At 42.2% G+C, this 116,530-nt stretch overlaps 4 protein-coding genes across 4 annotated transcripts; 1 reads left to right on the top strand and 3 right to left on the bottom strand.

Annotated features, from left to right (window-relative positions):
- Positions 1 to 308: 308 nt before the first annotated feature.
- Positions 309 to 10,080, bottom strand: LOC147319940 (uncharacterized). The gene is made up of 4 exons (XM_086307647.1): positions 9,816 to 10,080; positions 8,126 to 8,204; positions 2,882 to 3,129; positions 309 to 499 (listed from the first exon to the last, which is right to left on the bottom strand). Exons 1-4 carry the CDS (start codon positions 9,839 to 9,841, stop codon positions 382 to 384), a joined length of 471 nt encoding a protein of 156 aa, XP_086163773.1. The 5' UTR covers positions 9,842 to 10,080; the 3' UTR covers positions 309 to 381.
- Positions 10,081 to 22,509: 12,429 nt separating this feature from the next.
- dmpk (DM1 protein kinase) lies at positions 22,510 to 115,947 on the top strand. Its single transcript, XM_086307645.1, has 15 exons — positions 22,510 to 23,018; positions 39,980 to 40,071; positions 88,294 to 88,377; positions 88,553 to 88,648; positions 88,774 to 88,922; positions 90,672 to 90,765; positions 91,911 to 92,108; positions 100,404 to 100,652; positions 100,886 to 100,965; positions 102,345 to 102,441; positions 102,572 to 102,720; positions 105,275 to 105,372; positions 108,004 to 108,065; positions 108,257 to 108,331; positions 114,604 to 115,947. Exons 1-15 carry the CDS (start codon positions 22,853 to 22,855, stop codon positions 114,691 to 114,693), a joined length of 1,779 nt encoding a protein of 592 aa, XP_086163771.1. The 5' UTR covers positions 22,510 to 22,852; the 3' UTR covers positions 114,694 to 115,947.
- Positions 55,694 to 57,062, bottom strand: LOC147319939 (syncytin-2-like). The gene is made up of 2 exons (XM_086307387.1): positions 56,604 to 57,062; positions 55,694 to 56,360 (listed from the first exon to the last, which is right to left on the bottom strand). Exons 1-2 carry the CDS (start codon positions 56,978 to 56,980, stop codon positions 55,694 to 55,696), a joined length of 1,044 nt encoding a protein of 347 aa, XP_086163513.1. The 5' UTR covers positions 56,981 to 57,062.
- Positions 60,814 to 63,048, bottom strand: LOC147319938 (uncharacterized). Its single transcript, XM_086307386.1, has one exon. It carries the CDS (start codon positions 63,046 to 63,048, stop codon positions 61,675 to 61,677), a length of 1,374 nt encoding a protein of 457 aa, XP_086163512.1. The 3' UTR covers positions 60,814 to 61,674.
- Positions 115,948 to 116,530: the final 583 nt, after the last annotated feature.

The raw sequence follows: 116,530 nt of genomic DNA, 5'->3' as shown, positions 1-116,530 counted from the left end.
CAGAAAAGTTAAAGGGAAAATATCTCTGTATCTTTTAGGTAAATGTTTAGCATCTGAAAGTCTTAAAATAATTTGTCATAAACTTTCAATTTAAATTTGTGAATTTAAAAGGTGGACTTGACTTTATGATTACCATCATTTGTCAGCACAGGATTTAGTCAGCGCACTTCCTGCCATAAATGTCGAGCTTATGGATACATGTAAAAACATAAACCAAAAAAAACCCCATTATTATTATTATACCGTAATCATCCATAATGACCTGGCAATGCAAATTATTTTATTTTTTAGTAGTAAAGGACTCGCTGTAACAGCATATACTTTAATAATGAATATCCATGAAAAACGTTACACACAGTATATTTTAATGCTTGTACTGCTTCAGTTCCTCAGGCAGGGTGGGGCAGCATCAGGGGTGGTGGGGGAGGTGGGCGGAGTTAGCCGGATGAGAGACAGTTGAGTCTGGGATGGGCCAATAGAAGACTTCCTGGCAACTGAGCTACGAAATAAAAATTGGTAATGGTTAACTGACTTGATACAGGAACTAAAAATCTTCACATTCATTCATAGCCTTGGAAATTAGTTTATTGCTCTGTTGTTGGTTTTTTTTTTGTTTTGTTTTTTAAAGCAGCTCTCCGTAAACCTAGGAAATTTTACAATTCATCATTTATTCATTTAACCTTAATTAGTAATGATTTCATTAATTTCTTCACAAATACAATTTTAACCATCAGAGAAAAATATTCATAACCATCCCACAGACCTATAGCTATTTACAGCTAACACTAGTTACATTTATTTAGACTCTTTTTCTCCAATTGATCTTTCTGAGTTAACTTCAATAATTACTTCCTCCAAACCATCAATGTGTCTTTTAGACCCCATTCCTACAAAACTGCTCAAAGAAGTCCTGCCATTAGTTAATGCTTCAATATTAAATCTGATCAACCTATCTCTAATGATCGGCTATGTACCACAGGCCTTCAAGCTGGCTGTAGTTAAACCTTTACTCAAAAAGCATCTCTAGACCCAGCAGTCTTAGCTAATTATAGGCCAAAATCCAACCTTCCTTTCATATCAAACATCCTTGAAAGAGTAGTTGTCAAACAGCTAACAGATCATCTGCAGAGGTTTATTTGAAGAGTTTCAGTCAGGTTTCAGAGCTCATCACAGCACAGAAACAGCTTTAGTGAAGGTTACAAATGATCTTCTTATGGCCTCTGACAGTGGACTCATCTCTGTGCTTGTCCTGCTAGACCTCAGTGCAGCGTTGGATACTGTCGACCATAATATCCTATTAGAGCGATTAGAACATGCTGTAGGTATTACAGGTACTGCGCTGCAGTGGTTTGTATCATATCTATCTAATAGACTCCAGTTTGTGCATGTAAATGGAGAGTCCTCTTCACACACTGAGGTTAATTATGGAGTTCCACAGGGTTCAGTGCTAGGACCAATTCTGTTTACATTATACATGCTTCCCTTAGGCAGTATCATTAGAAGACATAGCATACATTTACACTGCTATGCTGATGACACCCAGCTCTATCTGTCCATGAAGCCAGATAACACACACCAATGAGTTAAACTGCAGGAATGTCTTAAAGACATAAAGACCTGGATGGCCGCTAACTTTCTGCTTCTAAAGTGAGATAAAACTAAAATGATTGTAGTTCACCTTAAAAATCTTATAAACAGGGTGTCTAACCAGACTGTGAGGAAAGTTGTTCTTGACTAATAAATGTCCCTAAATATGCATATTAAACAAATATTTGCTTTCTTCCATTTGCGCATTATCTCTTAAATTCTATCTCAGTGATTAAAAAGGAAAGAACAACAACAACATACATTATTATCAGGTTGTCGTAAAAACTGTGAAAAGCCTGTAGTTGTATCCAAAATGCTGCAGCACAGAGAGAGCCAACACCAAGTGAGAGCACCTCCCTTTTTCAGAGAGTGGTTGTTGTTTGGGGTGGCTTTACGTCAGGAGTTAGAGGCAGTCATCTACTAGTTAGAATGCTGGTGGTTTGATTCCTGGCTGCCCCAATCTGCATGTCAAATATCCTTGGACAAGATACTAACCCCAAGCTGCTCTACAGTGCATCCATTAGAGCAGTGGTTCCCAAAGTCTAGGAGCACAGCCATTGCAAGGGCGGCGTGGTATGAACAAAAAAAAGAATGCTTGGGCATTGCTTGCATAAGAGACGGGGCAAAGCGGAAGATGAAGCATCGCCAAATACACTTCCAAACCAACTTCTTTCCAAGCCAAAGACTGGAAAATGTGATGAAGGATATCTTGCTTTTGGCTTCACCTGCACAACGTTGGTGCCACGGTAGGTATCCCTGGCAGAATTTGTTTCCCCTGCGTCGGGAGCACACGCTGGGCTGTCCACATCATGGACCAACAGATTCCAACAGTTGTTTTGCACAGAGAGGCATTTTTTGAAAAATATCTATTGCATCAATTGATAGCAGTGTTGAATGTTAGTACACGGTAAAAAAACAAAACAACCACATGCAAAATAATGACACCATAAAGATGGTTTGTTTTTCTGTTATTTAAAAGAGGTAGTAGTTTATTTTACTCCAACCTGTAATTTGTTGCAGTTTACTTTTATTAGTTTCATTGTTTACAAAAGGTGTGAAATAAACTGCAGTGGGATTTTCTTGTAAAACAAAGAGGGGCCTAGCAAAAACCGTTTGGGAACCACTGCAATAGAGGATAAATGCTAGATAGTAAGCACTTGTGAAAAAAGTGCTTGGGTTAAAGAGGCAAGTTGTATGAAGTGCCTTGATTTCTCAGGGAGCAGATTCCTCTGCTTCCATGGCTGTTCCCAGGACCCAGACTCAGTGCTGGAAATTATAATTATCTGCTCTTTACCTTTCTTCCTTGTCCTCCTGCTGCTGTCCATCCACAGAGCTCTCTGTCATGTGATCAGCACTTCTGTTGTCATCAAGTTCTTCCTCCACATTGCTACCCACTGGACATCCCAAAGGCCAGCGCAGCTCCCCACTCTCCTGTTCACTGTGGTCTGTGGGCTCCACAACAATAGAGGGAAGACGCTCCCTCCTATAAACAAAGTCTTCGGGATAATCTGACTCTTCATTCATGTTGGCTTCAGGGAAGATCTGGTCAGGGAACAAATTCATAATGCTCTTAAAAAATGTAAATTGAAAATAAGTAACTGTAAGGACTGAAAGTCATGTGCTCATAAATAATACAATCTTATTTCAGTAGATGATGTTCTCAGCCTCCTTAGTTTTTTCAGGTACTGAAATAAATGCCAACTGGTTACAAATTAACAGAATTATTATTATTATTATTATTATTATAAAAAGGAATGAAATGAAAACCACAGTGAAGATGCTACTCAGACAAGCTCTGCAGCATCAATTACACGGCTGATATTCTGAAAAGTTGAAATTTTGAAACAAAATAAAGAGAGAAACAGACCTAAATGACTTTGAAGAAGGTTTCATTACATGTGATAGCAATATCAGTGAGCGACTGCTCAACGTGTGTTTCATCAGGCACAGTGACATAAATGGCTGTAACTGTTAAATGGTTTACTTTTGTTAAACCCACTGAATTAAAATGAAAGTCTGGGCTTTAATTACATCTCATGTGGTGGTGTTAACTGTAAAAACTGTCATTAGATCCGGCCTAAAATGTTCCTCTTTGGCAAAGTATATAGTTAGGGCTGGATCAGGTGAGTCCTGAGTCCTGCAATAAGCTGCTGTTTCTTCTCCACTCATGTGTTTATACACCACTCTGCATTTAACCATTAATTATTATTAATCTGCTCTTTTCAACAGGGTGTCCTTTGTCCCATCTTCCTCCCCTCACTCCCAGCCTGTTGAGGCAGTTAGCCGCCCCTCCCTGAGCCTGGTTGTGCAGGAGGTTTCTTCTTGTTACGAGGGAGTTTTTCCTTCCCACTGTTGCCAAAGTGCTTGTTTACAGCGGTTCATATGATTGTTGGGATTTTCTCTGCTTGTGCTTGTGTTGAATGTTAATGTGCCTTAACCTCCTAAGACCCGAACTCTTCCACAGCATGCATTTTTTTTTGGAAAATATTTTTATTGAAAAAAGAAAACAACAGCACTTGCAGTTACCAAAATACAATCAACCTTTCTTCATTTTCCTAAGTAAATATACATACATATATATATATATATATATATATATATATATATATATATATATATATATATATATATACATATATATATATATATATATATATATATATATATATATATATATATATATGAAAAAAAAAAAACACACAACGAACAGGAATCCCAAATACAGCAATCAGAGGACAAGGATGAAGAGTTACCCCAAGAACAGTTGACATAATAGCAAAATACCCTGTCCAGAAACCTTCCAGCTCAGGACACAGAAAAAACATGTGGCTAAGGTGACAAGGAGAACCGTGGCATTTATCACATTTATTTTCCACTTCTGGATACAATTCAGAAAGTCTAGACTTAGAGAAATGCACCCTGTGTATGACCTTAAATTGAATAAGTCCAAGACGAGCACAGGAGGTGGAAGATCGTACCCTCGCTATAGCCTGTTCCCAAGACTCCTCATGTATTCGAATTCCCAGTTCTCCTTCCCATGTACACTTAAGCTTAACATTAGAGTGGTTACTAAAAGACAGGATAGCATCATAGAGTTTCAAAATGGTTCCTCTGTGATGAGGAACAAATGATAACGTAGTTTCCCACTGCTGTTCTGGAGGCAAAGAGGGGAAATTTGGAAAACACTTGGCAACAAAATTTCGAATTTGAAAATAGCGAAACAAATGGGTCATAGGGAGATTATAACGAGAAGACAAGTTGGGAAAACTATCGAAAACACCATCCACATATAAATGTTTGAACTGTTTTATACCCTTGTCACATCACACTGAAAATGTCGAGTCCAAAAGTGAAGGGGGAAACAAATGGTTGTCGCTTAGAGGACCCGAGGAAGACGGCATTACAAAATTAAAGTGACGTCTAAACTGAAACCAGATTTTGACTGTGTTAAGAACCACCTGATTATCAGTGTACAGAGAGGGTCTCACGGGTAAAGAGGAATAGAGCAAAGCCGGTAAAGAAGAGCCCTTACATGATGACAGCTCCAATTTACACCACGAGGAACCAGAAGATTTTAGCCAGTAGCAAAGTTTATGGATGTGAGCGGCCCAGTAGTAGACTAAAAAATTAGGTAATGCAAGTCCTCCACTAAATCTGCATCGCTGCAGCAAAGTTTTAGAGACCCTAGGTGGCTTCCCTCCCCAAATGAAAGAACCAATAATCTTGTCCAGTGAAACAAAAAAATGTTTCGGCAAAAATAAGGGAATTGACTGAAATAAAAATAAAAATTTTGGTAAGATGTTCATTTTAACAACATTAATCTTACCGATTAAAGAAAGGGGGAGATTACCCCATCTTTGAATATCAGATGCGATCCTTGATATAAGAGGAGACAAATTTTCTGATTTAAGGCCAGCTAGAGAGCGAATCACGTTAATCCCTAAGTACTTAAACCCAGATGGACTGAGACGAAAGGGTAGATCGGACTGTTGAAGTTGTCGTGCTGCCGTATTAACAGGAAAACACTCACTTTTCCCCAAATTTAATTTATAACCTGAAAACGAACTGAAGTTCTCCAGAATACTTAAAACAGCAGGGATGGAGCATGCAGGGTCAGTCATATATAATAACAAGTCATCCGCATACAATGATACTTTATGTGTAATTCCATTACGGATGATTCCCCTGAATACAGAAGAAGATCTCAATGTAATAGACAGAGGCTCGATGGCAATGGCAAAGAGTAAGGCAGACAAAGGGCAACCTTGACGACAACCACGACCCAGCGCAAAATAATCAGAGTAAACATCATTAGTATGAACACTGGCTTTAGGGGATGAATAAAGAAGCCGAATCCAGGAAATAAATTTATCGCCAAAACCAAATTTCTCTAAAACTGCAAACAAGTACTCCCACTCCACCCTATCGAAAGCCTTTTCAGCATCTAAAGAAATCACAAGTTCAGGAAGTTCAGATAGACGCTTTGAGTAAATAACATTAAAGAGTGTACGGGTATTAAAAAACAATTGCCGTCCCTTTATAAAGCCATTCTGCTCTTCAGATATAATTCGAGGAAGCACATCCTCAAGGCGAGATGCAATTACTTTAGCCAATACCTTTGCATCGGCATTAAGCAGAGATAATGGCCTGTAGGAACCACAGGAGGTTGGGTCCTTGTCATTTTTGAGAAGGAGCGCTATGGTTGCTTGTGTGAAAGTAGGCGGTAATGAACCCGTTTCCAAGGATTCGTTAAACACAGACAAAAGCAATGGTGCCAATTTACCAATAAATGTTTTATAAAATTCAATTGGAAACCCATCCGGGCCCGGGGCTTTATTAGACTGCATAACTGTAATAGCTTTTAATACTTCTTCAACAGATAATGGGGAGTCCAATTGCCCCGCATCATTAGCACCAATAACAGGGTTTGAAAGATTATGAAGAAATGCATTCATTTTAGCTTTATCCGTGGGAAATTCGGACCTGTACAACAAAGAGTAAAATGTTTTAAAGGTAGAATTAATTTCCAAGGGATCTGTAGTAATATTGTCATAAGAGTGTTTAATACTGGGTATCACACGCGAGGAGGCCTGACGTCGTAACTGATGTGCCAACAAGCGACTAGCCTTGTCACCATATTCGTAATATGAGCCACGACTGCGTAGTAATAAGTGCTCAGCCTCTTTGGTTGACATAAGATCAAATTCTGCTTGCAAATCAAGGCGCTGCTTCAGTAATTCTGGAGAAGGGTTCAGTGTATAACATTGATCAAGGTTACTAATTGCAGCTATAAGTTCTTTAAGCCTGGCATTAATCTTTTTATTAGCACGGACAGAGTAAGAAATAATTTGACCTCTCAGGTAGCATTTAAGAGTCTCCCATAGCAGAGAATATGAAACAGAATCATCCTGATTGAAGGACAAGAACTCCTCAATAGAGCCTGAAATAAATTCACAAAATTCTTTATCCGCCAGAAGGAGAGAGTTAAATCTCCAAAGTGGAGGACTACGTTTTTGGTTAGAAAGCTGAACATCCAATAGCAGAGGAGAATGATCAGATATTACAATACCAGAATAGTCGGAAGAATTAACACATGAATTAAGAGTTCTGTCAATGAAAAAATAATCAATCCTGGAATAAGACTGGTGGACCTGAGAGAAAAACGAAAATTTTTTGATTGAAGGGTTGCGAAATCTCCATGGATCAACAAGATCATTCTGTTTCATAAAATCTGAGAATGTTTTAGACATAGATGATGGAGTCAAATTACGAGGACTAGATCGATCCAAAATTGGATCAAAAACACAATTCAGATCACCACCAAGGATCAGCAAATGTGTATTCAGAAAGGGGATGTTACTCAGCAATCTATTAGCGAATTCAGCATCATCAAAATTCGGGGCATATACATTTACCAACAAAACCTTTTTCTGCATTAGGGTACCAGCAACAATGATGTATCTACCATTCCCATCAGCAATAACATCGGTCGAAGAGAATTGAACTTTCTTATTAATGAGAATGGCCACTCCTCTAGCTTTCGAATTAAAATTTGAGTGAAAGACCTGACCTACCCAAGGGCAATATAACCTATAATGATCCTTAATGCGAAGATGAGTCTCCTGTAAAAATGCTATGTCAGAATTTAGACGTTTCAAGTGAGTAAAAACCTTAGATCTCTTAACAGGGTTACCCATAGACAGCATGCATTTTTAATTTCTCTTTGATATTTGGGCTTATTGGGGCCCGATGAATGTAAAAACAAAGAATTACCAGATTTTATTTTTACTCATCTTTGCTTTTAAGAAAATTGAGAGCCACATATGAGGATATTCGTTTAAAATTTTGATAGAACAGTAGCAGTATATTGTCCTCATAAGTGGATATCAGGCCCATGTAGAGCAAAATTGAGTATTTTGGTCTAAATAACCTAAAATGTGATGTCCACATATGTAGACGCCAAGTCCTAGGAGGTTAAGGTAACTGTTTTTGTGAACTGGCACTATAAAAATAAAACTGAACTGAATAAAAAACCTACCTGATAGGCTTTGCTTCCTCTCCTCTGAACTGGACACTCCTCCATCTGAGATTCAACTTGAGTGAGAATGGTGTTCATACTACACACACACACACACACACACACACACACACACACACACACACACACACACACACACACACACAAGATGTAAGCCAGGGGTGTGATTGCCATTGTTTTACTTCTTTTAGCAACACACTCTGTATTTGGCTTCTAGTAATCTCCTCAGTTCCCGTTCACTTGATAAAGATTTGGTGTTGGTCATCTGAATGCCATCCTCACATTTTGCGCAGGACACAGCCTCCGCAGTGGTGAAACACTCTTCGTGGATAGGGCTTGATCGGGTTACCCTGAACCCTCAGTTAGAGAAAACCTAGGCTGCCGGAGTGTTCCTTCTTTGCTCACATCTGTTTACTCTTTGTGTTTATACATCACTCTGCATTTAATCATTAGTTATTAATAATCTCTGGTTCTCTTCCATAATGTGTCTGTTTTCCTGTCTTCCTCCCCTCACCCCCAACTGCTTGAGGCAGATGACTGCCTCTTCCTGAGCCTGGACTTCTTGCTGTTAAATGGCTTTTCCTTCGCACTGTTGCCAAGTCCTTGCCCAAAGGCGGACCAAGCAGGGAGTCATTGGGGTTTTCTTCATAGTATTGTAGGGTCTTTACCTTACAGTATAAAGCACCTTGAGGCAACTTTTTCTGTGATTTAGCACTCTATAAATAAAACTGAATGGAAATGAATTACTTTCCAGAGTGTGCCTCTCTGAGATATGGTTTTTATTCCTACATGCGTAGCCTCATTGGATGTGAGACATTCCATCATTTCTTTAATCCTGTCACAAATATTTTTGAAACACTTTGGCGACATAGGGTTCAAAATTTCTAAATTGGATTTGAAAGAATATCTAACTCAAGGTATAAAAATCAAAGATAAGATATACATGACACATTTATGAAACTGTAGTGTTTATACAAGGTGCTGATGGGCATTAGTAGACTGGACTGAAATGCGTAAGGATGAAATCTGCATGTTAACTATCAGAGACCTCACACTCTCAAAGTCTAGAGATTTCCAACAGGGTTCTAGGAATGTCCAGCTTAGTTCAAGTTTACAGGAAGCAGTGGACTGAGGAATGATTTACAGGGTTTTTGCAGTAGAGAAAAATGTCAAGTGTTATATGGTATACTGTAGGTATACGGAGGGAGACAGCTTCTCCTGCTGAGTTAATCTGCAGCTAATTACTAAGTACAAGCTTGATTAATGCCTCAACCCCATGGAGGGGGGAAGGGTACAAGAACATTTGTTTTCACTACTACTAGTTTTCAAATATATGTGCTGTAATTAATATATTTGTAACAGAAAGACCAGACCTACTCATAAAGACTTTTATGGCATATTACATATAAATAAACATACAATAGGTTTCTGTATATGCATTGCCATTCATTTAGGTCTTTTGAAATACTGGTCAGCAATATTTAGTATAGTCACTGTGTAGTTCAACACAGCTCTATTCCACACATTTATTAAATAATTAATTACTTCATTTGTTGCCAGTTCAGACTGCAGTCACCACAAGGCATTTTCTATTATCATTAAGGTAAAGACCATAACACACAATTCATATCCTCAAACCTTTAGAAAGTGGGTAGGTGGAAGGTAAGAGTATTTAAATCTTGTAACTTACCTATGTGAGGCAGGAATGCAGCTCATGTTTGGCCCAAAGACTTTGCGCACAAAACTAAAAAGGTATTCCAAGGAAAATGGAAAAACCTACACTAGTTCAGTTAAAAGTTAGTTACTGGGTGCTATCAGTCACTTTCCTGTCCTTCCTGCTAATCACAGGTTCAGTTTCCTCCTCTGGTTCTCTTCCCTTCATTGTCCAACAGTGTCATGTTTAGTGACGCACGCAGCACTTGGCATACACACTGGTGTGCAAACCTCCTTTCCAATCTGACCATCTCAGTGTCACCTTTAATTACAAACAAAACCTTGATGTAACATGTGCAGCAACACGTGACTTGGCACGTGCTGATTAACAGGTGAGCTGTCCTGGCAGCACACATTCATCCAGTTAGGGAGATTATTTTACATCATAATTAATGCTACAAGCTTACCTCCATATAGCTTCAAATATGTATTAGTCAGCAGAGTTGTTGATGTCATAGTAATAAAATTCCCAGCTAAGGCTGTGGGAACTACTATTATGAGAACAGAATTTAGTTTAAAATCATAAGAACATGTTTCATGTAATTAAACACATGAAACATGTTGGAATTCATTTGAGATAATGTTTTACTAACACCTTAGTAAATATTAATAAATTATGTGAAGCTCAATCATATCACAGGTGTTTTCAGCACCAGTCCACCGAGGGGGTAGTGCTATTCTGTAACAGTGCTATTGTCTATTTAGTGACTTGCCACTGATTATTCTAATTGAATACTTGAATACTTGTATCTGTATGCTTTTAGCAGTCACCAAGGCCCAAACTATTGAAGGCTATGGCACAGTTATATATAGAGTTTTTCTGCACCCAAGTACATTCTAAAATTTACACACATTCGTTGGGGTTGCACATCTCGCCCACAGATACTTTGGCATTACAGTGCCATATGGTGAATTCAATGGTTTGGATAGCCCAGTGCTTTTATCAGCAGTGTTGGTCAAGTTACTTGAAAAAAGTAATCAGTAACTAATTACTGATTACCTCCCCAAAAAAGTAATCCCGTTACTTTACTGATTACTTATTTTCAAAAGTAATTAATTACTTAGTTACTTAGTTACTTTTTAAAAACACGATTTACAACCTGAAGAGGTGATAAAGCGATAGATCTTTCAGCCCAATTCTACTTTTTCTACATAATCCATCATACAAAATGTAATCAAATGGAAAAGTCCCTTTTTAAAACTTGTTTCTCTGACTGGAAGAAATTTGTTTAACATTTAAACCTATTTTCTGCACATTCCAGCACATAAAATAATTTTTTTTTGTGTTTACACTCAGTCTTTCAAATAGATGCAAGTAAAACACAGCAGAAAATAAATAAAGTCAAAGACTAGGGGTCCTTTTACTCTATTTTCACCTGTAAAGCAGGAGTAGGGTAGGCGGAGGTTTACCCTGGTGCAGGTGTGCCGCGGTCAGTGGAAGAATCCACGAGTTTCTCTGTGAGTTTCCCATTACGTCGTAGCTACTCGGTGCTTGTTGGAAGTTTAGGGGTTTTTTTTCGCTGTAAAAAGAAGTTTTCTTCCCACGCACAACGGACACTAATGTTTTTGTCACTTTTTATGGAATCAAACTCAAAGTAAGGTCAGTACTTCCACGCTTTAAACGCTGCACGCTCATACTCTCTCCGCACTCGATATATGATCCATTGTTGATCTGCACACAGCTGTTGTCACAAACGTCGCACTCGCTTACGTCACTGTCACGATACATTCTCGCAAAAAAAAATCACGGTTTTAGTAACACAGTAACACAGCGTTCCTACGGGAAAGTAACAGTAATCTAGTTACCGTTTTTGCAATGTAATCCCTTACTTTACTCGTTACTTGAAAAAAGTAATCAGATTACAGTTACTGCCCATCTCTGCTTATCAGTAGTGAAAATAACCAAACCAAGAAAAACTTAATGAACGTGAACAGTTTAAAAGAGTTTGTAAATGTTTGGGATGAAATGAACAAAATGTAATTTCGAATGAATGCAAACCAAAGAAAATGAAAGGAAGACAAAGCACATGACAGAGAAAATGACAAACATTCTTATGTTAAGTCTATGCAGGTTCTCAGTCATCCAGGTCATGGTAGTCTGCAACTGGACTTTAAGTTTTTTTTAAGATATTTCATCTCAGATTGCCCCAAATAGCTGAAAATGTTAGGATGCCTGGGTCGTTGACCCAGGGTTTTGAGTTTATATATTATTTATCATTTCTATGCTTTGGTTTCTTTGTTAGAGTTATATCTTATGGTTTGTCTATGTGTAATCCTTAGTTGCTGTCTCCCCTGTCTGCGACATCCCCGTGTCCAGTCAGTGTCTGTGTCTGTCCTGGTCCCACATCTCTGTTTCCTCTGTTGCAGTGCCTGCGTGTGAGTCTGTGTCTTTAGTTCAGTTTGTGTTATGTTTCCTGTTTTATTTTGAAAGTCAATGTCTGATGTTAATGTATCTGGTTTCGTTTCCCCTTGTCTCGTTAGGCCTGATTTGCACCAGCTGTGTTTCCCTCCTGTTACCCATTCCCTGATTGCTCCCTCTGTGTATTTAAGCCCTGTGTTTCTCTGTGTCCGTGTTGTGATCTACCCTCATTTATGCTGTGTGTTCCGTCTGCCTGCTCATGTAAGTTTATTTTGGATTTTTTTGTTACGTTTTGCCATCCAGCAATAAAAGCTGAGTTTTGAAATACACTTTTGCCTGCCGTGAGCCTGCACTTTGGGTCCTATTCCTGCCTGCACACAGCGACACCTGATAGAAAAAACAGGCTGACACACTGACCGTGGAGCAAATTTTAGAAATACAAAGATATACCAGCAACCCTAGTTGTTTGTTTTCTGGGGCCAGAGTAGGCGACACTGAAGGAAACCTGAAACTGATGGCTAAGGACAAATGTCGATTCTGTCAAATAACAATTCACATTAGTAGTACTCAGTTACATCAACTGGAGGTTGCTTAAAATCAATATTGAATTTATGAATGTAACATTGTTTTTCCAATGTTAGCATTTTCTTTTCTTTTCTTTCTTCTGCCTGTCCCGTTTGGCTCTTTTGCCATCAGAATTATTGTCTAAAGGCGAAGAAAGATGCCCAACGGATTTACTTTACCAAATTGACCATCCCAGCCTTGCCGTAATGGTCTATTTGATTCACCTTTTATTGTTTATTTTATTTATTTATTTTCACTTGCTAGATACGGGACAGACTTGAATGAGGAAAAGAAAAGGGAGAAAGGAAGAGGGGGGGGGGGGGAACAGCGGAGAAGAGGGACGGGGATAAAGGGCAAAAAAAAAAACAACAACTAAATAAGCAGACAAAAAATAAATATATCAATCACCTGGATCACCTGTTGAGAAAGGAAAAAATAAAACAAGCAGAAGAGAACGAGAGCAATACAATAAACAACATCACGATGATATATGGGAATATAACAGTAAATACTAAATATTAAACATTATTGTGCAGCACGTAATATTGACAGCGCACAGTGTGCTTTGAGGTAGGAGCCAAAAAGGGTGTAGTTTGTGTGTGTGAGCACCCGTGTGTACACCTGTGAGCATGGACGCGCTTGTTTTTAAAAGGTTCCTTCATGTAATGATCTGCTAGAGGGTGTGGGGGGGCCACAGCCCCGTCCTCCTGAAGCAGGTATGGAGGAGATCAAGACTCCAGACTCCAGACCCTCAGAACACAAGAGACCAAGGAAGACCAGCAGAGGGGCAGCTGCGCCACTATCCCTGAAAGAGCTGAGGAGAGTCCCAGATGAGGGGTCACTCAGAAGCCAAGGGGGGTAGCAGTGACGTGCCCGTGAGCTCTGCCGGCAGCCAGCTGTGCCAGAGTGACCGAGCCCCAGGCCGAGAGGCCGAGGGCACCCCACCCCCGAAGTGGCCCGAGCGAGCCCCAGGCTCCAGGCCCCGACAAGCAGCCACCAAGGAGTGACCCGGTGTGTACCTGGGCGCCCATCCCCGGACACAAAGAACCACAACGCACTGATGTCTGAGGGCGTCTGCCACCGGCAGGGGAAGTGGTAGGGGGAGATAGGCCTCCATACCTTAGAGGGCCTGAGATGTCCCCAGAGAGGTGGCGTCTGATACCCGACCTGACATATAGACACAGACATACAGGCACACACAGATACAAACATCCATTCCCACCCTCATGCTCTCATATACAATTACTCAACCAACGTGGAGACAGACATAGAGAGACACTGTACACACAATCACACTCCCCAAGCGTACTCTACGAACCGGGTCTAGGTACCCTTGCCCCTGGAGGGGGAAACTGCACCCAGAACCAGGTAGTGTTACCCTTTTCCCTGCGGTGGGGAGAAGCAGACCGCCCCAACTCCGCAGCAGCAGGGAGGCCCCACACTCCAGACCCCAGTCGGACGGCCAACTCCCCCTCCTGACCCCCCGCTCCAGCAGGTCGTAGAGAACGGGGGTGTGAGAAGACTCCAAATCTCCCTCCGCCCTCTCATATGTAATGTTGATGCATGTGTTCCAGGAGGGCATGGAGCCACCTGCCAGAGAGCAGCAGGTAAGCGCATAGCCCCTCCTGATAGCCCTCAGTGTCTACGTGTATTTAAAATTGAGAGGTGGGCAACGACGCCAGGGGTGAGGTGTACACCCTGATGGTCTTTTGGAGTCTGTGTAGCGTGGCCACCCCCAAGATCCTATATGTATGTGTAATGAGAGTGTGAGTAATGTGAATGTCTAAGTTGTGGGATAAAATTGAGGCAGAGGCAGCCAGAAGGGGACAGAGGGGGGTAGCCTCCCCTGCACCCTGGTGACATACCTGCACCCCAAGGCCCTGCATGTGTGGGTGATTGTGGTGGAGCGGGAAGAGGGAGGCAGCTGGAGACGGGGAGGGAAGGAAGGGAGGGGCAAGTGACCCCTCCCGGGGCCAGCTCCCCCGCTGAACCCAGTAGGCACCCCCATACTCCGCAACCCGCCAGGGAAAGGGGGCCCAGGCCCATCCGGACCGGGGCCCAGAACAGCAGCGCCGCCCGGCCCCACAGAGCCCGGGACAGCCCACCTGACCCCACCACAGAGAAAACTGCACCCACCCTGTCATCCACTCATCTTCCAGACTACACAAGACAATAGACACCCAGGCTGAGATCTTCCTCCACCTCTCCTGTATCTCCCCCCTCCTGCAGAGTCAGTTCCTGAAGAGAGGAGACCTCCTGCAAGATGTAACAACCTCCCCCACCAGTTGAAGAGCCCCCAAGGTGGCTCGATGCACTGGCGGAACGCTGCGCCAGGCCCGGGCCCCCATACACCCACCCGCCCACAACCCCGGCAACATAACAACCAGGACCCGAGGCCCGGCTAGGGCCCCAGCCCAGAGACGGTGTGCCTCCAGAACCTTACACCGGTCCGGGACCCACCCAGGGGCAGCCAGGCTACCAGGTCAGTAACCCACGTCCGTCAGCACGGACCCTCCCCTAGCCCCGCTGCATGCAGCCACGCGGAAACCGTCACCTAAGAGCCAACAGAGTCCTTAATAGGCCATGACTGCCACCCCGGGTTGAGCCCCCCCAAGGAAGATGCTCCTGGGGAACCCCCCTGATGCCCTAAGCCTGTCCCTACCCCCACACCAATTACAACAGCGAAGGTGGGACCAAACTATGACCCCCCATCCCCACTAGGTGATGGACCTAATCAAAGGAGCCCAGAGCAATTGATCTGATGTGGTGGCAGAGGCTGTATCAAGACTAATGTAATCTAATAGATAATTTCTATATTGGTTAGAATTAAGATTTTTTTTTTTTTCCCAGTTCATGAGGACTGTTTTCTTGGCTATGCATAGGGCAGTGAAGATCATATGGGCCATATTCTTATCTGTAGTGACATTATCTAAGCTGCCCAACAAACACACTAAGGGGGAAGTTGGAATGTTACATTTCAGACACTTTGACAAGTCCTCACATGTCTCGCGCCAAAACTTCTGAACTGGTGGACAGAACCAAAGAGCCTGGATGTAATTGTCCGGTGTATTGGTTTGACAGTGTGAGCAGTTGTTGGTAGATGTATAACCCATCTTGAACATCCGATGACCTGTATAGTGCACTCTATGTAGTATTTTGTATTGAATTAATTGAAGACTGGGATTTCTAATTAGATGAAAGGTTTTTAAGCAAATCTGAGTCCAGAAGTTTTGGTCTAAGTTAACTGATAAATCCGCTTCCCATTTTGCAATAGGAAGTGATATTGATTCATCTGTTTTAGAAAGCATTCTGTATTTTTTGGAAAGTAATTTTGGGGTTTTAAGAGTAAGAAATTGAACCACACTTGGTGGTGTTTGTAGTTCAACTTGACCCGGTTTAAATTAGATTTTCACCCAGGTGTCATCCACATACCTGAACCAATGACTTGGTGGTGTTCCAGGGTAGGATAACAAAGCCCTCTTTTCCACTTCTTCCATGTACAAATTGGCCACAATGGGTGAAACTGGGGAACCCATGGCACACCCATGTTTCTGCCTGTGGAGCTGACCCTTGTATGTGAAGTAGCTGGAATTAAGACACAGTTCCAAAAGCAAACACATGCTTCCGTGATTGGGATGCAAGTGAAGAGAAATGTAACGTCGTACGAGACCATGGTTTCACCTGCCTCCATAATGACATCTCTCAACTTCTCAAAAAAATCCAAGGTGTTCTGGATGTGGTGTTCAGAGCTGCCTCCCAGCGGATTGAAAGTCGAAGCCAGAAACTTAGAGATGTTATAGGTGACCGAGTTGATCATACAGACAATCGGTCTTCAAGGTGCATTCTGTTCATGTATCTTTGATAAACCATACAGACTTTGTGTAGTTTCCCCTGGGTATAGCCTGAGGTATGAGGTCCGGTCAATAGCCTTGTCTTGTTCTAAATGCTTCAGACAGTCTATCACCCTCTTCCTGTAGCCACTTCCTGGGTCTCGTTTAAGGGGCTCATAAGTATTTTCGTCACGGAGCAGTGACAAAATTTTCTCATGATAGTCTTTCTGGTTTAGCAATACTGTGCACCATCCCCACCTACCCACATCAATGGTAAAATTTGTTTGCCTCACCCGTTCATTAAGCAGCTGGTGCTGTGCCTTCTGGAGGATTTTTGTTGCCCGGAAGCCTTTAACTGAAAGAGCTCATTTATAGAATTTTAGGAGTAATCCTGTTTTGTCGGCATCTGAAGCTATCTTACAATGCTGGGATTACAGCCATTCCCCAACTCTCTGTGAATGGTACTCATGGCCATTGATCAGTGATTGTTGATCAATGGTCATGAGAATTTGCATAATTTTGATGAAGGAACTGACCTCCTAGCCCATTGTTCCTTCAGTGGGCTGGTTTCAGTCATTATGCAAATGTACTGTTTATAAGATTGGGGAAACCTGCAGAGACTGAAGAAGTCACTTGGATGGGTGATGAAACGTTTCTTCTAAAAAAAACACTATGTCCAGATGAACAGAATCAACCTTTGGAGATTTTCTTACCTGGATGATTGAGCATGCATCAAAATGTTGGGCTCGTTTTCTCAGGTCCCTTCCCCACTCAGACCAGGAGTGACATGTTTAGCCTGATTTCTCCTTAAAGTGCTGCCTGTTTGAGTTGCATCCAAAAAACGAGGTGAGCTTTTTGGACCAATGGGAAACCTCTTGTTAGGAGAGGCAGCATCCATCCCACTTTGGACGGAGCTGCTTTTATTTCTAGGAATCTGGCCAAATTTAATAAACCCTATAAAACATGACCGTCCCGAGTTGGGAGCGAGAAGCTGTCTCTCTCTGGAGCATCTCATCTGCAAACCCCCAGTTCCCAGACCACAAAAAAACCAACCAAAAATCAGCAGAAAGAAAAAAATAAAAAGAATGAATAATATAATCCTCAGCTGAACCAAAGAATAAAATGGTGAAATGTGGACAATAATCTCTAATGTTAAGCCCCTTTTAGTAAACGATTTAATAAATGATCAGGATATTGATTTATGCTGCCTTACAGAAACCTGGCTACAGCAGGGTTAATATGTTATGAGTTAAGGAAAGGAAAGAATCAGCACTCCCCTCTTCCACTCCAGCTCAGGAATCAACCACAGTTTGATTGATTTTAAAATTCATATAGACCCTGAAAATGACAGCCTGAAAAGGGGCATTCATCCTGATATTAGACTCGGTCGGCATGTCTCTTCACATGAAATTTTGCATTTTACGTGTGTAAAAGCCATTACGTTGCCTAAAAATAAGATCAAGATCAATAAGACCTATAATACAATTTTGAATTTAAAGAATACTTCCAATAGTTTAATTTGATGATGTAATTTCGGCTGTAGCTTAGGAGGATTCGGCTGGTGAAGCTGAGGTTTTCCCTAAGGCATTTTTCTGGTGTTTTCCGACCAGCGCCTGGATTGTTCCCAAGATTGTTTGTGTGTCTGTGTTTCCTGGATGCTGTTGATGCCTGCTTGGTGCCCATGGTTGGCTTTGATGATGCTCTTCGGCCTCGTTGCCCATGGTCTCCCAGGCTAAACCTCCACTGTGAACCTTGCCGAAAACTGAGACCGTTGCGTCGGGTTTCTGGACTTGTTGACGCCTGTGCTCCAGCCTGTGCCTGGTGAACACCAGATCACTTTTAACCAAAACTTTTATTTTGTTTAAAATAAACTTCTCCATACTCCAATAGCAGTGTTGGGAAGGTTACCTTTACATGCCCCAAAATGTATTTTGTAACGTATTCCGTTACGTAACTCATTGAGAGTAAGGTATTCTGAATACTTTGGATTACTTAATATACTGTATTATCATGCTTTTTACAACTACATGTACTTTTGCTGTGTGATTTATTACTATTACTGAAGGCTACTTGCCATACCGATACCAACTAGATTTTTAAATCTTAATATAAAATGAGTAACAGTAGGGTGGACATTAGGTACGGCTGCACTTTTTGCAGCGATCTTGTATAGAAAACTATTTGTATATAAAACAGGTCTGCAGCTCCGAACCGTAGTAAAGGGCTAATACGTCGGGTTCCGTGTTGGCCTCGTAGCCGAAAACTAGCTTTACTTTGTTGTCTGGGTCAACTTTGCTAGCAAGAGACAGAGAGAGGCGTTGAAAGGCTGCTGCAACGGAACTTATTGTTTCGGAGGAAAACACGAACACAGTGTACAGTCGAGTCTTAATAGCTTACTTACAACTGGGCCCATGAGGCTACATTCTTTAGGTCTATGCCTGTAACACTCTGCCTATTGCCTCCATATTAGATATTAGATAATTTTTTGAACAATAATTAAAAAAAATATTTCGTCACATCATTATGCGGGCTGCAAGTAGGGATGACATGGGCCGCGAGATTGAGACACAGGTATTACAGCCTCTTAATGCGTGTTTTGTTTGGGTTTCCACCAGCATGGAATTACCAAAAATAGAAAGAGCATAGCTAACATATGAAACAGGAAAAGACCGCTGTGTAATTCCTTCATTTCAACAAAGGTCGTGTCCAAATTCATGGGCTGCATCCTCCTGAGGACGCATTTGTAGACCAATTACGTCACAGCGACACGACGAAGGCCGTCCAAATTTGTAGACTCCTCCGAATGCAGCCGACAAATGTGTCCTCCTTTTCCCCGAATTTGAAGGATGGGTCGGGTGTGTCCTTCGTGGCCCACCATATCCCAGAATTCATAGCGCGGCCCAACCAAACTCCACTTTCCGGCAATGGTGGCTCTACTAAGTTTTAAAGGTTGTGTCCAAATTCATGGGCTGCATCCTCCTGAGGACCCGGCCTTCGCGGTCTACGTGGGCCGGGTCCTCAGAAGGTCGGGTAGGCCCGAAGTAAAAGGCTGGGGAAATTGGACAGTCTAGCCTTCTGATTAGCGTCACCGCTGTCTCGGTGGAGTTTAATAAACTCGCCGTCTGCTCCTTGCTATCTCAAATATAACAGGACACTGGCGTAAATTCTCGACTGTCTCATACTTCTGTTTAATCAGTTTTCTGTTTGACGTTTATTCAGCTGTGTAAAAACCAAGGAGGAACCCACCCAGGGGATTAATAAAGTTTTATTTTATCTAATCTAATAACTTTAATCTCACCCAAACGGATTTACTCACGAACATATAAAACACTGAAAAAAGCCTGACAATAACATTTTTAGGTTGTCTAAGTGACTTATATATTACGTTTAACCTGAGTAGTGAAAGTCCGCGGTGATCTAAAAATGATGTGCCGGGAGTTGTGCCGTTCTCGGCGGCTTCAGTGACCCTCGAGCTCCCGGCTAGCTATCGAGCTGGTGGGTAGTGTAAGAAATAAATATATATTTAGTGCTTATTGTTACTTGTTTTAATATAGTTTGCTTCCAGTTTAAGAGAGGGCCAACTTTGAGTATAAACTAGGTCGGAGGCTGACAGGAGACTGCACGCTTTGTGCAGAGAACAGGAAGCGTGGCATACAGAAAGTGAAACTAAGCAGAGTGCACTCCAGATCAAAACTGTGTGTGACATATAGCAGAACTATATATACGCCTTTTGGCTTGCAATGTTTTTAGAACTGTGGGTGCGTGTTCGTGTCTACAGTTCTCCGTTTCCGGAAATGTACAATAAAGATGATTTTTTTGAGCTTGACCACTGAGTCCAGGCTTTCTCTGTCGGCAAAGGAATTCAGGAAAAAGAACCGGAATTTACGTCTCCGAAAAGTCAAAGCACTTTCGCAAATATGCAATACCTTGGTAAATCGAGCAGATATTTGATGTTTACACAGCTACTTTCTCGCCTGAAAATATGTTAAAAGTTTATTTTGTGACCCATAAAGATTAGAAGGGGAATTTTAAAACTTAGTAGCGGCCGCCATTATTGGAAACTGGAGTTTGGCTATGAATTCTGGGATGTGATAGGCCACGAAGGACACACCTGACCCATCCTTCAAATTCGGGGGAAAGGAGGACAAATTTGTCGGCTGCATTCGGAGGAGTCTACGAATTTTTACAGCCTTCGGCGCGTCGCTGTGACGTAATCGGTCTGCAAATGCGGCCTCAGGAGGATGCAGCCCATGAATTTGGACACGACCAAAATTACTCTTATTAATCTTTCTGGGTCACAAAATAAACTTTAATCATATTTTCAGGTTAGAATGTGGGTGTGTAAACCTATGGTCATTTGACCTATGGTCAAATGAAACAAAAATTGAATTTTTTTGTCACAATTATGTTTCCTTCATTTGGCGAAAAAAGAGAAGCCTTTAACCCAAAGAACACCATCCCCACTGTCAAACATGGTGGTGGGAACCTAATGCTCTGGGGGTGTTTTCCAGCCAATGGACCAAGGAACCTATTCACAGTAAATGGGACCATTAAAAGAGCAATGCATGAAGATTCTCAACGACAACATCAGGCAGTCTGCAGAGGAACTTGGCCTTGGGCACCAGTGGATATTTCAGCACGACAATGACCCAAAACGCATAGCTGAGGTAGTGAAGAAATGGTTAGGAGACAAAAACATTAACATTTTGCAGTGGCTCAACCAGAGTCCTGACTTGAATCCAACTGAGAATCTGTGGAGGGAGCTAAACATCTGGGTGACGGCAAGAAGACCCTCCAACTTGAAAGATTTGGAGCTCATTGCTAAAGACGAATGGGCAAAAATTCCTGTGGAGACATGCAAAAAGCTGGTCTGTTATTATAGGGAGTGTTTGATTGCTGCAATAACCAATAAAGGCTTATCTATAGGTTACTGTGAAAGGTATGAATAATTCTGGACATAAAACGTTTTGCTCAAATGTCAAAAGCTGAGAATTTTTTTTCCCACAATGATGCCTCTTGTACATTGTACATATGCCTGTGTCATTTCTGGTAAAAAGAAAAACACTTGCTGGTTGAATAAAAACAACTTTAAGTCAAAATATGCCAGGGGTGTGAATAATTATAGGTTTGACTGTCTCTCTCTCTCTCACTCATATATACACATATATAATGTATGTGATGTTGAGTGTAAGGTGAGTGTATTTATAAATAAGGAGGAGAAAAGGAAAAGAGAGAGAGGAAAAGAGGCAGGTTGTTTGGAATGTCAAAGAAGGAAAAGTTGGGGACAAGAAAAAAAATCTTGTTAAAGAGAGTACAGACAGACCACTACAGCTCAGGCAGCCAAGGGCAAAAGAGGGATACAAACAGTAGTAACAGATGAACAAACAATTTTAACCCTAACAATACAATTTTTCAACTCCATTGAACTGGATGAGAGGAAACGGCTTCTACTGCATTCCTGAGAGAATGAGTGACAAAAATATGACATGATGAGAACTGAGAAGGATAACAGAGAGACGAGAAGGGTGGGACAGAAGAAAAAATGAAGAGAACTAAAAAAAGATTTTGGACAGTTGACAAAATAAGAGATTTACATTTTCAAAACAAAAGCAAAATCTAGAACTGATTCAGGTCAGCAGTTCCTCTTTGCTCTATCACAAGAGGAAGGACAGGGAATAAAAGCAAACAAGGGCTGGTAATACAAAGAGCTACTAATGCACAAAATGAAAAGAGGAATTGTTTCTGAACAGTTCAGTGCTTTGCTATTACCTTAAACTGTTGCAGTAGGAACTTTGGATTACTTTGAAAAGGGGCAGCTGAAAGACAGCGAGAGGGAGATCCAGACCAAAAAAGGTGTTGAGTCAGAGTTGGAGAAACTGCAGGCTTAACAGACGCACGGCTATGGGAAGAGAAGAAAAAGGAGAGACCCCGACAGACATCCAGGCATCTGAAAGACATACAAGCGAGGGAGAGTGTAAGTGACAGTAAACTGAGGGAGGGATAGAGAATATGATAAAAAAGAGGATGTCTGTATGAAAACCTTTGCTCATGTTCTGTGATCAAGCAGAACAGCTAGAACGGAAAGGCAATTGAGGAGGGTTTGCAGTAGAATTAGGTCGTGATCTGGAGAAAGCCGTTACTATAGACATAATTTTAAAGAGTCAAACCGGAGAAACTGCAAACTGAAGATTTAAAGTCATGGACACCAGGGCTTCACTACAGCACTAAAACAAACAACCAAGCCCTCACCCCCTGGGAAAAATGTCAGCGGGGCCTGACCTAGGTGCATCTGATCTGGCAGAGGGCCACAGGACCACAGGACCTGTTGGACTCCAAACACTGTTGGATCTACTGGTTGGCGTCTATCAGGAATTCTACTCTTCACCCTTTGCAAGGGAGAAGTATGTCTCTGGTTTTCTCCAGTGGGGTGAGTTCTTGCCTCTTGTTTTAGGTGTGTGTGATTAGGTATTTTATTTTGTATATAAAAGTATGTAATTAGCCAACTCCTCACAATTGCTCCTTTATAATATCTCTAAATATTACTCTGCTGGACATTATATGCTTCTTGGCAACCATTTTGTTTTGCTCTCAGTCTCTCATTCACTTGTACTCGTGCTGTTTAAGAGCTACATTTCAGAACAGAAAACCAGAACTTTACTTATTATTCATTAATGGATGGACATACAAGTATGACTCACTGGTGTAAATATGTGTAACTTAGAATCCACATTCTTCCCATCTTAAACAGTTAAGCTTCATTCGAATATAATTCACTGGTCATATAATCTGTAGTTTAGACGTAGCAGCAGGCTGTGGAATTGAAGTATAATGAAACTGCCAATGATTTTAGGATATAAGTATTTACAGAACAGGGATCATGCATGGAGACCCTTCAAACATAGTAGCAAAGTGGGCATAATCTATGGAATTTTTCATTATCTGTGTAAATAAGTTTGATGGAATCATACTTATATACATTATGATTCCCTTATGAATTCACTGTCACCCCAAGGATGGTTGAACAGGCAATAGGTTGCCAAGAATACAGTGATTTAATACCAGATATAATGATATAATCCCACAGAGAGAATCACAGCTTACATATAAAGCTGCTTTTTGTGTTCGTCTTTTGATTTTGCATCCCCTCTTTCTTCCTCATTATTGACAGAATTGATCCATACGTGTGACTGGCTATAAGTATACCAACTGTATTTTCCAGTAGGGTGGAGAAGCTATCATCTTTTCAGTGACGTGACATTCCAAATTTAACACAACATGTGTTCAAGAATGAGGATCTGGTTTCAGGAAACCACCTGATCAACAATCAAGCAGATTTCTGTTTTTAGCTGGACTAAAGAGTGTGAACGTCACAAGAAATAATCTTGCTTCACACAGGTGGAAGACTCATGGGCATCACAGCTAAGGGGAAAATATTCAATTATTCTATGCTGAGATGGTAGAGCATCACAAGTATCTCTTTCAATAAAACAATTTTAATAGACAACTAAAATGGTTAAGTACAATAATAGTTACTGTAGGCAGGAAGAAGTGTAAAAAAGCACTAAAATATTACAGTAAAAATAACTTCTACAATTAAATCATTAACTAACAAAAATATGCAAGTATATTTAGAAATTACTTAAAGTATTCAGAGTTACACCACTGACTGCAAGAAAATAGTCCCTTTGAATTTCACGTAATTAAATGATTAGACAAGAATTAATACAGAATCAGTGTTTTAATTCGCTAAGCACTTCAGCTCTAATTCTACATATACAAATTATAATTTGTAGCTTATTTTGGATTTTTTGTTGCACTTTTCTGATTCTACATAACTAAACTGTAAATCAGGCATTCTCACAGCACAGTTAATGATCTTTTTTTCTTATTATGGATAAATGACTCATTTATTGCTCTCCCTTCTACTTAGTCTGCTGTACATTAGAGGTGCAAAAGTGCAATAGGAGATGTCTGTGGAAGAGCAGCACAAAATGCAATTTAACTTGGCTCCTAGACCTCAGTCACACAGGCCTAGAGACCGGTCAGTATTTTTTATTTTTTTTTATATATATATATATATATATATATATATATATATATATATATATATATATATATATATATATATATACACACATACATACATACATACATACATACATACATACATACATACATACACATTAACAAACCACATCAAACCAAGTTCTACAAAAGGAAAGTGTGTTTTCATAGTCCTCTTGTGCCATCTCTTTTTCTGTCTGGTTTGCTTATGGTGTCTTACCTCCCTACATGGCTACCTAAACAGAAGATGTCATTGATGGGTACCAAGCCAGTGTCAATATTTACAGGAACGAGCCATGACTCCATTACTGCATTTTCTTTTCTTTTCTCTTTGTTGTATACTCTTAAAATGCTATCTTAACAGCACTGGTCAACAGAAGTTTTGGTAGCAAAAACCATTTCAGTAGCAAATGCAAAATCCAATATAAAAATAAAAACATATGTTGGTGGCACTTTCTATTACAGCTCCAAAAAATAGAAAAAGCTTGGTGTCAACCATGGTGGCCAAGCTGTCATCCCTGTTAGAGAACACCTTCCACCCCATGCAGGTCTTTTTGACAGCACTGAGCAACTCCTTCAGCGACAGGCTGTGGCAACCAGTGTGTCAGGGAGGGATTTAGGAGCTTGTTCCTTCCAATTGCTTCTTTACAATGACCCACAGCAGTACAATTACTGTATCTTTGTATTTCTCACACACATACACATGATATTCTAATAACATCAGTGTCTGTTATTACTGTAGAATACTGTCACTTTTTGTTTAATATATTTAACGCCTGTTATGTCCCGGTGTAGGGGTACCGGAACGCAACATAAGGGTTAAAAGCAAAGTGACACCGCCCTGGTTCCCAAAACCATACACAGAAGCCGATTTACAAGTTAAAGGTGGTTTATTTTGTCTAAACTGAAGCTTAACTCTAGGGAGAACAAACAAAACAAGCTTATTCAGAAATGGAGGTGCTATCTAAACCCTAGGTGAAACAAAAACCAAACAAAAGTCAAGTGCTACTCCTAACTGAATAAGTAAGGAGAAAACATTACAGACAATAGTAAGGCAGTTCACCCCATCTGCTTCCGCACCCATTTACACATGAAAAGTAATCTATTTACAAAGCTCAACAGTCCTTAGCAAAACATGTGCACAAAAGTCACAGAGTTTGGAGGCCAAGGACGGATCTGCTGCTGCTGTCAGTTGCTGTCCCGAGACAACTGCTGGAGAGGGTTTTTCAAAACAGCCACTTGATCAGGAAGCCAATCAGCAGCCGTCAGCTCTGGAATGACCTGTAGACTTTTAAACACAGAACAAAAAAAGACAGCCACCGGGATCCGAATTATGGCCCGGACCGTAACACACCTTTAACAGAAAGTGTGGAAACCAGTGCAGTTAGACACATTCCTCAGGCTAAGGCAGTATGCTGCACAGTTTGGAGCTTGTTGTCAAGTGTATCAACTCTAGTCCAATGGACTGCTTTCAAACATATCCTGTTCAAAACATAACGCATTTGCATTTATATAGCACTTTCCTAGTCTTAAAAATCACCTTGAGTGATTTTAGACCACAAGTCACAAGTTACATCCTTTTCCTTCTGGGTCAATAAAATATTTTATCCAGTTGGGAGAGAGACATTTTGGCGGTTATTAGCCTTGATAGAACTAGGTTATTTATTAGGTCATGTGCAGTGACTGTCCAAGGATCAGTGATGTGGATGACATGAAAATAACCTCTGAAAATAACAATCTCATTATATAAAATAAAAAGCATCAAAGCACCACAGGACTCTATATATTACTTTTAGTCTACTAACCCAGAGAATTGGCTTGTTGTTTTTTTAAATGTTTGTTGCTTTTTTAAATTAAATATGAGGGTGACTTTTCACACTTTTGTGAAGTAACTTTGCAATACGTTGTATATCTAAAACTGTTCTTTCTTCATCTAAAAAGTTTACGCTGTACGTCTGTGTCACCCATATTCCTCTCTGGACCTGAGAATGAAACAAAAAATAATGGACTGGAAAACTTCCCTCTATTCATAAACGATAGCTGCTATTTTTAGTTGTAAAGACTGAGTCCAAATCTGACAGTTGCTATGCTGAAGAGGAACTCCATTTATGGAAAACAGAACAATGTTATGCTTAACAGCAAGGACACAGAACAGGGAGCAGTATGCATACTCACAGGTTATAAGAGGCATCTGTGTTTTTTGGGAACCAGTTGGCCACATCTAAAAAAGAAAGGAATGCAAATTTCACTTTTAGGGATATCTCCATTCACATATGTAAAAAGTGTACATACCTGATAATATTCTGCTTAAGAATATTTGACTTGGGTCCAACTGGAATGGAATGGACTGTCAATTACATAGGAGTTTTCTAGTTCTAACTACTCCAAGCCACGTTACAAGCAAACATTCACGCATATTTATGCACCACTTTATTTACACAGAGCCTTATCGTGGCACTCAGGTGTGTACCACCCTATGAGTGCCATACATGCTAAGAATCAACAAATCAACCCAAGATGCAGATTATTGAGCTGTGAAAACAAGCCAGAGTATATGCAGGTCACTGTATGCTAGCACAAGGAGAATATGAAAATTTCACACAGAACAGTCTCAGCCAACTTAAACCCAGAGTTGTCTTACTGTGATAAGACCCCTGAACCAAACTGCTGACCACATGTCCATCTATTAACTTGTGTTTTTTGTTTGTTTGATTTATAACAGTTAGGTACGTTTAACTCCATCTTATGCTGTAGAAAGCAATTTGGTGGCATTATTTGTGTCCACTTGTCCTAGTACATCGAAAGGTTTTGAAAAGTTAGTGCTGAATTCTATGAATTTTCTTTTCTTTTAGACTTTGGTCTTGAATCACCACAGATCATCTCACAAACAGGGACTCCACAAGGGACTGTCCTGGCTCCATTAGATTTCACATTGTAAATATACAGCAGACTTCAAATACAAATTTGAGACCTACCCCATTCAGAAATACTTGGATGACACTTCCATTGTGGTGTGTGTATCAGGAATGGACTGGGAAGCTTTCAAAAACTTTCAGCAACTGAAGTCACAAAAACAACCTTATATCTAAAGTCTCTAACACGAAGGACATGATAGTAGATTTCTGAAGATTCAGGCCTCCTGCTGTCAAGGTTTTTAGGGTGGGCATAGAGATGGTAACAAAATATAAATATTTAGGTTTATATCTAGACAACAAACTAGACTGGTCCCTGGATACAGACAAACTATACAAAAGGGGAAAAATCACCTCTTTTTGTTAAGGAAACTAAGATCACTTGACATCTCTAGTAAACTCCTGCAGGTGCTGTTCTGTCAGCCTGTGGTGACAAGTGTGCTGTTCTATGCCGTTTGGAGAGGAAGGATCAGAAAAGGCATGCAAAGAGACTGGACAAACTAGTGAGAAAAGTTGGCTCTGTAATTGGAGTCATACTGGACACACTGGGGAAGGTGTTGGAGAGATGCAATCTAAATATGTTAGAAGCCATCCTGAATAACCCTGATCACGAATATCTTTATGGAACAAAAACATCCCATCATTACAAGAAGACTCTACTCTCTCTAACGTAAAACAGACAGAGGCAGAAAATAATTTGCCCCCACATATTTTTAACTCAAATACATATAGCAGATGAGCTATGTCAGACATGAATTTCCCATTGGAATCAGTAATTATTGTTATTCAGGTCATTCACAAGAAAAGAAAAAGAAATCCATTCTGGGTTTTTATCAGTTAATTAGTTCATTTCCCATCAGTCAAAACAAAACAAAGCAAAAAAAAAAAAAAAAAAAAAAAAAAAAAAAAAAAAAATCACACACACAAAAACTCTACACCAACCAGGAAGCAAAACAAGTATGAATCCCACCCAGTACTCCATAATTCTGTCATGGTCTGCAGAAGCAGACTGTGAAGGAGGACCCAAGTGCAGACACGGAAGGAGACAGAAATGAGTTTAAACAAAAGGAGAGCCATTCATTATGGCTGATTAAACATAAAATACAAAACGAGGTAAAACGAGGGAATGTTAGGGTGTCTGGGTCGTCAACCCAGAGTTTTCAGTTTTACAATATTATTGAACTTTGATTTTGCCATTATTTATCATTTCTAGTCTTTTGGTTTCTTTGTTAGAGTTGTCTGCCTTCTGGTTTCAGTCTCTGTGTTCAATGGTTGCTCTGTCTCCCCTGTCAGCTGTATCCCCTTGTCAATTCCATCTTTCTGTGTTATGTTTCCTGTTTTACTTTGAAAGTCCGTGTCTCATGTTAATGTGTCTGTGTTTGCTTCCCTTGTCTCATTAGTCCTGATTTGTCCCAGCTGTGTTTCCCTCCAGTATCCCATTCCCTGATTGCTCTCTCTGTGTATTTAAGCCCTGTGTTTTCTTTTGTCTTTGTCACGATCTCCCTCATCCCACACTGCATGCGAGAAACTACAATGAGGAAACATGAACATGACCATTGATTAGCATTCAAATATCTCAGTGAATACATAAAGATTACCACAAAGCAAGAAAGCACGAGACAAGGCTAATCAAAAGGTATTGGCTGAAGAATATGCTTATTACGCCAACCCTTTTAACAACAGATCTTTTTAAGCATGCAGCTCATGTACATAGGGCTCGAAGCAAAGAATGAAGCAAAACAAACAAACAAACAAAAAAAAAAAACTTTCCACCTCACATGAGTAACTACATTAAATTAAATTTCATAAAAATAATCAATGCAAAACAAGAGTTTCAGTATTATTATTTTTGCTCTTTTCATTCTTGATTTATATATTTTTCTAATACTCTATTTTTACACGTTTTTAAACAAGGAAAATGAACTCCACCTTTTTAAATCACTGTCATAACTATTCCACAAGTTAACTCCTCTAACAGAAACACATCTCTGCTTTATGTTTGTCCTTATCTTTTTTTTTTTTTTTTTTTTTTTTTTTAAACAAATCTGATCCCCTTAAGTCATATTGAAACTCTGACTTCAAACAGCTTCTGAGTACTTGTCATGAAACGCCGTGTGGCAGGCAGGAGATGAGGACTCAAAGTGCAGGACTCACAGACTCAAGGGATGAACTCAAAACCACAGCCTTATTTGCTGGTCACAGAAAAATGGGCATACAAAGTAAACTAAACTGGGAAACAATAAACTAAAACACACAGGGCGATCCACACAGCAAGAGGGACAACACGACACTGACTCAGAGAAACACAGGGTTTAAATACACTGGGAAGTAACGAGGGGAATGAGACACAGAAGGAGGGCACAGCTGGGAGAAATCAGGACTGACGAGACAAGCAAAGCAGGACACATTCACATAAGACACGCCCATCAAAGTAAAACAGGAAGTATCACACAGAGACGCGAACTTGACACGGTGGAGACAGCAACTAAGAAACACAGAGACATAAACCATAAGGCAGAGGACTCGAAGAACCAAAATACACAGAGGGAAACTCAAACAGGCAGACACAGACTTACACAGAACAGAGGGGACACAGAAACATGAAGGGCAAGGGATTGAAACTAGAAACCATAGAATAACTCACACAAGTACAATAATACAAAAATCACAAAGAACTAAACATGCTGGGTCAGGAGACCCAGGACCCTGACAGTACTATGGCAAAGCAAGTTATTTTGTGCTTTATACATTATCTGTGCCATTTTATATTCAACTAAATCATAACATTTCAGGGTATTCAGAACAAAATGTTATTTGTTTCTATATAGTTTGATTCATTTATAATTCTTATAGCTCTTTTTTTGTAACTTGAAAATAGGAAGAGTATTTGTTTTATATGCATTACCACCTATCTCTAGACAGTAAGTCATATATGGAAGCAACAGAGAACAATAAAGTGTGTATAAGGATTTCTTGTTCAGGACAGTTCAGTTTTGTAGAGAATGGTTTTTGACATTTTTGTTTTCACATGGTTTATATGAGACTTCCAGCTCAGCTTATCATCAATTATCGCTCCAATAAATTTATTTTCATATACTCTTTCAATTTCAATTCCATTAACCCCGATATTTGCCAAAAATAATAAATTTTGTTTTCTTTCTATTTAACGATAACTTATTTATATCAAACCAGTTTTTTAATATATTTAACTCCTTTTCCACTGTAGTCAGAAGCTGTTCTAGGTTTTTACCTAAGCAATACAGAGTGGAATCATCAGAAAATAATACACATTTTAACAGTTTGGAAACACTACATAAATCATTTATATATAATATGAATAATTTAGGTCCCAGCACAGAGTTACCTTCAACTTCTTAGATTTTACATTATTGATTTCTGTCATCCAGGTAACTTTTCATCCGCTTGTATGCCATCCCTCTTATACCATATCTCTCTAGTTTATTCATTATTATAGAATGACCAATTGTATCAAACGTCTTTTTTAGATTAGATTAGATTAGATTAGATTAGATAGAACTTTATTAATCCCTCGGGTGGGTTCCTCTGGGAAATTCGATTTCCAAAAAAGCACAGCACCGACAGAAGTTACAGAGTTACAGAATATTATATATATATATATATATATATATATATATATATATATATATATATATATATATATATATATATATATATATAATACACACACACACACACACACATATATATATATAAATACAGAGACAATATAAATAAAGTATACGAAGGGGATAAATAGAATAAATAGGAATAAAAATAAAAATACAAGTGAATTGCACATTTCAAGTATTGAGTCTATTGCACCGTTGACTATTTACAAAAGTATTGCACAAAAGGTATTGCACAGTGAGGTGAAGAGGCACTACAGCTTAGTTGTTCCCCCCTCCTTTGTCCTCCTGTTTCCCCTCCCTCTCCCCTCCAGGGAGGAGTTAAACAGTCTGATGGCGTGTGGGACAAAGGAGTTTTTAAGTCTGTTAGTTCTTGTCTTTGGGAGAAGCAACCTGTCACTGAACAGACTCTTCTGGTTGTTAATGGCCGTGTGCAGAGGATGTCTGGCATTGTCCATAATGTCCATCAGTTTCTTTAGTGTCCTTTTCTCTGCCACTGTCACCAGAGTGTCCAGCTTCATGCCGACCACAGAGCTAGCCCTCCTGATCAGTTTCTCCAGTTTCTTTAAGTCTATAAAAACACCAACAGTATATTCCTTATTATCTATTGCAGTAGATATCCCTTCTACAAGTTCCATCACTGCCATCGAAGTGGACCTTTTCGCTCTAAAGCCATATTGGTTATCACTTCGGAGATTATGCTTCTCAATATATTTATCAAGTGTATTAACAAATAACTTCTCTAAAATTTTTGAACCTGAACAGAATCATGAAATCTTTAACCTTACATGACATAGAGGGAAGCAACACAGATGACCTAACAAAGATGGAATGAAAACACACTGACTAAATACTCACAGGAATTGATCAGGGGAAGTGGAAACACATGGAGAAACAGCTGACTGGAATGAACATAATGAACCCACAGGGGAAGTAAAACAAAACACGTTGAACATGGAAACACACAACTCTTCAAGCTTCGCCATGATCCTATCTTTCGGGTTAGGTTCAGGTCATTGATAAAGGAGGTGGCTGACATCCAGAAGTCCTACCAGTGGCTGGACAAAGCTGGACTGAAAGATACGACAAAGACACTAATCATGGCAGCACAGGAACAAGCTCTGAGCACAAGATTCATAAAGGCTGGGGTCTATCACACCAGGCAAAACCCCAGGTGCAGGCTTTGTAAAGATGCCCTGAGAAAATCCAGCACTAAACAGCAGGGTGCAAGATGCTAGTGGGCAGGGCATACATGGAACGCCATAACTAAGTAGCTGGCATAGTGTACAGAAACATCTGTGCCGAGTATGACCCGGGAGTCCTGAGGTCAAAATGGGAGACACACCCTAGGGTGGTGCAGAATGACCGAGTTAAGATCCTGTGGCACTTCCAGATACAGACGGACAAACTGTTGATGGCTAACCAACCGGACATAGTGCCGGTAGACTGTAGTGATAGATGTAGTGATACCGAATGACAGCAACATCAAGAAGAAAGGAACACAAGAAGGGCTCAGAGAAGTGCTGAAAAAAAGTGGAGGGTGAAGGTAACGGTGGTCCCAGTGGTAATCAGAGGACTCGGTGCAGTGACTCCCAAGCTAGGAGAGTGGCTCAAGATCCCAGGAACGACATCCGAGATCTTTGTCCAGAAGAGTGCAGTCCTAGGAACAGTTAAGATACTGCGCAGGACCCTCAAGCTCCCAGGCCTCTGGTAGATGACCCGAGCTTGAAGGATAGACCGCGTGCAGGGGTGAGAGGGGAATATTTTTAATTTTTTTTTTTAAATTGTTACATCACGGTCTACTGGTACAGAAGTGCAACATAAGGGTTAAAAGGAAGGTGACCCAGCCCCGGTCCCCAAAGCCAACCCAGGTTCAGCCCTGGATTTACCTGGATTTGGGGCCGGTGTCCTGCAGGTTTTAGATGTGTCCTTAATCCAACACAGCTGATTTAAATGGCTAAATTACCTGCTCAACATGTCTTGAACTTCTTCTCTACTTTTTCCACTCCTTAATCATCCACTCCACGGACAAAGCTATTGAACTGCGTACATTTTCTGTTAAGCATTCTGAATTTGGTTTTTGCTTGCTATAAATTGGCCTCAAACCACACTATAGCAGAAGAAAAGGAGGATGAGGCACCAAAGTTAAAAATGGCAGCCACTTCCTCACTTTTGGAGCAGCACAGGAAGGCATTGGTGAGTGATTTCAAAACATCTTTCAGCCTACTGGAGTCGAAGTTTGACGAAGTCCGGTCTGCAGTGAAAGATCATGGTCAATGACTCAGATGTTTAGAAACTATTTAAGTCAGTGGGTTAGGGAGCTCCACAATGTTTGTTCCAACCTCAGCAAGTCTAATACTAAACTTTTGGCTAAAGTAACGGACTTAGAAAGAAAGAAATAGATGTCAAAACCTGCGTATTCTGGGACTTGAAGGCGTTGAAGGTTCGTTCCACAGAATTCTTTGTGGACCTGCTTAGTGAGGTCTTCAGGAAAGACAGGATCGGCTGGAGATTGCCAGATTTCAGATTACCCTGAAAGCCTGTTTATCTGGTCATTACGTTTATCTGGTCATTACGGAGGGCTGAGGGACAGCCCTGTGAGTAGATTTTTCTGATTTTCTCCTACTCTTGGGATATGCAAGGACTTTTGTTCATGTTTCAGCATTACAGATTCATCTTCTTTTCTCTTCTCTCCTACGATTTACAAGCAGGTACACCATACTTATTCTAGGATTGATTATTTTCTCAGATAATCGGTTGTCTTCGTGGGTCCAATCCCGTGAATACCAGAGGATAGTAATATCATACCATAAAATGTGTTATCAAAGACTTTTCCTGATGTTCCTCAATCCAGACGACACTGGCATTTTAATTCAACTGTACGGCAGATGACAACCTCCTAGAATTCATTTAGGAACAAATAAGCTCGTTTTTACAAATAAATACCACAGGAGAAAGTCTAAGGAGCTTGGAAAGAAAAGCGTCTGGACTTCTTGAACTTTCTTGCAGACATTTCATCTGAGAAGCTTCTTCAGTTCTAAGAGCAATTGGTGGAGAGTCCCAGATTTTGAGCCCTATGGGAGTGTCCCCAAGAGGGTCACGGACCCCCTATTGATCCTCAACCTAGTCACACGAGCCAAGCTGTGAACGCGAGTGTGGGTCACAATCAGCCAAGGTTTCGGGTGAACCCACTGTGAAACCTAGCCCCACCCTATCATGTGATTTACTGAGGCCAACAGGCCCAGGATGTGTGGGCATTAAGGCACCTGGGAAGGGATCTCAAAACTGGATTATAGATGGCAGACAGTTTGGTGTTGTAAAGAAGTCCAGACGCTTTTCTTTCTTTAGCTCCTTAGACTATGAAGACCTGGATGACTGAGAACCTTCACAGACACCACAGGAGTAACTTATAGCCTAATAATTTGGGATACACTGAAAACCTTCCTCAGGGGTCAAACTATTTCCTAAACAGCAAATATAAAAAAAGGCCCGTATATAATCACTTACTTTAGTTAACCAAATTAAAGAAATAGATCTGCTCTGCGCTACGGTAAAAAACCCAGACTTATACAACAAGCGCGTGGAACTTCAGACTAAATTTGATCTCCTTTAAACACACTAAATTGATGGTCAGCTTCTGAGGAGTAAGAGTTTGTTTCATATTCATAGCGACAAATCAGGTAAGACGCTAGCTAACCAGTTAAGGGGCTTTCAGGCAAAACAACATATCACAAAAGTCAGAATGAATAATGGTAATATCACCTTGGATTTTTCCAAAATTAATGATATGTTTAAGACTTTTTACTCTCAACTTTACACCTCTGAACTCCCACAGGAAAGCACTTTAATGGATAACTTTTTAACGCTTTGAACATTCCTACGCTTTCCTCTGATAGTAAAAATAGATTATACAAACCCATAATGCAAGAGGAGCTGAGCGCAGCTAATTCCTCACTGCAGTGTGGAAAATCACCTGGACCTGATGGATTTCCCATAGAATTTTTCAAAGCATTTTCATCAATGCTTTCACCTCAATTATGTCTAATGTGCATGAATCGGAGCGGATTCATGCACGTGTTGTAAACTTCCGCCATCCTATTTCAAGGCAAGTATCACTCTTGTCCCAAGAGGAATGTCCAGTGGAATGTTCGTCCTACAGGCCAATCTCTACATTAAATGTCGATGGTAATATTTTGGCTAAATTTTTGGCACGCAGGCTGGAAAATAATTTCCCATCCATTATATCAAAAGATCAAACTGGTTTCATTAAGAATCTTTACTCTTATTTCAATATCTGTTGTCTATTAGATATATTATACACCCGTTCCGGTCAGAATCCTGAGTGCATTCTTTGCTTAGATGGGAAGAAGGCATTCAATCAGGCTGCTGCCAATATTTATTCCCAAATCCTTTGATTCTTTAAATTCAGTTATATCATCTTATATATGGAGAGGTAAACACCCCCAGTTGAATAAAGCTCTTCATCAAAAGTCTTGGACTAATGGAGGCCTGGCACTGCCTAACTTCCGGTATTACTATTGGGCAGCAAATACGTGCTTATATCTTGGGTCTATTTCCAAAACAAAGATAATTGCCCTTCCTGGGTGTCCATGGAGTTGAACTTGGCTACAGATTCATCTATTCTGGCTCTGATTGGATTTTCACCCACCCTACCCCCAAACAAGAGCAACTGATAATCCAGTTGTCTGGCTCACGGTGAGGGTGTGGGCTCAGATGAGGAGGCATTTAGGCTTAAAAAAATTTAACATCTTAAAATATGTATCTCCCACTGTGATAAACCATGGCAGACCCGAAGACATTTTCAAGCTTTTCAGGATGCTTTATTGAGGCACACGGTTGCTGAATACACACATGAATGGCTGCAGTATCCCAGCTGTCAGCCGACACATCCACAACACAACAACTCAGACTGTGCAAAGCCTTTTCATCTCACCTACAGCAGCACTGCAGACCACGCCCCGCCATATACCCCCATTGCCCGACAGGCCGGCAAGCCATCTAGCCGAACCTACTGTTCCCCCCGCCCAGACCGTTGGTGCTCCTGGGCCCTGGTGAGGGACAGGGATGTGACCACTCTGGCGGTCGCCCACATATCCAGCAGCGCCAGTGACAATGTGGATCCAGGGGACGCCCTGCGTACCCAGCGGCAGCCCTGGAACTGGTCCAGGGGGCCAAGCAGCGACAGCGCAGTAGACGTAGAAGTGAGCCGGGGCTCACCGAAAGCTGGTCCACCTCCTCCACCGCCAGCAGGCATGCCTCCTGTACACTGGCAGTCGCGGACCCTTGGGCACCTCCAGCAACAGTGTGGCAGGTTCCTCCTGCGCTCTCCATGAGCTGACCTCCGGCTCTTGCTGAGCAGGTGGTTGAGCTGGTGGCGAGCCCAGGAGATGCTCCGCGGCCCTCCTCCAGGGAGCAGGAACGGGCACAGATCCCTGCCGGGCATAAGCTGCTACCACTTGATGAGTAGGGATGGGTGCGGCGGCCGGCTATGTCCTGGCTTGTCGCATCCTGGGGCCTGACATGGTCGTCAGAACAGCCTGGACCTCCTCCACGCCAACGCTGTCGGGGAATGCCGGTGAGAGTGAGAGTGCCAGATTCTTCATTACCTGTAGATGCTGCTGGGTCCAGTCTTACAGCTCTTCTGTGCTGGCCATTTTGGCCACCATTCAGGCCAACTCCTCCCCTTGGCGGCCAGTTTGTGGGTCTGCCGTGCCCCCCATCCTGGGTTTCGGCACCACTGTGATAAAACAAGGCAGACCCAAAGATATTTTCAAGCTTTTCAACATGCTTTATTGAGGCACATGGTTGCTAATTACACACATGAATGGCTGCAGCATCCCAGCTGCCAGGCGACACATCCACAACACAACTACTCGGACTGTGCAAGGCGTGATAGCAGATGCCACGCAGGTGCATCCATCTCACCTGCAGCAGCATTGCAGACCATGCCCCACCACACCCATATACACATTTTTTCAGATATCTGCAGATCAGACATTTTCTCAGACATTCTCAGACACTAAATTTTCCAATAGCAGCAGCTGCAATGTCAGGGATATGCACCTTAATGTACAGGGTGGGCCATTTATACGGATACACCGTAATAACATGGGAATGGTTGGTGATATTAAAGTCCTGTTTGTGGCACATTAGTATATGTGAGGGGGCAAACTCCTCAAGATGGGTGGTGACCATGGTGGCCATTTAGAAGTCGGCCATCTTGGATACAACTTTTGTTTTTTCAATAGGAAGAGGGCCATGTGACACATCAAACTTATTGGTATTGGTATTTTTTTTTTTTTTCGCCTGTCCCGTTTGGCTCTATTGCCATCAGAATTACTGTCTAAAGGCAAAGAAAGATGCCCAACGGATTTACTTTACCAAATGGACCATTGCAGCCTTGCCGTATTGGTCTATTTGATTCACCTTTGCTTTTATTGTTTATTTTATTTTATTTTCACTTGCTAAACACGGGACAGACTTGACTGGGGAAAAGAAAAGGGAGAAAGAAAGAGGGAAAGAAAAACAGCGGGGAAGAGGAACGGTGATAAAGGGGCAAAAAACAAAAACCAACATAACAAACAGACAAAAATACATATATCAATCACCTGGATCACCTGTTGAGAAAGAAAAAAGAGAAAACAAGCAAAAAAAAAGAGAGCAATATAATAAACAACATCATCGCGATGATCTATGGGAATGTAACAGTAAATACTAAATATTAAACATTATTGTGCAGCACGTAAGATCGACAGTGCACAGTGTGCTTTGAGGTAGGAGCCAAAGAGGGTGTAGTTTGTGTCTGTGAGCACCCGTGTGTACACCTGTGAGCATGAGCGCGCTTGTATTTAAAAGGTTCCTTCATGTAATGATCTGCTAGAGGGTGTGGGGGAACCATAGCCCCGTCCTCCAGGGCATGAAGCAGGTATGGAGGAGATCCAGGCTCCAGACATCCAGAGCCCCTCAGAGCACAAGAGACCAAGGAAGACAAACGGAGGGGCAACCGTGCCACTATCCCAGAAAGAGCTGAGGAGAGTCCCAGATGAGGGGTCACTCAGCAGCCGTGGAGCAGCTGTGCCAGAGTGACCAAGCCCGAGGCCAAGGGCACCCCACCCCCCGAAGGGGCCCGAGCGAACCCCAGGCTCCAGGCCCCGACAAGCAGCCACCAGGAGTGAGACGGTGCGTACCTGGACGCCCATCCCCGGACACAGAGAACCACCAGTGCACCAATGTGTGGGGGCATCTGCCACTGGCACGTGGAGTGGTGGGGGGAGATAGGTCTCCATACCTTCGAGGGCCTGAGATGTCCCTAGAGAGGTGACGTCTGATACCCGAACTGACATATAGACACAAACATACAGGCACACACAGATACAAACATCCATTCCCACCCTCATACTCTCATATGCAATTACTCAGCACTCACCCAACGTGGAGAAAGATATAAATAGACACTGTACACACAATCACACTCCCAAAGCGTACTCTAAGCCCCAGATCTAGGTACCCTTGTCCCTGGAGGGGGAAACTGCACCCAGACCCTGGTAGTGTTACCCTCTTCCCTGGGGTGGAGAGACACAGACCGCCCCAACTCCGCAGCAGCAGGGAGGCCCCACATTCCAGACCCCAATTGGATGGCCGACTCCTCCTCCCAGCTCCCCCGCCCCAACAGGCAACAGAGAACGGGGGGGTGTGAAGACTCCAAACCTCCCTCCGTCCGCTCATAAGTAGTGTTGATGCATGTGTGTTCCAGGAGGGCATGGAGCTACCTGCCAGAGAGCAGCAGGTAAGCGCATAGCCCCTCCTGATAGCCCTCAATGTATACGTGTATTTAAAATTGAGAGGTGGGCAACGACGCCAGGGGTGAGGTTGTACACCCTGATGGTCATCCGGATGCTGTGTAGCGTGCCCACCCCCAAGGTTTCGGAAATGTCCTAATCTAGAAAAATACTGGAGAGACACATTTCAAACTTTGGCACTAATTCTTGGATAGCATGTGGGTCCTAATCCATTAGCTACACTTTTTGGCACCACTGGAGAGACTGATGCACAGTTGATCTTGTCACAGTGTCACACACCGTCTTTCACTTCCCTTGTGGCTAGGCATGCAACCCTGCTAAGATGGAGTAGCTCAATGGCTGAGGGACCTTATGTGTTATTTAGGCCTCGAAATGATCCATTATTCAATTAGTAATACCAGCAGGAAATTTTACAAGGTGTTGGGGCAATTCCTGAAATATTTTTCCCCACTTCTAGCACTACTCAGTAAATTCTCTGTTTTTGTTGCTGTTGTTGTTTTGTTCTGCTTTTTGTTTTGTTTTGTTGTTTTGTTGTGGGTTTTTTTAAACTGGCTCAAGGGACAGGGCTATTGTGTGGGATGGGTAGGGGGTAAAGTGATAAAAGCAATTAAAAGATATGAGAATGTGTTATTAAGCTGTAATTTATTACATCAGCTTAAGCAATAATTGTGAAACCTACTTACTTATTGTATAACAGTTGTGTGTATCTCTTTTTCTTTGTTGTTTCAATCTAATAAATATATATTTAAGAAAAAAAATGTATTTAGAGCACACTAATAAATTGTCCCACACTGATAAATTACTGCAAAATTGTTAAATTAGGAAAAAATGATATTTTTAAAATAATGCCACTGCATTACCATTTTTAGGTCCATTATTTCAAATAACACTGAAATAATAAAGTAAAATAATTGAAATCATTGTCTCTTCTCTCCTTTCTCACAGCTGAGCCTCTAGTAAAGGAGGTTAAGAAAACCCGCATCAAAAGAGAAGACTTTCACATCTTGAAGGTGATTGGCCGGGGCACATTCAGCGAGGTGAGCGAGAATTGTACCTACTACTTTATATGAGTATAATTTTTAGGTATTGACTTAAATTCTACATTTAAGAATATGAATTATTTAGCTGCCTTTTTATGTGGAATGGGGTTTTACTGAAAGGAACTGGACCTGTCTGCAATGATACTACTTACACTCCACATAGTTTCTTCTTAATCATTTCTACTAGATCTTTTAATATCTACATGTCAAGGCCACCAAAATGGGTAGAACTCTGTCACGGCGGGGTATGCCAGTGAGTTTGTGAAAAGGACCCAAAAGCAGACACTAGAGAGGTGAACTGAAGTTGAAACCAAGAGTGAGCTATTTATTATGGCTGGTGGACATGAACATAAAACACGAGCAAAGGCAAAACAGGAGCGACAACTAAACTGAAACCTAAAATGGGAAAACTAAAAAACTACTGTATTTTCAGACTATAAGGCAAAAAAACCTCACTCAACTCATTCTTCTTGCTTCCTCCACTTCCGTACCATTGATTCATTAATGTTGAATTCTCTGCAGTGGCTCTATTCCCATGTTGTTGCAGTATATTAATGACTAACCTCGTATTGTGGATGGATTATCTCAGTTGTTCTCCTGACTGAACTTTAGTCCGTTTATAGCATCCTGCTATGCAATTGCATTAGTCCCTAACCATCAGGAACCCTCACGGTAACTTTTATCGTATGGAAAAAAGTTAGTGTTCATCCTCCATCTTCACTGTGTATGTTATACTAACATAGCTGTGTAGCTAGTGATCACATAGCACATCATTTCATTATATACCAGCTAGCCCAACTTAAGTAACCCTACAAACGTCACTGCTGTTTAGGTTTTTTTTTGTCTTCATTTATGTTGGAAGTGTTAGCAGAGCTGTGCGTTTTAATTATTCAGAAATCTCTCAGTCAGAACATGCTATATCATGTTTAGGTGGAAACTAGCAAGCTAACTTCCTGCTAACTTCTATCTCCGTTAAATTTAATACATTCTGTTTTCGTGGATGCCTGGATGAGATGAAAGAATTTAGATAGTTTTTAACTGTCAGTGATGCCGCAGTGTTCGGGACCTGAAGGGACAGAGTTTAGGACCCAGATTACACTGCGAGGTTCCTAACTACCGTAGCCGTAATGCTCTGACAATCCATCAAGCGGTGCAGCTTCATAGCTTACCAAAGTCATACTAAAACATTTTTGACAGATTTTTGAGTGCCGTGTACCACATAAAATCGGTTCGAGGTCAGTAAACACAACCAGAATTCATGCATAAGGTGCACCGGATTATAAGGCGCACTGTTGGTTTTTGAGAAAATTAAAGGATTTTAAGTTTGCCTCATAGTGTAGAAAATATAGTATGAAAACTGTGACATAGCTGAGGTAACTATGAAAACTATAAATCAGCTATGACAACTGTGATAACTATGATGACTATGGTGACTATGACTACTAAGGTTACTATGACAAGACATGGAAGGAAAAGAAATGACCTGACACTGAACAAAGGAAGACAGAGGACTTATTACAGACAAGAGGTGATCAGGGAAAATGGAAACACAAGACTTTCAGAATAAAACAGGAAACATGAAGAGACGTAAAGATATTAACACCGGCTAGACAATATGAAACACACAGACAAAAAATACATGAGACTAACACAGAAAACCTAGGAGAAATATAAATTAAACTCAAGGCAAACAAATAATAATCCTAGAACTTAGCATCCTTTCAATATAACATACGAAGTCATAAATACAAAAATAAACACAAAATGCTGGATCATAGACCCAGCAAAAGTTTAACAAGTTTATTTATACAATAAAGTTCACAAGGGAAAGGCTTTCTGTCAGTGAAGTCTAATGTCCAAACAAAACAGGGAATTCTACCTCTCCTTAACTTCATAGAAGTCTTCACAGAAGACCTCTCTCTCTGATCTCCAGGGTTTTCTGCACAGAACAAACAAGTTAAGTAACTTACAGGCTGAAGGCAGACCACAACAACAAACAAGAGAACCAGATTCACTAACTATTTCAATGATCCAGTGTAGACTGAAAGCAACCTAAATAGTAGCAGGAAAAGACATCCATCCATTTTCTTCCACTTATCCGGGGCCGGGTTGCGGGGGCAGCAGCACAAGCAGAGAAGCCCAGACCTCCCTCTCCCCAGCCACCTCTTCCAGCTTGTCTGGGAGAACACCATGGCACTCCCAGGCCAGACGAGAGATATAATCTCTCCAGCGTGTCCTGAGTCTGCCCCAGGGCCTCCTCCCGGTGCGACATGCCCCAAAAATCTCACCCAGGAGGCACCCAGGAGGCATCCTTATTAGATGCCCGAACCACCTCAACTGGCTCCTTTCAATGTGGAGGAGCAGTGGCTCTAGTCTGAGCCCCTCCCGAATGGCCGAACTTCTCACCCTATCCTATCTCTAAGGGAGAGGCCAGTCACCCTTCAAAGGAAGCCCATTTTCGCCGCTTATATTCGGAATCTCATTCTTTCGGTCACTACCCACAGCTCGTGACCATAGGTGAGGGTAGGGGCATAGATCGACGGGTAAATTGAGAGCTTCGCTTTTACACTCAGCTCTCTCTTCACCTCAACAGACTGGTACAGCGTCTGCATCCGCTGTACCGGATCTGTCTGTCAATCTCCCGCTCCCTGCTTTCTTCTCGTGAACAAGACCCCGAGATACTTAAACACCTCCACTTGCGGGACAATAAACTCGTCCCTGACCCGGAGTGGGCACTCCACCCTTTTCCGGCTGAGGACCATGGCCTCAGATTTGGAGGTGCTGATTCTCATTCCCACCGCTTCACACTCAGCTGCGAACCATTCCAAGGCGAGCTGGAGGCCATCAACCAATGAAGCCAACAGAACCACATCATCTGCAAAAAGTAGAGATGAGATCCTGAGACCACCCAAGTGAAAGCCTTCCGCCACTTGGCTACGCCTAGAAATTCTGTCCATAAAAATTATGAACAGAATCGGTGACAAAAGGCAGCTCTGGCGGAGCCCATCACCCATCAGGAACGAGTCCTACTTATTGCCGGCTATGCGGACCAAGCTCTTGCAACGGTTGTATAAGGACTGAATGGCCCGCAGCAATTGGACACATTTACTGTTAGCTATTAGCACCAGCTGTCAGCATCAGCTGCTAGCCGCTGCGCTGTCTTCGGATAGCCGGTTTCTGGACTGTATTTGTTGCTCCTAATCTGTGGAACAATCTTTCCCAGCACATTAGAGGGGCCCCTTCACTGTCCACTTTTAAAACACGTCTTAAAACCCATTTTATCTCCTTGGCTTATGACACAGTCTGACCCTGATTTTATTATTTTAATCTAATGTGCTGATTTTATTGTTTTAAATGTAATTCTCATCAACATTTTTATACTATTTTATTATTGTTTTTGCTATTTGTGCTAATTTTATTATTTTAAATGTCATTTTAATAATCATCTTATTTTTTATTTTTTAAATATTTTTTATTCATTTTATATTATTATTATTATTATTATTTATTTTATTTATTTTTCTTATTTTTTAACATGTTCAATGTATCATTTCTGGCATGTCAAGTGTACAGCACTTTGTGTTCAGCTGGGGGCTGATCTGAAAGTGCTATATAAATACTACAGGGAGTGCAGAATTATTAGGCAAATGAGTATTTTGTCCACACCATGCTCTGCATGCATGTTGTCTTACTCCAAGCTGTATAGGCTCGAAAGCCTACTACCAATTAAGCATATTAGGTGATGTGCATCTCTGTAATAAGAAGGGGTGTGGTCTAATGACATCAACACCGTATATCAGGTGTGCATAATTATTAGGCAACGTCCTTTCCTTTGGCAAAATGGGTCAAAAGAAGGACTTGACAGGCTCAGAAAAGTCAAAAATAGTGAGATATCTTGCAGAGGGATGCAGCAGTCTCAAAATTGCAAAGCTTCTGAAGCGTGATCATCGAACAATCAAGCGTTTCATTCAAAATAGTCAACAGGGTCGCAAGAAGCGTGTGGAAAAACCAAGGCGCAAAATAACTGCCCATGAACTGAGAAAAGTCAAGCGTGCAGCTGCCAAGATGCCACTTGCCACCAGTTTGGCCATATTTCAGAGCTGCAACATCACTGGAGTGCCCAAAAGCACAAGGTGTGCAATACTCAGAGACATGGCCAAGGTAAGAAAGGCTGAAAGACGACCACCACTGAACAAGACACACAAGCTGAAACGTCAAGACTGGGCCAAGAAATATCTCAAGACTGGTTTTTCTAAGGTTTTATGGACTGATGAAATGAGAGTGAGTCTTGATGGGCCAGATGGATGGGCCCGTGGCTGGATTGGTAAAGGGCAGAGAGCTCCAGTCCGACTCAGACGCCAGCAAGGTGGAGGTGGAGTACTGGTTTGGGCTGGTATCATCAAAGATGAGCTTGTGGGGCCTTTTCGGGTTGAGGATGGAGTCAAGCTCAACTCCCAGTCCTACTGCCAGTTTCTGGAAGACGCCTTCTTCAAGCAGTGGTACAGGAAGAAGTCTGCATCCTTCAAGAAAAACATGATTTTCATGCAGGACAATGCTCCATCACACGCGTCCAAGTACTCCACAGCGTGGCTGCAAGAAAGGGTATAAAAGAAGAAAAACGAATGACATGGCCACCTTGTTCACCTGATCTCAACCCCATTGAGAACCTGTGGTCCATCATCAAATGTGAGATTTACAAGGAGGGAAAACAGTACACCTCTCTGAACAGTGTCTGGGAGGCTGTGGTTGCTGCTGCACGCAATGTTGATGGTGAACAGATCAAAACACTGACAGAATCCATGGATGGCAGGCTTTTGAGTGTCCTTGCAAAGAAAGGTGGCTATATTGGTCGCTGATTTGGTTTGGTTTTGTTTTTGAATGTCAGAAATGTATATTTGTGAATGTGGAGATGTTATATTGGTTTCACTGGTAAAAATAAATAATTGAAATGGGTATATATTTGTTTTTTGTTAAGTTGCCTAATAATTATGCACAGTAATAGTCACCTGCACACACCGATATCCCCCTAAAATAGCTAAAACTAAAAACAAACTAAAATCTACTTCCAAAAACATTCAGCTTTGATATTAATGAGTTTTGTGGGTTCATTGAGAACATGGTTGTTGTTCAATAATAAAATTATTCCTCAAAAATACAACTTGCCTAATAATTCTGCACTCCCTGTATATACTATATGAATTGCTTGCTTGCTTGCTTGCTTGCTTACATCATGACTACTGCTAAGGTGCTGCTCTTCCGGACTCTTCTCACTGGGTCTGTTCTGCAGTCCATACTCCGGCCCGTCTCCTCCACGCTGAGATACTCGACATCAGACCAACTCATTCTGTGCTTCCAGCACCTCTCGACCTTTCCGCCGGCTACACCCTGGCATCCCCTTGGTCCCGCGTCGAAAGTATGTCCACCGCGGATCCAGACGGAATTACAGGATTGACAGCAGGAACCCGATACCATCCTTGTGGTCATCTCACCGCCGCTCCGCTAGGAAGCCTGGTGGACAGACTGCTGACCGTAGTGTGCTTGCTAGCCCTGCCCGGTCAGCTTACAAAGCTAGCGGCGACTATCCCGTTTCCATCGGATTGCTTAATGTCCGATCCCTCTCCAGCAAGGGACCTCTTGTCTATGATCTTCTTAATGATCATAACCTGGCTTTCTATGTCTGACGGAGACCTGGCAGCGTCCAAATGATTTCGCCGATCTCAATCTGACCACTCCACCTGGATTTGTTTACACCTGCCAGCCCCGTGTGTTGGGACGTGGGGGTCACCTCGCAATCCTGTACAACAGGAAGTATAAGGTATTCTCTCTTTCTGCTCCTGCCTACTCCTCGTTTGAATCCATGCTGATTCAAATTAATGGACAAACTCCCACAGTATTAGTTGCTGTTTACTGTCTACCGAAAATCAAATTTGACTTTTTAACTGATTTTTCTAACTTTCTTGCCGTAATCCTACTCTTATCTCCAAATATACTACTGCTGGGCGATTTTAAAATCCACATGGACAACACATCAAATTCAGCCACAAGAGATTTTATATCCTGTCTGGACAATGTTGGCTTACACCAATATATGGACGTTCCCATACACTCCAGAGGACACATTTTGGATCTTGTTTGCTGTATTGGTGTCACCCCTAAGAATTGTGCTGAATTGGACAACTCACACTCTCACATAACACATACATATAGGGCCTTGGGGGTGGGCACGTTTCACAGCATCCAGAGGATGGCCGGTGTATTCCAACCCACCTCTGGCGCTGGTGCCCTACCCTCAATTTTAAATGCATTTAGACACTAAGGGTTTTCGGGAGGAGCTGTGCTGCTCTCTGAGAGGAAGCAAGTACCATGCTCTCCTGAGTTTTAAATGCACTTTAGAACAGCACACAGCAACACTACATATGAGCGGGCGTAGGGAGATTTGAGGTCTTCACTCACCCCGGTTCTGTTAACCGTCAGGGCTGGGGGGCTGGGAGGAGGTGCTGGCCGTCAGACTGGGGTCTGGGATGCGGGGCCTCCCTGCTACTGCAGATAAGGAGGTGGTCCGCTTGCCTCCACCCAAGAGAGAAGGGTTACATCTCCTGGGTCTAGGTGCAGCTTGCCCCTCTGGGGGCGGGGGTACCTGGACCTGGGATATAGAGTATGTTTGGGGAGTGTGACTGTCTGTGCAGTGTCTATTTGTGTCTGTCTACACGTTGGGTGAGTGCCGAGTATTTGGTTGTGCATATGGGGGTGGGAATGCACGTTTGTGTCCACGTGTGCCTGTTCGTCTGTGTCTATATGTCAGGTTGGGTCTTAGACTCAACCTCTCTGGGTACATCTCAGGCCCTCTAAAGTACGGAGGCCTATCTCCCCTCACCACACTCCCTGCCGGTGGCTGATGCCCTCAGACATTGGTGTGTTGGTGGTCCTTGTCGTCTGGGGCTGGGCGCTCATGTATGTACCGCCTCACTCCTGGTGGCCGATTGGCAGGGCCGGGCGCCTGTGGCCCGGCTGGGATCCTTCCGGGGGGTGGGATGCCCTTAGGCCTCTGGGCCTGAAGCTCGGTCCTCTCTAGCACAGCTGGCTGCCGGCAGAGCCCGCGGGCACGCCACTGCAACCCCCTCTGGCCTCTGCTCCGTAGCTGCGGGGTGACCTCTCCTTTGGGGCTCTACTCAGCTCTTCCCAGGAGGGTGGCACGGTTCCCCCCCTTTTGGTGGTCCTCCTCGGGTCCTTGTACTCTGGGGCCTCTCGATATCTGGGGCCTGGATCTCCTCCATACCTGCTTCATGCCCTGGGGGACGGGGCTATGGCTCCCCACACTCCCTAGCAGATCGTTACATGGAGAAACCTTTTTACAAGCATGCTGATCCACACAGGTGTGCACACAGGTGTACACACGGGTGTTTACAGACGCGGACTACAGCTTTCTTAGCTGCTGCCTCAAAGCACATTGTGCGCTGTCTATCTTGCGTGCTGCACAATATCGTTTAATATTTAGTATCTACTGTTATCTACTGTTAGCTAGTTTATTGTGATGGTGCTGTTTTTTATTATGTTGCTCTTTTTTTTTTGTTTGCTTTCTCTTCTGTTTTTTTTTCTCCATACAGGTGATCCAGGTGTTTTGTTTGTTTTTCTTTCCTTCTTCCCCCCTTTCTCACCGTCTCTTTTCCCTTTGGTTTTCTTTCTCTCCCTCTCTTTCTTTCATTCTTTCTCCCTGTCCTATCCCACAGTCATGTCTGTCCCGTTTGTAGCAACCGAAAATAAAATAAATTCATAATTATAATAAAGGTCAATCAAATGGACCAATATGGCAAGGCCATGATGATCCACTTGGTGAAATAAATCCGCTTGGCATCTTTCTTGGCCTTAAGACAACAATTCTGATGGCTAAAGATCCAAACGGGACACAAAAAAAAAAAAAAAAAAAGAATTGTGCTGTATTGGAAATACCTTTTTCAGACCATAAATTAGTTTTATTCACTGTTAGTCTCCCACTATACAAAAATAAACAAAACCGCTCAATTACTTTTAGAAATATTAGGGGCATTGATCTATCAGATCTTTCCCATGGCATTAATAATTTACCTATCACTGATGCCTCAGCTTCCATAGATGACCTGGTATCTCACTATAACAATGAACTTATCAACCTCTTATAATAATAATAATAATAAATTTTATTTATGAGCGCCTTTCAAGTCACCCAAGGACACTTTACAATAGGATAAAACAATTAGTAAAACAATGGCAAAATAAGAACAATAAAATAAAGCACAAGATAAAATGAACAAACAGTGTATTCACAGTGAATATGCAGATTTGAACAGATGAGTTTTGAGTTGGGATTTAAACTGGGGGAGAGAACCAATATTTCTTATTTCAGGGGGCAGAGAATTCCACAGCCTGGGAGCAGAGCAGCTGAAAGCTCTGCTTCCCATGGTGGTGAGGCGGAAGGAAGGTACAGTAAGCTGGACAGAAGAAGAAGAACGAAGTGAACGGGCAGAACAAGTGGTGGTTAACAGGTCAGAAAGGTAAGAAGGAGCGAGGTTATGAAGGGCCTTGAAGGTGAGCAGAAGAAGTTTGAAAATTATCCGGAATTTCACAGGGAGCCAGTGAAGTTCCTGAAGAACAGGGGTGATGTGCTGGTAGGAGGGGGTTCTGGTGATAATGCGAGCAGCAGAGTTCTGAACCAGTTGAAGCTTATGGAGGGATTTTTGGGGGAGACCATGCAGAAGAGAATTGCAGTAGTCAATACGGGAGGTAACAAGACTGTGGACAAGAATGGACGTAGACTGGGTGGAAAGAGAAGGAAGCAATCTGTTAATGTTGCGTAGATGGAAGTAGGCAGAACGGGTGAGGTTATTGATGTGTGATTTATAAGAAAGATACCTTGGCTCCCCAAAAAACTCTGTTTCTTTCTCTCACTCTGCGCCATGGTATTTACCTGAACTTCGCCAACTTAAAGCTACTGGACGCCTCCTGGAACGTCTCTCCAGGAAAACAGGACTTACTATTCACAAGGACATGTATCTCAGTCATGTACAACATTATAAAGAAGCTATCCATCCAAATCTGCCTACTACACCTCTGTTATTGAATCCGCTGAAGGAAACACTTGCACTTTGTTTTCTACATTGCATAATGTTGTTAAACCCCCAGATACCTTTGCCATACATACACACTCTGCCGCAGTTTACAATAAATTTATGGACTTTTTTTTTACACCAAGATTGAGAATCTTTATCAACAATTGCCCTCATCCTGGGATATGGTCAATTGTTCTATATGCATTTTTTGTCCTTCTCAGCTGTCATCCTATCCATCCAATTTTGAACTTCCCACAATAACTCAGCTATCTTCCATAATTACTAACTTAAAGTCATCATCGTGTAAACTTGATCCACTGCCGACAAATCTTGTTAAACTCTCATTCTCGTCTCTTGCCCCACTGATTGCTAATATCGTACACTCTTCTCTTATATCTGGTTCTGTTCCTTCTTCTCTTAAAACTGCTATAATAACCCCAATACTGAAAAATAATGGTTCAGATCCCTCCAATCTAAATAATTTCAGGCCAATTTCAAATCTCCCTTTCTTAGCAAAAATTTCTGGAAAAGATAGTGGCTGCACAGGTTCATCGTCATCTCACTGGAAATAACTTGTACGAACAGTTTCAGTCCGGCTTCCGTTCATGTCACAGTACAGAAACAGCTCTAGTAAAAATCATCAATGATCTTCTGCTTGCAGCTGACTCTGGACTTATCTCCATCCTCATCACCTTTATTTATAAAGCATTTTAGAACAACCACAGCTGACACAAAGTGCTGTACATTGGAACTGTAAAATAAAATTACATGAGATATAAATAAAAAACAAATAAAAGAAGAGTGAAATCATTAATTAAATAACTACTTCAATTAAAAGAGAAACTAAGTCTCACTGAGGTTAAAAGCCAAGGAATAAAAGTGGGTTTTAAGACATGATTTAAAAGTGGACAGTGAAGGGGCCTCTCTAACGTGCAAGGGCAAATTATTCCATAATTTAGGAGCCACGATAGAGAAGGCCCTGTCCCCTCTGAGCTTCCTCCTGGATCTCGGTACCTCCAGGAGCTGGTCAGCTGACCTGAGAGACCGACAGGGTGTGTGGGGATGAAGAAGCTCAGAGAGGTAAGGCGGGGCAAGACTGTGAAGGCATTTAAAAACAAACATAAGAATTTTAAAATGAACTCTAAAAGACACAGGCAGCCAGTGCAGAGAGGCTAGCACAGGGGTTATATGCTCTCTTTTTCGAGTTCCTGTTAGGAGTCGTGCAGCCGCATTTTGAACCAGCTGCAGACGTGAGAGCAATGACTGACATAAAAATAGAAATAAAATAGAAATAAAAGCATGGATCACTGTTTCAAGGTGCTGCCTTGAAAGAAAAGATTTTACTCTTGCCAGTCGCCTTAAATGATAAAAACTGGACTTCACCACTGCTCTGATTTGGTTGTCCAATTTAAAATCACTGTCCAACTTAAAACCAAGGTCAGTAACAACAGGTTCAAAATAGACTTCCAAGGATCCTAAATCAACAGAGGACTCACAGGGACCACTAGGTCCAAACACCAACACTTCTGTTTTCTTTTCGTTAAAATTTAAAAAGTTTAGAGCCAACCATGTCATCTAGACATGTCAAGAGAGGTTTTATGGAGATGCCATTCTTCTGCTTTAGTGGTAAATAAATTTGGCAGTCATCCGCATAACAATGAAATGCCTCCTAAGGATGGAACCCAGAGGCAATAGATACAATAAAAAGAGCAGTGGCCCTAAAATTGAGCCCTGTGGGTTGCCACATGACGGAGGAGCAAAAGATGATTCGGAACCGAGAAGGCTGACAGAGAAAGTTCTATCTGACAAATAAGACCTAAACCAATTACGTGCAGTGCCACCAATACCCGCTACATCATTTAATTGAGAAATTAGAATATTGTGGTCTACTGTGTCAGAGGCAGCAGTTAGGCCAAGCAAGACAAGAACAGCATGGTTACCAGAATCACATGGCAGAAGGATGTCATTAAAAACCCTTAATAATGCAGATCCTGTGCTATGAAGGGTTTTAAAACCTGATTGAAAAACGTCAAAGATGCCATTATCATCTAGAAAATCTTTCAGTTGACTAAGAACAATTTTCTCTAAAACCTTGGAGAGTAAAGGCAGCTTGGAAATAGGCCTATAGTTCGCTAAAACTGTGTGATCAAGGCCAGGTTTCTTAAGCAATGGCTGCACTACTGCATGTTTGAAATTTGCAGGAACCATACCAGAAGACAGACTGCTGTTAATAATGTCAAGGACATACTGTTGTATACTAGGAAAAATTTCTTTAAAGAATTGTGGAGGGACAGGATCCCGGGGGGAACCTGTGGGCTTAATATGGCAAACCACATCCTCTAAAGTGGAGAGGGTCACAAGCTCAAACTGAGTACAAACAGCAGCGTAAGGGTCAGAGACAGAGGGGTCAGAGTCAGGAGCTGTGATAAGAGCCCTGGTGGTGACAACCTTTTCAATAAAAAAGTTCAGAAAATTACTTCCAAACAGACATTCAATGGAGTATTAAGAACAGTGTCAATGGTCCTAAATAACCCATGTGGGTTATGACAGTTGGAAGAAATAATATTTGCAAAATATTCCCTTTTTGCCTCTTTAACAGTGTTCTGGTAGCGATGCCAGCAGTCTTTTAGAATTTGAAATGATACATGCAGTTTATCCTTTTTCCATCTCCGTTCTGCTTGACGACATTCCCTCTTAACAGCACAAGTTAAAGCTGACCATAGGCACCAAACAGGCATCAACAGGATCCAGAAAACACAGAGACACAAACAGTCTTGGAAATAATCCATGCACTGGTCGGGAAACAGCAGAATAATTCTTTAGAGAAACCTTTAGCTTCACCAGGCGACTGCTTCGTTTACCCCGGCAGTGGTGACAACCCAGAGGCAGTACAGGTACAGGTAACCCGGGGTTTCTGATGCAAGGGTTGCTGCCCACCAGCTCCAAACGACACAATATTTTGGACCACAGGTTTGAGGTCCAATAGTGTCTGCCGATCATACCTCAGCAGAGACTTTGTTTCGTGGATGACACAAATTAAAAATAATATAAACAGGAACAAACTTGGCAGTGACAGACGAGCAGCCACACACACCGGCGCCATCTTGCCATCCTCATTCTCCTTGAGCTTACAGCAGCTTTTGATACTATCTCCCACTGCATCCTCCTTCACAGATTAGCATCTATTGGCATCAATGGTACAGTACTCGCCTGGTTTATCTCTTATCTCTCTGGCTGCTCATAGTTTGTTCAGTTACTCCCTCACAGATCAGTATCTAATCCAGTTAATTCCGGTGTACCCCAAGGCTCTGTCCTGGGTCATTTACTTTTTATCATCTATCTCCTACCCCTAGGTAATATTTTTAGGAAGCATAACATCCAGTTTCACTGCTAAGATGACACCCAGCTCTACCTATCCTCCAAACCCACAGCTACTCTCCCACCCACATCCATTTCTGACTGTTTAAGTCAAATCAAGGTCTGGTTTACTCACAACTTTCTTAAACTTAATGGCAATAAAACAGAATTCATTTTAATAGGCACCAGATCAAAACTGACTACAGTTCCAACCAGTCTTTCGTTATCCGTTGATAACTCTGATGTCACACCCTCCCCTCAGGTTAAGAGTCTTGGTGTCATCCTCGACAGCACTCTGTCCTTCACAGCACATATAAATAATATCACTCGGTCTTCCTACTTTCATCTCCGTAATATTAACCGTCTTCGTCCCTCACTCACTCCACACAGTACCGCCATACTTGTCAATGCTCTTGTCACATCTCGTTTAGATTACTGTAATTCTCTTCTCTATGGTCTACCTCGAAAATCTCTCCATAAATTGCAGTTAGTTCAAAATACAGCTGCTCGTATTATTTCCAGAACAAGAGCCACTGAACATATAACACCTGTTCTTAAACAGCTCCATTGGCTCCCAATTCACCTCCGTGTCAATTTCAAGTTCCCGCTTCTCACTTTCAAAGCCCTTCATAACCTCGCTCCTCCATATCTATCCGATCTTCTCCATTAGGGCTGCCACGATTAGTCGACTAGTCACGATTACGTCGACTATCAAAATCGTCGACGACTGATATAATAGTCGACACGTCATTTGAAGCTTTGTAAGATCCCAAAAGCAGGAATAAGTAGCAGGATTTAAGAGTGTAATAACGGACTGAAACAGAAGATGGCAGCACTGCATGTACAAGGATGCCAGCTGCCGTTAAACCCCGAAGAAGAAGAAACTGTGTCCCAGAATTCATAGCGCGGCCCAGCGCAGTTGTCAACAATGGCGGCAGCTAGTTAGTTTTAATATTACTCTTATTATTCTTTCTGGGTCACAAAATAAACGTTTAACATATTTTCAGGCGAGAATGTAGCTGTGTAAACCTCAAATATCTGCTCAGTTTATCAGGACACCACATATTTTCAAAAGCGCTCCGACGTTTTCGGAGACGTCTGTTACCCACTAGCTCGATAGCTAGCCGGGGGCCATGAGAGCACCGGACTCCCGGCAGATCGTTTTCAAACCCACCGCCCTACTCAGGTTAAACATATACAAGTCACTTAGATAACTTAAAAATGTTATTGTTTGGCTTTTTTCAGTATTTTATTTGTTCCTGAGTAAATCGGCTGAGTTTATTAAACTCCACCGAAACAATCTGCACATTTAATTAGAATTCAATTAACTATCATCTTGTCTTTATTTTTAGTTAGCACAGACCTTAAACACTTAAAGCTGTAAGCTAATGATAGTTATATAAGAGCAGATGCTGCTGGTGCAATAAGCTGTACTTTTACGTTCAATGGATGATGATCTGATTAGTCGACTAATCGCAAAAATAATCGGTGACTAGTCGACTATCAAAATAATCGTTTGTGGCAGCCCTATTCTCCATACATACTCGCCCCTTCGTACACTCCGCTCTTCTTCAGCTTTCCTTCTGTCAGTTCCACCTGCTCGCCTGACTACTATTGGACTCAGAGCCTTTAGTTGTTCTGCCCCGAGACTTTGGATGCACTTCCACTTGTTCTCCTGACCACACACTGTCTCACCACTTTTAAATCATGTCTCAAAACTCATCTATTTAGAATTGCATACACCTGATCTGTCTTAGTCCATTTTTACCTTGCTCAGTTTTTATACTTGCCTTTATACTTTTATGACTGTTTATGTCTAAATTTTATTTGACCATGTTTATTATATATACATATTTTTTTAATGTTTTTTTTTTAAATGCTATTGTTCACGTGTTATTGTAAGGTGATCTTGAGGGTCTGAAAGCCACCTATAAATAAAATGTATTATTATTATTATTATTGTTAATTTCAGTGAGGCAACAGCAGAAAACCCACTCTCACAGAGATAGGATGTGGCAAAGGGAAGCAGAATGCCCACAGCTCTCTGTCCTGTGAGTGGATTCTCCCTCTCCACACCAAGCCAGTAAAGCAGCAAGTCCTCACACAGGGACCCTGACATAACAAAGCAAACAGCCTTGATTGCTATCTATATTGTTCACCTGTAAGACAAAGCTTGTCCTTCACTACATCAAGAAGTTGTTCCTCACTTCAAATATCACATAGGCACCTTGCAACTATGTCATTGGACAGAGGGATGGCACTGATTGTCTCATCAAGCACCACCACCAACCAGAGGCGGAGCCAGACATTTGAAACACCCGGGGCTTAGCCCTAAAGGGTAGTATTCATGTGGGATTTATTTTTTTTTTATTTTTTTTTGGGGAGGGGGGGTTAGAAATGACTGAAAGATTAATAATAGGCTCCGTTTTGAGTTTTGTTCAAAAAAGAATGACTTCATATAGGGAAATGATAGGTTTGTAGCTTGAACCCATCCGCTGGAACGTTAAGGACAATCTGCTACGCAGCGAAAAGCAAGACACAAGGCACCAAAGTTCTCTGATTTACTCATGCATGAGGGAGGCGTCGTTCCACCACTTGACCACCATCAGACTCTCAGCCAGGCTCCCCATAGCACTCCTTTTATTGTGGTTACATGAATATGCATAGGGTCATTAACATATAGCATCTCACATAGGTATACATGTGAACAAAGAATACTGTGTGTGTGTGTGTGTAGGTGTGTGTGTGTGTGGGGGGGGGGGGGGTACTGCTGATCAAAGGGTCATAAAAGCACACAAGCAAACATCCTTGGTCAGGAAGAGGGTAGACCCCCCCCCCCCCCCCCCCCCCCGGTGAGGAGGTCCAGCAGTTCATCTAAACAAAAAGCACTTAGACTAGAACAGACGTAGCTACGTTAATCCTACCATAAAACAATAAGACAAGGTACGACCTCTTCCCATGCTCCCAGGATGTAGCCTGTTAAAGATCACACAACCTATCACTACACAATTGATTATACACCTCTAAGAATATATGGTTAAATATTTCCTAATACAAATGACAATAATAAAATCTAAACCCATCATCACCACCCTGTATTGTCATTTTTTAAGGCTATACGGCGTATATATATCTTCAGCTCTACACCACTTGTCAACATTTTCAGTGCAGGCTTCATTTCATACACACATATTAGCCTTAGCATCCATGTCACGCTGCTGCAACAGTATGAAATTGGTAAAGGTGTTAGCAATCATTTTATTCACCATCGATCTTACACATGGCAAGATGCAACCTGTAAACAAGCAAAGCAAGGCCAATAATGTAAGAATGGGAGTCAAAAACTTTAAGAGCATATTCCACCATGGTCCAGATGTCAACCAGGCTATCCAGCCTTGTGACGCTTCTCCTCCTGATGTGTGGTCCGCCACATATTTCTGCAGAGCAGTTAAGTTCTGCAGTGCTTCATAGATGTCTCCTCCAGTCGTATATCCATCCGGGATAAACGTACAACACGTCTCTCCAATCAGCTTACACACTCCTCCTTGTGATGCTGTTATCAAGTCCAGGGTCAGCCTGTTCTGCAGTACCATCGTTCTGATGGCCCTTTGCTCCTCCGCTAAGACTGTTCCCAGAGTCTTAGTGAGATTAATGTGTCGCAGTAAGGCATACCGGTTGATCTCCACATGATCCCGCACCTCTGCAACTCCGATGTTTGGGATCAGACTTTGGAAGAATTTAGCTCCTCCACTCCAAATGCGAAATTCTCGTGGCACTCCAGTGTCTACTGTTACTCCAAAAGAGTTAGGTGAGGCTATATTCACCTCACGCTTCCGTCGATTTTTATTACAAATTATATCAGTAAGGAAGCTGACTAAATATTCACTGATAATTTATGGCAAAGGGGTGGGATTAAATAAGTGTATACTTCTTCCCACTCCCTTTCAACATGTAAATTAATCAGAATGGTTTTTTGTATGTAATTTGTATAGTATTTTTTTTCTCTCTTATTTCTTTTCTAAATGTACTTGTATATTGTTCACATGTTGAAATAAATTACCAATCAATCAATCAATCAATCGGTTGCCAGGGTGATGTTCAACTCTGTCCATGAAGAAGACATGATCCGATAACTTCACCACGGCACACAATCCTCCCCATCCTTCAGGGAGTGATAGATAGGCTTTATGTCCACACAGGAAATACCAATCAGCCAAAACTCTTGTTCCTTTACTGCTCGGCACCGTCCTTGCACAGCCTGTCCACTTCTGACTCTTTGCTTTTACTGGTATTCTGTAAGCCAGGTTGAACTTGCATTCAGTCCTCCTTGATGTCAAGTTCTCAGCGCACTTCGCACTGGTCAAGCATTTCATGCACCTGCTCTCATTCTCTGGAGGGCAGTAGGTGTATATGTACCCACATAAATGAAGCGGGAGCTGCCCCACTGACAGTGATCCATTGTTCATCACACACAACGGCAGTTGAGCTGCGTTCAGCTTGTTCAGCAATATTATGTCTGGCAGTGGGTCTGACACTTGAGGCCAGGCCAATAAGTCAGTTTGCTCAGAACAATTCACGTTCAGAAGTGGCGACTTACTCCAGGTGATGTTCAGAGGTGTACTGTAATTGGCCTTGGACTAGAGGACTCTGTTGCCAGGATGAGTTGCTAAGCCCAACAGACACCAACTCCTGTCCTCTGGTATGCTGTACGGCCACAGTCCAGATGTATATGCGGATAACGGCATATGAGCACACACATAGCAGTCCGTCCTATTGTTCAAGTGAGCAGTTGTATTCATAAACTGCCACCAAAAGTTTGTAGAATAGCCATGAGGGTATTGGGTGTGGTTTCCTTGGACATACAGGGTCTCCACAGCTGACCATGATGACATCAAAGCCATTACACCCAGCAGGGTAGACAACACTTTACCAGCCATTCTGATGAGTACCTGTGGCTCAGTTGGTTTCTTCACCGGATTGAGACGAGGGGCCCTGGAGGCTCCCCCCCCCCCTTTGTACCCGGTCTTCCTGCCACTTACTCCGAGCTGGCCTGGATGTGTGTCACCTTTTTGCAATGGCTTTGGTGTATCCAGGTGGGTCGTTCTGCAATCTTCACAGCAGTTGGTGTTGTCAGCAGAGCCTGGTATGGTCCGTCCCACCGTGGCTTCGACCAGCACTTCTTCTTTATGACCTTTATCAGCACCCAGTCCCCTGGCTTCAGACGTTCTTCCTGTACAGAAACAGAATCATCTGGCAGATTATTTGCACTCATGACTTCTTTGCTTTTAAGCATTTTAATCATCCAGTCTGCTAGTGTGTTTTCTTCTTCTGCTTTATCATTATCATTACAGAACACTGGAACTCTAAATGGCCTGCCATATATTATTTCAAAAGGCGTTAGGCCATTATCAGTTGGCGTGATTCTCATATACATTTTCACTAGCTCAATGCAGTCTACCCATGTTCTGCCTGTTTCCTCCATTGTTTTCCTGAGTCTCAGCTTTACTGTGCCATTAGTCCTTTCAACCAGCCCTGCACTTTGTGGGTGGTATGAGCAGTGGTTTTTCAGCGTTATCCCCAGATGTTGTGACATTTTCTCAATTACTTCATTCACAAAATGAGGACCATTGTCACTGTAAATAGTCTGGGGGATCCCATGCTCTGGGATCACAGTTTTGCATATCACTTTAGCCACTGAAATAGCATCTGCTTTCTTAGTGGGGACAACTTCTACCCACTTTGAGAACGGGCACACAATTACCAGGCAGTACCTGTAGGTGTTACAGTTAGACAACTCAATGAAATCCATATGGATTACTTCAAATGGGTAGCTGGGTCTGGGAAACCTTCCTCTTTTAGGTCTGAGGTTCCCCTGAGCATTATGTTTACAACATATTAAACATGCTTTACAAAAATGTTTTGAATAAGCATTGAATCCCAGTGTGAAAAACTGCCGTTCGACTGCTGCTACCATCCCAGCTGTTGAGACATGGCAGAGCCCATGGCTCAAAATTGCAACAGTCCTATATAAGTTTTTGGGCAATATAGGATTATCACAAAGATAGTAGACATCACCTCGCAGGCTTGCTCCTTTAGTGAGCCACAGCTGCTTCTCAGCTGGAGGTGAGTGTGACTGCATGTCTGCTAACACATCATGTGTGATGGGCATAGTTTGCTCCTGAGACGCCAGAACATGAACCCCATGTGTTCCAAGGGCCGCTTCCTTTGCAATTTTATCTGCAAAGGCGTTGCCTAGTACAATGGGGTCAGTGCCACGTGTGTGTGCTGCACATTTGCAAACCGCAACTTTACTAGGCAGTAAGACTGCTTTCAACAGGTCCTGTAAAAGTGTCGCATGCTCCACAGGTTTCCCTGTTGATGTTGTCATGCCTCGTCTTGACCACTGAGCGGCAAAGAAATGAAGTGTAGCATATGCATACTGACTGTCTGTATATATAGTCACTGCCTGCCCTTCAGCTGCTTTGCAGGCTTCCGTCAGAGCCACTATCTCAGCTGCTTGGGCAGACATGGAATGTGATAACTGCCCAGCACTGATGACCTGCACGTCATCCACAACAGCAAAGCCCGTTTTAGTCTTTCCCTCTGCTGTTTTAAAACTGGAACCATCAACAAACCAAACCCTGCCCTCAGTGAGTGGTATGTCCGTTAAATCACTTCTAGGTTTACACTGTGTTTCTACATGCTCACTGCACACATGTGGTGTACCCTCCTCCTCCGTGGGCAACAATGTAGAGGGATTCAAAGTTGTACACCGCTTAATAGTTATGTGTGGCTGGGAGAGCAACAGTGACATTAAAGACAAGTGTCTTGCAGGTGACAAGAATGTCATTTTAGTCTGCAGCAATAAAACATCAACCTCATGTGGAACCAGCAGGGTCAAAGGGTGAAACAAAACAATTTCACCAGAACACTTTACGGCTTCAGCGGCTGCACACACAGATCGCACACAGTGAGGTAAGGCACAAGCCACTGGATCCAGCCTCTTAGAATAATAAGCTACTGGCTTCATGCCACCTCCACATTTTTGTGCTAACATGGATGTCATAAAATGTCCTTTACAGTCAACAGTTTGAACAAAAGGCTTGTTATAATCTGGAAGTCCTAAGACTGATGCTCCTGTCAGCATCTGTTTCAGCATGCACAGAGCTTGCTCCCCCTCAGGGGTCCAACTTAAACTGTCTGACATAGCTAAAGGTTTACTGTACATCATATCTAATAATGGCTGCGCAATTTCAGAGTAATGGGGCATCCACGATCGACAGAAATTTAGCAACCCTAGGAATTGCATCATGTGTTTCTTTGTCACTGGCCTAGGTGCTGCCAAGATAGCTGTTTTCCTCTCTGGATGTATGCTTTTCCCTGCTGCACTAAGCAGATGTCCTAAAAATTTCACTTCTGTCTTTACCCACTGTAGCTTTGAAAGTGAGGCCTTGTTACCTGTCTCAGCTAAGTGAGTCAGCAATGCCAATGATATGTCTTTGCAGTTCTTCTCTGAATTGGATGCAATTAAAATGTCATCGACATATACCAACATCTGTGAATGTGATGGAATCACAAAATCAGACAGACAATTTGTAATATTCTGTGTGAAAATTGTAGGACTATCACAAAAACCTTGCGGCAATCTAGTGTATGTGTATTTTTTGCCTTGATACGTGAAACCAAACCAGCCTTGTAAATTCTCATGTACTGGTATGGAAAAGAAAGCATTACTTAAATCTACCACAGTGAAGTGTGTCATGTCTGGCTTAAGCTGATTTAACAAGGTGTGGGGGTCGGGGACGCATGGAGCGATGCTCTCCACTGCCTGATTTACAGCTCTTAAATCTTGAATTATGCGCCACGACTGTGAATCAGCCTTTCTAACTGGGAACATGGGTGTGTTACATACTGCTTGTGGAGCTTCAACTAGTATCCCTGCCTTAATCATATCCTCTATTACTGGTTTAATGCCTTCTACTGCATCAGGCTTTAAAGGATATTGCTTCACTCTTGGCCTAAAAGACGTTTTGGGTTTTATTACTACTGGACTCGCTGTTGTTATTAACCCCACATCAGTCTTCCCAGTAGACCAGAGCTTCTCTGGGACCTGTTTAAGCTCCGGGTGATCTTTGACATCTACAACATATCATTCTACTGTGTCATCCTCACCCCCCATTAAATGTGTTTGTGGTGTAGTATGTGTCACCCATCCCAGCTTTTTACGAAAGATGCTGTGCTGCACGTCTGTCTCCCAACCCCCTCCAGCTTGCTGCCACATTCCAACACTCTCCCCCTGTCTCACCAAAGATGCTAAGTCTGTCCACTCAGCTGTGCCACTCTTTGTCAGTGAAATATGTGGTGTTTGCCCTGTAAAAAGTTGTTGTGCAGCTTCAGAAAGGATCACACTACATCCAGCCATGGTTTCACCATCAGTATATATTGCTTTTATGGTGATTCTCTGTGGCCCTAATTTCAGCACTTTATCTGTGTAGGCCTCATCAGGCCCAGGCATGGTCTTAAATCTCAGTGTGACATGCAAGTCTTCTGGTGGCTGTATGTCATGGCTAGTTGTCAACATTTCCTCAGCTGCAGCTAACAGTTTACAGTTTATTTGATCAGGTCTGGAGGCTGACAGGTCAAGTGTCCAGTAATAATGCAAATCCCCACTGTCCTGATGAACCATTGTCTCAGCAGTTTCACCTTTTCCTGCAGCTATCATCCCAATGGATGTTGGAATTATTGAAATTCCAAGTTTCATCATCATATCTCTTCCCAAGAGGTTCACCGGACAAGTTGGGCACATTACAACTGAACCCTGAGCTGCCTCTCCTGTGGTAGGATCTCTAATCCACACTGGTTTAGAGATTCTATGCTGATTTAACTGACCATTTGCAGACTTCACATAAATTGTGCCATTTGAAGGATCAACTCCTGACACATGATCTTTTAAAACAGTTTTATCTGCACCTGAATCACACAGAAATTGAACAGTTTTGCCTTGCACAGTTAACGTGCGAACTGGTTTTACTTCTTTCCCTGACAGATTTAACAATACTTCAGTCAAATCTAGAGTCTGAAACACAGGCTGTTGTAAATTCTGGCAAAGTAAGGGATCATTTGTACATGTATGTGTGTTAGCAGTGTCAACAGGTGCTAGTCATTTATTATAATAAGGGTTTCTTGGATCAGGGCGTTTATACTCTTCAGGCATGCGATCAGGACACTCCCTTGCGTGACGGCCCATTTCTCTACATTCATAACATTTATCAAATCTCTTGTCCCGTTTCTCTTTAGGGCCCCAATTTCTTCTACTTCTCTCACCTCTGCCTCTATTTCTTCCCCGTCTGAACTGTCCCTGGAAAAAGATTTCATCCGCTAAGAAAGCAGCGGCCTCAGAGTTTTGTGACTTCTTTTTTTTATTTTTAATGACTTCCTGTGCATGGCGGGCCCAGTTCATGCATTCAACGGACCCGTCAGTGTTATGACTAACATTTTGTTTTCTGATGAAATCAGCAATGGGTGAATGAAAGCCATTCATCAAAGCATGTTTTAACTGTTGCTGATATGGACTGGCCTTCTCTGCACTCTCTTCAAGGCCGCTATGTTCTTTGAAAACTTCCTCTAATCTTGCCCTGAACTCATGAACATCTTCTCCTGCCTTCTGAATGCATTGGGCAATTTTGTTGTAATCTACAGAAGCTTTAAAAGTATTTCTAAGACGCTCATAAACCCCGTCAACTTGGCCTCTTAAATTTGCATGGCCATAGGGTAGGACAGTATTACCATCCCTCCCTGTGTAGGTGCCTCGCACCCGAGCCCAGTTATATGTGAGACACTTCCTAAAGGTGGCTTCTGTTTCCTGACCGTTTAAACAGTATGAGGAGCAGAGTTGCTTGTGTTGGGCGATAAATTCATCAACATTAGTCAACGGGTTTCCTAAATCTTTACATGCCTCTGCACATTCAGATTCAGTCCATGGCCTGTAAACACAAATAACACGGCTTCGGTCATCTTCAATACCAAAATGGGGATTCGCAACCTCCACCATGGGAAAGGTATCATGGAAGGGGGAGGCAGGCATAGCAAATGCACTCGTCTTATCCCCTTTAGCTTTGGATCTAGTGTTATAAGGGCTTAAATATTCTGCTGCGGCGTCCCCAAACTCCAGCCGTACTCTGTCCTCCTCCTCTCTCTCTCTCTCTAATGCTGCTCTACGCTGTTGGTCCTTTAACGTCAGCACCACTGAAGTAGACCGCACCGTCTCATCTTCAGGTTTCACAGCTAATGCCTGCAAAGCTGCTCTCTTCGCATTCACTGCCTCCTCTCTTTTCTGCGCCTGCTCTAACCACAGTTTAGCGGACGTCAGTTGTAACTCTCTCTCCTGTTTCAATTTCCCTTTTGCACAAGCTGCCTTTACTGTCAACTGGTCTACTAACATTTGACATTGTCCTACAACCAATTTACCTTCAAAATCATATTTCTTGCGCCAATGTCCTAAATACTTTGCGCTACCGGGAGCGAATTTCACCATAAACTTCTCATCACCCTCTGACACACTCTTGGTTGCTTGGGAACCCATAATAACAACAACAGCTGCTGACGTCACAGACCACGCGTTCTGCTCCGCACACACTCACACAACCACAACAACAACAAAAAATATCCTCGCACACAAACAACAAAAATTAAGCCTATTGTCTCAACGCAGTCTCACACAGGGGCCGCGCGCTTTGCCGCACACAGTGGCAAAGACTTACATAGCAGTGATCACGCGCTTTATCGCACACAGTGATAAAGACTTTCAACGCAACCTCACACAGTGGATGCGTACTTTGCTGCACACAGTGGCAAAGAATAGTCGCACACAGTGACTACACGCTTTATCGCACACAGTGATAAAGACTTTACAACTCAGCCTCACACAGTGGCTAAGATTTTTCACATACCTACTTGGTGTTGCTTATTGCGAGTAGCATCAGCCCCGGATCCTGTCAATCTTCATCCATCGAGGAGAAAAAACAGACGGCTAATCCACCGGCCCGATGATGAATTCTCACGCCTCGGGACTTTGCTGCAGGACCTCTATAAGTCCTGGCTGACGTCAGTCTGTCGGCGTGTCTCTTTTCCCCTCGGTGAATGTCGACTCCAGGTATCCGGCTCTCGAAGGACCGATTAATGATAGGTTTGTAGCTTGAACCCATCCGCTGGAACGTTAAGGACAATCTGCTACGCAGCAAAAAGCAAGACACAAGGCACCAAAGTTCTCTGATTTACTCATGCATGAGGGAGGCGTCGTTCCACCACTTGACCACCATCAGACTCTCAGCCAGGCTCCCCATAGCACTCCTTTTATTGTGGTTACATGAATATGCATAGGGTCATTAACATATAGCATCTCACATAGGTATACATGTGAACAAAGAATACTGTGTGTGTGTGTGTGTGTGTGTGTGTGTGGTACTGCTGATCAAAGGGTCATAAAAGCACACAAGCAACATCCTTGGTCAGGAAGAGGGTAGACCCCCCCCCCCCCCCGGTGAGGAGGTCCAGCAGTTCATCTAAACAAAAAGCACTTAGACTAGAACAGACGTAGCTACGTTAATCCTACCATAAAACAATAAGACAAGGTACGACCTCTTCCCATGCTCCCAGGATGTAGCTTGTTAAAGATCACACAACCTATCACTACACAATTGATTATACACCTCTAAGAATATATGGTTAAATATTTCCTAATACAAATGACAATAATAAAATCTAAACCCATCAGGAAAAATATATATCACATGTGCAGGACACCTTAAACTAGTTTTTTAATTAAGCAGCAAGGCAGAACAAAGTTGGGGCTGTATCAAGACACGAGGACTAAACCCCAATTCAACCAGACCCAGAACTGATCCGGAATTAAAACAGGACTACTGAGGACTTAACCAAGACAGAACCAGAATCAGAACTAGATGATAGCAGCACTAAAAATTATCATAGACCTGCACTACACTTATTTTTTAATTCTACCAAAGTCCACTATTTAGATTGAGAAAAGTTTATATAATTATTTAGCCTTGTTGTGTAAACAAGCTGCATAACTTAATAAATATAGAATTTGAAAAATAACAAACCTAAAAAGAAACACTAGGTACGAGATACATGAGGACCTATGATACGGTGATACTTTTGGTAAACAACCATTTGACTAACATGTGTGTCTCACCTGCTCTTGTTCATCTCTGTTCTGTCCTCATTCTCCATCTCCCTCTCTCTCCCTCTCTGTTCCTCTCTCTCCCTCTTTGTGCTGACAATCATCAAATATACAGTTGAAACCAGATATTTACTCTTCAGATCAAAACACAAACATTTTTTTAATTGTAACATCAAATCAGACTAAATGTTTATTTTTTACATTGATAAATATAAAAAACATATTTGTTAACTTTAAGAGTAAAGAGAGAAACTATCTGTATTTCTTAATTATAAATGGCACCAAATTGTATTCAAACTGAGCCACACTTATGGAGCTCCACAGTTCTTTTCCTGGTGTTTTGGTTGACATGTCTTGATTTTCCCATGTCACAGAAACAGGCTCTGTGTTTTTGCCTTATATGCATCCACAGCTGTGCCACCAGTTTACTCACATGGACTCTACAAACCAATCAGAAGCTTCTTCAGCTCAGAATGGAATCGTCTGGAGTTTCTTATTAATTAACAAACTTAGTGTATATGTGCTCCTACATTTGATCAAAGTGATAAAAAATAGACAGCTCTGTCTCTCTTTATTCTGACATTCAACTAATTCAAAAGATGTTTCAATATTTATTTATGCAAAACAAGTTTACTCTAAATTGATGTTGTACAGTAAAAATGTTTTATGTTTTATCTCTAAAGTGTATGTAAATATCTGGTTACAAATGTGAATATCCTGCTGTGTACTGAAATCCCTCTTGTTTTGCATAGAAATATACTGAACAACATACAAAGCATAATATATAAAATAACATTTACCTGAGTTTTTTCTTTGAAAGAAGCCTCTAATGTCCATTCTTATATTTCAGTACATAACTGAAACCGATTTAGTCAGGGAGGGTAAGAACTGAAAATATGAAATAAACACACGTAAGCTAAGACTCTCTAAAAAAAATAGCATTTGTTCGGCTTTTCATTTCGCCATTTGTTGATTCACTTGAAGAGCGAGTAACGTAATATTGGTCAAGTGATCAGTTTGATATCAATCTTTCGTGATTCACCGTCATATTTACATTATTTGTACGGTACGAATGATTTGCTTTGGTACCTGCTCAAACTTAAGCTCTCCTTAGTATGGCTGGCTGCGTTTCTCTAACAGCGCACTCACGGGCAGCAGCGGCCCCGCCCTCTCGCTCAGTGTCTGAGCTCGGATCATACCAATATCAGGGGGATTCACGCACAGTCGTAAATTCCCACAGTGTGCACTATGTGCTTCGAATATTGTGTGTACTTTTTGTTTTATACAGTTGTCAGCCAGGCATCTAACTATGAAAAAATTACACTCCAAAAGACCCCGGGCTTCTGACAAAACAACCCGGGCTTAAGCCCAGTAAGCCACCCCCTCCTCCGCCCCTGCCACCAACCTTCCCATTAGTAGGTCACTTGCTCTATCACCTGACCTACAGTCACCCCGTTGTTGACACCATATCTAAAGGTGCATGGAGTATGAGGTCCTCTGCTATCATGTGTGGTTTCTTGCACTGGGCAATTCTATATGCAACTTTGTGAGATGTCATTGGTGCTTTGTCGTACTAATGGAGATTTTACGAAGTGTTTTTTCCCGTTGATGGCATTCTCCAAGTTTTCTTTGAAAGAACTAAACTAACGTATTAGTGTCACTAAGGTGTGATGTCTCCAATTGTATTCTTAATTTCTTTGGTCTGTCAGCTGCCAGTTTTCAAATATAAAATACACACAGGTCTCTCCCCATCTTCTACCGGACATTCACCTTGAAACCAAGAGCAAGATAAGCTTCATCAAAATTTATTTTTGGCTTATTATCAGCACTTGCCTCATTTGTCTCAGATGCAACACCTGTTTTTCTTTTCATAACTATCATATAATTCACCATTTCAACGGCCATCTACGGATGTGAGACCACTAAATGCACAGATTACTAATATAACTGAGGTGACTTTCTTTGTTCCACCATAAAAGTGATTCTGGTGTTAAGCATTAGTTCTGCATGACTTTTCTGTTATTTGGGAAGTATTTCTGCCAAGTAACCTATGCCCCACCTGTCATGACTCTACCACACACTTTGAGAATCACTGGACAAAACTATATTCAGTCCAGTTTCCTCAGCGATCAGCTGACTGTGACAGGAAGATGGTGCCTTTGCTCGGCTTGACTTCTACCTGCCTGCGTTTTATTGTATTTTATGCTATTATATTAGCCCTGACGTTTAATATATGGAGCTATGCTGCTGTGATTTATGACCAGTTTTCCTTGCTCCACATCAAAGAGTCTATGGAACGTCTTTATGATGATTGGGACAGTTATAGAAAAACTTTCCCCCCACCATTTGTGTGCTCTTCCACCTCACCGGATTACTTCTTGCTACTGGAAACGGTTGCTACTCCGGAGAATACACAGTCCTAGTCTTGTTAGACCTTACCTCAGCCTTTGATACAGTCAATCATACCATCCTGATACACAGACTGAGAGACCTGGTTGGGATGTCTGGCTCCGTTCTAGACTGGTTTTCATCTTATATATCTGAAAAGAGTTTTAGTGTGTCTGCAAACCAGATCATGTCGGAATCTACAGAGTTGTTGTGTGGAGTTCCTCAGGGCTCTGTGCTGGGACCTATTCTGTTCAACCCCCTGAGCGACCGTGGCTCAGGGGGTTGGGAAGCGCATCTGTAACCGGAAGGTTGCCGGTTTGATCCCCGGGCTCTCTGTCCTGGGTGTTGTGTCCTTGGGCAAGACACTTTACCCTCCCGCCTACTGTTGTTGGCCAGAGGGGCCGATGGCGCAATATGGCAGCCTCACTTCTGTCAGTTTGTCAATCCATTATTATTATAAGCTCTCCAATCTGATTAACTGTTTAACCAACATTAAACAATGGTTGAACAATAATTGCTTACAGCTAAACCTGGCCAAAACAGAAACTTTGATTATTTTACCAGACAGTGCAATACCTGATATTAAACAGCGACTGGGTGACTTAGGTTCCTCACAGAAACATAACCTCAGAAACCTGGGTGTTATATTTGATAAAGCTTTTTCTTTGGAGGGACATTTAAATCAGATAGTAAGAACCTGCTTTTTTCACTTGAGGAACATTTCAAAACTTAGATCCATCGTGTCTACAAGCGAACTCGAGATGATAATACATGCTTTTGTCTCTACAAGACTCGACTACTGTAACAGTCTGTTTACTTGTCTAAACAAGAAAAGGCTAGCTCGTCTGGTTGTCCAAAACTCTGCAGCAAGGCTACTGACCCGCTCAAACAAGGGAGCTCATATGACCCCTGTGTTAAAGTCCATGCACTGGCTACCAATCAGATTTAGGTTCCATTTTAAAATTCTAGTTTTAACTTTTAGAGCACTACAGGGACAACTACTGGTTGTGGTTTAGGGAGTAAAAATGAGGAGTATAATTAATAATTTTGCCTATGATAAATCAAGAAAATTTTGTAAGGCTGTTAAAGATCTAGGAAGGTCTTTAGCAGCCATTTCCCCCTTCAATTCATCATACAAATCATGTAAACAGGCACTTTGGGGAGCCCTTCTCTTTCACCCTGCTTCTCCAGCCAAAATCCAGAAGCCAAAGGAATAATCAGCAACACTCCTACCTTGCCAGAAGTAAGGTAGGATCCATGCGCTAGTATCCCCCAGTGTGGAACTTGAACACATTGAACTTGGAAACAAAGTCATCAATAGAAAGCTCAGCAATAGTTTTTGGGACTGCCTGTGCCCATTTTGGAGTTCATTTACCACATTAACTCCACGAGAAAGGCTACTTTTGAAAGGTGAAATGAATGTTTTATTTTTGTTCATGTTTTGTTATGAGTGAGAGTCAGAAAATCTCCACTTTTCCCACTCACCCAAAAAGATTTTACAGAAGGAACTAAAACTATCAGAAAGTCCAACAAGTTTATTTACACAACAAAGTTCCCCAATCAAAGACATTGGTTTCTAGTCAGCAACAAAATAATAATAATAATAATAACTTTATTTATAAAGCGCTTTCAAACAAAGTGCTGTACAACTATTTGAAACTAAAAAGATAAAAAAGAAATAAAAGCAATACATAGCAATACAGGTAAAAGACACAATACAAGTTAAAAACAGTAAAAATTTAAAAACTAAAAGCCATAGAATTAAGCCATGTAAGATAGGGTGAACAAATGTGTCTTCAGCTTAGTTTTAAAAACCTCCACAGAGCATGCCTGCCTGATATCTTGAGGGAGGGTGTTCCACAGAAACGGGGCACGAAAAGAAAAAGCACGCTCTCCAATTGTCTTTTTTTTGGCTCTAGGAACCTTTAGAAGGCCAGAATCCTGAGATCAGAGAGCACGGGATGGAACGTAAAGATGTAAAAGGTCGGAGAGGTATGAAGGTGCCAGTCCGTTTCCACACGCCCAAGTTTTTTACCTTGTCCCTACAATTTATGACACTGTCATCAATTCTCAAGATGAAATTTTGAGACAAGTGCTGAAATTTGTGTGGCCCAATGACCATCAACTCTGTTTTATCAGTATTTAGGAGCAAGAAATTATCCGATAACCAGGCCTTAATTGCAGATAGACAAGATTCTAGTTTAGAGACTTCAGCACAATTTTCAATGGTTAAAGGAACATAAAGCTGCAGGTCATCAGCGTAACAATGAAAGGTTACATTAAAAGAATGTAAAAGAACACCAAGAGGCAGCAGGTACATAGAAAACAGCAATGGTCCAAGTACAGAGCCCTGAGGGACCCCATGCCTCACTGCACAGGTCTCAGAGAGATCATTTTTAAAACTAACAGTCTGAGACCTCCCAAGCAGGTAAGCTCTCAGCCATGATAAAACATTTCCTGTAATTCCAATAAAATGTTCAAGCCTATCCAATAAAATGCAGTGATCCACAGTGTCAAACGCAGCACTTAGATCCAGCAGTAATAAAACTGAAGTGCGATCATTGTCTGCATTTACCAGCAGATCATTTACCACTTTGACTAAAGCTGTTTCTGTGGAGTGATTTGGTTTAAAAGCAGACTGAAATGCTTCAAACAGATTGCTTGTTAACAAATGCTCAGTGAGCTGCTTAAAAACCACTTTTTCAAAGACTTTAGATAAAAAAGACAGATGTGAGATGGGTCTATAGTTTGCGACCATGTCAACATCCAGTCCAGGCTTTTTCAAGACTGGCACTACCACAGCTGATTTAAAACATTCAGGGAAGACTCCAGTTGTCAATGAAGTATTTAAAAGAAACAGAATGTAGGGTCCTAGTACTGACCACAGTTCCTTTATAGCCCAGGCTGGTAGAGGATCCAAAGAACAGGTTGTACATCGAGCTGCTTTTACAACCTTAGTTAATCCAGACAGAGAAATAACCTTGAAGTCAGAGAACAGTTCATCAGCACCAACAGGCAAAGCAGCCAAGTAGTCTAATGAACAGCTTGAGGAGGGAGTAATATGCAGAGGTGGGACCAAGTCATTGTTTTGCAAGTCTCAAGTAAGTCTCAAGTCTTTATCCTCAAGTCTCAAGTAATGTCAGGCAAGTCCGAGTCGAGTCTCAAGTCACTGGTGTAAAAGTCCGAGTCAAGTCACAAGTCTTAAACTTTGAATTTCAAGTCCTTCCGAGTCTTTAAAAAAACCCGAAAAAAAGCATGTTGCAGTTATATGCTAAATGTAAATATTAGACCATGTAATTTTAAAATCTGTGTTTTTCTCAACACATGACAAAATAGTGAACTTAGAAAATATACACAAATTGTGAAATTGCACCTCTATAAAATGCAGCTCAATTAAACCTAGCTCCAAGAATAATTTTCACCGACAGTTCTGAGATAAGCTGCATGTTATTCTTGGATGCGGTTGTAGGACCGGCTTTAAAACCGCATGACAAAAATATCATACATATTAAAAAAAACTGTATCACCAACGTAGCCTGGACAACATTTGCTAGTTAGATGAAGTCAGCTATCTCATCGTAGCATATTTATATGCATATTTATAATTATACGGTTCTTGGAGTGAGTGCACACACTCATGAAGTTTAGTAACTTCAGGTCACTGCAACAAGCCCAGGTACAGTTTACCGACGGATGGGTGCAGGACCTTGAAATGCACCGTGTAGAACGAAAGACCATCGTACGTATCATAAGTTTACCAGTCTCACAAATTGTCGTCATAAATACACATTCATTAACCGTTTATTAATAGGACCTTTGAGCTCAACGGTAATTAATTAGTAGTGGAAATAATTTCTGGTACCCATCACAGAAATGTAGCAGTGACAATAATACTGTATGCTGTAATCGTACTGGGCAATTAGTGATACAAAAAACCTGTTTTATCCTGTGAATAAAAGTATATGTTTTTGTCAATGTACCATAATAACAGAGGCGAAACGCAATATTGTGTCAGGACAATTCACTATTTATGCACAATAAATAAATGAGCATAGCACGACAATTTCTGTTCAGCGCCAGACTTGCTTGTAACCTATATCACCAATTATGTTATGAAAATGACGTATTAACTACTAAAAAACACTGACCTTTGTGGAAATGCTTGACGCAGACTAACCTGTGAGCTGGAGTGTTCTGGGACGTTATATTTGATCTTTGAATGGCTGAAATCCAGGCCATCCATCGCGTCTTTGTTACTTCGGAAACATGGCTCGAACAATTTCTCTTCAAAGTCGTAATCCGATAACAACCGATCTCTTTACCCGTCGGCTTCCCGTGGCTGTCATGCGACCGGCTATTGCAGTTAATAATACAACAGCTTCTTGACATTTTTGTGTTTCTTTTTATCGCTGTGTGACTGATTTCAATTGAAAGCCTGCGTGCGCTAGTACCTCTTGCCACGAGTTCCCAGAATCCTTTGCGGTTTTACCCGTGAATGACGTCACATTTTCAATCTCTATATAATATGCATGTTAAGTTTTATATTTGGGGTGAAATATCAAGTCTTTTCAAGTAAACCAGTTCAAGTCCAATTCAAGTCCCAAGTCATTGGTGTAAAAGTCCAAGTCAAGTCACAAGTCTTAGAACATTTTTTCAAGTCAAGTCTAAAGTCATAAAATTAATGACTCGAGTCTGACTCGAGTCCAAGTCATGTGACTCGAGTCCACACCTCTGGTAATATGATTCCTAAGTATTGCAGCCCTGTCTCTGAAAAACGTAAGAAAGTCATGAGCTATCAAATTAGAACAGCAGAGAGTTGACTTACTCTCTGTAAGTTGCGACACTGTGTTGAATAAGAGTTTTGAGTTATGTTTATGACTCATGATGAGATTTGAGAAATAATTTGCTTTCGCTGCCGACATCGCTGATTGAAGAGAAGACAGTGAGTCCTTCCAAGCCTGGAGAAATACTTCTAGTCTGGAAGATCTCCAGTGACGCTCTGCTTTTCTACAATTTCTTCTCAAATTCAAGAGCTCCTCATTTAGCCAAGGCATAGGGTTCCTTTTTTGACATGTTAATTTCTTTACGGGAGCAACAGAGTCCAGTAGTTCAAGAAGTGTATTACTAAGGTTCGCAGTCAAGGTGTCCACACATAACTCCTGGGTAAAAATAGGGTCCAACACATCAGGTAGATGTAATTTAACTCTGCTTCGGGGCTAATATAACGAGATGATCTGAGGGGCAATCTTCCCCTCTCAGAAACTGGAGATTTAGGGATTAAAATATCAAATAAAATTGCTGAGTGGTCTAAGATAGGTAAAACACAATTTTCAGTCATTGATACATTCAGTCCGTAACCCAAGACAAGGTCTAGGGTGTGGCCCTTACGTGTTGGCCCAGACACAAATTGTGTGAAGTTTAAGGAGTCAATTACATTTAAGAAATCTTTGACCAGGGGTTTATCCTCACAACACAGATGAATATTAAAGTCCCCCACTATAACAATCCTTTCATAGTGAGCGATAAAACATGTCAAGAAGTCTGAAAATTCTGAAATAAACAAGTCATTATATTTAGGTAGATGACTATATTTAGAACCACAGGACAGCTTAAAGTCAGGAGTTGGGACTCAAATGAGGTAAAAACACCAGGACTGTCACGGACCGCCGGGGCAGACCGTGTGGAGTGAGTGGAGGACCCAAGAGCAAACAGAGGTGAGGACACAAAACCGGACTTAACAGAAGGCGAGCCTTTATTTAGGGCCGAAAACTTAAGGAACAAGGCAGCAAAGCAACTGAGGGAAAACCTGAACATAGACTGGGAAAACTATGGCTAAACAAAGTACAAACTAGGACTAGTTAAGGCTGGGAAACTATGACAAGGGGTAGGGGAGATAACACAGACGACGCGACGCAGACTACATGAAACACAGAGACTAAATACACATGAGGGATGATCAGGGGAAGTGGCCACACATGGGATCACAGCTGACACACATGAACCTAACGACAGGACAGGAGGGTGCAACTGAATACACTGACAATGAATACAGACTTACAAAGTAAAACAGGAAACATGGAAATTAGACATGACAAGAACTAAACATAACCACGCAGACAGGACTCATGACCCAGGGAAACTTAGTACAGGGGAGATGACATAACTGACAGCATGAACTTGACAGTACAAGACACACAGACATAAACACACGAAGGGCAAGGGAGACTTAATGCAAGGGTAATATATACAAATGGCTGGGCTACCTTAGAGAACCTAAACAAACAATAAACATCAAAATAGGCTAAACATAACACACTGGGTCACACGACCCAGGACCATGACAAGGTCTTTGATGATAGAGGCTACCCCGCCTCCCCTCCCAGACAACCTGGGGGAGCTGAAGAAGCTGGCATCGGAGGGGCAAAGTTCCAGCAAGGGTGCCACTTCACCAACGCGCAGCCATGTCTCAGTTAGGAGCATGACGTCCAGCTTATGAGTATCAAAAAAGTCCCGAAGAACATGAGTTTTATTTGATACAGAGCTTGCGCTTAAGAGAGCTAATTTAACTCTCTGTCCATCCGTGGTAGCAGGCAGTAGTTGTAGGTTGTTCATATTTGCTCCACCTCACCTCATATCCCGTCGGCATGGCGACCAATAAAGCACTGTCGGGTGAGCATGCTCCGATGACGTCGGGTAAACAGGAAGAAGGCAGCGCTGTTTGAGGCCAAAATAAAGTCCTAAACAGCCAGGGTCGCTGATGGTAAGGACCCGCCGCATCCGAGTTCTGACCCAAACACGCTTCCCAGAGCTCGTTCCGTGCATATGTCCATTTCTCCAGCGCTTCCGTTTCGAAGGATTCCAGGGGGGATCACGGCGATGCAGTTCCTCCGGTACCGACGCCAGAGGCGGCGGGAGTCCTCCACATCGCTCGCTAACGCTGGGAAGCTTCAGCAGTGAGTCACGGATATTAAGCAGCGTCTGTCGCTCATACACCAACAAAGAGTGGGTTTTTAAAACTAGCAGGGACACCACTAAGAACACAAAACATAAATATTGCAGAACCGAGAGACGGCATGCCATGACACCCGGCGCCATCTTTATCTTACAGTTATTTAACAAAACAGGTAATTCCACTACTATTTAGTGTCACAGAATCTCCCACAGAAAGCAAGACCTCTCTCTCCAGCCTCCAGGGTATTCTGCACAGAGGAACAAATCGATGGTAGAACACAGCAGCAAGCAAGAGAGCTAGGCAGTGAACCACTACCACTAACACTGGTTCCAACAAAGACTAAAGGCAATCCATATTGACTACACTGTAAAAAAAAAAATCCTAAAAAAACAGTAATTTTCCGGCAGCTGGGGCACCAAAATAATACCAGAAAATAACTTTCTCATAAAAATACGGTTATTTTCAGTAATGACAATACAGTTTGTTGCCCTAATTTTACATGTGATTTTGCCTTTTTCAAGTGCTTTTAAACATTAAATTATGAACATTTTAACGTGATTAAACAATGAAATTACCTATAAACAAGGTAAATTAATGCAGCAATATGAATAATAATACTTAAATGTACAGAAATATACAGTTAACAGTTGGTTTAAATAATAATAATGGATTGCATTTATATAGCGCTTTTCGAGACCCTCAAAGCACTTTACAATTCCACTATTCATTCACTCTCACATTCACACACTGGTGGAGGCAGCTACAGCTGTAGCCACAGCTGCCCTGGGGCAGACTGACAGAAGCGAGGCTGCCATATCGCGCCATCGGCCCCTCTGGCCATCACCAGTAGGTGGTAGGTGAAGTGTCTTGCCCAAGGACACAACGACCGAGACTGTCCGAGCCGGGGCTCGAACCGGCAACCTTCTGATTACAAGGCGAACTGCCAACTCTTGAGCCACGAACGTCCTAAATAATATTATTTGATGTAAAAAAAAAAAAGTTTATAAGAATCATTTTATATATTTTTCCATAGCATTACATTTGAATTTAACAGTTAAATTTTTCAAATAATGGACAAATATTTGTGAAATTATGATACATTTGTGAATGTATTTTAACAATCTACATATGCATATGTACAGACAAATATACTTAAAAAACAAGAAAATTATGTTTTATTACATTTACAGTGATTTTACGTTATTTTACATTTGAAATGTAAAATAACAGTCTATTTATGTAAATTTAATGATATTCTAGAAAAACAGTACAAAATTGTAAAATACACAGTAAAATACTTTTATATTACAATTTTGTTTTTTACAGTTTAGTCATCTGACCCAGGATTTGAGTTTGCCTGGACCTGTTAGTTATTTCTGTAAAGAGGTACAAGTTAATTTGTTATTTCCTGAGTGTATTATTTCGTTATGCTTTTGAGTTTGCTAGTTCTCAGTTTCTTGTTTAGTCGGTTCCCTTTCATTGCTAGCCTGTCTGTCTCTGTCCCAAGTTTCACTGTCTCTATCTCTGTCTCTCTCTCTCGGTCTCCCTCTCTCTGTACCTCGCTACATCTTCCTCAGTCATGTCTCTGTGTTTGTTTATCTGTTCCTTGAGGCTACGTCCACACATACACGGTATTTTTGAAAACGGAGATTTTCGGTTTTCATTTTAAAAAATAATCCCGTCCACACGGAAAGGCAGAAATGAAGGAAAACGCTGCTAGGAACATGCCAAAGCAACAGGTGGCGATATATTCCTAACCGTGCAGAAATGTTGGCCAATCAGAAGTCTAGAAGCCTCGGTGGGAAAAAGTAAACAAAGCTGGGGCATAGAAGCAGGACCGAGTCGTATGTGGGGATGGACAGTAACTGTGTGTATATGTAAGCATTTAAACACTGCAGAGAGTACAATTAACAGTAATAGTATTGTAGAAATTCATTTCACCGAAACAATAACGTGGCGCACAGTGTGACGTCAAAAAATGCGCACATCTTTGACGCTGCGTTTTCTCCGTTTTTCTCGTCCACACGTAAATGCAAAAATGGAGTTTTCAAAAATATCCACCCTGGCCGGAGTTTTTAAAAATCTCCATTTTCAGTGACCAAAAATGCCGTTTACGTGTGGACGAAAGGTGCAAACGCATAGAAAAATTTGCGTTTTCAAAAATACCTGGGTACGTGTGGACATAGCCTGAGTCTAGTTGTATATCTCAGTGTGTTTATGTTTCCTGTTTTATTTTGACAGTCCCTAGTCTCATGTGCGTCATGTTCATTTACTTCCTCTGTCTCATCAGTTAGATTATGTTCATCTGTGTTCCTCAGGTGTGTCCTCTCTGCCCTGATTTCCTTGTATATATTGTTCAGTCAGGCATTTTGACTAGAGACCGACCCACCAGGTACTACAAGAAAAGCCATAAAGCCTTTGAATGAACACAAATGGTGTTGTGACAGTGATGTACACTGTCTTGTCAAATCAAATCACTTTTATTGTCACATCACATGTGCAGGTACACTGGTACAGTACATGCGAGTGAAATTCTTGTGTGCAAGCTTCACAAGCAATAGAGGTGTGCAAAAATACAATAACATAAGAACAAGCAAAATATAAGAATGGGTAAATCTGAGAATTATATGCATAAATATATGTACAATATAAGAGTATATGCGCATTACTAAATTTCAATTTCAATTCAATTCAATTTTATTTATATAGCGCCAAATCACAACATAAGTCGCCTCAAGGCGCTTCATAGATACAGAGAAAAACCCAACAATCATATGACCCCCTATGAGCAAGCACTTTGGCAACAGTGGGAAGGAAAAACTCCCTTTTAACAGGAAGAAACCTCCAGCAGAACCAGGCTCAGGGAGGGGCGGGGCCATCTGCTGCGACCGGTTGGGGGTGAGAGAAGGAAGACAGGATAAAAGACATGCTGTGGAAGAGAGACAGAGGTTAATAACAGATATGATTCAATGCAGAGAGGTCTGTTAACACATAGTGAGTGAAAAAGGTGACTGGAAAGGAAAAACTCAATGCATCATGGGAATCCCCCGGCAGCCTATGTCTATTGCAGCATAACTAAGGGAGGATTCAGGGTCACCTGGTCCAGCCCTAACTATATGCTTTAGCAAAAAGGAAAGTTTGAAGCCTAATCTTAAAAGTAGAGATAGTGTCTGTCTCCCGAATCCAAACTGGAAGCTGGTTCCACAGAAGAGGGGCCTGAAAACTGAAGGCTCTCCCTCCCATTCTACTTTTAAATACTCTAGGAACAACAAGTAGGCCTGCAGAGCAAGAGCGAAGTGCTCTAATAGGGTGATATGGTACTACAAGGTCATTGAGATAAGATGGGGCCTGATTATTTAAGACCTTGTATGTGAGGAGCAGGATTTTGAATTCAATTCTGGATTTAACAGGAAGCCAATGAAGGGAAGCCAAAACAGGAGAAATATGCTCTCTCTTTCTAGTCCCTGTCAGGACTCTTGCTGCAGCATTTTGGATTAGCTGAAGGCTTTTCAGCGAGTTTTTAGGACTTCCTGATAATAATGAATTACAGTCGTCCAGCCTGGAGGTAATAAATGCATGAACTAGCTTTTCAGCGTCACTCTGAGACAGGATATTTCTAATTTTAGAGATGTTGCGCAAATGGAAGAACGCAGTCTTACATATTTGTTTAATATGTGCATTGAAGGACATGTCCTGGTCAAAAATGACTCCAAGGTTCCTCACAGCGTTACTGGAGGCCAAGGTAATGCCATCCAGAGTAAGAATCTGGTTAGATACCATATTTCTAGGCTTTTCAGGGCCGAGTACAATAACCTCAGTTTGATCTGAATTAAGAAGCAGAAAGTTAGCGGCCATCCAGGTCTTTATGTCTTTAAGACATTCCTGCAGTTTAACTCATTGGTGTGTGTTATCTGGCTTCATGGACAGATAGAGCTGGGTGTCATCTGCATAGCAGTGAAAATGTATGCTATGTCTTCTAATGATACTGCCTAAGGGAAGCATGTATAATGTAAACAGAATTGGTCCTAGCACTGAACCCTGTGGAACTCCATAATTAACCTCAGTGTGTGAAGAGGACTCTCCATTTACATGAACAAACTGGAGTCTATTAGATAGATATGATACAAACCACTGCAGCACAGTACCTGTAATACCTACAGCATGTTCTAATCGCTCTAATAGGATATTATGGTCGACAGTATCGAATGCTGCACTGAGGTCTAGCAGGACAAGCACAGAGATGAGTCCACTGTCAGAGGCCATAAGAAGATCATTTGTAACCTTCACTAAAGCTGTTTCTGTGCTGTGATGAGCTCTGAAACCTGACTGAAACTCTTCAAATAAACCATTCCTCTGCAGATGATCTGTTAGCTGTTTGACAACTACTCTTTCAAGGATTTTTGATATGAAAGGAAGGTTGGAGATTGGCCTATAATTAGCTAAGACTGCTGGGTCTAGAGATGGCTTTTTGAGTAAAGGTTTAACTACAGCTAGCTTGAAGGCCTGTGGTACATAGCCGATCATTAGAGATAGGTTGATCATATTTAAGATCGAAGAATTAATTAATGGCAGGACTTCTTTGAACAGTTTTGTAGGAATGGGGTCTAAAAGACACGTTGATGGCTTGGAGGAAGTAATTATTGAAGTTAACTCAGAAAGATCAATTAGAGAAAAAGAGTCTAACTTTACACTAAATGTGTATACTAAATATGTATATCTACGTGTGTGTGTGTGTGTGTGTGTGTGTGTGTGTGTGTGTATGTATGTATGTATGTATGTATGTATATATATATATATATATATATATATATATATATATATATATATATATATATATATTTATTTATTTATTTATTTATTTATTTTTATTTTTTTTAATTAAATAGAATAAACAATAAATTAAAATATACAGAGGTTTGCAGTTGGACATGTGCAAAACAAGTAGCATTCATATACAGTATGGAAATAGTAAGGTTTGTCGGTCGTACACAAGGAGACATGTGCTACTCGTGAAAAAATAAAGGAAAAGTAAAATTAAACACAAAAACCAGCTGTTGCTTGGGGGAGCTTGCGACGAGGCTGTCATACTCGGCGCCGTATGATTTCTATACATTTTACATCAGATGAAAACATTGGTTGTAAGGTTCAGATAATTATTTATTAAAAGCTAGACATTTAAATGAGAATAAGAAAGAAAAGTATTTCTTTGTGCCCCCCTTTCCCTGTTAATACCCTACCTGGCCCCCTGGCAAAACTTTGCTAGACCCGCCCCTGCACAGTTACCAGCTGTCAGCTACATAGAAAAGGATCCTGGTGTTATTTGTCTCTCAGAAACAGTTCATAACTTCCCTTCAAGTCATTCATGTCGCCTAAAATGTAAACCTGTTTCTCCATCACCTGTTCATGATGATTCACTGATGATTCAGTAAGGACTAGTGATGGTAAATTTGATTCTTTTTATTGAATCGAGCTTTGAAGTGAATCGGATTTTTTGAGTCAGTTGACCAGAGAGTGCAAAAAATGTACATTTTCACTCAAACTTAATTTGTTTCTCTTTTCATGTAAATCCTACTGCTAAGATGAATGATTCTAAAAGAAAACAACTATTTTATAGAGCAAAAAACAGCAAAAACATTTCTAAAATTAAGCAATTTCCTATCAAAATTGCTTAATAAACATTTATTTTGTTTATTTTTATTTTATTAGTATTTTCCTTAAATGTGTCAAATATATATTTTCTCATCTAAATGTCCACTGAGCTGTGAGCCAGGGGGCGGTAATGCGCCTTAACATTGGTTGCCAACCAAGAAGAAGAAGAAGAAGCTGTGAGCTAGGAGGGAGGGAGGGGGTGAGTGATTCGTTCGCTCTATGATTCAGCACAGGAGGGAGGGGGTGAGTAGCTCAAATGTGCTGTTAGCATGTTAGCACAGCGATGCTACTGTGAACCGAGGAGCTATTGTCTTAATGTGAGCTTCTACTCCAGTTTTCTTCCAGTTCAGAGCAGAAATTTTTTTGTTAAGATACTGGATGTTGTGTTTTTCTCCACAATTTAAATTATAAGCTAGATACATTACTGTTAACGGCAACAGGGATGAGTCAGTGAGTCAGTTGGGCTTGTGAATCATGATTCATGAGTCAGTAAAGTGATTCTCGAGTATTGAACGATTCGTTCATGATTCGCGCATCACTAGTAAGGACATCTCTTGTTTTCATGTTCACATTTCCCTCTCACCACATATCCAAACCGATATCAACACCAGCAGCTTTTATGGCTGTGGCTCCAGCAAACATCAGCTGATACTAGAAAGTAATATTAAATCAATTCTAACAACAGCTTATCAAGCATAAACCTGCTGCTGTTGTTTAGCATGACATCCACTGGTTTCCTCTTTCTGGCGCAAAGTGGGCGATAAACAAACGAGAGAAAAGCCAATCAGCTGATCACTGATCAGTTTCATGATTGAAGCAGCAACAAGAGAGGGAGGGGGAGAGAATGAAAGAAGAAGAAACAGGTGTGCAGCAACGACACAGACTAACTCCAGCTTTGAGTCTTTTTTTTCACTCTAGCTGAAGTACCTCAATACCATTTTATTCTATTTGTCTGTGATAAGATTGTTTTCAGAGCCATTGCCCAAGCAAGGGGGAGGGTGCATCCGACCTCCTCGTCTGTAATTGGTCCAGCAAACAAAAAATTACCATCGGCCCACCAGGCAAATGCCCAGTATCCCCGATGGCCAGTCCAGCTGTGGTTAGTGGTCTGTATTTTTCTGCAATTCCAGCAATAAAGCTGCTTTGAGTTGTGTTCTCCTTAACTTTTCGTGCCACACACAGCTGGAGACAGAGTTTTAATTCATTTGAAAGCCTTTTATTATTATTATTTTAAAGTATTACTTTTGTTGTATTAATATCCCTTAATAAGTCCTCGAGCCATTTTTCAGCCACTGCGTTTTTTAATTTCAAGCCATTTTCACTGTGTTGAATAAAATATAGCCAAACTTGCCAAACATATTTTTATTTTATTTTAAAATTGTGGTCTAAATTCATTAGATTAGCCTAAAATGGCTAAGCTACAGAAATGCATCCACCTTTAGTCCTCGTGGCAAAAAACGCCCCATTGAAAACCATCATAAACCCTATTTTTCATCCCAAATTTATCATAACATAAATGAATGCAGTTCTGAACTTTTCTGGGGAGTCGGGGGCTTACATTTGTAATTTTTTTTATTTGGCCAGCAGGTGGCGCCATGTTTTCACATTTAAAGCAATGGTCCAAAATTCATTATTTTTCCCACTTTTTTTGTTGACTACAATGATTTTTCTGTCACTATCAATGCTGCACAATGGCATGTGTGTTTTTAAAAAATAATAAAGGTCTTTTTGCCTAAAAAAAATAAAATAAAGATCTTTGTGCCAAAAAAATTTTTTTTTTTGGACATTTTTGTGTCTAATTTCAAAAATCTTAAAATGCCACACTGCAATAAAAACAAATAACTATAAAAGCTAGAACCAAAACCAAATCTGACTTTATTTGGCTTCAAACTCAGATTGTTGATGCAGACTTTTTATGAGAATAAATGAGAATAAGCCGTAGTGCTGAAGTATGTCATTTTGACGACTTTTCCTGTCTGCACAGAAAACGTGCCCATAAACGCACAGAGTAGGAGTATGAGAAAATGTGAGGATACAGGAGAGTGATTAGACAATTGTCCTTCACAGATGATTTATGAGATTCATGACGGATATTTCAGAGGCAGAAACGATTCGACACTGTACCCAGGGGAGAGGAGATCATAAACAAGCTGTTCAATGTACTTAGAAAAATGGAAAAATAACTTGATTTCTGGCACATCCGGTGATTGACACAGCGGCCGAACTATATATATACAGTTTTGGGGAGTAACGGAATACATGTACCGCCGTTACGTATTTAAAATACAAAATATGAGTAACTGTATTCCGTTACAGTTACCGTTTAAAAAGGTGGTATTCAGAATACAGTTACTTTGTTGAAATAAAAGAATTACACGGCGGTCTTTCCCTGTTTCATATGGTAGGCTATGCCCTCTCTATCTCTGGTAATTCCACGCTGATGGAAACCCAAACAAAACATTAAGAGGCTCAAATGACTGTGTCTCAATCTCGTGTCTCATAATGACGTGAAGAAATATTTTTTAAAATTATTTAATATGATGGCAATAGGCAGAGTGTTACAGGCATCGCCCTAAAGAATGTAGCCTCATGGGCAGTGTAGTCTGTGCTGCAGGGAGAATGGACTGTCATACCCGTTATGTGTCTGTGAGCGAGGGAGGGAGAAAAAGGAGAGTGGAAAAGTACGAGTTGTCACCGACCAGAAACGGGAGCTGGAAGCATGTAAATATAATAATAACCACTGCAGCACAAAAGAGTTCCTGACGAGCCCGGTTGTAAGTAAGCTATTAAGACTCGACTGTACACTGTGTTTGTGTTTTCCTCTGAAACAATAAGTTCCGTTGGAGCAGCCTTTCAACACCTCTCTCTGTCTCTCGCTAGCAAAGTTGACCCACACAACAAAGTAAAGGTAGTTTTCGGCTACGAGCCCGACACGGAATACATTTTAATAGTAACCTTCCCAACACTGTGTGTGTGTATATATATATATATATATATATATATATATATATATATAAGATAAGATAAGATAACCTTTATTAGTCCCACACGTGGGAAATTTGTTTTGTCACAGCAGGAAGTGGACAGTGCAAAAGTTATGAGGCAAAAATTAGGATACAATAAGAATAAATACAGTACACAACTGTACAGAATAGAATAAAATAAAATACTATATACAGTATAATAAAATAAAATAAATATACAATAAGATAAAAATAGAATACAAATACAAATGCTATATACAACTGAGTAAAAATACAACGATGCCAGAAAAGATTATTGCACTTAGTGTTATTGCACATGTGTGGATGTGTGTGCTTGATCAGTTAAAGTCTTTATTATGGAGTCTGACAGCAGTGGGGAGGAAAGACCTGCAAAATCTCTCCGTCCCACACCGTGGGTGCCGCAGTCTCCCACTGAAGGAGCTGCTCAGTGCTGTCACAGTCTGCTGCATGGGGTGGGAGACGTTGTCCAACAGGGATGACAGCTTAGCCACCGTTCTCCTGTCACTCACCACCTCCACTGGGTCCAGAGGGCATCCTAGAACAGAGCTGGCCCTTCGGATCACCCTGTTCAGTCTCTTCCTGTCCCCGGCAGAGATGCTGCTGCCCCAGCAGACCACGCCATAAAAGATAGCAGAAGCCACCACAGAGTCATAGAATTTCTTCAGGAGTGGGCCCTCCACTCCAAACGACCTGAGTCTCCGCAGCAGGTACAGCCTGCTCTGCCCTTTCCTGTAGAGGGCGTCTGAGTTATGAGTCCAGTCCAGTCTGTTGTTCAGATGAACACCAAGGTACCTGTAGCTGTCCACAGCCTCAATGTCCATACCTTGGATGTTCAGTGGTTGCAGTGGAGAACGCTTGTGCCTGCGGAAGTCTACCACCAGTTCCTTGGTTTTACTGGCGTTGATCTGGAGGTAGTTCAGCTGGCACCAGTCCACAAAGTCTTGGGTCAGTCCTCTGTACTCCTTGTCGTCCCCATCAGTGATGAGGCCGACTATTGCAGAGTCATCAGAGAACTTCTGCAGGAAGCACTGGGTGGAATTGTGGGAGAAGTCTGCAGTGTAGATGGTGAAGAGGAACGGAGCCAGAACCGTTCCCTGTGGGGCCCCCGTACTGCAGACGACCCTGTCCGACACACAGCCCTGAGTCCTCACATACTGTGGTCGGTCGGTGAGGTAGTCCAAAATCCAGGTAGTGAGGTGATGGTCCACTCCAGAGTTCACCAGCTTGTCCTTTAGAACTGAGGGAAGAATGGTGTTGAAGGCACTGGAGAAATCAAAGAACATGATTCTCACAGTGCTTCCAGCGGTCTCCAGGTGAGCGAGGGAACGATGTAGGAGGTGAATGACGGCATCATCCGCTCCAATGCCAGGCTGGTAGGCAAACTGAAGTGGGTCCAGTGATGAGCTTATTAGGCGCCAAAGCTGAGCCAGGACCAACCGCTCCAGGGTCTTCATCAGGTGGGATGTCAGAGCCACCGGCCTGTAGCTGTTGAGGTCCTTGGGGCGTGAAGTCTTTGGCACTGGTACAACACAGGAGGTTTTCCAGAGCTGTGGGACTCTTCCCAACCTCAGGCTCAGGTTGAAGAGGTGCTCCATCACCCCACACAGTTGGTCCGCGCAGGACCTGACGACCCTCGAGCTGATGCCATCTGGGCCCGCTGCCTTCTTGCCATTAATCCTCCTCAGTTCCCTCCTAACCTGGGTGGTTGAGAGAGACAGGCTGGAGCCTTGTGTTGAGTGTGTGTTGGAAGCTGTTGTTGGGGGTGGGGGGGAGTGAGCAGGGTGAATAGAGGAGGTGTGAAGTGTCTGAGGTGGAACAGCAGCAGTGGGGGTGGGTGAGTCTGCAGCCGATGTTGCAGACTGCCTCATGGCTAAGTCAAATCGGTTGAAGAAATGATTCAGTTCATTTGCCCATCTCACATCCCTCCCAGGCAGAGAGTTCTGCTGTTTGTGGCCCGAGATGGTTCTGAGGCCTCTCCAGACTTCACCAACGTTGTTTTGCTGAAGCTGGTTCTCCATCTTCTGCCTGTAGCTGTCCTTCCCATTCCTTATCAGTCCCCTCAGCTCTCTCTGCACCCTTTTCAACTCCTCTTTGTCTCTGGACATGCAACTATATTCAGCTGTGCACAGCTCCTAAGGGATCAAGTTTATGACCATACGGGAGGCGCAGAATAGCGAAATATGGACAGAGGAAATTCGTGCTACTCACGTGGGCTGCTCACTTTGGCCGGTGTTTACAGGTCAAAGAATGAAACAATCCTTTGCCTCTCGAGTGGGAAATCCGGGCTACGATGTCCCACAACAGGTTTCATCACATCAGGACGCTGCGCTTGACGGCATGATGACAGGCGATGCCGATGACATGAAGACAAACTATACCAACGGCTGCCAGATGGCTGCCTTCATAGTGTGGGCGCACCACCTGCAGATGCTGTGCGTCCAGACAGAGACCTGTTTGGATGAAAAACTCGTCCCATTCAGAGGCAGGTGCAGCTTCAGGCAGTACATTCCAAAAAAGCCGGTGAAATATGGTATAAAGATTTGGGCAAAAAGGTACGTGTCATTACGTGTCAGTTACGCACGCATTTTTTTCATTCTTGCCCATTCTTGTCCAAAATATACACAGGTTTTTTTTCTTTTCTTTTGTTTTCATTTTTTGTTAGGTTGTTGGCACCTACTCCTGCAGGAGGAGAATAAATCGGTGGCTTCCACAACCTCCTTGGCGTCTCATTTTACAGTGACTGTGTGGACTATATTGTGGACATAAATCGAGCCAGTCTGGCAGTAGAGGAAATGACATTTCTACATTCCCAACAACATAAATGTTGAAGTTTATCCTTCTAAAATAAATGTTTTTCTGGTTCAAAGTGATCTTGTATTTTTATTTACATATTTTTTTTATTTTATTTTAAAAAACAACAAGGCAATAAGCATTTAGTGGTGGAAAAACGTGAAAACATGATATTTACTGCCCCTGCAAAAAAAAAAAAAAAAATGATGGATCAAAATGAATGTTGGTGGCAATTTTTGTCCCATATAAAGGCCTAATTATAATAACAATCAAATATTACTTCAAATGTATTTTCTGGAAAATTTTTAAGTTTTTTGTTTTTTTCGGCTAAAAAACCAGTGCGCTCATGTAAAGAAACTGGGATTTAAAGGGTTAAAACCCCCGAAATATAATTAAAACTTTATATATTTCAGGCAGAAGTAGTTTTAAAAGACTGACTCATTTAAAGTGGAAAAAAATATTAATATATAACATTTTTATAGCACTTTTTTGGGCGTGGCCGTTTTTTGGCTCGAGGATCAAAGGTGGATGTGTTTTTGAGGACTTAGGGTTAAAGTATTTTATTATTTTATTATTTGTTGTTACCTATCATCCACCTGGGCTTTTGTACTTTACTTCTCAGACTTTCTTATCTGATTTAGTGCTCAGCTAAGAGAAAATAATTATTGTTGGTGAATTAAACATCAGTGCAGATACTGAAAATGACAGCATCAAGATGGCCTTTAATTGATTATTAGGCTCAATTGCCTTTGCTCAAAACAGAATAGAACTAACCCACCACTTTAATCACACTCTGGATCTTGTTCTTAAACTATGTTTAAGGATATAATTCTGCCACCTACTTCTTCTTAATTGCCATGCACCAACACAGTGCATTGCAGCAATATCTTTGTGCAATATCTCTAAAATTAGAAGCATCCTGTCTCAGATTTATGCTGAAGAACTAGGTCGTGCATTTTTTACTTGTAGGCTGAACAATTGTAATTCATTACATGCATGGAGAGTACTGACAGGGACTAGAAAGAGAGCAGATCTTGCTAATCCTGGCTTTTCTTCATTGGCTCCCCGTTAAATCCAGAATCACATTTAAAAACCTTTTCCACACATACAAAGTGTTGAATAATCAGACCCCATCTTATCTTAAAGACCTCATAGTACCATATCACCCCAAAGGAGCACTTAACTCTCAGACTGCTGGCTTACTTGGAGTTCCTTTGGGGATAAATAAAGTCTCTCTGATTCTGATTCTGTTCCTGGGATATTTAAAAGCAGAATTGCAAACAGAGCTTTTAGCTTTCAAGCCCCTCTTCTGTGAAACCATCTTGGATTTGGGAGACAAATGCCCTCTCTACTTTTAAGATTAGGCTTAAGATGTTCCTTTTTGAGGGCTAGATTAGGTCACCCTGACTCCTCCCTTAATTAATTCTACAATAGGCTTGGGCCACTGGGGGCTTTCCACGATGCACTGAGAATTCTTCATTCATCTCTTTTTACTCACTATGTGTTTATACAACACTCTGCAGGTAGTTATTATTAATCATCAGTCTCTCTTACTGTCTTACTCCCCTCACCTCCAACTGGTTGCAGCAGATGACTACCCCTCCTTGAGTCTGGCTTCCTTCACACTGTTGCCAAAGTGCTTGCCCCTAGGGGGTCATCAGATTGTTGGGGTTTTCTCTGTTTTCTCTGTATAATTGCAGGGTCTTTACCTTAGAGTATAAAATGCTTTGAGGCAACACTGTTGTTGTGATTTGACACTATATAAATAGAACTCAGTTGAACAAACTGAATTGAAAAAGAGCAACCAAAAGAACAAAAAAAAGTTCCCCAAAGCAATGCTTTGAGCTATTATAAATTCAAAATCCTGCTCCTCACATACAAGGTCTTAAATAATCAGGCCCCATCTTATCTTAATGACCTTGTAGTACCATATCACCCTATTAGAGCGCTCCGCTCTCGCTCTGCAGGCCTACTTGTTGTTCCTAGAGTATTTAAAAGTAGAATGGGAGGGAGAGCCTTCAGTTTTCAGGCCCCTCTTCTGTGGAACCAGCTTCCAGTTTGGATTCGGGAGACAGACACTATCTCTACTTTTAAGATTAGGCTTAAAACTTTCCTTTTTTCTAAAGCATATAGTTAGGGCTGGACCAGGTGACCCTGAATCCTCCCTTTGTTATGCTGCAATAGATGTAGGCTGCCGGGGGATTCCCATGATGCATTGAGTTTTTCCTTTCCAGTCACCTTTCTCACTCACTATGTATTAATAGACCTCTCTGCATTGAATCATATCTGTTATTAACCTCTGTCTCTCTTCCACAGCATGTCTTTATCCTGTCTTCCTTCTCTCACCCCAACCGGTTGCAGCAGATGGCCGCCCCTCCCTGAGCCTGGTTCTGCCGGAGGTTTCTTCCTGTTAAAAGGGAGTTTTTCCTTCCCACTTTCGCCAAAGTGCTTGCTCATAGGGGGTCATATGATTGTTGGGTTTTTCTCTGTATCTATGAAGCGCCTTGAGGCGACTTTTTTTGTGATTTGGCGCTATATAAATAAAATTGAATTGAATTGAATTGAATTATACTGAGAAGTATTCTGATATTTGGCAGGTGAATGAGTGTTTGTCAAAACATTCAAATATTCCAATAAGCAATGTTTCATTTGTACATAATTCGATACAGAACACGACCATCTCTCACTGTTAGAATGTTTTAGACAAATCACCAATTATGACAGTCTTCTCGTTTTGTGCATCCAATTGTTTAAGTGGTTATTGTGCTGCTTTTGGTCTTGTCACTACCACAGGTCGCAGTGGCAAAGATGCGAAACACACAACAAGTGTATGCTCTGAAGATTATGAATAAGTGGGACATGCTGAGGCGAGGAGAGGTACACAAGCACAGATAACCTCACATTCACAACACTAAGAATAGGGTTATGACAACATAATGGGGACTCAAACTTTAAATCTATAAGGTTTTTGTTATTGATAATTCAGCATTATATTTTTCTGCCTGCTGCTTTTCATTTGTCTGGCATCGAGTTCTCTTCATGCTTTACACAGACAGCATGTTACCAAGAAGAGAGGGAAGTTTTGTTAAGGGGTGACAGACGCTGGATCACAGAGTTGCACTATGCCTTTCAAGATGATAACTACCTGGTATGTTTATACATGGTCAATCAGATAAATATGTTTTACAAATGTGTTGTCTACATTTTAGCATTTTATATTTAACTTGAATCCGATTACTAATTTTCACAACCTTCCAATCCCTTCTCACTCAGTACCTGGTGATGGATTATTATGTAGGTGGAGACCTGCTGACTCTCCTCAGTAAATTTGAGGATCGGATCCCTGAGGACATGGCTCAGTTCTACTTGGCAGAGATGGTTATGGCCATTGACTCAGTCCATAGACTGGGTTATGTGCACAGGTAGACTGCTTATTGATTTTTTACTTTTTTTTTTTTCTTATTTAGGGCTACAGTCATACACAGCAAATCCAGCATGTCCAAATTAACACTGTCGGATTTGATTTCAACACTATTAAAGTGTCTATATGGGTCCACACCAGAGTGTTAATTTAACTCTTTTTGGAGAGTTGGTACGTTAACTCTGATTTAGTGTTAAACACCAAATCTGTCTGGAGTTGATAATTTAACACTTGGTGTTAAGAGTTTATATATTAACTCTCAAAGAGTATTTTAGTTTAACTACATAAGAGTTATCTTCTAATTCATTCTAAAAAGCGGGAATTTTACTGTTCTGAACTTCTAGAAATTTATTTTGGAAATAAACATTTACTAAAAAGATGCAATGGTTTTTGAAAAACATTTATTCTGAACTGTGCAGCACAATTTCAAAACATTTTCTGAAAGATGTAACAGTATACATGTTCTCACTTTCATTAGAATTTTGTTTATCAAAAGGTCTGACATGGTAAATGCAAATAACAGCATTCTCATCACTTATTTCTTCAATACAATATGCATGTCCTTCATTCATCCCTTTGTGGAACTTCAACGCACTTCTGCTCTCCCCCATATTCCATCTTCACAAGCATATCCTGTGCGGAGATCGAATAAAAATTAGTTGACACTAATTAATGGCACAAATAATCCAGTAAACAATTGCAGCACAGTAAAAAAAAAAGGAATCCTCTTTGAGCCATTACTTGCGTAAAGTATTTTCCCAAAAGACAAGGACACAGGCAACAGGTAATACTGAACTAAATGTAAAACCTCAACCTTTTTAATTTTTACCTAAACCGTGTGCACAAAACTCTGGAGGGATCTATGCTAACGTAGAACCCAGTCAGGACGTCAGCTACTGCTGTTTGCTCGTTTTTTTTTTTAATGGGCGATCGTTTTCAGGCTTCAAGTAGCACCATTATACCAACATTTCACATTCTAGACATTGTTTTAGGTGTATTTGACCAAAAGTTTGACTGAAAATTCACATGCAAGCTTTTTTTCAAGGCTGTGGTATTTGCCCGCAAACAATACCTTTCAGCTAGCTAAAACAGAATATTATGCTATCAGCGAGCAACATGGCTAATGCCTTTCACACAGCTTTGTCTCAACTCCAAAGAGCCACAGAAGTAAAAGCTCATAATAATAATTGAAACAATCTTTGAAAAATGACTTACCAAGCATGGCAAACAACTCAAATATGTAGAGCAAAATGTTCTGAAACGGCTTCACTTCAGCTTCGATTGGAGCCGTGCTGGGGGCGGAGTCTGTGAATTTACTCTGTTGGTGTCATAGCCCCTGTAGGAGTTCAGAGTTAAGAGGTCAAGAGTTAATGTTTCCATTGTAACACCTCCAGATTTGACAGAGAAACACTCATTTTTAACACTTGATTTTAACTACTATCATTTTACACCTCAGAGTTACATTAAAAGAATGTGACTCTGCTTAGAGTAAAATTAACTCTACTTTTGCAAGAAGACTATTAACACCAAAACATTTAACACTTTTGAATTTGCTGTGTACCGAGTTTGCAGAGAAACATTATCTAAAATATATGTATCAGAGATATGAGGTTCAAATATTAATATTAGCTCTTTCCTAAAACTGACTAACATAAACAAACTATAATCATTTGATCATAATGACTTTTTTTGTTAATGAAAGCTGACATTTAGAGGTTAAATAGCCCTATTTACCTGTTTTCTTACACAGAGACATCAAACCTGACAACATCCTGTTGACAGCTGATGGGCATATTAGACTGGGAGACTTTGGTTCCTGTCTGAGGCTACTTGATGATGGGATGGTGAGAGTTCATTGTGTGCAAGTAACAACGGACAGACAGACAGACATTAGTTTTCACAAAAAAAGATGTGCATAAAAAGCAACACTGTCTCCTAAAAGTAGTGCTCTCATACATTCTCAGTTACATTCTTAAACTAACTCATAGCAACAGTCTAGTTTTACAGTAAAGATTACAATATGTCACGCAATACCTGGAGAGAGGAAGGTCTGCACATCCCTTGACCCGGACAGGGCTGGACTGGGACAAAAAAATCGGCCCGGGCATTTTGACTAGAGACCAGCCCACCAGGTATTATAGGAAAAGCCATGAAGCCTTTGAATGAACACAAATGGTGTTGTGACAGTGATGCACACTGTCTTGTTGGTATATATGTATGTTTTCTATACATTTTACATTATGACCACTCTGGCTGTAAGAGTCAGATAATTATTTATTAAAAGCTAGACATTTTAAATGAGAATAAGAAAGAAAAGTATTTCTTTGTGCCCCCCAATCCCTGTTAATGCCCTACCTGCCCCCCCTGTAAAAACTTTGCTAGACCCAGCAAACATCAGCTGATACTAGAAAGTAATATTAAATCAATTCTAACAACAGCTCATCGAGCTTAAATCTGCTGCTGTTGTTTAGCGCGACATCCGCTGGTTTTCTCTTTCTGGTGCAAAGTGGGCGATAAACAAACAAGAGAGAAAAGCCAATCAGCTGATCATTGATCAGTTTCACGATTGAAGTAGCAACAGGAGAGGGAGGGAGAGAGAATGAGAGAAGAAGAGGCAGCTGCGCAGCGTAAAGACACTTAATAACTCCAGCTTTGAGTCTTTTTTTCATTCTAGCTGAAGTACGGGACAAATTGTGTTCCTTTTCAACTCAATACCATTTTCTTCTGTTTGTCTGTGACAAGACTGCTTTCAGAGGGAGGGCGCATCTGACCTCCTCGGCTGTAATTAAAAAAACAAAAACAAACAAACAACAACAACAACAAAAACTCAGTTTACTTGTCATGGAGCTTCCTTATTTGTTCATTTTTAAGACAGGACTAAAAACACGCAGCGATGATTTTGCTACATTCTAGTATTTCCTTGAAGCAGGTCATGGCTTTTAGTTATTTCTATTTTTTTTTTTTTAAATCTATCTTCTTTTCTTTGCAGGTGCACTCGTCTTTAGCAGTCGGGACCCCAGACTATTTGTCTCCAGAGATCTTAAGAGCAGTTGAGGGAGGTGGAGGTTATGGTCCTGAGTGTGACTGGTGGGCTCTGGGCATTTGTGCTTATGAGATGTTGCTGGGGACCACACCTTTCTATGCAGAGTCCATCTCTGAAACATATGCCAAGATCATTCACTTTCAGGTACATACAAGTAGCTTTAATGTCATATAAATGCCAAAATGAAAATTTGGAGTATAATAAAATTTCTGCACACATTTTAATAGCGATGGCAGATTTCCATTCACTTCTGTTGCAAGTATTTTTAATGATCCGTCTGTGTGCTGGTAAAACAAACAAAATAACAAAATGCAATTTTGGCACATAATTCAACAATTATAATGGACCAAATGGGCCTTTATCACTTTATCCAGACCAAAAAGGTTTTTAAAGAAGACAGTATCTGAGTGTAATTCTCCGGACTGAAACAAAAATTGTAACTAAATATTTCCAAATGTTTAAATCTGTTTTTATTCATTTGTTTATACAACCTAGTGTGTATAGCATAATAGCACCAGTTTAATATCTATGATGCAGTGTAAACAGAAATAAGCACTGCTAGTCTGGATTGTCTGTTTGTTTCAGTTTTGTTTTTCATAAGTCAGTGGAGAAACTTAAAGTACATTTTTTTCAAGGGTTATAGTACCATGATGTATAGGTGGTTTAAAAACCTTTGGTTGACTTATCAAGTTCATAATAACCTTCATGTGATTTCTGATAAAGGAATGAGGTCATAGTTGTTCTAAGCTTCATAAACACAATTATTATTTTGTTTCATGTTAAATGTATATTAACTGGCCATTACATAATAGTTTCTATTCAAACTGACCACCTTAGTCTATTCATGCAATGCGTTTTCTGCCAAGCAAAGGCAATTTGAAGTTTTCAATTCAATTCAATTCAATTTTATTTATATAGCGCTTCATAGATACAGAGAAAAACCCAACAATCATATGACCCCCTATGAGCAAGCACTTTGGCGACAGTGGGAAGGAAAAACTCCCTTTTAACAGGAAGAAGCCTCCAGCAGAACCAGGCTCAGGGAGGGGCGGCCATCTGCTGCGACCGGTTGGGGGTGAGAGAAGGAAGACAGGATAAAAGACATGCTGTGGAAGAGAGACAGAGATTAATAACAGAAATGATTCAATGCAGAGAGGTCTGTTAACACATAGTGAGTGAGAAAGGTGACTGGAAAGGAAAAACTCAATGCATCATGGGAATCCCCGGCAGCCTATGTCTATTGCAGCATAACTAAGGGAGGATTCAGGGTCACCTGGTCCAGCCCTAACTATATGCTTGTTTACTGACACTTTGACAGAGGGACTGGATAAGTGTGGAATTGAGCACAATTGGGCTTTAAATTAAATCTAAAACACAATCTACAAAAGTTAAATGAATATGGATACTTTCTGAAGTAACTGTATATAAATATAATAACAAGTGTATAGCTATAGGTTCTGTATACTTTTATATTTGTGTAAAAGTTTGTCATAAGATGGAAGACGAGAAGTGAGGACCCAAATGCAGACCTGGGGAGGCAAACTGGGTTTAACTTATGGCAAGCAGTTTATTGAATAGCTGCTGAAATCCAAAAAGTCCAAGAGAAGAAACATCCCCTCTTGGAAACGCCAGCAATAGTCCTCTGGCGTGACGCCCAAGCGGTCCACTACTGCCCAGTGGACATCCACTAACCTGCTCCTGGCTGCTGTGGGCAGGCTAAGATCCTCTGCCTGGGCTCCCCTGACACCACACCCTGAACCCAGTGCAGCTGAGCCACAAATAGGGATGGGTACCGGTGTCCGGTGCCATGATGGCACCGGTTCTGACATAAACGGTAGTAACCAGACCGAAAAGCAGCGCACATTTCGGTGCTTTATTTCGGTGCTTTTTTTTCCTGAGCTGTGATACACTTTAGATTCTAGCCAATCATTTTACGTTTCCGAGGATAGTAGGCGGGGCCAGGTACGTACGTTCTGTTAGAGCAGAGCTACAGATTAAAAATGTCCAAGGCAAAGCGGTCAAAAGTCTGGCTGTACTTCACAGCAAAATATGCAAACTCAGCAGCCTGCAACAAGTGCTTTAAGCTGATACTGTGATACTGTCAAAGGAGGTAACTCCTCAAATCCGATGAAACACCTGGCGACGCATAGCGGTTTTTTTAAAAGCCCAGAAATGCGCCGTATTTGATAGCTTGCTGCGAGACCTCACACCGAGCACATCTACTGCGGGTGTGGTGCCTGTTATGCAACATCCCCCAAAAACACGAAGAGGAGAGTCCTGGCCCCTAGCCCTGCCAGTGTAGCAGAAATGATGACGGATGATGGTGGCAGCAGCAGCCGTTCTTCTCTGCGTGAGTAGCTAATTTACGTTGAGTAGGCTAACCACGTTATTACATTAATGCATGTAAGGTGAACTAGCAAACACCATCATAGCTACATGCGGCTGTCCTCTTGTTTGATGGCAGATACTGTCACGGAAAAGAGGGACCCAGGCGCGGTTCTTGCTCACAGAGACACAGTGCGTTTATTTACAGTGAAACAGACAAGTCCAACAATCCATTCAAAAGTGCAATTTTCCAATCGTGCTCGTCCCTTGCTCCCAGTGCGTTCCGTGTAGTAACTCCCTTAGTGTGTGTGCTCCCCAACTCGCTTCTCCGCTCGCCCCTCCTGGAGGAAGAAGGAAAATCCAGCGTTAGCCACACGCTAGCCGAATAACACACTCACACTGCTCGCACAGACTATACCAGTTCGGAGTAATAATCCCACGCCGACTGTCGCCGTGAGTCCAGGTTAAATACCCCTTTCTAGCCTGGAGGAATGATTACCAACCACTGGTCAGGTAATCAGCTGCAGGTGGGCCGGCAACAGCGAAGAGGGACTCCCAATGACGACAGTCGCCAGGACACGCCTCTCCCACGGCGCGCACTTCCGTAAACAACCCCGAGGGCCAGGGAGGGAGAAGCAAACACATATACAGAAAACATAAACACAAGCAGGGTCGTCCGGAAAGGGCCGTCCGACCGTGACAGTACCCCCCCTCTAATGGGAGCCTCCGGGCGACCTGGCAAACTTGTCCGGATGCCGGCGGTGGAATTCTCCCACCATGCGATGATCGAGAATGGCAGACCGCGGCACCCAAGAACGTTCTTCCGGACCGTACTCCTCCCAATCCACCAAAAACTGAAAGCCCCTACCGCGGCGCCGGGCATCCATTATGCGAGTAATGGAATACGCCGGGGCGCCGTCGATAATCCGGGCGGGTGGCGGGGGCCCAGGGGGCGGGCACAAAGGGCTGGTCCGGACGGGCCTAACCTGAGAAACATGGAAGATGTTATGTACCTTCATAGCAGGCGGAAGGGCCAGCCGGACCGTCACCGGGTTCAGGACCTCCTGGATGGCAAAGGGGCCAAGAGACCGAGGGGCCAGTTTCTTGGACTCAGTCCGAAGAGGGATGTGCTTGCTGGAGAGCCACACCCGCTGGCCGACCTGATAATCCGGAGCAGGAGTGCGATGGCGATCCGCCAATGCCTTGTTCCGCTTGGCCGTTCTCAGGAGTGCTGCGCGCGTGGCCCGCCAGACCCGACGACAGCGCCTAAGGTGGTGCTGGACCGAGGGAACCGCCAGCTCTCCCTCAGAGATGGAGAGGAGAGGGGGTTGATACCCCAGCGACGCCTCGAAGGGCGAGAGTCCAGTCGCCGATGACGTGCTGGCGTTGTGGGCATACTCCACCCAGGCCAACTGCTCGCTCCAGGTCGCTTGGTTTGATGATGCGACGCAACGCAACATGGCCTCCAGCTCCTGATTGGCCCTTTCGGTCTGACCATTCGTTTGGGGGTGGAACCCGGAGGACAAACTGACCTGAGCTCCCAATTCTGCACAGAACTCCTTCCAAACCCGCGAGGTGAACTGAGGGCCACGGTCGGAAACGATGTCCTGGGGTATGCCGTGGAGCCGAAACACATGCTGCGTCAGTAACTGGGCCGTCTCCAAGGCAGAAGGGAGCTTGGGCAGAGCAATGAAGTGGGCAGCCTTGGAAAAACGGTCAATAATGGTTAGAATGGAGGTGTTACCTGCAGAGGGAGGCAAGCCGGTGACGAAGTCCAGGGCGATGTGCGACCATGGGCGTTTTGGAGTGGGTAACGGTCGCAGGAGGCCAGAAGCAGGCGAGTTGGTGGTTTTGTTCCGTGCGCACACCGGGCATGCCGCAACATAGTTCTGGACATCGAGAACAAGAGAGGGCCACCAAAACAAACGTCGTAGAAAGGAGACAGTGCGATTTTTACCTGGGTGGCACGAAAACTTGGCAGTATGTGCCCAGTGAATGACCTGACTACGCGCTGTGGCCGGAACATATAGTCTCCCTTTCGGGCCCGTGCCAGGGTCGGGCTCCTGTCGCTGGGCGTCCCTGACCACCTTTTCAATCTCCCATGTTAGTGCACCCACAATGCAGGTGGGGGGCAGGATGGGTTTTTCCTTCTCGTCCTCATCGGTCACGGGTGCGAAATGGCGCGACAACGCGTCTGGCTTAGTGTTCCTAGAACCGGGCCTGTAAGTAATGGAGAAGTGAAAACGAGTAAAAAATAAGGCCCACCTGGCTTGTCGGGCGTTGAGGCGCTTGGCTGCCTGGAGATACGCCAGATTTTTGTGGTCCGTCCACACCACGAAAGGCTGCTCAGTGCCCTCCAGCCAATGTCGCCATTCCTCAAGGGCCCACTTGATGGCGAGCAACTCCCGGTCGCCCACGTCATAATTTCTCTCGGCCTGAGACAACCTGCGGGAGAAGAACGCACAGGGATGCAACTTGCCGTCGATCCGTTGGGAGAGAACCGCCCCCACGCCCGAATCGGACGCGTCCACCTCGACGACGAAAGGCCGGCCGAGGTCCGCCTGGACGAGGACCGGAGCCGAGGAAAACAGGTGCTTGAGCCGATCAAACGCTTGCTGGGCTGCGGAGGCCCACTGGAAAGACAACTTAGGAGAAGTTAGGTTGGTTAGAGGAAGGGCTACCTTGCTGAAATCCCTGATAAAGCGGCGGTAGAAATTGGCGAAGCCCAAGAACCTCTGCACCTCCTTGCGGGTCTTGGGAATAGGCCATTCCACTACGGCTTTGACTTTGGCCGGGTCAGCTCGCAAACGCCCCTGTTCCACAATGAAACCCAGAAAAGAAACAGTTTCCACATGGAACTCACATTTCTCCGCTTTCACAAAAAGGCGGTTCTCCAATAGGCGCCGTAGAACCAGACGTACATGGTTGATGTGCTCAGTCTGCGACCTGGAAAAAATCAGAATGTCATCCAGATACACGAAGACAAAATGGTTAATAAAGTCCCTGAGCACATCATTAATCAGGGCCTGGAAGACCGCGGGGGCGTTAGTGAGACCGAAGGGCATCACTAAGTATTCGAAGTGCCCCAGGTGGGTGTTGAAAGCCGTCTTCCACTCGTCACCCTTGCGGATGCGAACCAGATGATAGGCACTCCGAAGATCCAGTTTGGTGAACAGGACTGCCCCCTGTAATAGTTCGAATGCCGAGGCCAGCAGGGGGAGTGGATATTTATTCCTAACAGTGATCTTGTTCAGCCCTCGAAAGTCAATGCAGGGACGCAGGCTCTTATCTTTCTTCTTTACAAAGAAGAATCCTGCTGCTAAAGGCGAAGTAGATGGGCGAATAATACCTGCGACCAGAGACTCCGTTATGTAGCATTCCATGGCCTCGCGTTCCGGTTTAGACAGACTGTAGAGCCGACTTGCTGGCAGGGGAGCGCCTGGGAGTAGGTCGATTCCACAGTCGTAAGGCCGATGTGGAGGCAAAGACAACGCCTTACTTTTGCTGAATACCTGGCCGAGGTCGTGGTAGTCGGCGGGCACCAAGGAAAGATCGGGGGGTGAGGAGCTTTTCGCAGAGGCGGTCCCAGGATTGTCCGGGACAGGGGCAAGTAAACATTGTTCATGACACCGCGTGCTCCAGCCAGTTACACACCCTTTGGCCCAGTCGATTTGGGGGTTGTGATGTTGGAGCCAAGGAAATCCCAGTACCAGTGGGGTGTGGGGGGCTTTGAATACCAACAAACTGATTTTCTCAGAGTGATTTCCCGAAATAATGAGTGTAACCTCCTGAGTGCGATGTGTGACGGAGGCTAGATGGCCGCCATTTAAGGCTGAGACCTTCAGGACCTCTGGAAGGGGAAGTAGGGGCAGGCCTAAGATGTTGGCTAACTCCTCGTCTAGGAAATTTTGTTCAGAACCAGAGTCAATGAGTGCGCAGCAGGAGTGAGTGAGGGAGTGAGACATTAATTTAGCAGGGCAGCTGAGGTGAGGGAACACTTTTGTTGTGGCGCCCGCCAGTATCCCCACAATTACTGACGGGCCGACTCTTTTACTCGGTCTGGGCAGGAGTCAACAAAATGTCCTCTTTTTCCACAAAGAAAGCACTCACCAGTCCGTTGTTTGCGCCCCAGTCTAGAGGAGGAAAGCTTGGCTCCGCCGAGCTGCATGGGTTGCTCTTCATCCCCGTGTTGCTCCTCCTCCTCACTTCTCCACATCAGAGTAGGAAGGTCCCTAGATGTACCCGTGCCCCCAGCAGGCCGCCGACCATCCCCGGCTCTTCTGCCGAACTCCCGCATGTGGTCGTCTAAGTTAATACACATATTGATTAGAGCAGACAAAGCTTTAGGCAGTTCCTTGGTTGCTAACTCACGCTTAATATTCTCATTAAGGCTGTTGAGGAAGGCTCCACGCAGTGCTTTCTCCTCCCAGCCCGACTCCTCCGCTAGGATCCAGAACTCCACGGAAAAGTCAGCAACACTCCTCCTACCTTGCTTCAGAGAAAACATGCGATGACCTGCAGCATCTGAGCTAGCGCCTTTATCAAACACACAGCGAAACTTGCTGAGAAAGACGTCATATGACACAGAGGGCTGGGTATTTAAAACTGCCTGAGCCCATTGAAGCGCCCGCCCAGTCATAAGTTGCACCAAATAAGCGATTTTAGTAGAATCAGAGGCAAAGGCACAAGGTTGCTGTCTAAACACAAGAGAGCATTGCATCAAAAAACCCCGGCTCCTCCCCAACTCGCCATCAAATTTTTCGGGTGCGGGGAGTGAGTACTCCCGCTGCCGCGGTGGAGGTGAAGGAGGAAGCGGACAGGCTGCCGCGGCTTCCAGCGAAGGGGCGGGCTGCGTTGGAGCCGTATTAGGTGAGGAAATCAACATACCTTTAAGCTCTGTCATGGCTTGCAGAAGCGCGGTTTGTTCCTTTGAAATGTGCTTCAGCATTTCCTCGTGTCGCTCCAAAACCTCCGCTTGGATAGACAGCTGGCGTGAAGCAGAATCCGCTGGGTCCATGGTGGTGGGATTATTCTGTCACGGAAAAGAGGGACCCAGGCGCGGTTCTTGCTCACAGAGACACAGTGCGTTTATTTACAGTGAAACAGACAAGTCCAACAATCCATTCAAAAGTGCAATTTTCCAATCGTGCTCGTCCCTTGCTCCCAGTGCGTTCCGTGTAGTAACTCCCTTAGTGTGTGTGCTCCCCAACTCGCTTCTCCGCTCGCCCCTCCTGGAGGAAGAAGGAAAATCCAGCGTTAGCCACACGCTAGCCGAATAACACACTCACACTGCTCGCACAGACTATACCAGTTCGGAGTAATAATCCCACGCCGACTGTCGCCGTGAGTCCAGGTTAAATACCCCTTTCTAGCCTGGAGGAATGATTACCAACCACTGGTCAGGTAATCAGCTGCAGGTGGGCCGGCAACAGCGAAGAGGGACTCCCAATGACGACAGTCGCCAGGACACGCCTCTCCCACGGCGCGCACTTCCGTAAACAACCCCGAGGGCCAGGGAGGGAGAAGCAAACACATATACAGAAAACATAAACACAAGCAGGGTCGTCCGGAAAGGGCCGTCCGACCGTGACAGATACTCCCTTCACCCTGGCCAAAAAGGCTAAAATGACCAAAAAAAAAAGTGGAAAACAGTTAAACATGAGAGGTTTAGGACAAAGTTTGTGTTTTTTCCATTGTTTAAGCACTGCTTCCAGCCAAGAGTGATACCATATATGCCCCATAGCTGCAGAAAAGGCTAACATTGTTATATTTTTACAAAAAACAGCTGAACATGAGAGGTTTTTGGACCAATTTTGTGTTCTCCATTCTTTAAGCACCGGTTTGAGCACCGTTTGAGCACCGGCACCGTTTCAAAAGTACAGATTTGGCACCGGTATCGGATAAAACCTAAACGATACCCATCCCTAGCCACAAACCACACTCTGCCACATAAACAAACCAAGAATTTATGGAATGCTCAGAAAAACAATGCCAGGATCATAATTTTTACCAGCATAGTTTTTAACAGCATCAAAGCACTCAAAATAATGTTGCTAGAAAAAACAACAAAGTTAACAACTTTCTTCAATTGTTACCTTTTTTGATAACCCTTAGGAGTATTTTGAGTTTCCTTCTTCTGGCCCTGAGATTTCAAAGGAGGCTCGTTCCTTCATCAATGAACTGATCTGTGACAGGGAAGTCCGTCTTGGAAGGAAAGGCTCCAGTGAATTTAGGAATCATCAGTTTTTCAGTGGACTGGACTGGAGTTCCCTGCATAAAGTCCCTGCACCTTTCCTGCCTGAAGTCTCTAATCCAACTGACACATCAAACTTTGACATCCTCGACGACTGTCTTAGTGAAATGGTAACTTAAAAGAATTTTCATTTAGTATTTGTGTGTGCCATACACTGGCATAAGTCTCATATAAACATATTTGGTTAACTTTCATAGCCAGCATATAACATTAATAAATAAACCAACCTAATCCTATAAAGCTGCCAGTGTGGTCAACATGGGAAATGTGTGTAGCTTCTGAAAAAATAAGAGCAGTTGGTGGTTGTTTGCATGAAAAATTTGAAATCTGTTATGTTTTGCAGGAGACACTATCTGATGTAATGGACAGAGCTCCAACAGGAGTACACTTGGCTTTTGTTGGATACTCTTACACTGCTACCAGGTGAACTCAAGTTTAACTTATGTAGTTCAGCTAACTTACCATAACTACCTTTCACATCAAACTTCTTCCACTTATCTGGGGCTGGGTCGCAGGGGCAGCAGCCTAAGCAGAGAAGCCCAGACCTCCCTCTCCCCAACCACCTCCTCTACGGAAAAACCAAGGAGTTCCCAGGCCAGTCGAGAGATGTAATCTCTCCAGTGTGTCCTGGGTCTGCCCCCGGCCTCCTCCCAGAAGACCTCACCAAGGAGGCAGTTTAATCAAATGCCCAAACCACCTGAACTGGCTCCTTTCCATGTGAAGTTGTAGCTCCTCTACTCTGAGCCCCTCCCAGTTGGCTGAACTCCTCGCCCTATCTCTAAAGGAGAGCGTTTAAGCGAAGCTCTCTATTTACCAGTTGATTTATGTCCTTACCCTTATCCCCTCAGGCTTCCTAAGTTCTAAAGCCAAAGGTTTGAATGAGCTATTAAAACCACAGTAGGGGTCTGTCCCCTTTGGATGTGGTGGTTGACCCACTATTAATCGTGTTAATCAAGGTGTGAAAAACAACGCAGAGGTAATGCACCAGGTGTTTCTGGGAAAAAAGCAACAACAACAACAACAAAAAACAAAAACAAGAAAAAGAAACCGTGAGACTGTGTCCAATCCTAACATGTGACCTGTTGAGGTCACCTGTAGCAAGGTGTGAGTGGGGATTAAAAGACTTCATTATAGGCAGTTGACAGCTGGTGTCATAAGCCACCAACAATTGTTGAACTAAGCCACCACCTTAGTTCAACAATTGTTGAAGTATTTTACTCTTTAGGTGTCATTCACAAATACATCATACCTACCAGTGGCTGTAGCTCAGGTAGTAGAGTGGGTCACCTACCTCTTAGGTACTATCCTTAAGAGGTAGCAAAGTGGTTTACTTTACACTTCCTCCATGTAAAGTTTGGCTACAATGGGTGAGACTGGGGAACCCATGGCACATGGCATTGGTTCTGTTGCGAAAGGAACTGTCTTGCTGTTGTTGTTTTTTGACAGTCTCCACTGCCTTGGATGTAAGTATACAAGTGAAAAGTGAGACCATATCACAGGACACTATGTTTTCTTTTAAAGTCAGTGTAAGTTTGCAGACCTTGTTGGTGAAGACCGTGAAGTTTTTGGTGTGATAGGGTGTGTTCCCCATAAGCAGAACTAAGATGGTGGCAAGTCTGGCAGGATTCTAGGTGGGTGAGTTTATATTGCCAAGTTTGGCTCTGAAAGGGCGCCTTCTTTGGGGATCTTCAGAAGTCCCTAGGTCCCTATATACAGGGTGTAGTATCCCCATGGTAAAGTTGTTGTAGGGAATAAATTACTTTTCTTATAATATACTTCTTTATTTTGTCTATATTTTATAGTCAGACAGGTGCTGTTGACCGCAGTCAAGATATCATGATGCAGATAAACCACACCCAGCTTAGGGAATGTGAGAATCTGTATGGACTCGAAAAACTGGTAAGTCGATCTCACTCTAGAAACTGCATACACCTCAGAGCTTCCATTTAAAGACACCTATGATCATGTAATTATCATAGTGGACTTTCCTTTTTATCCCACTGATGATCTGCATGTGCTTTAAATTCAGAGTCAGCTATGGAAAGTTACAGACAATCTACCAGACAATCTGCCTCCACTGTTTGAGCTTCCACTTACTTTAGACCAAGATGCTGCTGCATCCACCCACACCACCACAGTGGAGGAGGCGATATCAGGACTTGATGAAGACTTGCAGAGGTATCAGCTAATATAATCTCATCTGCAGTCCATCTACATAATCTGAATATAATTCCTATCTCTTCTCAATTTACAGTAGGCTTTATTTATTACATTTCATTGGATGTTAAATCTTAAGTTTTTTCAGAAAAATTTAATATGGAAATGGTTTGGTCCTTGAAGGAAATATTTCAATATGAAAAAGCTGCAGTGTATTTTGCATTTCCTTTTTGAGGTCAAAAGGCCATTAACATCATGGACATCTGGCTAATTGTTATCAATGCATGTTAATTTATGTGCTGAGATATTACATACGGATAATGGTGACTATGAAATGTGGTAACAAAATCAATCCAGCACTATTTACCACCACTGGACTTCTGAAATCTGTTCTGAAATACATATTGACTGTGACATTTAACACCTAACCACTTGTATTAGAGTATTAGTATTAGACATTTATTCCTTCATTAGGCCATAAATAACTTCCATGAACTGTAAAGCAGATCAAGTAGGTTTACTTGAACTCTAAGTTGATCAGCCCTGGGATTGGCAAGTTTTCCAGTTCCAGAAGACTTGATCAGGAAAGAATCATGCAGGTTGAAACGAGAATCTCAGCAATTGAAGATAATGTAAATAAGCTCCCAACTAAGGTAAAGAAAAAAAAACAACCAAAAAACAAAACTGGATACAAGATAACAAAAAGACATTCAGAAGAAAAAAAATTGTAGTGCGCTATATTGCGAAATTCTTATTGTTTTCTCAGTTATACTGTTAATGATAAAGCAAGCAAGTAAGTAAAATTTTATTTGTATATCACCTTTCAAGACAAAGATCACAAAATGCTTCACAAGAAAATACCATACATTAAAAAAAAAAACCTTTATTAAATGCAAGTATAAAAAGATTAGTTTTGAGTTATTTTTTGAAAGAGACAACTTAGTCCAAAGATCTGAAGCTCAGGGGAAGAGAGGTCACTGTGTCTATAGTTTCAGCCTCGTATGGTGTTTGCTGTTTGCTGTTTGTCATTGACAAACTCCAGTGCGAGCTGGAGGCCACCACCTGATGAACCCAACAGAACCACCTTTTATCTATAAAAACTAGGCTCAGAATTGGTGACAAAGGGCAGCCCTGGCAGAGTCCAACACCCACAGGGAATGAGCCTGACTTACTGCCTGCAATACAAACCAAGCTCTCGCTACAGGGACTGAATAACAACTGGCCACACACCCAATACCCGCAAAGCACTCCCCGCAGGATATTCAAAGGGATTGGTATAATGTCCACAAAACACATGTAGGGGCGACCATGACGCCGGGGGTTGAGAAGCGCATCTGTAACCGGAAGGTTGCCGGTTCAATCCCTGGGCTCTCTGTCCTGGTCGTTGTGTCCTTGGGCAAGACACTTTACCCTACTGCCTACTGGTGTTGGCCAGAGGGGCCGATGGCGCGATATGGCAGCCTCGCTTCTGTCAGTCTGCCCCAGGGCAGCTGTGGCTACAACTGTAGCTGCCTCCAGTGTGTGAATGCGAGAGTGAATGAATAGTGGCATTGTAAAGCGCTTTAGGTGCCTTGAAAAGCGCTATATAAATCCAATCCATTATGTAGACTGGTTGGCCAAACTCCCATGAATAACCTCGAGAGTATAAAGTGCTGGTCCAGTATTCCACAGCGAGTATGAAAATTGCATTGTTCCTCCTCAATTTGGGGTTTGACTAATGGAGAGACTCTTCTTTCCAGTATCCTGGCATAGACTTTCCCAAGGAGGTTGAGCAGTGTGATCCTGTATAGTTGGAGCACACCTTCCTGTCCCTCTCCTAAAACAGGGGAACCACTCCAGTCTGCCAGTCCAGAGGCACTGTCCCAGACCTCCATGCAATGTTGTGGAGATGTGTCAGACAGTCCTACAACATGAAAAGTTTCCAGGAGCCTTTCTGTTACTGTGCAGTTGCTTAACCACATAGTGACCTAAACCCCAGTGATGGGCAAGTTGTCCCCCTTCTCCCCAGACTCTGCTTCCATAGGTTCTCAGTTAGCAAGGTCATGGTTTTCTAAGGAGCTTGGAAAGAAAGCAACTAGACTTGTTTAATTTTTTTGAAGACATTTCACCTCTCATCCGAGAAGCTTCTTCAGTTCTAAAATCAAATGGTGGAGCATCCCAGGTATTTAATCCCCAGTCGGTGTTATCCTTTAAGAGGGTCATATTAATCATGTGACTCATCACATGAGCCAAGGTGTGATAAAAGCCGTGGGTCATTGTCAGCAGAGGCTTTGGGTGAAACCATTGTGAGAGCTTGCCTCACCCTAATATGTACCCATTGAGGTCACCTGACGCAAGATGTAAGTGGGGATTGACGCGCCAGGGAAGGGATCTCAAAACTGAATTGTAGGTAGCATTGTCAAGTACAGACAGGTTTTAAAGGTTCGTTAAATAGTATGAGGTATTTTTTTTACAATGCTAAAATTTAGGGTTTTGACTGCAGATCAACTTTGAAACCCTAACTATGACGTAACTGCAACATATTAAAATTCATTTTTAGAATAAGACACTGAACAGAGTTTACTTTATCCTACAGACCATTTCATGAAGCAGAGATGCGATATTGTGAGCTGGAGAAAGAAATGGATAGATTAAGGGAAGAAATGCAGGAATGGAGAATCCCCAAGAAGACAGGCAAGTGAGCAACCTTCACCACACCTTCATGTCATCAACATCAGTCCGTACAGTCTACCTCTGTTTAAGTACAGTCAATATCATTCTGACATGGTGAAGATCTTTGTCGACTTTTATCAGTCAACCAATATTTATGTGACCATTTATGAAAGCAGGGAAATAGACAGAAGTCTAGTCCACGTTAAGATAAAGATGTATTTTAAATTTAGTCCAGTTAATCCAGGTATTTTAGTAAGACACGTGGAAATCTATACAGTATCTCACAAAAGTGAGTACACCCCTCACATTTTTGTAAATATTTTGTTATATGTTCTCATGGGACAACATTAAAGATATGACACTTTGATACAATTTAAAGTAGTCAGTGTACAGCTTGTATAACAGTGTAAATTTGCTGTCCCCTCTAAATAACATAACAGAGAGCCATTAATATCTAAACCACTGGCAACAAAAGTGAGTACACCCCTAAGTGAAAATGTCTAAACTGTGCCCAAAGTGTCTATATCTTGTGTGGCCACCATTATTTTCCAACACTGCCTTAACCCTGTGGCCATGGAGCTCACCAGAGCTTCACAGGGTGCCACTCCTCTTCCACTCCTCCATGATGACATCATGGAGCTGGTGGATGTTAGAGACCTTTTGCTCCTTCACCTTCCATTTGAGGATCACCCACAGATGCTCAATGGGGTTTAAGTCTGGAGACATGCTTGCCCAGTCACGTACCTTTAGCCTGAGTTTATTTATCAAGGCACTGGTCTTTCTGGAGGTGTGTTTGGATTGTTATCATGTTGGAATACTGTCCTGTGGCCCGGTGTCTGAAGGGAGGGGTTCATGCTCTGCTTCAGTATGTCACAGTACATGGTGGCATGTACTGTGTATTAATGGCATGGTTACCTCCATTAATTGTAGCTCCCCAGTGCCAGCAGCACTCATGCAGCCCCAAACAATGACATCCCACCACCACGCTCGACTGTAGACAAGACACACTTGTCTTTGTACTCCTCACCTGGTTGCTGCCACACATCCTTGACACCATCTGAGATAAGTTTATCTTGGTCTCATCAGACCACAGGTGATCCATGTCCTTAGTCTGCTTGTCTTCAGAAAACTGTTTGTGGGCTTTCTTGTGCATTATCCTTAGAAGAGGCGTCCTCCTGGGATGACAGGCATGTGATGTGCGGCGTATGGTCTGAGCACTGAAAGGCTGACCCTCCACGCCTTCAACCTCTGCAGCAATGCTGGCAGCAATCATACATCTATTTTTAAAAGATAACCTCTGGATATAAGGCTGAGCATGTGCACTCAGTTTCTTTGGCCGACCATGGCGAGGTTTGTTCTGAGTGGAACCTCTCCTGTTTAACTGCTGTATGGTCTTGGCCACCGTGCTCCAGTTCAGTTTCAGGGTGTTGGTAATCTTCTTATAGCCTAGGCCATCTTTGTATAGAGTATCAGTCCTTTTTTCAGATCCTCAGAGAATTCTTTGCCATGATGTGCCATGTTAAACTTCCAGTATGACCAGTATGAGAGAGTGTGAGAGCAACAACACCAAATTCAACACACCTGTTCATCATTCAAACCTGAGACCTTGTAAAACTAACGAGTCACATGACACCAGGAAGGAAAAATGGCTAATTGGGCACAATTTGGACATTTTCACTTAAGGGTGTACTCACTTTTGTTGCCAGCGGTTTAGACATTAATGGTGCGCTGAGTTATTTAGGGGGACAGCAAATTTACACTGTTATAGAATCTGCACACTGAGTACTTTACATTGTATCAAAGTGCCAAATCTTCAATGTTGTCCCATGAAAAGACATAACAAAATATTTACAAAAATGTACTTACTTTTGTGAGATACTGTATAACTCACTGTATTGTCCTGAAAAACATATGTGGGCTTGAATGAGTTCCAGACGACACTGATCCACTATGAATAAACAAAGTGCTGTACAATCCCGGCCATGTCTGTTTATATTGGAGGCCTCAGTCAGAACATGGTGATAAAAAGCCATTCTAAAGATACCCCTGGTATGCAGAAAATTGGATCTTAATACAGTGTCATGAGGTTTTTAAAGATCAGTGATACTGCTGGACTGATGGATAAATGTGGTGCAAAAGCATGTACACATAAAGCAGGGGTGTCAAACTCCAGGCCTCAAGGGCTGGTGTCCTGCAGGCTTTATATCTCACCCTGGGTCAACACACCTGAATCACATGATTAGTTCATTTCCAGGCCTCTGGAGAACTTAAAACATGTTGAGGAGGTCTTTTAGCCATTTAAATCAGCTGTGTTGGATTAGGACACATCTAAAACCTGCAGGACACCGGCCCTCGAGGCCTGGAGTTCGACACCTGTGACATAAAGCATGTGCCTTGCTTCATTTGGGGCTATTAAAAAAGTGAGTAGTCAATTTGACTTCACAGCTTTCACCCACCTGCTTTCTTCCTCTATTTACACGCATTGCTTTTCTTTCTGTTCATCTCATATACGTACTGTTTTTTAATCGGTTCTCTCTCTTCTTTGTGTTACTACAAATGTGGATGGCAAACAGTGCACACAAACAGCCAAATGCCTGCAACAGTGCACACACATCATAAACATTGACATTCCTCTCTCTCATCCAATGACAGAGTTGAGTAGCTGCCCATCATCTCTTGCTCTGCCTGCCCACTGTGTGGAAGCAACAAGGGATGTAAGCCTATCTTTAATCCACTTTCATATTGTCTTTCTCTGCCTGACATGAGAAACAAAGCACTTTTTAAAAACAAGCATGTATCTGTTTGATTCTCCAATGTATTTGATAAACTATTACAGTGGTTGTCACAGTTAGCTTACCCATAGTCTCTGTGTACATTCACTATTGAAAACTTGCATTTGTTACAGAGAAGGAAAGCACCTCCAGCCTGCCATTACCCACTGGTGATTCCTCTCCACCGCCACCTGCTCCTGTTCCACAGGGTACAGACATAATGCTATAGAAATATTGTATCAGTTACAGTTAGTGTTCTACATTAGAATGTCTGAGTAAAAAGATCGGGAACATCAATCAAATGAATCTGTGTCTCCCATTTAACTTCCACATTGGTTGAGTAGAATAGATTTTTCCTCAACAAATATGTAATTTGCAAGTCTCCTTAAAATAACTCTGGGAAAGACTCTATGTCCTTGTTTGGCCTAACATTATTTTTCAGGTTTAAATTATGGGATGTTCAACAATATGTCAAAGCTTCAACACGTCTTCAGTGAAATGTTTTTATTTGATACTTCATTTCATATACAAGACACCGTACAAAACTTAAAAAAATATTGTTGTGCTTTGTTCTGGGGGGCTCATATCTTTTTGGGTCTTGGGTTGATTTTGAATGTACTATTTATTTATACTGAAAATAACATCACCTCTACTCTCAAACAGTTTCAGAACTTGGTGTAGTGGATTACAAAAAATCATTTGAGATTTTGCAAGTCAGTATATAGTTTCTACAGATTTGTCAGCAATGTCACTGTCATTAAAATTGTTTATATATTGAATTCATTTATATAGCGTAAAACCACAACAACAATTGCCTCAAGGCACTTTTTATTGTAAGGTAAAGATTCTACAATAATATAGACAAAACAGAGAAAATCTCAACAATCACATGACCCCCTATAAGCAAGTGCTTTGGGAACAGTGGAAAGAAAACCTCCCTTTCAACAGGAAGAAGACTCAGGGAGGGGAGACCATCTGCCCTGACCAGTTAGTTAGGTGTGAGGGGAGGAAGACAGAACAAAGACATACTGTAGAGGAGAGCCAGAGATTAATAATAACCAATGATTAAATGCAGAGTGGTGTATAAACACATAGTGAGTGAAGAAGAAACACTCTTCTTCATGCATCATGGGAACCCCCTAGCAGCCTTGACCTAATACAGTGTTAATCCAGCCGCAACGATTTGCTTTGTGTGCATTGTCAAAAAGGAAAATTTTAAGCCTAATCAAAAAAGTAGAGTGGGGGTCTGTCTCCCAAATCCAGACTCAGAGCTGGTTCCACAGAGGGGCCTGCAAGCTGAAGGCCCTGCCTCCCATTGTAGTTTCTTTTTTTTTTTTACCTGTCCTGTCCAGCAGTTGTGGCAAGCAGAATTATGTTCTGAATACTTTGTTGTGCTAACCATATTTGCTTTCCCAAGGGAAGCACCATAGAATCTATGTAGTCTAATGTTTTTGTTTTATTGGTTTACTTTATTTTACTATTCATATGACTGTCTTGCAGATGTTGTTATGCAGGACGAGACAGGGGTAAAGGCCAGACTAGTGAAAGATAAGTGAAGAAAGCAGAAAAATAGAAAGGGGGGGGGTTGAGGATGAAGTGAATAGATTCTGTAACAAAGCACACACAAACGATACACACCACAAAAACACAAACAAACAAATATGCAATTTTCCTCTGTGTGTGTGTGTGTGAGAGAGCGAGAGAGAGAGAGAGAGAGAGAGACAGGCAATGTGAGTGCCTGTGTATAAGTGTTTGTCATTGAACGTACTTGAAAATTGAGGATGAGCGGCTGCAATAATGCCATGCCCCTAGAGCCAGAAGCAGACAGGGAAAGACCCAGGAGATCCTGACTGTTCACGGCACCTAAGAGACCTGGCCACACAGCCCAATGACAACCATGCATCCACCCCAGCCAAGAGAAGAGGGAGGTCCCGGAACAAGCTCCAACAGCTCGGATGGGGGTGTCAGACCAGAGGCACTGGACAGTCAACCCTGCTGGAGGCCGGCCACCCCAACACAAGCCTCAGATGGAGCCACAGTCCCCGAGATGTTCGAGAACCACCCAAAACCCAGCTGTGCTCCACCATATGATAAAGAGGCTCTCAAGCTACCCCAGACCACATCTCCAAGGGAGCCGACCAACCACGCCAAAACGCCCAGTCAGGTACCCCGGAGTCACCAAGCGCTCAAATCCCGAGGAAGTGGGTAGGTCTGTGGCAACCAGTGAGGAGCAGCAGGAAGGGAATCCCCCACCCCTAATAACAATGTCCCTGAGGATCAAGGCCCATTCCTAGCCACATGCACACACAGACCCACACACAGAAACTGCACAGACACACATATCCATCCACATCCATCCCACCACATTATACTTTTAATTACTCTTGTAACTACAAGAAAGCCAGCAGCCTGAGAGCAAAGCAGTCCATTAGTGTGATATGGTATTATGAGGTCATTAAGATAAGATGGGGCCTGATTATTTAAGACCTTGTATGTGAGGAGCAGGATTTTGAATTCTGGATTTAACAGGAAGCCAATGAAGGGAAGCCAATACAGGAGAAATCTGCTCTCTTTCTAGTCCCTGTCAGGACTCCTGCTGCAGCATTTTGGATTAGCTGAAGGCTTTCAGGGAGTTTTTAGGACTTCCTGATAATAATGAATTACAGTCGTCCAGCCTGGAAGTAATAAATGCATGAACTAGTTTTCAGCATCACTCTGAGACAGGATATTTCCAATTTTAGAGATATTGCATTCTACACGTTAAAGAAACATGTAGGAAAGCAGGCCTACGTGTTTCTTTAACGTGATCATTGAAGAACATATCCTAACCCCATCCAGAGAGTAAGCATCTGATTAGATACCATACATCTAAAATTTTGGGTTGAGTACAATAACCTCAGTTTGACCTGAATTTAGAAGCAGAAAATTAGAGGTCATCCAGGTCTTTATGTCTTTAAGACATTTAGATTAAGACAGGCAGTTTAACAAATTGATGTGTGGTATCTGGCTTTTTGGATAGATAAAGCTGCATAGCAGTGAAAATGTACTCTGTGCTTTCTAATGATACTGCACAAGGGAAGCAAGCTGTAATAAATTATTATATATTGAACAGTATTGAATGCTGTACTGAGGTATAGCAGGACAGCACAGAGAGGAGTCCACTGTCAGAGGCCATAAGAAGATCATTTTTAACCTTCACTAAAGCTGTTTCTGTGCTGTGATGAGCTCTGAAACCTGACTGAAACTCTTTTTTTTAAAACAAAAATCCTGTCCTGTCTAGAAGGTTTTGCAATCAGAATTATGATCTGAAGGCACTGTTGTGCCAAACACATTTTCCTTAAATGATCTATATCTATATCTTTTATAGTATGACAAATCCTAAGGCAGGACAGGCAGGAGAAAAAAAAGGAAGGAGGTCAAACTAAGGATACAGTACAAATAGAAATGCACACTGGATCACCAACTGGAAAAAACATATAGCACCTGGAACACAAAAATATGAAAATGCACAGATGTCTTGTGGTTTGTGAGAAAGAGACTGTGAATGTCTGTGTCTCTGTCATGAAATGTACTTGAAAATAAGGGTGGGAAGCTGCAATAACAGCCCCCAGGAGTCAGAGGCAGACAGAGGTAGATCCAGGAGATCCATTCCATCCGCAGCCCCCAAGAGTACCTAAGACCAGAGGCCACACATCTCTGCAACACCTGCACGTCCATCCCAACAGGAGGGAGGCCCCAGATGGAGTGCCTACAACCAAAGGGCAAGAGTCACAGAGGACCAGAGGCCACCCTGGTATAAGCCGTGGCCCCAGGTTCTCAAAAAGTCCGAGCTACCCTGGACCACCAAGGGAGCTGGCCAACAACCATGCAACCATTTTTTTTCTCCAACTGTTCAAATTTTATTTGTGAAGAAATTCATGATGGCATTACTAGTTAAGGTTAATGGAAAGTTTGGCTCAACAGAGCTCTGACTTTTTGTCAGCCTGGCTACAGTGCTGAAGACAAACCAAGGGTTGTTCTTGTTTCCTTCAGTGGTGAATTGTAATGTGTTGTATTTTTCCAGGCTAAATTATGATCTTCTAAATTAGATGCCATTTTCTCTCCAGCTTCCAAATTATCTGCTTCAATGTGTGCGTCTGAAAGTTATACCAGAGAGTCAAGGACTTCTGATTGGAAGTGGTCTTTTTCAGAGTTGTACATAGTAAAGATGTAAAATTATTAACAAGATAATCAACCTCTGTGGGAGTAGAGTTCAGGTAGCTGCTCTGCACTGGCACATGGTAACAGGACTGATTCCTACTCTCCCAGAGCACTTTATTCCTCATTCACACAATCACATTCTTCTATGCTTAAGTCCGTTTTATCTACCAATTACACTCATTCATACTCCAATGGATGCATGGGAGAACAACTTAGTGTTAGTATCTTGCCCAAGGATATTCAGGCATGCAGAGTGGTACAGCCAGGGTTTAAACCACCAACCTTGCATCAATATATGACCTGCTTTACCTCCTGAGCTACAGCCACATGGCGTTAAAGATGATAACACTGGATGAATTTTTTTTTTAAAAACGTAGTTACAGCACTTTCAGAAAGACATCTACTGTGATACAATCTATTCCCCACTGCGGCATAAACCATTATTGTAAATGTAAGTAATATTGAGAAATGATCTGACAAAAACATTTTGAATCAACTGAACGCATTTCAGGGAGTTTTTAGGACATGCTGCTAATAACTAATTACAGTAGTCCAGTCTAGAAGTAATAAATCTATGAATTTGTTTTTTTCTCAGCAAACGTTGCCCATTGGGGAAAAACGATTAGAAAAAGAACAGGTTGGCGATATACAGAGGTCTTCTGTTTAGGACTATGCTTCATCCTCACGTCACCCAGCCATCCTGTTTTCCCAGGAGCTCGGGACAATCCGCTGGAGGCGCGCTAACAGTGCCTATGCTAGCTTTGGGCACACCAACAGGGGACTAGCTAGCTATGGGTTTTTCAAGGGTGTGGAGTTGGGCCTTCAGTGATTCTGGCCTCCATATGAAACAGACTACATTTATTACAAGTATCATTACTGCTATAGGATGCACAGAAGTAACAAAAACATCTGAAACCCTGCGCAAGAATGGGCATGAGGGATAGGTGAAAAGGTCATGGTGCTAGCGAGTCGGTTACAAGCTAAGCTAAGCTAGTGAGTCCATAAAGACCCAGTGTGAATTCAATAAAGGGACTAGATTTTAAAATCCCTGATATTATTGTGTGGATATATACTTAGTGTGAATATAATTAGTGGGCGGTTCAAGACAAAGTGTGCTTTGAAAAAGTTATGTGATGATTACACTATGAAATAAGACGCGTTTTTAATTAAACGTTCATGAAACGTGTTTGTAAATGCTCCTACTTTGTAAAAGAATGCATTTTATTTCACTATACTTACTAGGATGTATAATGATAAATATGAGTTCACTGCAAGGTTTACTGGATTTCTATTAAAATTATGGGAGGCTGTGGCTCATGAGGTAGACTGGTTTGTCCAGTTGTGTTGATGTTTTAATCCGGTCTCCTTGTCAAATATCCTTGGGTTAGATATTGAATCCTAAATTGACACTGATCAGTGTGACACACACACTGAAAATCTGCTTGGTTACCTGCTGAAAAAAACAACAACCAAACAACAGCACAACAGAGAAACCACAGCAACACCAGGTACTTAGAAAGTATAACAACTTTATTAACTGCTGACATGTATTCAAACACTTTTGGTCCTATTGAACTTACCAAGTCAGCTTCAATAATTACTTCATCCAAAGCATCAATGTCTATTAGACCACACTCCTACAAGGTTATTCAAAGACTTTCATCATCAAATGTGGAATAGAAACATCAACTGTGATTCATTTGTAGAGGAATGGCTTGTTTGAATTAATTCATCCAGGATTTAGATTTGTATCATAGCACATTACTAGTGAATGTTACGATCTTCTTATGACAGGGTTTAATCTCTGTGTTGAACCTCAGAGCAGTATTTCATAATGTTCATGATAACATTGTATTACAGACATAATAATATACCACTAGTAAAAAGGGGATTATTCATTTATTTAAATGTTATTTATTGATATATTCAAGCTTGTGTGGGTAAACATGCTTCCCTTAGACAACATACATTTATCTATGAAGCCAGATGACACAAATCAGTTAGTTTCAAGTTTCACTTAAAGTCTTTTTTTTAAACTGATTTTTTCTCTGATTTCTCTGTAATATGTTATATGTATTACAGGTTCTTTACCTTGCAATATAAAAAGGCACCGACTGACCGTTATGCTGTTGGTGCTGTATAAATAGAATTGGGGCAATTTGGGGTTTAGTCTTCCCCAAGAATACTTTACCTCTAATGGCCAAATTAAACATGATGTACAATTCAGTTTAATGAATGATTAAAGAAAATATTTTTGTAATGTTCTTTCTTTGTTCTACAGATTCGTCTGCCACAAGTAAAGAGTGAATCATACCTTCTGGTGTGTGCAGAAGGGGGGAAGCTCCAAATATGGAGGAGACACTTATCCTAAGCTCTCTGAAGATGTCACCACTAGAACAGGAGAAAAGAACTGAGCCTCTGTTTTTTGCTCACTCCTTGCCTGAGACCCTCACAGCTTTCCAAACTTCCACCTGAAAAGAAAAAGCAGGTTAAACACTGTTAATATCAACTGTTGTGAATGTGTTACAGAAGATATGAAGAGAAAAGCAGTTGCTGGAAGCTAATGAGGAAGAAATGATGAAGACATCTTCTGACCTGCCCTGCCTGCTTACCAGCCTGAAAGTCATAGAAGAAATATATTGATTTCAGAACACACTGAATTTACTTTGTTGTGTGAACACTGAAAGGGAACCAAGCCGGATAAATTGCTCCCTAACACACTACCTTTACGCATTTCAAACCATATTGCTACAATTTTTTTGTATTATGTATCAACACAGTTTGTATTTGTGTTCCATAACAATGGTTTGCTGTGTGACTTTAGAACTGAAATTGTTGACCACAATATCTGTTTATGGCAGATAATCCATCCCACCTCACAGGTGTGGTATGTCAAGGTGCTGATTAGACAGCATGAATATTGCACAGGTGTGTCTGAGACTGCCCACAATAAAAGGCCACTCTGAAATATGCCGTACATGTGTAGCACAATGACACACATGTCGCAAAACCAGTCAGGATCCGGTTCAGCTCATGGAAACAAAAGTGTTGTGTTTATATTTGTGTTCAGTGTAACAAATACTGAGACGTGTAATAATGTCGTGTGTTGTTCATCTGAGGACGCTGCAAAGAACCAGATTATTTTTATTATCCTGTTTGTCTGTTATGTGAACCTTTAGAGGATGTACCTTATAATGACTGAGTGTGTTTATCGCACTATGTTAAATGTAACTGTGAGCGACACGAGGCTTACTGCTCATGGTTACCTCATCAGTGGTGAAGTCAGCCAGCTTGATGCAAGAAACAGGAAGAAGAAAAGGATGAAAGAGCAACACACAGATGAAAAACAAAAACAGACTTTCTAATCGACAGAGCTGAAATCTGAACATGTCACCAGCTGCAGGAGGCAACGCTCTGAACCACGTCGTTCCTCCTCCAGATGGAGCTTTCACTGCCTATAGTCTCTTGACATACAATGGTTGGATTCTCCTATGATACTGTATCAGCTGAGCCTCAAATTCTTATGATCTCGAGCTTCTTCAGTCTCAGTGAATCCTTAGTTGGCTCAGATGCATCATCTGGTGTTTGAGTGTAACAAGGTGGTTGTAACACAAAAGGAGTGTAAACAGGTGAGTGTGGTTTGTAGTGTAAACTAAAGCAGCGTGTCTAACCAACCACATCTCCATCGCTCCACAGCTGCTGAGGGAGCTACAACCCTCATTCAGCCTTTCACAGACATACAGCAATGAACTGTATGAACAATAAACTTTATTCATACACACAAATCCCTTTAGGGTTGTGTCAGCGAGGGCAAACGTGCCGCATCAAATACATGGAGCTACAAGCTGTGGTGACCCACTGTCAGTAAGGGAGCTTTATTACACACACACAGCATCACAACAACAGTTACCTCAAGCTGCTTCTATGTTATAAGGCAAAGACCCTGCAGTTACACAGGAAACATTAGGTGACCATCTGTGAGCGACAGTGGGAACCAAAGCCTCTAACATCCATCGATAGATGAGGGGCAGACGGACTGAATGCAGAGAGGTGTACTAACACATGTTGAGTGAAGAAGAAACACCCAGTGCATTATGGGGAACTTAGACCTATAACTTAGACCTGTGCGCCTTAGCATATGCTACTTCCGGCGCATAGCGCTTAGTTTCCGGTGTGATATTCGCTCCTTGTTCAAGGTCGGGTTTTTC

The sequence above is a fragment of the Aulonocara sp. 'chitande type north' Nkhata Bay genome, linkage group LG10 (genome assembly GCF_057382095.1).
Source record: "Aulonocara sp. 'chitande type north' Nkhata Bay isolate Kocher_YH1m ecotype deep benthic linkage group LG10, A_spYH_male_GT1.1, whole genome shotgun sequence".
NCBI classification, from domain to species: Eukaryota; Metazoa; Chordata; class Actinopteri; order Cichliformes; family Cichlidae; genus Aulonocara; species Aulonocara sp. 'chitande type north' Nkhata Bay.
The sequence above is the reverse complement of the archived record's forward strand: the minus strand, read 5'-3'. Positions and strand labels throughout refer to the sequence as shown.

Bases quoted from the DNA above. Each gene is read 5' to 3' on its own strand.
- LOC147319940 (XM_086307647.1), bottom strand. From the start codon at position 9,841: ATGAGCTGCATTCCTGCCTCACATAG. The intron at 8,205-9,815 runs GTAAGTTACAAG...GTGTGTGTGTAG, and splicing joins TGCATTCCTGCCTCACATAG to TATGAACACCATTCTCACTC. The intron at 3,130-8,125 runs GTAGGTTTTTTA...TTCCCTGACCAG, and splicing joins GAGGAAGCAAAGCCTATCAG to ATCTTCCCTGAAGCCAACAT.
- dmpk (XM_086307645.1), top strand. From the start codon at position 22,853: ATGTCAGCGGGGCCTGACCTAGGTGCATCTGATCTGGCAGAGGGCCAC. The intron at 23,019-39,979 runs GTGAGTTCTTGC...CCTTTCTCACAG, and splicing joins CTCTGGTTTTCTCCAGTGGG to CTGAGCCTCTAGTAAAGGAG. The intron at 40,072-88,293 runs GTGAGCGAGAAT...TCACTACCACAG, and splicing joins GCCGGGGCACATTCAGCGAG to GTCGCAGTGGCAAAGATGCG.
- LOC147319939 (XM_086307387.1), bottom strand. From the start codon at position 56,980: ATGAACAATGGATCACTGTCAGTGGGGCAGCTCCCGCTTCATTTATGT. The intron at 56,361-56,603 runs TGGCAACCGATT...TATAATTTGTAA, and splicing joins GACAGAGTTGAACATCACCC to TAAAAATCGACGGAAGCGTG.
- LOC147319938 (XM_086307386.1), bottom strand. From the start codon at position 63,048: ATGGTGAAATTCGCTCCCGGTAGCGCAAAGTATTTAGGACATTGGCGC.